Source organism: Nyctereutes procyonoides, unplaced genomic scaffold (genome assembly GCF_905146905.1).
Source record: "Nyctereutes procyonoides isolate TBG_1078 unplaced genomic scaffold, NYPRO_anot_genome, whole genome shotgun sequence".
Classification (NCBI taxonomy): domain Eukaryota; kingdom Metazoa; phylum Chordata; class Mammalia; order Carnivora; family Canidae; genus Nyctereutes; species Nyctereutes procyonoides.
The window spans coordinates 51,528,615-51,672,793 of NW_026575146.1; the positions used below are offsets into that span (position 1 = coordinate 51,528,615).

General features: G+C 38.2%; 1 protein-coding gene across 1 annotated transcript; it reads right to left on the bottom strand.

The window, feature by feature from the left end:
• Positions 1-527: 527 nt before the first annotated feature.
• Positions 528-117,981, bottom strand: TMC1 (transmembrane channel like 1). The gene is made up of 20 exons (XM_055310166.1): positions 117,960-117,981; positions 111,286-111,333; positions 100,488-100,659; positions 92,480-92,608; positions 72,531-72,621; positions 70,784-70,865; positions 61,498-61,604; positions 58,670-58,768; positions 43,086-43,228; positions 39,328-39,472; positions 38,516-38,710; positions 35,803-35,982; positions 35,516-35,677; positions 28,800-28,928; positions 19,076-19,143; positions 13,541-13,780; positions 8,369-8,494; positions 4,917-4,995; positions 4,763-4,814; positions 528-586 (listed from the first exon to the last, which is right to left on the bottom strand). The coding sequence occupies exons 1-20, from the start codon at positions 117,979-117,981 to the stop codon at positions 564-566; spliced, it is 2,292 nt and encodes a 763-aa protein (XP_055166141.1). The 3' UTR covers positions 528-563.
• Positions 117,982-144,179: the final 26,198 nt, after the last annotated feature.

Sequence of the window (144,179 nt, forward strand, 5' to 3'; positions counted from 1 at the left end):
GCAAATAAAAAGTCTTGAGTGTATAGTTGTGGGGGCCCAGGATGGGGAGATAGATAAAAAAGAAGGAAAACAAGATGTTAGTTTCAAACTGTGAGTTAATGAATAATTACAATTAAATACTTTATAAAGATATTTCCGAACTCTACAGGAAAAAAAGGGGTGAAATATCTGTTACCAGGCACAGAAAACTAAGGCAGAAGGAACATATAAAACCAAAGTCCACATGAGCAAACTACTTTTAATTAACCCAAAAGGTAAACCAGTAACCTGTATTGCTGAATCACATCCACCCTTAAACTCTATTGTTAGAAGAAATGCCAAGGAAATGAGTCAGGCAAGAAAGTGGCAGTGGGGACAAATCTCTTAATTTTGAACAAGGTGGAGATCTTCCTTGCTGGACTAGGACTGATGATGCCTTGATTGACCAGCATGCCCTTCTCCATCTATGAGGGTTAGAGCAGGAGAACAGCAACTTCACAATGCTTGTGTTCTTGCCTTTACACGAATCAGTGCTTTTAAGCAGCAAGGTGAGGAGTACTTCTGAGCCCCAGCATTGTCTGTAGTTACTGGCCACCAGCAGCTGCAGCTGTATGAGAGAGAGAAACAGAAAGAGAGAGAGAGAAATGAGGAAGTAAAGTGACATTTTAGTTTTCGTTATGCTTAACATTCTGAAAGAGGTGATTTGAAATCTGTATCTTCCAAATGTGCCCCATGTTGCCATATACTTAGCATTTTTATAGTCAAAATATTTCTATATTTCTTTTTTTCCAGGAGAGTGAAAGTGAAAGTTCTGATCTTTTTATAATGTTTATTCAATACTGTTAACATTATTATTTTTTTTGTTATTTTTTTGTTAACATAATTAATATAAGAATTTATCCTTGGGATCCCTGGGTGGCGCAGCGGTTTGGCGCCTGCCTTTGGCCCAGGGCGCGATTCTGGAGACCCCGGATCGAATCCCACATCGGGCTCCCGGTGCATGGAGCCTGCTTCTCCCTCTGCCTGTGTCTCTGCCTCTTTCTCTCTCTCTGTGTGACTATCATAAAATAAATAAAAATTAAAAAAAAAAAAAAAAGAATTTATCCTTTTGGGATCCCTGGGTGGCGCAGCAGTTTGGCGCCTGCCTTTGGCCCAGGGCGAGATCCTGGAGACCCGGGATCGAATCCCACGTCGGGCTCCCGGTGCATGGAGCCTGCTTCTCCCTCTGCCTATGTCTCTGCCTCTCTCTCTCACTGTGTGCCTATCATAAATAAAAAAAAAATAAAAATTAAAAAAAAAATGTATCCTTTTAAAAATTTTCCAATGAAAGAACTCCTTATTGACCAGTAGAAATTCAGGAGGTATTCCTGAATGACTGTTATATATAAAGTTCTGTAGTAACTTCTGTGGAAGCAACTATGAATAAGATAGTTTCTGCCTTCACAAAACTTGTATATGTTTTTAAGTACAAATTACAGGAAAACATCAAATAAATAGCATGCTGTAAGATTATATCATCATTTAAAACAATAAAGGTAATAATGAGCTTTAACTAGAATTCAGATCATCTTAAAAGTCAAAACTTTTTGCTCGCCATGCTAAACACTAACTTGATAATGTTAAGTTATAGTCACAATCTAGAGCAAATTTAAGAGCAGTGCAGATATCTGTGACATACATGCTTCCAACTATAAGATGCCCACAAGGGCTCATGTCAGCTTTAAGGACACACACAAACAAGAGTGAAGAGATGGAAAGAGATATTCCATGCAAATGGAAGCCAGAATCAGGTGGAGCTCTACTAATTTCAGATAAAGTTCATTTTAAGACAAAAACAGTAACAAGAGACAAAGAAGGTCATTATGTAATGATTAAAGAAGACACAAATAAATTCGAGAGATAGTTCACATTAGTGGATTAGAAGAATTAATATTGTGAAAATGTCCATACCACCCAAAGCAATCTACAGATACAATGTAATCCTTATCAAAATTCCAATGGCATTTTCAAAGAAATAGAGAAAACAATCCTTATATTCGATGGAACCACAAAAAGTTCCCAAATAGCCAAAGCAATCTTGAAAAAGAACAAAGCTAGAGACACCATACTTCCTGATTTCTAACTATACTACAAAGCTATAGTAATTAAACTGTATGGTGCTGGGATCAAAAACAGAGAGTAAGATCAATGGAACAGAATAGAGAAACAAGAAATAAACACCAACATGTATGGCCCATTAGATTTGACAAGGTACTGAGGATATACAATGAAAAACAGATATTCTCTTCAATAAATAGTGGTAGAAAAGCTGGATATCCACATGCAAAAGAATGAAACTTAACCTTCATCTTGCAACATACACAAAAGTCAACACAAAATGATTTAAGACTTGAATGTTAAGACCTTACATCATAAAAATCCTAGAAGAAAACCTAGGGAAAAATCTTCTTGCCCTTGTTCTTGACAACAATTTTTGTTGTCAAAGGCAGCAAAAGCAAAAATAAACATTAAACAAAAAGCTTATGCACAGCAAAGGAAATCATCAATAAAACAAAAAGACAACCTATGGAATGGGAGACAATATCTGCAAACCACATGTTTGATAAGGGGTTAATATCCAAAATAGACAAGAAAATCATACTCAGCAACATAACAACGAAATAACCTGATTTAAAATGGGCAAAGTTCTTGAACAGACATTTATTCAAGGACATTCATATGGCCAATATTTGTACATGAAAAGGTACTCGACATCACTATCTAGAAAATGCAAATCAAACCACAATGATATAACACCTCACACTGTTAGGATGTCTATTATCAAAAAAGCAAGAGACAACGTATGCTGGCAAGAATGGAGAAAAGGGAACCATTGGTGGGAATGTAAACTGATATAGCCAGTATGGAAAGCAGTATGAAAATTCCTCAAGAAATTAAAAGTAGAACTATCATATGATCCAGCAATCCCACTTCTGGGTATATGTCCAAAGGAAATGAAATCATTAATTTGTATTCCCGTATTCATTGTAGCATGAGAGAATGAAAACAACTTAAGAGTCCATCTATAGAGAAATGGATAAATAAAATGTGATATATAATATAATATACTAGTATTCATAATATAAAGATATTATTCGGTCTTTATAAAAGAAAGAAATCCTGCCATTACAACAATGTGGATAAACCTGGAAGGCATTAGGATAAGTGCAATAAGCTACACAGAGGAAAATAAACATTGCATGGTATCGCTTATATGTGGTATCTGATGAAAAAGAAAAAAAAAAGTCAAACTCATGAAAATAAAGAGTAGAAAGCTGGTTACCAGGAGTTTGGGGTTGGGGGAAATAAGTAGAGGTTGATGAAAAGGTACCAATTTTCAGTCATAAGATGAATAAGATCTGAGGCTGTGATGTATAACACCGTGAACTATGGTTGATATATTATGGAATTGAAATTTGCTAAGAGAGTAGAACTTGAGTATTTTCACCAAAAAGAAAAAGGTAAATATGTGAGGTGATGGATGTGTTAATGAACACAGTGGTGGGAGTTCTTTTACAATGTATAGGCAGATCAAAATGTACATCGTATACTTAAAATGTATCACAATTTTATTTGTCAAAGCTGAAAAATTTAAGTGCAATTAAAGAAACAACTAGTTTAGTGATGGAAAAAAAGATCTAAGACAAATGTAATACGAAGACATAGCACTGGAAATTGCTGCATCCATTCCTGTTGCCATAAAGGTCAGCCAACATGGAAGAAGTAGCATTGAAAGAACCACAGAGAAATGGGGCTCAGCCCTGCTACTTCTAAACTTAAGATAAAATGTGGCCTTTAGCCATACGTACAACTAACCTATTCATCTGTGTGGGTTAATGAATTTATTTATTTTTTTCTATTTAAACCAATTTGGGTTGAGTTTTATTACTTATACATGGGGAAAGCCCTAGTTATATTAAGAGTTTTAAAGTTAAGAATGAGGGAAAAGTTTAAAAAAATTTTTTCCCTAAACTTCTTAGACATCATTTTTCCATGTGGAATGCAGAGCATATCAGGGATTTGGGCAAATAGGGGTGTGCCTTATTGTAATATTTTTAAAATTAAGAAGGTTACAAAAAAAGAGAGTTTAATGAATTAGAAAAGACTCCAGGAAATCAACAGTGGTGAGTGCAGAAGAGCCTAATGATATCTTCCCAATGTGTCTGTTTATGTATAACATCGAGCAGGAGAGATTGTGTCTTTGTGTCTGTTATTTAATTTTTTAGAAAAGACTTTATTTATTTGAGAGAGAGAAAGAGAGTACTTGAGGAGGTATGAGTTGGGGGGGCAGAGGGAGAAACAGACTTCCCATGAACAGGGAGTCTGATGTGGGCTCGATCCCAGGACCTGAGATTATGACCTGAGCCAAAGACAGATGCCTAACTGACTGAGCCACCAAGGTGCCCCTTGTGTCTGTTATTTGTATGTGACTATTTGGATGTCATCTTCATCTTCTGTCAATTTGCAAAGATACCTTTCCTCTACTACTGCTGAGTTTACATTTCTAAATTTTTCTTTCTTGTACCTTTCCCCCACTGAAAAAAAAAAAAAAAAAACAAGCCCCAGGATTTGATGCCTGAGAGGGTCTCAAAAGTGAACAGTAAAATTGTGGAATGACTCACTCAGGGCAATAATGCCACCCTGCATCAAATCAAATGCCCCATTTGGAGAGAAAAAAGAGGAAAAAAGGAAGAGTATTTTATTTGTAGGGGAAAAAAACAGCAATAGTAAACATTTCTCCGACCTGCTCGGGCAGCTGCCATTTTCTTGTTGCGCATCTTGTTCTCCAAAGCTTGCTACACAATACAAAAAGGAGAGAAGAACATGATATTTCTTGGTATTTCCTACTACTTGACATTAATAAAGATAACATATTAATGAAATAAATTATATCCTACCTGTTTCATCTTCTTTTTTAGATCCAAATTTGCTGCCTTCTGACCCTTTGCAGTAGCATTGAGATAATAGATGGTCAAGCTACATTTTAAAAAAACAATAAGATTTATGGTATTTTTCAGTTCAGGGATTCTTCTTAAATTTACATTTACTAAATCACAGAATGTTGGCACTGCAGTGGACTTTAAGATATTTTCTACTCTAAGTCTTTTATTGTATAGATAAATGATAGAAGTACACAGAGGTAAAGAAGTATATTTGGGACATGGGTGGACCTGGGAAGATGGGACCGAAAGGTCCTCTTCCACTGCCCAGCATTCTGCCTACCATACCTCACTGCCTTACTGTAGCTTCTTCTTGGAAATGTATGAACATCAGTTTAAATTATAATTAGAAGTAACATTTCAAGTTGACATGAATAGCATCCAAGAGAATGGAAAGGCTACTGAAGCTTAGGGAATGTATAGAATAAAAAATTGACCTTCTGCTTTAAATTCCCTCCTTTGGCTTTTACAACAAAGACTCTAATCCCCATAGTCATAGTTCATTAACATGGATTTTTTTCCCATAGAATGTATTGTTTGCATTTTTCCCCTTCTTCAAAAACAAAATGTTTTATAAAGGAATATTCTTGGCTTTTAGTTGACATTTACATTTCTAGAAAGAGCAAATTCCAGCCAAACGTTTGTGTAAAAATAAATATGTTCATCTTCACTTAAAGCAAAACAAACAAACAAAATGCAGTAAAAAAGGTAACTGGCATTGCTCTTTGTTGCAAATAACTGGATACTAAACACATTTCCTCTACTCCCCAACTATGCCAGATTATATCCTTTATGAGCCATCTGGTGCTAGCAACACAATTATTGATATGGTTTAGCCGGATTTGTTTATCTCTTAACCGAGTGATGGGAGTTTGAGTGAAATTACATACATGAAAGCATTTGGAATACTATTTGGCATGAAGTAAGTGCTCAATAAATGTGTGTGTGTGTGTGTGTGTGTGTGTGTGTGTGTGTGTGTATTATAAGGGTGTTCTTAGAAATGTGCCTGAATTTGGAGGATTTGAATGAACTCAAAGACCTCACAAGTCACTTGCATTTCTGGAATTCTCAGGTCTCCAAAGGAATGAACCTGGCTAGAGATAACTAACCCGAATTCTACTCAGTTACCCAAAAAACATCCAAGCTGATTTAGTATTATCCATTGGGGAAATTCAAAATGCTTATAACATGTAACATTCTCTAATTAAAGGTAATAAAGAGCCAAGCCAATTGCATGAGCCTCATAAACTAGAAGATGAGATCTCAGGATTTGAAAAATCAAATCAGCAATAAACTGAAATTGGGTTTTAAATCAGAACCTCAGAACTATACTCAGTCTTGCAGGACATCTATTTGACCTCAGGTCCTGCCAGTTTTTCTCTACACAGTCTGTACCAAGGGTTGGCAAACCATAGTTTCCAGGGTAGAACTGACTCCCAGCCTGTTTTGCATGGCCCATGAACTAAGAATGGTTTTAACATTTTTAAATGGTTATGTAAGTACTTACATAATGTCCTCAGTTTTGCCTTTTGACTCATACAACCTAATATGTCTATGATTTGGCCCTTTAAGAAAAAAAAATGTGCCGAAGCTGGGTGTAAACCATTCCTGACAAGTGGCTTCTATATTCCCACTCACCCCAAACTCAGTGTTTGGTGCTTCAAATGATTAGAAGGAATAGGAGATGGGGGAAAAGACCTGGGTTTGAATTTACTTATGAACCACTTGATTTGGGGCAGATCTTCCATGCAATATCAATAATGTGATTAATGAAGCCAACCTTTTGTGGAAATTAAGTGATTAATATATGGGTAGTGCCTGGAACACAGGCAATGTTAGTTCTTCTTCCATACTCTCAAGGCAGCTTATTAAATCTTTAATTGGTGGCTCCTTTGCTTAAAAATAAAACTGTCTTTCGCTAAGTTAAGACCATAGTCATAAAATTTGACATTAAGCTTTGTTGGTTTTTATATTTTTAATATAAGATCTCATTTATATCAGTAAATGGCCTTGACTTTTAAAAACCATATAATACCTAACATGGTCCCAAGAAGCCAGTGTATCATGAAAACTTGGAAAAGAAAAATCACTTCAAGGGCCATCTGGTGAAACAGGCTGCATCCAGCAGGTCATTTTCTCACATATGTGAGCCAGAGATCCACTATCAGATTCTGAATGCCACCCCAGGATCAAGGTTCTCTAATATTTAAAATAATCTGCTTTACTGTTTAATTATCCCTGTAGGCTATTAGCTCGCCCTCAAAGAAGGTGTCACATGTAAAGAGGCTGGATTTATTGTCAAAGTCCTACTACTACTCTTTTGCTATGCTATACTCTTTCTTATCTAGGGAAAATCACTTTGTCCCTCTAAGCCAGTATCTTAAGAAAACTGAACATGATACCATCCTCTCTGATGTGGCACATGACCATGATCATCACAAAGATGATGGTAACACCCTGGCCCAGATGCCAGTTCAGTTACTTCACATCACTGGGATTTCTTTCCAGAATATTTCTTAGTTTTACCTTTTTAAAAACAAATCTAACCCTTTATATCAGCTTTGTTTCTAATGCATTTGTGAGGGTAGTTTTATATTTGCCCTCTTTGACTGAGAGAGAACAGTGGCCATTCCAGACTTTATATTTAGGAGGGCCTCAGGGGTTGAAAGGGCAGGCTAGCTCCCCCCCCCCCTTTTTTTGGCTCTTCCATAGCACACATATATTTTTTCTCAGAATGTAATTTTATCTCTGTGGTGGTCAAGAGTCAGAAGCCAATGAAAATTTCATAGGAACAAAAGCCCCTTCCCAAGTTCCCCTTTGTATATCACCTCTGACTTTTGAAGGGATAGACAAAGTGACCTTTCCAAGATCCTTCTGGTCCTCTGATGCTATTATCATGAACACACACTTATTGATGGCCTTTCGGAACAGGGACATGGTAATTTTTAAGAGCCCCTTAAACCCTTAGGCCCAAAATATAGCCAATAAGGCCCCCAGAGAGAATATTAACTTAGAGGCTCATCATTTCTGTGTGTTCACAGCCATCTGCTTTATGGAACAAGGTGGGGGCCAGGAGATGGGGGGAAGCTCAATGCGCTAATTAGATTTAGCATTTAGCATTTATGTTTCCCTTGCTTGAGCTGTTTACTGATAATTATTTTGGTTACTTGGGAACAAATCTTATAATCCTAGGCAGGCAAAGACAGATGCAGATGGCTATGAATTACATCCAATAGGATCAGAATATGGCTCATGAATTTCAGCCTCTCACCACCATGTAATCAGCCCTGAATTTGGTGAGGTTACAGCACAACCCTTAGAGAGCGTGAGAAAGCCAAAAAAGCTAAACTTAAAAGGAGCCAGGCTTTCCTTATTACAAAAGCCCTTTCTATGAGGCTGGAAGCACATACGCCATAACCAAAACAACAGCGATGACCAGTCCAGGATTAGAAAGCTGTCTCAAGATCTTGGCCATCCAGCTTGGGAAATCATGTTCCAGTGTTTCTCCAATGACTTCGAACATCCTATTTTTGCCACTGGAAAAAAAAGGGGGGGGCAGCAGGGAAGAGAAGTTTATTTACAACATCTGTAAAAACCATGGTTACAGCAAGAAAACTAGAAATCTTTCTCTAACACCACCTAAGTACTTTTTCAGGTTGGGAACTGAATGTTTAAGCTATAACTTCTGGCACTTTGACCTCTTTCTGTCAACATGTTAAAATATGAGAAATGATATCTGAACATAAACACACAGTTGAGCAGTTAGGAAATTAACCACAGCATTAGGAGAAGATTTTTTTAAAGCTGTATTTCTAAGATTTTGATTGAAATATATTTTATGAAAAGTCTATAAATCTGCCCTCGGCCAGCTGTCCATGTTGGAGAATACTCCCTTGGGGCTGAATAAATAGTGTACTCAATCGTTTAATTAGCCTTGGAAATGAGCATAAGGAATAGCTTAACGTAATAAAGTCCACACATAATCCAATAGCTCCCCCCCATGCAATAGCTGCTATCTCATTTTCCACAGACTTCTTTCATCGGAGTTATTAATAGGTAACCACACTAAATGATGAGTCCTTTCTCCCTTTGCATTTCTTTCTTGTGGACAGGCTCTAATGACTGCCAGCTCAGTCCTGCTGCTAAGAACAGAAAATGCAAAAAGAAGGAAAATAAGTCTAAAAAGCAAAAATCCTTAATAGGTTAGTGCTCAACCCATTAAGGTAAGAATCAGCCTTTATAAACCAGAAAAAAAGAGAGCAGGAAGTCTGTCTTATCTTAGTACCTAATAGTCAGAATTATAAAGTCATGCGCATCATGTCAAGCCATTTTTTTCACCATATGCATATTGATTCTACTATGAAAAGCTGTAATTCTCAGAAAAGAGATTAGGTTATTTATCACCAAGTTGTAGGTATTATCAGAATAAAGGGTGTTATAACACTTAACATAATATTCTGGTTTCACTTTTGTTTTTTGATGTATACATTCTCACCTAACCAAATAAACATAATCCACATGGGAATTTTTTTTTCTCCTGATCTAACCTATAATATCTTTCAAAAGACTGAGTAACTCCAAGTATCTGGTCAAGAGTTGCTGGGCTACCAAGGTGCAAGTTTTGCTTCACAAATTACAAATCTTTGGGGTGCCTGGATGGCTGAGTTGGTTAAGCATCTGCCTTCGGGCTCAGGTCATGATCTCAGGGTCCTGGGATCGAGCACCACATTGGGCTTATGTTCCGCGGGGATTCTATTCTCTCTCTCTCTCTCTCTACTGGCAACCCCCCTGCTTGTGCTCTCTCTCTCTCTCTCTCTCAAATAAATAAAATCTTTAAAAAATTACAAATCTGCACTCATGCAGCAAGACCTGTGAATATATTAAGGAGAAGGTAGCTTGCAGGCCATTCAAGATCATATCAATTTATTCCACTAAGATTTCTTTGTCCTCATCCATTCTGACTGGCCATGTTTTCCTTCTAGACATAGGGGATAGAGTTAGAGTAAGAAGGTAGGCAAAGACAAGAGAAGGTAAGACAACCCACTCTCCCTTCCCCAGCTTCTCGGGCCAAAGCTAATGAATGTGGTTAGAATGGGGGGAATAGAATTTTACAAAATGCTCCCTACCCACAACCATCTTCTCTGCATTCAGTCTGTCCCAAATTCAAAGTCATTAGCATCTCTGGGGATTGTCCCCTTTCCAGGTCTGGTGTCTTACTGGGAGTCCAGGTCTCTTACTTCAATACAAACTAAAGAAGCATCTACTGATCCCTAGAAATCCTTTTTTTTCTGATAGTTTAGTCAATACGCCCAAAAGTCCTTTCCAGTATGCTGTGACTAAATAGTCAAATGAAATGATACTGCACTTAAGCTCCCGTGGGCAGAGCTCCATCAACCCTAGATTATGAGTAGATCTGTCTTGCCAGTGGACCAAGAGCTTCACAGGACCAGAATCAGTGTCCAGTTTGCTCCTATAGCTCCTCTAATTCTTATTGCATAAGCAGTCATTATTCATTCATTACTTCAAATTACTGCCCAACACTCTACTGTGTTTAGACTTACAGCAATGAAAATATTCTATCCTCAATCTCTAGAGGCCAGCTACAGTATTTAAAAAAAAAATAAACATAGAAAGTGTAATAGCAAAAAAATAATATAATAGCAGCGTCACAAGATAAAATAAATATAAGTATGAAAGTGTCATGATATAATACAAATATGCACTTAATTTATGATCTCGATTATTTTAAAATGCGGCATAAAAAGAAAACCAGAATACAAAATGCCGAAATCTTGAGAGGTATTATTTCAGATTTCTGGAGTTATGAGTAGTGTTTTTTTTTTAAAGATTTTATTTATTTATTCATGAGAGACACAGAGAGAGAGTCAGAGAACATAGGCAAAGGGAGAAGCAGGCTGCTTGAGGGGAGCCCAATGTGGGACTCGATACTAGGACCCTGGGATCATGCCGTGAGCCAAAGGCAGACGCTCAACTGTTGAGCCACCCAGGCATCTCAAATAGTGTTTATTTTCCTGTAGCAACGTTTCCACAATTTCCAAGGTTTCTAGGATAAACTACATAATGCCTTTGCAATAAGATGAAAATACATAAAAATATAATTCCCATGATGCAAACCAGGAGAGTACGAGAGAATCTAGAGAATTATAAATTGTTTGGAATTATTAGTGAGGGGTTGAGGGAGAAACATGGTGTCAGCAAATGTGGTGGAGCAATTAGAAGAATTTTCTTCATCTGGACACCAAATAAGTAGTTTTCAAATTGTTGAACTGTTTAAGGTAAATCCACTTAATAGCCTATTGAATAATTTTCTGGAAAATTCACCCTTCCTAGCCAGGTCTTATGAACCAGAACGAGCTAGATATGTCATCAGATTGCTTTACAGAGTAGATCTTCTAAGGTATAGTAGCCACCTTACCTGAAAACATCACCGGTACCTGGGAGTGATTAGCCATCACTGTGCCCCTGTGGGGGTGTGGCCATCCATTAACCTACCTCAACTGCATGTTTGCTGCCCACCCAGGTACCATGTAGGGTCAGACTAGGCAGACTGAGCAAATGACCCCAAACTCATGCCAAGCCATGAGGCTCCTATTAATACATGCATTCTAACCTCATTCCTAGTCCAGAGCAACCCTTTCAAACTTTTAAGTCCAAACAAATAAATGAAGCATACATTCTTTTGCTCCCAAATGAGGAAAATGACAGGAGAAATAGACTATTTAAATAAGAGAGAGGAATCTTTTCCTGACATGCTACTGAAAATACGTAAATTTTCTTGATTAATGCAAAATAGTGATATATATGCAGAAATTTTGCCTAAGTTTGCCAATTAGGACACTCTTGGTCAAAATCAGGTACGATACCTTAGATACAGACTAATTTTTTTTCATTAAATTCATAGTAACTGTATGTGATACAAAGAGAGGCAGAAGAGTTAGAAAGCTAAAATTGTGTGGTTGTGGTACATGTCTAGCTCAATTATATTTTTCATAGGAATGCACCTATCCAGCTCCACGTGGACATTATGGGGTTTCCTTTCCTTTGATACATTTTTCTGAGAAGTATCGACTTCCAATTGGAAAGTTAAAAGCACATCTAAAACTCAACTTGGATATTCAGTAGTGTGAGTAATTTGCAATCAACTAAAGTCTTTGAATGGCTTATCTGGTAAACCTCGTACCCTGAGAGTCATTAGAGATTTATTAAGACCAAGCTCTCCTTCACGGCTGCAATTTCATATTTTGTCTCCAGATGTCACTGTCTGCATTATTTATTTCAGCCCACGGTGGTGGGGGTGTTCCGCAGGGATCAGGATTTGTCAACATCAGCTTCCTGAGTATGACAAACTCTCATAGTTTTTGCCCTATCGCTGGCTTAACGTTTTCTTTCCTTTTTTTTCCTCCCATAAAGCAGACTATTTTTAGAGTGAAAGTGCCTCTTAAGTCTGTGGGCAGTGAAACTTTTGACTTTAATTTCATAACTTGGGCCTGACGGCATGACGAGGAAATTGCATGTAGCCATTATTGGCTCATGCTTGCTATTCACGTGGCTTTTTATGTTCACATTTCTTTTGTTGGAAAGGAGAAATAATTCAAATGCATGCTGACCAGTGACTTGATAGGCAGAGATTCTGGGGTGGGGATGGGGCTGGGGTGACTTATGGTAGATTCATTTATTTTATTTTTTTTTTAAGAGAAAGAGAGAATATTAAGCAAGCTCCACACCCAGCATGGAATCCAATGCAGGACTCGATCTCACAACCCCAAGATCATGACCTGAGCCAAAATCAACAGTCAGATGTTTAACCAACTGAGTCAGCCAGGTGCACATGGTAGATTCATTTCTAAGGCCCTATTTAGGGAATGAAATATCAATTCCCCAGATCCTGAGGATTTTGTTTTCTTGCTAAGTGTCACAGCTGGAACTTGGTCATAGAGACCTGGAGAGAAGTACATTTCAGCTTAGATCAGAGAGACTTCCTGGCTCTTTATTACTGATGTGAGTGATTTGTCCTTGTTATTTGGGAGAATGTCCATGATGAATAGCATCTTCAATTGTTTTACTAGTAAGTAGTATTGTGGATTCTAAATTGTGTGGCTCACTTGATATTCATAATTATCTAATAATGACCACATTTCCTAGGTAGTGGAATAATCTTTTAGTTGATTAATTATTTTCTCCTTGGCATGACATAGCAATATCTTCTGATTTTTTAATGTGTTGGTTAGCATCAGGAAAACTTTCACATCTCCTCATAGCATAATCAAACCTTGCTCTTTGCTACTCACTTATGACTCAAATTTATTGTCCATATTCTACCCAGGTAGAGCCTGGGTGCACTCAAATCATTTTTGATTCCTTTTATGATTCCCAAATAAGAAAATTGATGGAACTTGCCTAAGATTCTCCATATTACCTAATGAGCCTGCATGCCCAAAGAATCAGTATCTACAGACCAAAATGCCACTGTTTGGGGGAGGGAGGCAAGGCTCATGGGAGCGACCATTCCTGTCTCCATGCCTGGAAGAAAACCACCCAGATGGAATTTCAAAAGCAAGAACCTGAAGGGGCCACAGTCAAAAGATGGTGGGAGGGATACAATCATGTACAGGACCGGCATGGTGGACAAGAAGAGGATGAGCAGTAGCATGCCCAGGTAGAAATTATTTGATCTGGAAGCTTTGAAGACACGGGCCTCAGGAACATTGCAACACATCACGGCCCAGCACTGGAAGTACATGGATGTGTGGAGTCGAAGGATATTGATGCCCGGGAGGCTGGGGGCGAAGAAGGAGCCCATCCTAGAAAGAAAAACATGGCTCTGCTCAATTCGAGTCTTCTCTTCATAACAAAGTTACACTGTACCTGTTTATTTTATACCATGTTTATTTGCTAAAGGCAGAAAACGTAGTGCCACTTTCAACACACAAACCTTTTGATAAATAAACTTAGCTGGTCAATTTCCATCTTCTATGCCCATTTTACTGTCTCCCCCACTATCCAGGAATTGCTATGTGATTCTTTCATAGTTATTATGCTGCTCACTAACTGTATCTGCTCTCATTAATAAACTTAAACACCAGAGAAAACAGTGTATCACATGTATTTACTTCTCTCTTCCTTCTACTTCTCAGATAAACTGGATTTCCCTTAATACTCAAATCACTGATTAATAAACCTAAAAATTTAACTTCTTTTTACTAAAGGCTTCTTGGGACATCTGGGTGGCTCAGCGATTGAGTGTCTGCCTTTGGATCAGGGCGTGATCCTGGAATCCCTGGATCAAGTCCCACATGAGGCTCCCTGCATGGAGCTTGCTTCTCCCTCTGCCTATGTCTCTGCCTCTCTCTCTCTGTTTCTCATGAATAAGTAAATAAAGACTTTTTAAAATTTTTTAAAAATAGTAATAAGAACCTCTTAAAACCACCCATTCTACTCAAATACACTGCACAATCTGGATTAATTACTTTTCTCATTGGCTAATTAATTTTTGCTTAATGGAAGAGAAAAAATTAAAATAAGCTTATCTTTTTTCTGATGCTATTCTTTATTAGCTATGTAGCTAGGATGGTGTTTTAGAGCTGATGTACTTAGGCCTGATAATAGACAGTGTTTTGTTAACAATCCATAGGACACTTTATGTGTTTGAGATGAAAATTCAACACACTCATTTAATTTAACCTAATCTGTTTACTTTCTTACTTCAGCTTGTCCTGGAAATCCACTGCTTTGTACATCTGATTTTTAAAAGCTATTTTTAAGTGCCACTTTTAAACAGGAAGCACTTAGGTAAGATCGCTTTTACTTGATAGCTTAGTTGGTTATTTCAACAAAATAAATTTCAATTTTCTTTGATGAGAAAATCCATTAGTATCATAAAACCATATTAATAGCAATATGTTTGTCCAAAAACAAAAAGAGGATACATGTGCATTTATTTTAGAAGTATAAGCAGAATCTTATCTTTTAAACTGTCCCAGCTATAATAAAGCTCTCAGCACTTCTAGTTAGGGTGAGCATTTTATATTTCCTGGATATGTAGAATAGCTGCTCTAACTAATCCAACGTAAATTTGGTATAATACACAGGGGGGTAGGGGTGAGTTAGATGAAGAAATTAATTTCTGCTATTTCTGTAAATAAAATTATGCAGACCAGCACTAAACTATTTCATTCAAAAGTGGAATCTTGCCAAAATTTGGATTGTCCTGTTGGTAGGATTTCACACAACAGATCTGAATATTTTAGCATACTGAATGGACCAGAGACGCTGAAGGAAGTTAAATGATTTTTTTTAATGGTATGAACTTCAGGTGATGATATACCCATGCAGGTTTATCAACTGTAACATATGTGGTATGGGATGCCTTTAGTCGGGGAGGCTGTGCATGTCAGGAGATCAGGGGATGGGAATGCTCTGTACTTTCCACTCAGTTTTTCTGTGAACCCAAAACTGCTCTAAACTAGAAACTATATGAACTAAAAAAAAGTAAGAAGATAGGCTTTGGAACAAGACAGGGTATCTTTGCTACAGGATAGCAAAAGAGAACCTAGAGTCTCAAAAACGAGAGCAAATGAGTGATTGTCCCAGGCTAGGTTCCAGAATTACATAGCACCTACACTATATTCTCAAATGGCAATATTAGTAATGTTGAGATGTCAGTGAGTCATTATACTTGCTCCCTTCTAAAAGTCAGGCTTGGCCATGTGATTTGTGTGGGCCAATGAAATAGTCATTAAAATGAGGTGTCTCGCTACTGAATAGAAAAATTAAAAGCCCTGTGTGGCTCTTGTTCTCATGTCTTTGCTTCCCTGGCCAGCAATGTCCCAGACGGACCCTATTTTGCTAGTCTAGGACTCGGCAGTAAGGGTCACTTACAAGAGCAGAGCCCTCTACCAACCCACATTGGGCATGTCGAGTACACAAGAAGTAAACTTTTCCCTTTGGAAGCCACTAAGATTTGGAGGTTCTGTTTAAATGCTGCACAAACTAGTTTGTCCTCAGACACAATTCCGTACAATTTAAGACCTAGACTAGCCTAAAGCCACATATATTTTTGCATATATGTATATATACATATAAACATATATATGTGTGTGTGTATACCTGCATGCACTAGTCTGTACACATATATATGTACACATGTATGTATGTGCATCTGTAATAAATAAATTTCAGATTTTCAAAATAAATATCACATGGGAATTTTGAACAAATGGCTCAAGAACTATAACCTAGGAAAACAGATCCATACACATTGATATCTGAACCCTAATGCTCATTCTGTCTTTGCTTGTGACTCACTAATCAGCTTGGCTTACTAAGTCCCTTACCCAGACTTGATTCCATCATCTGTCAGTTAAAGATCATTATAATATCCTAGCCTTATAAAGTGCTTTTCTTCCAAGAAGATCAAAGCAAATGAAAGCTTCTTTTATTGAGCTCTCCTTATTACTCCAGTGACATGGTACATGTCAGGTAAATTATTCACATTTGATCAACCAAGAAAATGAGGTAGCAGACGGTGACAACACTAGTGAAAGGTTACACAAAGGACAGCATTAGAGCAACATCCAAACCCATCTTCTCTCTCACTGTGTTCTCTGCTGCCTCTATACCCTACTATGATAGTTATGTGTGTTCATCATGGTAAAATATGATCACAAAAACCTATGCTATCCATTTTTAAATTAAGTGTATAATATAAAGGTTTATGGTCATATCAGCAAATTTCATGACAAAATGGATTTTACTTATAAAGTTTAGCTTTACTGGCATCAGTGTAAATAACCTCCACTAATTAGAAACCTCTAAAGCAGTAACTTAATGTCTCCAGTCAGTAACCAATGGAATTGAGTGCAAACTTCCCATACTCTTCTGTTTCTGTATGGCCAAAGTCAAGTATCAGTTACTCATACCTCATAAAATAGTAGCTTACCACGTGTGAGTCCCCTTATGCAGGGGAGCTTACTGCACTTAGAATACACACTCCCACACCTTGCCCACCACAATACATTCCTACTCCTTCACTAACTTCCTGGGGTTTAGGAAAAGACGATCTGTACAAAGGGTTGATCTGAAGATGAATAATAGTTCTTTTGCTTCTGAAACTCTCCTAAGTGTGTGATTATCTCTGCACTCAAAATAAATACACCATCACTTTCTAATGTCCTTTTCGGACTACCAAGAAGTAAGACTTGACCAGTATCTAAAGGATGAATACACAGAAAGCGATAGTGCAGGGCTAGTGGAGAGATTTTGATAATAGTTCTGCTCATGGGAGAAGGAGGGAGATGTGTAGATATTTAAGAATTTCACCATGAACAATAGTGGACTAAATAGTTGCAAAATGGTAAGTGAAACCAATCAGTCCAGTCATTACAACAGCTTTTCTGATAATGAAATGAATTTCTAGGCCAATCTGTTGACTTAGCTATGAAAGGACAAGAAACAGACATGCAGCATATGTCTGCACAAATGGCACCTGCCAGGCCTGAGGGATTTGTGACACTCTGTGTAAAAGCCAGGGAGTTTTAAAACCAATATTAGGTGATGGCTTCTCATTGTTCTGGGCGCAATGTTCCGCCATTTTCTGCTATGACAGTACAATCCCCTCCAGAAAATGAAAGATCCAGAACTCACAGAAGCTGCTCCCTTTACTCTCTCTGCCGGTGGACATATGTTGGGCCACCTTGGCTTTCTTCCCTGCTCGGAGAATGAAAGGTACATTTCACTCTTTAATGATTCTCTGGGTGCATGAGCCATAACTTGCAAAATTTAAAAAGCAAGAGGATGGGAATTGAATTTTTAAACATACCTGATAATTGAGAATATAATATTTTTATAGCTTTTCCTTCATATGTATTGACCTAGTGAGGCACAGGAAATGGACAGCCCCCAAGGCAGGATGATGGGGCCTCTGGCTATGGTCTTTATATTACTGAAGCAAGATCATTTTAGCATTTGCAGAGAGGTCCAGTACTGCAATGGTTTAATAATTCAATCCAGCTACAGTTGAAGGATTTAAGTGATAGGGATAGGCTTGTGCAAAACTTGAACGGAGTTACTGGTCCCTGTTTATAGGACAATGGTGTGGTCAGTGGCACAGTGGTATGTTAAACATGTGTGGGTAGGATAAAGAAGCTCAATTGCAACTGCTTGTGTGTTGGGTGTTCTTAGTTAAGAGTGACAGATTTCCAAGACTACCTGGTCCCCAGATGAATCACATGCTATGGTTCAATTTTTAAACTCAAAAACAGTTCTACTGTATCAGCTCGTCTTAACCTGACAAGCTTTACAGTGAAAATGCTTTCATTTAATAAAAGATATGACAATCCTTTGTACATCAAATGACATAATTCTGATGTGCAAATGGCCTGTGAGGCAAGCTACGAAATAAAGATCGTATTTTTAGCTTGACCATCCTAAAACATGTGTTTCATCTCTATGAACTACCGGATTTGGTAAGATATTATTTTTAAAAGTCGCAACAAGTTGTACTCTAAATATACTCAATAATGACAAAAGAAATTCAGTTCCTCAGAAGGGTCTTACATTAATTTATTTCACACTTTACATGTGATTATGGGATCATTAATGTTTTACTGTTAGACCCTGGTGTCAGAAGATACAAAAGTATAAAAAGTCTTCAAATAATCTACTAAGTAGAAATAGTCTCCCAGTATTTGATAAAGGAATGCTCTGCAAAACAGGCAGATGTCTTTGAGGACCAAGAGTTAAGATATGAAAAAATATATATGTATATATACTATATTTATATAGTACTATAATTACATAATATTATATAACATATATAATTATATATAACATATGTTATATAACTATATTATATAAATATAGTATATGAAAAAATATAGTATATAAATATTCCAAGACATATAAACAATATATATTATATATGTTATATACTATATATTATATATGTTTTTTAGCTTTTCCTAGCAATCTACTTTGCAAAGGCAATTGTTGAGTTAGACCAGACCGTGGACTTCTCTGACACCAGGCTACTGTGCTTTATGCAATAATGATCACTGACGCTTTTCTACAAGTGATATGCTGTCCACCAGCTGACCTACCAGATCATGCCTTGGTTGAAGATCAGAGCAAGGACGTTGCCGCTGATGTCAAATTCAGTGTATGAGGGCTACAGGAGACACAGACATTCACTGGATTAGCATATCAACTGGTGAAAATTGAAAGACAAGTGTTTCATGTTTCTGCATGTATGGTGAGGCTCTCAACTGCTTCCTTACAGCAACAATAGCAGAGTAATTGATATAATAAATAATCAGCAATAAATAAAATAATAAAGCACCCTTTATAACACAGTAAGTCTCATTTTCTAAAGCAGCCATTCAATGTTACGAAAATGTGGACCAGCGGGCTCTCTCTCCTACATGGCTGAGGAAAGGAAAAATTGGAGCAACGTTTTAGAAAAACGATTTGGCCATATATATGAAAAGCTTAAAAAATCTCATTCTCTTTAACCCTGTAAGTCTACTTCTAGGAATTTGTTTTAACAAATTGATCTTAAATTCTGACAAATTTTAACAGAGATGAAACCATCTACATATCCAATATTGGTTAAGTAAATATAGTATATCTATACTGTAATATGGATTGCACCTAATTACAATCACTGTTTGAAGAATATTTATATACACAGAGAAAACTAGCAGTTAATATTAAATGACAAAGATATAAAATTACACATTCATTATTTGTATCCACTGAATATGAAATCACACATAAGGAAAAGACCTGAAAATGACCAACAAAATTAATATGTCTTATAGGTAGGTGATAAATTATGACTTTTGTTTCCTTCCTTAAGTTTGCATATTTTAAAACTTTTCTCCAGAAATGTGAATTTCTTTTACAATAAAATAAATATAGAGAAATAGAAGTTTAAGAAGTTTTTTAATTCAATATCCAGTGTTTGTCTCCTAGGTAATACCATCCCGCTTAGGGCAGCAACACTGGGCTGTTTTTTGTGCAGAGTGCCCACCAATAGGAACTGAGGTGGGATCTCCCAGGGTGGCCTGTCCAAAAGCTTTCTGGTGACACATCAGGCAGCCTAGAAGGAAAGCTTCTATCAATGGGAGTAATAGGAAACCAACTGGTAGGTAATAAGAGAAAAGGAAAAAAGCTAAAAAACGTGAATTAAGACCACCAAGAAGACCATGAAAGAAAGACCAAAAGAGTGGCAGGTCCCTAATCCTGTCCTAGATCTTGGCCTCTGCAGGTGTGGCTTCAGACCATATGTATCCCCATAATAACTCCCTCCCAATACACACATACATACACACACAGAGCATAGCACATGCACACACACTTAAACCTGCATACTCATTGTGTGATGGATCTCAACTGTTCTCAAACCCAAGAAACATCCCCTCTCAAAAAAATATCTGTAAGAAGATGGAACAGTTCCCTGGCTTGGAACCCCAACAAAACCTTCACAGCTTTTGGATTCTTTGCCTCAAGAGTTCTTGAAGTCATTTTTTCTCCAAAAGGCAGCAGTACTTTTGGGAAAGGTATGGATCATATGCCTTGTAACAGATTCAGGGCATAAACAGAAAGAATGGTTAAATAACAAGATAAAATGATAAGACAATATGTAATGAAATAATACACAGCCCTGTTATAATAAGCAGGACAAAGATGACCTGGATTGTATAAACAAGGTTTTGCTGGTTCTCAGATTATCTAGAAGCATAACATTCACAAGACGTGAGGAGGTTAGGTTGATAGTTTTTGTTCTAAAAATCCACAATGAAAGCAGTGTGCTAGTTCCTCATGGAGAAACATAAACTGCTTCTAATCTCTAGAAACATTAATTCTGAGTCTTTCTCTCTCCCCAGGAGGGCTTTGCTCTGGACCACCCATTTTCTCCACGCTGATGCCTTTTAAGCTCACAGAACATATATGACAAATGCTCAGTTGGGTGGCCTGTGCCATCTGTGGCCTTGGAACAACTGTGTGTCAGTTCAAGAATCAAACCTTCATCTTTGGCCTCTTTGAAATGGTGCCATGATTTAACCCACCAAACTATGTAAAAATTTTTTAAAAATCAACCTTTTAGAAGTATATTCTCTTTGCCCTCATGAACATATAACCTTCTTCAAAACCACTGGAGATATTTTTATAACTAGGTTTCTAGAAAAACACAAAAGATACTGGGAAGCCTCATTCGCATACAGTGTTTGCAGCAGGGACAACAGAAGGAATGTCATTTTTGATGCACAAATTCACCCGATGAAGAAAATGGGTATAAGGCATTCCCAGTGTACCAAATGGGTTTGTGGTCCAAACACTTGTCTGGGATTCACACCTGAGTATTAAACTTTGCCTTGCCACGTCCTAGTTGGATGAGCTGGGCTAGCTGCTTATCTTGTCAGGCCTCAGTTTCCTCACAGATAAAACTGATGAAATGAACTAGGCCAGTCAGTGGTTGTCACACTATGGCCCATGTGCCAAATCTGGACCGCCACCTGTTTTTGTAAACAAAGAATTACTAGCAAATAGCTGCATTCATTTGTTGATTTGTTATTTGTGGCTCTTTGGCACTTAAATAGGAAAGTTTAAAAGTTTGCACAGTGACCAAATGGCCACCTGAAAGCAAAACCCCGAGTTTTCTACTCTTCTCACAGTATTTCTGACACAGATGTGTGGGTTTCAACCTCCATACCAAACAATGCCCAAGTTACCTGTGGACCTAAGCTGGATGCCCTACTGCTTAACTCTGTTCTGATACTGACTGTCCAGAGTAAGAGCAGACTCTACAGGCTAAGGACTCGGTTCCCCAAGACTGCTCTCCAAACCCCATAGGTCAGGGAGTTTTATGGAGACTTCTTCAGTAAGCATAATCAATTATTAACTCATTCTCTAGCCCCTCTTCCCTCCCCAGAGGATGGGGCTGAAAGTTTCAAGCTTCTAATAACAGCCTGCTCTTTTTGGTGACCATCCCCCATCCTGACGCTACCCAGGAGTCACCAGGCATTGCCTCATTAGAGTAAGCAATGTTCCTATCACCCAGGAAAACCCAAGGAATGTAGGGGCTCTGCATCAGGAACCAGGGTCAAAGACCAAATATTGTAACAAAATATGATCCTAGCACCTATATTGCTCAGAGAATTAGAAAAAGGTTTAGAAGTGCTGGCCAGGAGCTGGAAATAAGAGACCAAAATATATATTTCTTGTTATATCATAATATCACACCTGCAGAAGTGAAACTGCTTACTACCCAGCCCTTTACAGAGAAAGTCTGGCAACTTCTGAACTAGATCATTTCTAAGATGCTTTTCTAATCTGAGATCTGTAATTGGTTGAAAAATCAGACCCAGTTATTAAAGAATTGCTTCTCTGTAAACACTTTAGAAATGGAACTGAACGCTGTATGAGTTAAACTCAGAAAATCTCACTCTAAACATCAAACGAAAGTAGAAAGGCAAACACAGACACACACACACACACACACACACACACACAAATTCAATGCTCCTTCTTTTAGAGTTGGATTTAATAAAAACATGAGATTATATTGCATTTTAAAGTTTTAAAAGCGATGCTTTAGTAATACAAGTGTAAATCATTTTGTAATATGTTTGCTTAATAGCCTCTAAAACATAAAAAGCTTAAAGGTAAATGAGGCTTGGGGAGAAATAGGTTTTCTTGAAACCTGAGAAATGAAATTATTCAAATGAGATGCTTATAACAAAGTCACTAAGGGTCGCTCATCCCTAATAAGCTATTTAGGCCCCAGCCAAAGAAGATCTCATTTGGATTTAGGCTGAGGTCTATAATAACTTTATAATAATCAAGGGATTGAAAATTATCTTATTTTATTTCTGGATCTTGTGGTGGGTGAGAGTCAGTCATCTATCCATAGGGAAGACAGATGGTTGGCATTGGACTGAAGTGCCTAGGAAAACCCATCCTCTCTGTAAGTTTCATCATTTGAGAAAGATCATTTACCTGTGGCTATCATGAAATATCTCAGAGAGAATTCTATCATTACAACATCCTGTCTGATGTACGAATCTCACTTCTCACACCTAAAATCACTCTGGATCAATGGTTCTTATGCATGGTCCCCAGACCAAAAGCAGCAGCACCACCTGGGAACTAGTTAGGAAAGTAAATTCTCCAGAACCTGTCCCAGCTTTGGTGGAATCAGAAACATTGTGTTTTCACATGCCTTTGGGGGATTCTGGTATACCCTCAAATTTGAGACCTACTGATCTAGGACAAGTCCTAGCCTCATCTACTAGGATGACCCACCCCTTGTTGCTGCAGACAGACTCCAACCAATATTCAAGTGGAATTTCAAATCCAGACTGTGCTGTCCCCTTCCTCATGCAGTCAACCCTTCATGAGATACTCAAGATTTCCTACTGACCCTTTAGCATGACATCATCCTGGACTGCTAAATAATGTCTCATTCGCAGCCAGAGAACACCTATTTATTTCTATTTCTCTATCACAATCCCTCCTGTAACTCCATTATTGCAAGTGACCTGTCTAATCTTGGGAGTGCTTTGAGTTACAAATGCCACATATTGGCTCATGAATCATGATTTGACAGAGTCCTTGAAATTTCTAGGGTTAAGCGTTAACGGTGAAAATTCAACATGACTGAAATCTGGTTTATAGCTTTGAAGTCGATTAGATAGGAGTGTGAGTCCTATCTCCACCACTGACCAGCTATCTGTCTTTAAGCAAATTATTAAACATCGCTTAAGCCTGTAAGGTAGGAAAAAATCTACCTCATAGTGTTGCTGCTATGACTAGATGGAATAATATATGCAAAGTATTTTGTAGAAGTTCTCACATATAATAAATACTACATGAAAGTATACAATATAATATAACATAGAATCTAGTCTTATGGTCTGTTAGTCATAGGGCTCTTGTTTAGGGATAATCTTGAACCCTTTCATCAGATCTCAGGGAAATCTCTTCTATTTTCCATTTATATAAATCTTAAAAAGACCACCTCAAAAATATAACTTTAAAATAAGATGGTGAGGTTTTAATTTGTTTCAACATATTCTACCCCATGCTATGTACTCAATTCTATTTCTTCTTAGATATCTGTTACCTATTTTTAATTTTTTTTTCATGATTTTATTTGTTTGTTTGAGAGAAAGAGACAGAGAGCATGAGCAGGGAAAGGAGGAGAGAGAGAGAGAGAGAGAGAGAGAGAGAGACAGGCAAGCTCCCTGCTGAACAGGAAGCCCAATGTGGGGCTCCATCTCAGGGCCCCCAGATCATGACCTGAGTCAAAGGCAGATGCTTACCCAACTGAGCCACCCAAGAGCCCCTGCTACTTATTTTATTAATAAATGGCAAAGACAGTAACAACACAATTAAGCTGAAAGTTAAGACATTCTGTGTTGAGCTAGCTACTGCAGGAAACCCGGAGTTTCCAAGAGGTTTTAGGACAGTCATGCTGAATCTGGGTGCTTAAAATTCCTCCTGGGAGCAACGATTCCACTTTCTATGAGTCAGTGAACATTTAAGAAACATTGAGAACTGTCTGCTATGCTTGGAGAAGCCTTAGGAAAGATTAACTTACATTACATGGTCTAACAGCCTGCTCCTAGCCATCAGGAGGTTTATCCATCTTTATAGGTTTATTATGATAATACTTTAGCCATAAATTTATAACTGCAAAAATATATAGGGTCACTTCTAATATAATTTACTCTAATACAATCTGTATATAATTCAGCATTTTTAACATAATGGCTGTGTCCAGAAAAATACTTCATTTCCCTTGTTTAGTCCCTGGCTACACAAACTGAAGCAGCCCACTTCAAAACACAAGCCTTCAATTTTTCAGATGTGAAATAAAGGATGTATGCTTGATTATGTCAAAATTCCACTGAACTCTGATGCCAGAGTCGGCAAAATTTAGTTTTTACAGAAGCTGTTGTAATAAAAGTGAATGGATTTTATTTTAAAGGTATGTTCTCTGGGACTGAGTAATTCAACTTAGAGAAATTTCTCATAAGGAAATAATCTGTGGGGGTGTCTGGGTGGCTCAGTCCGCTAAGCATCTGCCTTCAGTTCAGGTCATGATCTCAGGGTCCTGGGATCGAGCACTACATCAGACTCTGCTCAGTAGGAAGTCTGCTTCTCCCTCTCCCTCTGCTGCTCCCCCTGCTTGTGTTCTCTCTCTCAAATAAATAAATAAAATCTTTATTTTAAAAAAGGAAATTATCTGTGCATACTGTAACTTATCTGTGAAGATATTCAACCATGTGCATATAAATAAATGTAAGTGCAACATTTATTATAATAATTAAAAATTAGATGTTTTACTGATAGCCAATAAAAATTAAATAATTATAGTTTGTTCATTTATAGAATATCGCACAGTCATTTAAAACTATCATAAATGGGGAACCCTGGGTGGCGCAGCGGTTTAGCGCCTGCCTTTGGCCCAGGGCGCGATCCTGGAGACCCGGGATCGAATCCCACGTCGGGCTCCCGGTGCATGGAGCCTGAGCCTGCTTCTCCCTCTGCCTGTGTCTCTGCCTTGCCTCTCTCTATCTCTGTGACTATCATAAATAAATAAAAAGTTAAAAAAATTAAAAATAAATAAATAAAACTATCATAAATGAATAGTTAACATAGGGAAATGGTCACAGAGGAAAAAAATTAGGTAACCAGCTATTAAATATATATACTTTTTAATAAAAAATTTATAAAAATATGTATATTATAAAAATCCATAGTACTTTATTATTTACATATAAATAAACACTAATATTCTATGACTCAAGTAATCCAAATAAGTAATGCTTACTTAATGGTGAGATTGCCTGTGATTTTTATTTCCATGTTTAGCTTACACTAGATTTTCTAGATTTTCTATAATGAACCACTATTATTTTTGGAACTCAAAAAGAATTTTTTGGGGGTGTGGAAATGCACACATCTTTCTCTTTGATTCTTGAAAGACATCTCAAAAGTATCTTCTCTGTCTTCTTTACTTCATGACAGGTACTCTATGGATATATTTTCAATTAGGGTATCCAGGAGAATATTAGAGAAACATTCTCATCAGCCTCTTACCCTCTATGACAGCCCCAGCTGAGATTTCTGCAACTCTGCCTGCACTGCCCATACTTTGCACCTGCTGGGCCCCATCTTACATTGGTCCCTCCACTGAGAATCCTTGCTTCCACTGGATCTTTGAAATTCTGTTCCTTTCCCCGAGACTAGCTCAAGTGCCTCTTCCTCTAGCATGTTTTTGAGTCTTTGCATTTCTGATCTGTCTCTGTCTTTCTCTCTATCACTTTCTCCCTCTCATCTTCCCTCCCTCCCTCCACCCCCAAAGTCATGTAGTGCTGGTTCCTCCTACAGCATTTACATTTTCTGCTCTTCATTGATAAGGAGAGAGCTTACAGGATTAAATGGTTGTAAAGAGTGTGAGGAATTAGTGGATGAATATTCCATCTGTACAGGGCAGTGGATTCTCACTCCAGCCAATCACTCCCAGGTGGGGATATGGATTGAATGTTGCCAGCCCTTCCAATATGTCAAGAAAAGCAAGAAATCCATATTTTTTAAAATGTAAAACTTCCAGTTTTAAAATAGGAGCTTATTAAAAAAACCAAAACAAACAAATGAAAACACTTTGCAGACAAAGAAAATACATGCTGAATCTAGACAGTGAGCCCAAGTTTGCAACATCTCCTTAAGCTTACATCTTTTACATCTCTGAATCCCCTTATCACCTGGCACAGAGGTTTGCTCACACTGATTCACACCTAGTAGGTACTCAACTGTGTCAGCTCTCTAACTGATGGGCCAATGATAATAGGATCAGCATCAAAGATGCACCACCTACCCTTTACTGTTCAAAATTTGTTTTTGATGCTGTGTTTCTTTCTGAGGAGCCTTCCAAAAGTCACATGGAAGAAAATTCTCTGTGACCTAAAACAAGAACTTGTCTATTTTCCTGTACTTTGTACTAACCCAAGAGCACTGTCAGCACTCAATAAATAATAAATTACAGTCATTTAATTACAGCTTTTATGCATCCAGGTCATGTTTTATTGACTCCATATTTGAAGCAAAATTCTCTAGCACTTAGGAAGAAAGCAGTAAGGGATAAAAGGCAAGCATAAGCCAGGCAATAGCCTAAGAAAGATATGGCAATTTTTATGTCTGCCTCAGAAGAGCTGAATCAGACAAGGAAAATAGAAATGAAACCAAGCCAACTGCATACCTCATAGCAGGGAATGGGAAGGCACAATAACATCCTGGATCCATAGCATTACCTCACGGGCGCTCACCAAAGAGCATTACCTAACCACTTTTGGCTCATCCCACGGGCACTTTCAGTGAGGATGACAGAGATGACCTAATTAAAGGTACAATCTCAAAGTCAGATAGCCATGCTGAGGATCCAGCCCAGTGTCTTGAAAACATTTCTGAGCATAGGACCTGCCCAGAGACTTAGAGGGCATGGGGATGGGTTTACCACTGAAGCAGACGGTCAACAGATAATGCCTGCCATGTGACGAGCATAGTTGTCAGCATGGAGGTCAAGGCTTCTGTTTGCATAGTACTTTCATTCCAACAGAGGGAAGGGAGATAGATTTTAAGCACATCTTTAAAAGAAAATGTCAGATAGTTATACACCATATGAAGAAAATAAAGCAGGGCATTGAAGGGAGAGTCTGGTAGGCTACATTAGATGGTAAGGATGGAACAGAGCTCGAAGGAGGTGACATATTTAGCTGAGTCCTTGATGAGAAGGCATCAGCCAAGCCCAATTCTAGGAATCTGCACCCCTACACGGAATACCAGCTAGAACAGATGCAAGGATCGTCTTGTGTTTGAGCATAAGAAAGAGTTCCAACGTTTATGGACTTCACAAAGCAAGAACAAAAGCAACAGTGGTAGATGATGAGCTCAGAAAGAAAGAAAGGAAAAACAAAAAACAAAAAACCTCCAGATCCTATAAGGCCTTAGAAGGGGATTTGGGATTCATTCTAAGTACTTATAAGCCATTGGAGGATTTTAAGCAAAAGATTACAGTCCACCCTTCAGGTCCTAGTTCCCACGATGACTGTTAGTGATGCAAAAGAAGGACAGTGATCACCTGGGAATGGGGGAGACTGAAGAGTGATATGTGTTCTGTTGTCTCACTTGAACTTTGTGGGGTAGGGGAGGGAACAGAGGTTGTGCACAGAGGCTGAACTGGGTATGAAATCAACGCCAGTGTGGTTCAGAAAAACCTGTGTCCTTGCTGTGGGAAAGGAAGTCAACTTGCTCAAGTTCAGGTCCACCTTTCAGCACCCTGGGCCTTCCTCAAAACTTCCACAGCTCCCTGATTGTCTCTCCATTGAGCTCTTCTCAGCCTGTGAGCTCTATGAAACAAGCACCCTATTTACTGGATCCATTTATTGCCCAATGCACTGCACAGTTAACTGTCTGGGAGTCTGTTTAGTAGAATTCAAAGGAATTCATAGAGTGTGCAGTTGATACTACCCATCTTGCCCAGCTTCTAGAAGTGTCAGCAAGCTTCATGTGGAGGGGGCTGGCTATGGGTCCCAGCTTGACAGAGTTCACCATATTCGTGGACAAGTTGAGGTCCACTGCTTTAATTCACTTTACTAGAAAATCATAAACTGTGATGCTCAAGTCTGACACCTGGTCTTCATTTATTAACATTTAACAGGTGCTCCCACCTCCTAATTTTTTCTTCTGGCATAGGGTGTACAAATGATAAACCACAAAGGGATAATCTGACAAGAGAAAAATGAGTATTATACTTACATATCCATATTCCAAATCCCAGCACCAGCAATAATTGCAAAACCTCACAAAACATGCCCGGAGAAAATCCCCAATGAGGATCGTGACATAAGTGGTCAGAACATCAGAAACAGTCAGTCGCACAAATTCCTGTCAAGATATTATCCAGATTAAAGTGAGCATTTCTCCCTTCAAATGACCATAGCATTGAGACCAGGTTTGTTATGCCTCTGCATAGTATTAGCTTAGAAACAGCAAGTAATAGTTAAAAAACATAGTTAGGCACATCTAGCAAGTGAAGAATGTTTCACTCTTATTTTATTAGTCTAAAAGTAATTATCTCTACTTCCAAAACCACTGTATCAAAAGTCTCCTTACCGAGAAGCTTTTATAGGCATGACACGAGAAACAAAACCAGGAATATATTGACCACACGTAAGTTTAAAGCTTTAATCTGGCAAAAAGCAATATTTATAAAGTTAAAAAGATGAACTTTGAGAAACGGCATACGTGACACAGGATTAGTTTTCCTAATACACTAAAGATGTTTGTAATCAGTCTGACAATAGATGGGCAATCCAATAAGGAAAGAAAGTGGTAAATGGCACAAATATGAAATTTTCAGAAGGAAATATACAGTCAATTAAAATGTTGAAAAATAGGAACATACACTAGAAACCCTTGAGTTATATATTTTAAATGGGTGGAATGTGTGGTATGTGAATCATACCTCAGTAAACTTTAAAAAGTCCTAAAATGCTATGCTCTGATGAGAAATGGATTTTTTAAAATTTACAAAATAGGATATGTGTATGAACTCATTTATTGACAAAAAACTCATATATATATTATATATATATATATATAGGCATATATGTATACATATATGCATAGAAAGTTCTGGAAAACTATAAACTGGTTACCTCAGTGGTGTGGACTTAAATTTATGTGCAAAAGGGTATGTTCTGTGGATTAGAGGGACAGTTCACTATTTCCTTGTGGAACCCCTATGACAATAAGTTATAAATATAGGAATAGACACACAATTATAAATGTTCATTATGATCCTCTGCTTTTCCTTTTCTTTTCCTTCTCAATAATTTATGTCCTAAGATTACAGACACTGAATATCTAATAATAAATTTTTTTTGCCAGAAATACTAGTGTTCTTCTATAATTTCTGAAGTCTTTTGGTCTCTATTTTGAGCTACCTATATAATCCCCCCTCCAAAATAACTAAAATAAATTAAAAAAATTTTCTAATGGGGCAAAGGGCCATTTGACTAGCAGTCATTAGGTTGATTTCCAGCCTCATACTTAAGAGCAACACTTCCTAAACACCAGATCATTGTCTACCACCTCCATGGTTCTTTTTTTCTTTTTTAGTACACCTCCATGATTCTTGATCTGTCCAAGTACCGTATGAAATATAATTTATCTCATATTTATTTTAACTTTAACATACCTTATTCTTAAAAGATAACTGTTACTATTATAATCTGTCATAAATAGTAGGTAACTAAAACATAAATATAACCCAAACAAAAAATATTATATTAAAACCTTAAAAATACAAATTTTAAAACTTAATATTAATTTTTGCCAATAGTAATGCCTGTGACAAGGGCTTATAAGCTGGCAGTATATTTTGGGAAGTGGTGTCAAAGAAAGGGAGAGGAGGTTGGGAAGAATGAAACAGAAGGAAGGAAAGCTTTTGCCCAAGAGCTTATTAAAATCTGTCAGTGCAGGAGCAAGTGAGTCTTCTTCTGGGACCCACCTGGAAATCGAGAAGCTGTATAGAATAAGCCTCAGAATTGTCCATGCTGGTGAGAGAAGAGGGACATATCGACCCATCAGGAACCATTCCCATTAGTCAAGGATGTCCCCAAGTGTATTAACACCCCTACTTGATGACAACAGAGAAACTTTGAAGGTCTGATGGGGAGTATGCATACAGCTCAGCTGAGATGCTGTCAGGTAACAGCTGCTTGCAGTGGCTTGCTACAGAACAGATGGAGTAAAAGGTGGGCCAAGAGAGTGTAACGTTCCTGCATAATCTGAAAGCTTCTATACAATCGGACTCCTGTCTAGCTCCCCCTATTCCTCTAGTATTGTTCATCCCTCTTTCTCACTCCAGGCCCATTGGATTTCATTCAGATCCTCATCTTCCATACTTCTGGTCATAGGGCCTTTGCATGGGACTTCACTCCACTGAATCATTGTAACTTCACCTCTTGACTCAGTTTATGCCAATGAATACACACCACTGACTTAGGAAAGTCTTCCTCACCTCACTGACAAGGGTGAGCTTCCCTAAAAAATTCTCAGATTCCATCCATATCATTCTTGTAGTACTTTGTTATCATTATAAATTTGCAAATTTTGCATAATTAATTAATGGCTTTGTTCCCCTCCTCTCTTCAAAAAATTGAAGGTTTCACAAACGTGAGGGAACCAGTCCACCTTTGGGCCCCCTGTACCTCTAGTATCCAGCATGCCACCTGGCTCTCGGCTTGCACTCGGTAAATATGGAATAAATGATTGAATGAGAGCAAACTCCTGCAGTTATTTCTGGCTATAATTTTTCTCTTCCTATTCTTGTTTTTTTTCATTCCCCAGGCAATTTGAGTTCAGATTCTAATAACTAGTATCAATTAGAGGTAGGCGATGAGGGATATTTTTTGGCTTCCATCACCATGTCATGAGGACTTTTACAGGTAAGAGAAAATTTCAGAGCCATTTTAAAGTCCTCCACATCTTCCTAAACTTCTTCATCCCACTGGTTGAAATCCTTTTTTTTTTCAAGCAGTGTTCTGTCATATAAAATGCCAGAAAAGGATTCAAGCATTATACCAAAACATAAGATTTATTCACAAAATCATAGAAAGAATACAATGATTTATAGGAAAGAGAATCCCCCAAAAAGTGGCCCAGGCCACCTCAGGGGCACCAATACAAATCCCTAGCAGGCTAGTCAGGATGAAAGCATAGTCTCCACACAGGTCTCCTGTTGAGCACCACACCCCACACCTCAGAGCTTCCTATTCATGGCAGTTAGTTAAAGTGTCTTGGCAACTTTGATCAGTAAACCTAAGAGTCATTAGCAGGAAAGAAGAACATGACAGTCAAGGGGCATCACAAAGGACCACCAGACTCTAGATGTTCCATGGCAGGAATTTGGAGAGTATGTGCTAATGCTCATTATGTTTCTAAAAACAATTCAGCACTATAGACCAGGATGCAAACTCTAATCAGACTATGTGGGTTAAATTTGGGCTCCTGCCACCGACTTCCTTTAAAAGCTGAGCAAATTATTTTAGCTTTTTAGGTCACAGCCCCCTCATCCAGAAAAACAAAGATAGTAATATAACTTATCTCAAAGAGTAATTTAAAAATTCAAGGAAACAGCACCGGGCACTTTATAGGCATCCAATAAATGTTAGCCATTGTTGTTCTGTTCAGTTGTTGGCTGCTTTCTCCTTCCCCATAATACACACCTCAGTATATAGGTTTATATAGCAATCTCCCAAGGGTGGCTTCCCTGCCTACCTCTCAAATGCCATCGGAGATGGGACTAAGGGGCTACATCTTGAGGTTCTATAGAGGGATAAAGGAACTGCCAAATTATCTTATATTCAGACGGAGAGGTTTGAATCATCCTTGAAGACACAAAGCAGAGGGCATCCATGGAGGAGTAAAGGAAACTTCTGGAATATTCTTAGGGAACAATGAATGAGTGTAATTTCTCCAACATTACATGCAAAGCAAATGCCTTTACTGTTTCTCCTAGAGTCACTTTTTTTTTTAAGGTTTTATTTATTTGAAAGAGATAGCATATATGAGTTGGGGGACGGGCAGAGGGTGAGAGAGAGAATCTCAAGCAGACTCTGCCTGAGCACAGAGAAAGACTCGGAGCTTGATCTGGCGACCCTGAGGTCATGACCTGAGCTGAAATCAAGAGTTGAATGCTTAACTGACTGAGCCACGCATGTACCCTTGGAGTCAGTTTTTTTTTTTAAATGGTTAGATGAAATGTTTCTAGGTGATGGATATAGATATTGATTTCTTAAAGACCAGACTTTCCAGTACTCAGGATACTTCGTCCCCATGGACTCTACAACTCCCTCATCAACATTCTGTTCAAAACCACACCTCTGGGCCAGCTCCTGCAGACTTTCCCACAAGTATTGAATGCTCCTTCAGGGAAAGGGAGATGAAACAGACAGGGGTGGGGGGCAGTGAAGAAAGATGATGAAGCAAGTAAAAGCACTGAAGATGGGATTTTCTTTAAAGGACAAGACAAACAGCAAAATCCCAAGAAGAATCAAATAAGTGACCTTCCTTTTATTTTAAATCTGTATATGCCAGACCAACACAGAAGCTTCTGCGTAATTGGAGACAAGACATAACTATCCTCCTGGATTGCATTGGCATTCTTATCTAATAAATCACTTCCTTTTCCTCAGAAGTAGCAGCCTCAATTTTACTCTTTATAGTCTTCTCTATCAAGATTGCTGAAGATTTCTTAGCCCACCTGCCAGTCTGCATTCTAGGATATATAGAAGAGAACATCTCAAACTTTTTTGAATTTTTGAAAAAAACTTTTTTTCCCTAGTTTTTCATTTCTTTCAAGTTAAGCTGAAGACTCAAGGAGTAGCCTAGATGTGATAAGTTGTAGAAAGCACCATGACCAGACATCACTTCAGGGATGCTTGAAACCCAGAAGAACACTATGTACTCTGGTGTATTCATTTCCTGTTGCTGTTATAACAAATTACCACAGGGCATCTGGGTGGTTCAGTCAGTTAAGCATCTGCCTTCTGCTCAGGTCATGATCTCAGGGTCCTGGGATGGAGTCCTGCATTAGGCTCCCTGATCAGCGGGAGTCTACTTCTCCCTCTCCCTTCTGCTCCTTCCTCTGCTCATACTCATGCTCTCTCTGTCTAAAATAAATAAAATCTAAAAAAATCCTGAAAACCAAAAAAACTACCACAAACTTCATGGCTTAAGACAACATAAATTTATTTTCTTAGACTTTTGGAGGTCAGAAATCTAAAATTAAGGTGTAGGCATCAGGGAGGAATCTGTGTCCCCACCTTTTCGAGCTTATGGAGGTTGCCTGCACTCCTGGGCTCACAGCCCCTTCTTATCCATCTAAAAAGCATATCTCTCCAAACTGGTTCCACTGTCTCAGCTAGTTTTTCTGACTTTGACTGTTTTGTCCCTACTTGTGATTTCATTATGTCCATCCACATAATTGAGGATAATTTTCCTTGTCCAAAACCCTTCACTTAATCACATCAGCAAAGACCATTTTACCATGTAAGGTAACATAGTCAGAGAGATTCCAAGGATTAGGACATGGACATCTTTGAAGGGCCATTACCCCATCTACTCACACCTTGGATCAGCACACCTCTCTCCTAAGTAAAGGCAGCCTTCATATCATATCATTCATCATATCATATCATATCATATCATATCATATTTCATTTATTATTTCATATATAGTATGTTCTATGAACATGTATGGAATGTGCATGTCTGAAAATTGAGTGTTTAATAATATGTAACTGGAAATACAGGAGCTTATCTGACCCCTGATAGCTTAAAAATAAAGTGAAATAAAATCCTTAATCATACCACACATTTTGGACACAGTCTTCAATGATGTGTATCTAGCATCACATACATTTTTCTTATTCTTTTTCCACAATTAAAATCACAATTGATTGGCTTAAGTCTGGTGAGCATCTAATCGAGCATGAGGGCATCTAATGATATCTACAATTGTTTAAGTTACATCCATTTTACAAAACTAATACTTTCAATTTTTCCTTTTAGATTACAAAAAATAAGTAATAAGTACACAGCAAAAAATTATTCAAATAATTCCACAGTACCACATTTCTGCTGAAACTGAACTATATTGCCCAATAGGCAGGCAGATGCATGATGACATATTTAAAACTATCTATTCATCATCAATGAACCAAAGTCCAAAATCAGTTTATGAAATGCACGTTAGCAATGTCAGTTCTAATGAGATAAAATTAAAGGTTTTCTAAAGTAAAATTTGTATATGGTTGGAGATAGGAGACATGAAATAGCTTATTGCTATTGTTTTTGCTTAATTTGGTTCCCCTTGTTGGGCAGAAAGCCATACGAAACATTACCTCTTTTCTCTGGTAAAACACCAGTAGTCTTGGACTGGGGCCATTTACATAATCATCATGAAAACAACTAACCTAAAATAGTATTTCCTTTAACACTTAAGGGACAGTTATTTGACAAAAATTGACATTGTTGAAATTAGTATTAGTGTGTGCTCCCAAGAGAACCTATTTTTTTTGAGAACCTATTTTTTTTTAATGAAAACTGGTAATAATAGGTGGAGTTCCATTTAAATATTCACTGGAGCCTGTATCTAAATCTAGGTGCTTTATTATAACACAAATAGAAGATAAAGCTCTCCTCACACCATTTAAAAATATCCTCTCTTTAAACACAACTGTAAAAAAGGTATAAAAGTAGTAGTTACCTCAATAGATGGAATGAGGACCACGTGAGATAATATATATGAAATTCACAACCAGCACCTGGTAAATCTTCAATAAATCTTAGAGTTTTGTTTTTTTTATTAAGCAATAAAAAATAGGCCACATGTATGGAAGAAATCATTGATTCTACTCTTTTTGAATCCATTAATTGCCGTACACTTCTGTCTGTGATATTACCTGTCCCACCATGGTTTCCCAGCAGGGTCCTCGAGGCACATCTGCAGGATGCACAAAAAAAGGTGGTCCAGTGGTATTTCCAGTAAGTGATGCATTATAGGCCTTGATCATGTTGGCTTCCCAGAGGGTAATATTGGCCTTTACCAGTTTTTCCTCTTCAATCTAGAATGCAAAGTGATGGAAACAAAGATGGAGACATCACAGATTTCACAGGCGTTTCTAGCAACCTGGAGACTGGGAATGTAACAGCACATGGATGCCAAGAACAATCCAGATATAATACTTACCTTGTTGTTAATCTCATCCATCAAGGCAAGAATAAATACATATAAGTTGCCCAAAAGCAGAGCAAAAATGCGTCCCAGTAACCATTTCAGAGCGATGAGGGGATGGTAGTCTTCCAATTCAGCAAATAAATCAAAAAGTGTTGGACAGAACATCCCCAGGAGGGACATGACCATGTTCATCTACAAGGAGATACAAGGTATTAACTAAGTTAATGGTATCTGAAAAATAATTGCTTTCTTCCAGAACTTTGCAAGATTGCAGCTAGGTTTCCTTGATCTTTTGTAAGACTAAAGAAGAGTATCTCACATACTTCTAAAATTTGATTTTAATAAAACAACAAAAGAAAATATTCAACTCCCATTCCCAAGGTGTGCTTGTGTATGAACTTCTGTATGTGTCAGTAATAACAATTTATTTTCTAGTATATAAGAGAGGTAATTTCTATCACTCTCTATTCAGAGAACACATACTATTCTACATAGGAACTGATTCCGACATGGTGATACACTTTGCAACAAGATTTCCAAAGGAAAGGGAAAATTATCTGCTTGAAGAATGAGGTCCAAACTGGAAACACTAATTTGACAATTACTAGCATATGGGCTGGTTCAATCAGTTGGAATAAATGAGTGCCCCGAGATGGGCTCAGGCCTAATTCTGGGGAATACACCCAATTAAGGGGGGGGGACAAGAAACAAAAAACAAAACAATCGTTTATCAAAGAAAACAGGACATTCAGAGAAACAAAAGTAGACAAAGGATGATGTTATCAAAGCCAAGGTAGGAAAGTTCTAGGAATGAAGAACTGTTTTATAATGTCAATGTGTTGAGGGAGAGCGGAGAGAAAAAATACAAAAAGTAGCAAATATGCGTCTTTATCTCCTGTCTGACATCTTTATATCTATAATATTAAGCTAAATTAAATCAGGGAAAAGAATCCAGCGCATGTACTATTTGTGTGATGGTGAAAAAGCCTCCTTAAAAAAGATTTTGGGTAGCCTTGGCAAGGGCCTTTCCTAAATATCTGGTTCAAACTGTACCACTAAGCCATTCCTATTGTCATTTCTTGATTCCATGTTTTGAATGATTACAACTACTGGAATGTATTGAGAAAATAATTGTCAATATGGTCTGTCCCATTTTTACTAAGAACATTATATGAACATGACCAAGATGGCCTGAAAATCAGCCGGCATAACATAAAATCAGCATGATACAATTTCAGCCTAATGTAAAAACTTGGCAGATCCTGTGCAATCTTTTATAAGGTAAATTTAAATTCTGTTTCATCAAAGGTATAAAGTTATTCATGAATCCCCATTATTACCTTTGTTGGCCTTTAGGACTCAGAGTCTCCTAAAATGGGTATTAAACAGACTCTTACATAAAATGATCCTTCTACCTAATGAAGCTCAACTACCTACCCTTTACTATGGCTCACTCATACAAAAATATGATCGCTATGAACCACGGACCAAAGTGGCAGGATAATTTTGTCTATAATAGCAACTATCACAACTATAAGAAGAAACTTTGAAAACAAACTTGATAAATGCTTTGAGGTTCTCCTCTGTTTTAAATAAAGGAAATCACTCTACCTAATGACTTTATATAGGTTTCCATAAAATGACTGTGCTGTTATAATCTCTTAAATGTATGGTCTCTCATCTCCATATTACCACTTCTGAAATACCTAGAACATTTCCATTTTGAGCCTTTTGTTGTAAAGAGGTTATATTATAGTTTGCCCAATATACTTCTAGAAAATTCTATGCTTATAAGGATTTTCTTAATCTTTTTGGTCTACAAGGCTCTGCAGAAGTTTCAGTGTGGGAAATCTACACTTCCCACAGCCTAAATCTATACATACTTTGAAAATGCCTAGTTGAAAATGATGCTACATGTATGCCAGAACATTTTATGAAAGGGAACAGGCCCTAGCAACAACACATAATGATTTCCTTATTATAAATATCTAAATTTCCTCATTCTAAATATCTGACCTCGTTCCTCTGACCTGCTAAATGGGCACATATCCTGAAGACAAATCACAATCAGATTTAATTCTGGGCAAAGAGCAGGCCTTCTTCATTTGAATATCCCTTGGAGGGAGAGGAAATAAGGCAAGGGGAGAAGAAGGTGGAAAATGTGCAGCGAGGCTGCTAAGGAGAAGCAGAGAGAGTCCCAGAGTTGCTGAAAGTGGAGGAGGCAATCTGAATGTTTCCAGTGAGATAAACATAGAAGCCAAGGACTCTATCATTGCTGCTTCAAAGAATTCAGGCATCAACTGGATCTTTCAGTGATAGATGCAGAGTCTAAAGAGAAAGAAACATAGAGTCAGGGAAGGAGTGTTGGCCTTGAAATCAAGATCCCGAGGTTTCAACTCACTCTTCTCCATGATTCTGTGACCTGAACACATCAGCCTCTCTCCTAATGCTCATTAACGACAGCTGTAAAACATGCTGGTTGGAATATATGTGTTCTAATACCTCTTCCAACTCTAACTTTCCATAAAGTTAGAGTTCCACAAAATGAAAAACAGATAATAGACAGATCTGGAAATAAGGCTAGAGTAGAGTGGAAAATGTGCGACAGGACAGCATAGGGAAGGTAGTTAAAGAACAGCCTTATTTCATGTTGTGCCATAGAAGCATAACCCACGCAATTTCAAAAGTCAGGTTCTAAGCACATAAAAAGCATGCAGAGACGAACTTCATTCTTTTCCCACCACCCAAGGGTGTCAGGGTCTTGCTGTGCAAATTCCTGGGATCGCTTCACAGCCCAAAAGATGAGGTATCCACTCCCGCCAAGTGTTAGAAACACGAAGAAGTTAGCAAGAAACCTCAGGAATCTGATCAAGTGCACGTTCTCTTCTACTTGGGCTGCTCTTTCCTCTATGATAGCTTCCTGTACTCGAGCAAAACAGAAAAAAAAAATGTATCTGAGCTACAAAAAAGTATCATCCACTCAGAATATATTTTTGCAAACATCGAATAAGGAATGAAAATGTACACTATATCTGGAACTCCACAAGCCAGGAGGATGTCACCAGCTAGTGAGAACAAGTGAGAGAAAGAAGGAGTATTCTCACAACCTCTGATTGATCTAATACTAGGACAATCTTCTTTCTAAATTCTCTTCTGGTACAGCTTTTTTTTTTTTTTTTTTGAAGCTACAAAATAATACTTAAGAGTCATTTTAAATATTGAGCTAGCTTATTCCTGTAAATAATTAGTAAGCATTGTTCTATTATTTAGACTATCTGAATCTGATTACTAATGGTCTCCTGTTTCAAGCCAATGGCATTATTTTTATTACCAAATTTAGAGAAGAAATGGTGCTGTCATGGGTCATCAGATATTTTCCAATCTCAATCAGAACCCTGCCCGGATCCCGGTAGGCAGAAATGATGAGTTCATCTTTCCTTTAATTGTCAGGATATTTCACTAGCTGAACCATATGGAATGGCTCCCATTTCACTCTTAGAAACCCAAAGGCACAGCTCCTGAAGTTGATATTTTTACCTTAAAGTTCATGGTGATGGAATTGAATTTGTTGTCTGCTGTTTCTGGATTGCCAATCAGATAGTCCCAGCTGGTGAATACCTTCCAGCTGAAGTTGAACGTGTTGTCATCACCACCCCCATCGTCACCGATATTTTTGGTCATTCTGTAAAAACATGGAGTTTAAGCCAGGCCCTCCCCACACACACAAAAAGAAAAGGAAAGGAAGTGGCAAAATATTGCAATTATAGGTAGATTGGAGAAGCAATATCCTGAAAGCATGTATTTTCAAACAGTTTATTCTTAGGACCTGAAAGCAAAAGTTTACCTCTAAATTTTGGTTTTGTGTTAATTTTTTAAGCTCCTCATTTTCCAGGCCTTTCAAGATTAAAAAACTGTGAAGCATTGATGAGTTTAACAATTAAACAGGTCCTATAAAAATACATATTTTGAATGGGTTTTCCTAAACTGTTTCCTTCGCATCATATACTTGATTCTTAACCTTTTGTGGGATAAGGCTGTCTTTAGAAATCTGATGAAACCTATAGGTCCCTCCTCAGGGGGGAGAAAAAAAAACATGTGTATACTCTTAAACTGTTCTAGGCAGCTTTAGCTTATTTCTAGACTCCCCATGCAACTAGGAATGAACTGACCCAGGGCAGGGCAGGAAACTCTTGCATAGATCCAATTCTCCCCAAGAATCTCTTCCCAAAGAACAGAATGAATGCATGAAAATTTTCCATACTCTACAATTCTTGAACAAAAATCAAAATTTTTATACAACCTTCATGCCAACTGGTTACATATATTCTAATATATTTTAATATATATAAATCACTGATCAGAATATATATATACATATATATACATATGTGTATATATATGTACACTTTCTTTTTGCTTGGAGTACTTAACAGTTTATTTCAGTGGTTAGAGATCCATATTCCACTAACAACACTTTCTTTCTTTTCTCCTTATCACTATAAATAGCAAAATTAAAATTTCATATGACACATATTGTAAAATGATCCCATAAGATTTTGATTTTTTGAATATTATAGTGATATGGAACCAAAAAAGAAAGAAGCACAATGACATAAAACTGACATTATAGGTTGGCAGGCATCTCTGAGGTGGCCTAAGTCTCCTGCTATTAGCTCTACTCCTTACAGACGTTTATATATTTTAAATTGGTTAATGGGTTATGAAAAATAACCCAAAATAACTCTCCCTTACATCAGTCTATCCCTTTACCCTTTGAAATGGTGTTTATGTATATCACTATATTTGCCCCTTCTCAACAACTGAGCAAAAGGTCAAGGTGGTTAATATTATTCTCTTTTTTACAGATGGGGAAGCTAAGGATTAACATTATGAAGTGATTTACTGGAAGTTACCCAGCAGTTAACCACAGAGTAGGCCAAGGGTTTAGGCTGTCTGATTTCACTCTGGTGCCCATGTTAGGACTTCATGAGATATGCTGAATCACATAAAATGCCTTTTTGTGGGTTAGAAGGGGTTAAAATCAAAGATTTCTAATGGTTGAACTGGGGGAGAAAATTGGTTATTTGATTGATACACCACCATCCATTTCTGCGCTGTCACTGAGCAAAGGGCATGATTTCAAGCAAAAATGGATGCTTGACAGATTTAAGTTTTGAATGGAGCTTCACTGGTCAAATTGTGTAACTGTAGACAGTCTCCCAGATAAGGGAGCATGAGCTGGACAAACAAATTGGGAACACCCAGCATGTGAGAATCAACGTGAAGGAGAGTGGAATGGTAAAAGGAGTAAGGAAAGATCCCGAAGACAAACTGCCCATACCACATTTTTGTTGAGAGGCAGCCCTGATATCTATTAAATGTTCCATGGACAGCTCTATCCTTTGCCCATAGAGGGAAAAAAAGAAACTGTACACGTCTATGAAAATTTTTTTTTATTTCATGGAGGCTATAGTTTTGAACCACTGTGTCTATGAGAAGCAACCTCAGTATTATTTGCTTTGTTGGGAAGTTGTAGAAAGCAATTGTTGCATTCATGCCTTTGCCTCGATCTCTTGCATTGGATCCCAAGTTTGCATCTCTGTTAACAAGCCAAGGTTATTTGGTCATTTTGTGGATGCATGAGAAGGTTTTTAATAAATCGAATAAGTTGCCTCAGCCAACAGGGTCACTGGAATGTAGCCTCTGCTAAAATGAAAGTCAGGAAGAGGAGGGGGGTTGAAAGGAAGGTAGAAAGCAACTCTCTAGAAGCTCACAGAATAACCCCACTATACAAGAGCAAAAAAATTATAGCAAGGGCTATACTAAATAGTATGTATTACATTCTTGAGAAATAATAAACTGCAGCAAATATTTGGCTGCAAAAGATAACATGTAATATGTGGATTATATATATTTATGAAAATGTAATATATATATTAATTCTATATTGGCCACAACCACTGTTTCGTACTTAGTTACATACTGTTTCATCAACTGAGCATCACGAGGGCAAGGATTTTATTTGTTCATTGTTAAATGTTCAGACACTAAATAGTACCCCAGTTAGCCCACAGTAATTGCTCAATAAATATTAAATAAATAAATAAGTATGTGAACTATGATTCTGGAAATCATAGTGCTTGACTGATGGACTGAGATAGAAACAACCCTCAGAAGACCTCTGAACATAACTGGCACCCTTGATTTTAGTTTTGCCAAATCAGAATGGTTTAAACCCAGAAATAGCATAGATTTTGGAATGTGGTCATACTTTTACCAGGTAGACAAGATACCTCATATTTAGGATCTCTGGTTACATTTGGACAGGTAGATGATTATTGTGGACGTGGGTCTATGTCAAGGCTTTTTTCAAGTCCTGAAAGGTGAAAAGTATGACAGTATCCTCTGGTAGAACCACTACATTTGGCAGAGACAAGGCACAAAGTGTGTCACAGATTGTTCCAAAGAGCTCCTGTTCGGGGTGACCTGGACTCTTAGTCCTTTCCTATGATGGAGCAAAGGGCAAACTAACCTTGTTCATGGTCAAATAAAAGGATCAGGACATTGATAGATGTCTCTTAAGATTTCAACACTAGCTCAGAGAATAGGCTAATGGATGACAGAGATTTCTCATGGCCCCAGATGCAGGTTTCTGTCATCTTTAAACAGGGTGTCACATGTACACTTCAGGCAGGGAAGGCAGGGAAATCTACTGCAGCTTCATTAGTTCCCCAATGAAATTCTCCATGCTCTAATAAATTTCTCCCAGACAGACCATGATTCTGCAGTTGATCATGGTGGTTTCATCGGTGGCCATTCATATTTGCTGTCTTACACAGCTGATTTTTTTTTTTGGTTGAGTGATTATTCTGATTCTTTTTTTTTTTTAATGGACAGAGAACAACAGACTCTGCCTATTGAGCTGATTCTACAACTTGCAAGCTTCTCTGCACACAAAGAGAGGGGCTAGCAGCTTGTTTCCCTGTCTTGTTTGTAACACTGATTCATACCTTGAAGTTCAAAAGGTGAATCTTCAAAATCTGCTTACACACAGGGTAGGTGTGCAACCCTGTGAGATGATCCAAAGGCCTGAGCTTGTGTTCAACCCTTTTGTTTGGGGAATGTCATTGTCTAACATTAGTGTCAGTATTAAAACTACTTTATCTCTTACAGACTCAGTACCCCCTAGATATAAAACAGAATAAAACAGAATAAAAATGATTGTCCAGTAAATGAATGCTTCCATTCAATTCCAGAAATCATTGCTTGGTTCCCAAGAGACCAATGAGACTTACGCTTTAAGGACCACCAGAAAGCTGTATCCAATGCACATGATCCCCACCAGAAAATAGGAGAGTGGCAGCCTGAAATTCATCCATCCAATTGTTCGTTTATTGTCGTAATAGCCATAAAAGAGGATGGAATATTGCGCCAAGCCCTAAAATTCAACAACAAAACCACTTAGCAGATGCTAGGAAGAGTAACTCAAAAGATTGACTTTCAAGAGAAACAACAAAATGGCATTCATTTTCACACTTCAATGTTGAGTCCTATCATTTTTGCTTCGTAGAGCAAATTTTTTAGCTGCCACATTAATTGGGCAACCTCTCGGTTTATCCAAAACTCGGGGACTTCTGAACTGGCCAAATTTTCAACCAAATACAGGCTTGCTCCACTGTGGAGACATTACCGTGAAGTGCTCATTGATGGAAACATCAAAACATACTTCATGGTGTCATTAGATTTATAATTTTAAAAGCTTGCTTAACATTTGGGGAAGGGCTGAAATGTGCTTCCTCAAAATATTATGGCAGGTTTCCACTTCCCATCCCCTGAGCCACAGTCAGATTGCTTCCCCTGTAACGATAGAGGCCGTCTCAGCTCACACAGCGCAAAGGTGAAAAGCAGGTGAGATATTATGGGAACCAATCTGCACAACCTTGGACATGTCAAGACTATTAGAGCATCCTCCCACAGCAAGCATGTTTATGCATGTGATTACATGCTCTTTCCTTAAAATTATATGGCAGATAATTAGAATCACCAACTCCCCAAAGGCACCTGAGTAAGCCTCTTTACACTCAGAACATTGGCATATTCTGATGATCTTTCTTTTATCATGGTCTTCATCTCTCTCTCTCCTCAAATTCACTGTTTTTCATGTTCAGTTTTGAAGTATGTTTCTGTATTACTACATATCACTTCTCCAGCTTCCCTCTGATTTTTGTCTTTCTGGCAATAACTTGAAATTACTATGTTTTATGAAATGAGACAGTAATAACTTGCCAATGTGAGGCCTCCTCTAGAGATCAAGTGAGTCACCCTTGAATCTTAGAAAGTCCAGTTGGCTACCTTTAGCATCATTTATATACAGCCGGAGACTTTAAGGCCCACAGCTAAAGAAAGCAGAAGAAGTGGGGAGGCAGGGTGGAAGAAGAAGAGGAAAAAAATCTCCTGGATGCTAATTCTCAGAGGAAAACTTAAGGTAAGCAATTTAGAAAACTGCTTTAAACAGAGATCATGCCCAGCTCAAAACAGAGGCCAGTAAAGATCTGGAATAATTATTGCTTTTGAAATTTGCAGCAAGTTTATGTTTTAATACTGTGTAAGAATTAGCAGGGAAAAAAGTATCCAGAAAAATCTCAGAAGAGCTCAAGAGCTTTGAATAGGGTCTGGATGGAATGAGAGGGATGTAGGCAAAAACTGAAGGGCTTCCCTGCACTGCACCTGCCTTTGTCTGCATATTTTCAGCTCAAGAAGAAAGCAATCCTACCCAAATATGGGGTTAAAGAACTAGTAGAAACCTCAGACTGGGGAAAGCATGTGGACCGATCTCATGCCCCAAATAAGAAACCACATAGAGGGGCGCCTGGGTGGCTCAGTGGCTGAGTGTCTGCCTTTGGCTCAGGTCATGATCCTGGGGTCCTGGGATCGAGTCCCATGTCAGGATCCCCATAGGGAGCCTACTTCTCCAGAGCTCTGCCTATGTCTCTGCCTCTCTCTGTGTGTCTCTCATGAATAAATAAACAAAATCTTTAAAAAGAAGAAAGAAAGCACATAAAGAGGGATTGGTCACCTGCCCAAAACCCAGAAATCATCCCAGGAGAGTGATAATTGGTACGATCTCCTGCACCCAGTTCAATGACATCTTCTTGTTTCACATTTATCAGTTAAGGGCTTTGCTTTCTCTCAGCTATTTTAAGTCCAATCTCCTCTACTCTGTCCTGAGATTTCCAACTGGACTTCCCATCTCAGAGCAACAACAACAGAGCGTAGTTAAGTACAAGCATTTTCCTCTTGTCTGGTTTAAAGATATCCTAAAGTGTTTCTTTTTTCTCCCTAAGTACAACACATATCATTTTCTGAACACCTCCATTTTTCCCTGCAAACAATGCTCACCTCATTTCCTTGCCTCTATCCCAATGCTTTGTGACAATGGTTGTAGCAACATCAATCAATAAATTTCGCTGAGCATCTAGCATTTGCTAAACATGTTCCCTCATTTCAGAATCCTTACACAGATCCTCTGAAATTGCTCCTGTTAGGAGCAATGAGTTTTCTTCCACTCTTGGTATTGTCTTCCATGAAGAGTAGATTCATAAATGTAACCCCCAGCTTCTCCCCACTTCCTTATCCTGTCCCCAGGGAGAAAAAACTAATCCTATAGTAGAGCATGGAGAAAAAAATGGGGATGGTGCAAGCTACTTCTCTTCCCCATCCTGAGTCAGCACACATTGTGCCCTACCCCTGGAGGAGGGAACGCTGTCCTGGTCTTGGGCTGCTGTGTAGAAAGTTCTGGCTGTGAAGCTCACTTGCCCATAGAAAGGTGCCACATTCTTTAATATCGGCTTTAACAATAATAAAGGTGATATGTTGACCTCCATCTGCCTAATGCTTTGTCTTGTTTCTGGTTAGCTCACAACCTGGTTGAACAAAGTAGAAGGTGTATCTACCATGACTCCCCCATTGAGCAAAGACTCAATGGCCCTATTCCTACTTTGCAGATGAAGAAAACAATCTTTAAAGAGGTTAAGTAACTTGTGTACACTCACATAGCTAGCAAGTGACAGTCTGAACTTGAACTGAGTCTGTCTGATTCAAATCCATATACTTCTTAACTGCTGTGCTCTACTACTTCTCCTGAAGCTTTGCCTTCCACCCTTTGTATCATGCTAATGCCATACCCTCCCAGTAAAACAAAGAAACAAGAAACCCTACCAATCCAGCGGAGCCTTCTCTGACATACTCCCCTGGATCGAACCATGGTGATGCCAGAGCCTCTTGAGAAGGACCTGAACACCCCTTCTGAAGACTTCAAAGGGCCTCATCTCCATGTACTTCAACATTACAACCTGACATCATTTTCTAGTTCATAATGGCGGTACTGGGATTAAAAGACAACTCCAAAACAACATGAAAGGAGAAAGTAGATGGATAAAAAGCATCTGGTGAGCTTGTTAGGTTAGCACAATAGCTACAGTGCCAGTTGGCTTATCTGGTGTGTGTACATTCAATGGCTGGCGCTTCATAAATATTAGATGGCAACCCAAAGGGGTAAGGTTCAGTTTTGTTGTTTTGTTTTGCTTTGTTTTGTTTTTGAATCCTGATTATTTCACAAAGATTTCTTTAGTTTGCCTATTCCTACATGTACAGTTAAGCATGTAAATGAAAGAGGCACTACTGAAGAACTCAATTTTAAAAAGCTTTATCCAATCCATCATAGCAGCATATTGAAGGGTGACTTTATTTATTTTTTTTTTTTTTACGATAGTCATACAGAGAGAGAGAGAGAGAGGCAGAGACACAGGCAGAGGGAGAAGCAGGCTCCATGCACCGGGAGCCCGATGTGGGATTCGATCCCGGGTCTCCAGGTTCGTGCCCTGGGCCAAAGGCAGGCGCCAAACCGCTGCACCACCCAGGGATCCCTGAAGGGTGACTTTAACAGTCACTCCCCCTTCCACCCTAGGGGGGCCCCACATTCCCCGCATCTTTGCCTCTCCCTTAAAACTCCAACAGCAGACATCTGGAACTGACTGCAATAGCAATGATTCCCAGCCTAGCCAAAGTTCTATTCAGTTTCCATGTCAGCGTCCATGGCTTTCCCTGTAGGAGCACTCTCCCATCCCAAAATCTGTGACAGAGAAGCCACAGTCAGAGCCAAGTTTCAAATGAGCACAAAAGATTCCCATTCAGCTCTGAGTTCCATCCTTGCTCATCGTCTATTAAGATTCTAATTTCTGTGTGAGTGTTGCAGCTGGTCTAGCTCATAGTCATCGACACATTTCCCCAAGAAAGAGAGTGTTTTGATGATGTCGCTAGAAATCAACTCATGTATTTGTTTATCTCACTAACTTTTATTGAGAATTTACTACTTGCCAAGCACTACGCATAGATGGAGTAAGATACCAGATGGCAGAGGGCCCTAAAAAGGTTCTTATGCAAAATATCATCTTCGTAAGTATTTGTCACCTGAAATTATATTAGACCTCCATCCCTTTGGTGTTTATCATAACTACAAATAAATAGTTACTGCGAAACACAGCATTCCATCCCCGGGATGGTAAATGAGTTTCAGCGTCCTTAGCAGCTCTTTTCAGTTTGTAGTAACCACCAAAGCACTATTTTGTACAAAAAAAAAAAAAAAAATCTTGGAGTCAAAACTGGTGGAAAGGAAGACATAATTTCTGACTATGCCCACTGAGCATATGTAAGGGATAGTGGTGCCACAGCATGGGGTATGTTCCTACCTTTCTCTGTATGGTTACCAGTCATTTATACTTTAGTGTTAAAGTTGCAAGTATGAGTGAAAGAACATGGCATCACATAATATCTGATAAAGTGGACAGAATCAAGGAGTGAGAAGGCTAACAACACCCATTGCAAACCTCAACTGACTTCAAAGGACACCAGCCAGGCTGGTACCTCGGTATACCTGCTGAGATCCTGCTCTGGCCACCTTCTTTCTCTCTGCCCAGACTCACCAAGCTTCAGCCTCATGCTTTTCCCTCACCTCTGAGTTTCCTTTCCTTTTGCTACAACCCAGATCTGGAGATGTTAAACTGACACTCTACCCTCTTAGCTAGGGAGCATGGAGATTACAAAGGGGAAGCTGGGCTGAGTTTTAGCAGAACTTCTAGTTTCCAATAGATGGAATTAACTACCTGTCTCCAGGATGGAAGTCCATGAGCTTTGGCCCTCAAGAGGCTGTGAGAAGACAGTTGCTTTTAGTGCCTATCCATAGATCAGCACCCTTGTTCCTCTGCCTTCTTTCTAGAGAGCTGCCATGGTTGGTGCCCCATACCCCTTTCTGGCTTGTGGATACTGTGCTCTCTCTGTCAGGGCTCTCTCTTCTTCTTTTCTTGTCCCTCCAAGAAATGGGCATTTGAGTTAAGTATCCTGAATAGGTATTTAAGGAAGGGTTTATTAAACATCTACCATGTGCCAAGCATTGTGCTAGTGCTTTATACACACAACACACAACCTCATTTATCTTTAATGCCAGCCTGCTAGTTAGGCGTTAATTCTACTATTTGACACATGACAATTAAGAGGCTCAGAATGGTTGTCTAATATCTCACAGGGACTATGTGGCAGGACTCAGACTCAGGTCTGTCTAAATCCCATGACTGAGTTCTGTTTATTATGCAACACTACATTTTAAACTACACTGGCTTCTGTAAAGAGCATTTCCATTTGTCTTCTCTGTGCCATGGTCCACAACTAGCACTAATGCTGGGAATTCTAGGTAGAGGCCCAGTGCCTGATACACATCTTATTTGACTGGATATCCCACAGAACACTTGAGCTCAAGAGGTTCCCCCAAACCTGATTCTTCCTCCTATCTCCTAACCCATCTGTCACCTCAGTCAGAAGCCTGGATATTCCATTATCCTTCCATTTTCACCCCTTAGTCACGTGCAGTTACTAGCTAAGTCCTGTAGTTTCTGCCTCATGATCATGTGTGACACTGATCTCTTCTCTGTATACCACTGCCATTCACAGGCCTCTCTTCCTCCATCTTGTTCTATGTTCATCTAAGCCCCATTCAGTACTCACAAGATTCACAAAGAATCTTCTAAAGGGTAACTGACCACATTTCCATCCTACTTCAAAACTCTGTGCTCCCCACTGCCCATTAAGTCTGACTCCTTAGCATAATGAACGAGACTGTCCTCCTTGATTAGATACCTTTTTTTGTATGACACACTGATCTGTAAGTATGCAACTTTCTCCCTAAATACCAGCTTTGCTCAATCACTCATGGGTATTGAGTGCATGAGACCATTTCCTGCCTCCATGCCTTTGTGCATGTGGGTTCCACTATTTGGGATGCTGTTCCCCGCTATCTTCCCCATTTCAGAGCCTAGTTTATTTCTACTTTTCCTTTAAAACCTGTTCAAACTACCTCTGTAAAGCATTTACTGACCTCTAGACCAGAACCACTTGTTACAGGGAAATGGTCATTTCCTTCAGGGGTACAGAGCTCCAATACACGAAACACTCCCCAGGACCCCACTGTCCCTCTACTGACTCTATCCCAGGGTAAGTATAGTGACTTCTCCAATTAATATTTTTGGAATGAACTAGCTGTACTTGCCTAGCCCAAATATGACTTCCTTCCTGTAGGGAAAAATCTTTCCCAGGATTAGATGGACTGTTGTGGAATCGCATATTAGCAGGGCCATTTGTCAGAGTCTCAGATTAGTGCTCCAATTTGGCCTGCAGGAAGTAAAGAATGTGAAGTTCTGGTGTCCATCTGCCACTCCTTTCAAACAAATTATTCACAACTCAGATGGAAAACAGAGTTATTGCTTACTGGGTCCTCTCAGATCTCTAAGAAACTAAACTCTAGTAAAGTGTAACACTGAACCCTCCCTCCCTAATGCCTCCATGTGCCTGGGCCATGTATCTCTTAGCTTGAGATCCTCACATTGTTTGGCAATTGTTTGTTTGCACAGCCAATTAAACCAAAAGGTCCCTGTGGGCAGGGAAAATATATTAGTTATCTTTGTATTCCTAGCATCTCACATTCAATTTATGTTTGCAGAATGACTGGATGAACAGAAAAATTGCTTCTGGTGGTCATTAGTGATCCTCTGTGAGATTAAGCTCATTCAAATGATCATCTAAACCACCTTTTTTTTTTTCTGTTTTTCCTCACTCTGCTACCCATTTTAATAAAAGAGAGTAAATCATTCAAGACAGTAACATGATTATAACAATCTTATGTTGGGATTTAATGAATCAAAACACCAAGAAAGTGTCTGACAGACACTAAAGCTGCCAAAACTCCCTAATTTTTTCTACTGTCTAATTGCCTAAAACTCTTTTAAAATAAGAAATTCTCAGTGCTATAAAATGAGCTTCTACATATAGTTTCTTCCCAAATGGGAAAAATGGTCTTTTATTTCACGAGGTAAAGATTAAAAACATTATATTACGGGGTTTTGTTATTCAATTAACTTCTGATCTTCTAAATCTGCCTACTAATTCTTTGAAGTAATGAAAAATGAAGCATCATAAAATCATATAGAAAGGGAGATGTATCTAGTTATATGGACACAGCCTGTTCTAGGAATAACCTTCCCTTACTTAATCTATTTTAAAAGGAGTTTTTTGAACAAATGAAAAAAAAATGTAGAGTTCAGAAAATGAAGTTCAGAAAAATGAACTTCAAAAAAATGAAGTTCAGAAAATTTCATTTCTATATAAGTTAGTATATATTTTATTTCAAACATTAAGGTCAATGAATATAATTTCAAGTACAATTTATAAGCAAGTATTATTTATTGGAGATACATGATGATGGAACATGGGGTAGACTTTTTACTGAGTTGTTTTCAAGTATTTTCAACTTTCAGTAGTCTATTGTTACAGTAGACATACCAGATTCATCATCTGGTGCTATTTGTTTATATTATGCAACAATTTAATAGATTGTGAAATTCTAATCTGACTCAATGGCTCAACCTTTAATCTATTAGGTTGACAGCTAATATTTAGATATCAGCAAATTCCTACCAGGCAAATAGAGCTCTCTCAAACAATCTTAACCTCTCACTTACTGATAGTTATTGATATATGGTACTCTTATGTATTGATAGACTCTTCCTTGGTCTCCTCAAATGTAATTTTCTCCTCTCTAATCTGTTGACCTTTTAAGTTGAATTTTGATAATGCCACTACTCATCCACCACTCCTTTGAATTACTTTCAACTACTCTGAGGAAAAATAAACTATCACCAACTAGATTCTAGAGGGTCCCAGATGTTTTGATACCTTTCTATCTCTGTAAGGCCATCCACTCCGATGCCCCTTCATCTAGTTTCGCTAACCTGCAGCCAGTCCCTGGAATAAGGCAACCTTCTCCCATAACAGGTCCTTTGATTCACTGTCCTTGTTTTCTAGAAGGCCTCTCCCCTCTCTCAAATTGGGAGCTAGTATTGACTTCTCAGAGCCCAATTCAAATGTTACTTTCTCAGAAAAATTTCCACTCTCCTCTACCTTCCTCTCTTAGGCTGTAAACCAGGTCAGGATCTCTAATACATCTAAATGCCTTTACCTTTCTTCTGTAGTACTTGGCACAGTCACAATTACATTTATTTTTGTGATTATTTGATTACTCTACTATACTTTAAGTTTCTGAGGGAAGAGACCTTGTTGGGTTTTGCTTCCCTTTGCTTAGCATCTGGCACATTACCTGGCATCTGGCAAATCCTCAATAAATGTCCACTAAATTAATTAAAAGAAGACTTGGTTCTGGGATCACATCCAAAAAAGGGATGCTGTTTTCATGCTGCAACCATGACATCAGGATCCTAGACATCCCAAATTTCTGCAAAAAAGAAGGTGGGCTTTGTTTGGCCAGATGCAGCTTAAGGAAGATGTTGAAAACTGAAAGTTGTTGCTGAATGAAAGAAAGCACTGATAGAAATGAAGACCTTGAGGGATCAGTTTCCCAAGTCTGCAAAATAAAAGGATACCAAGAAAGCTAAAAGCAGACCCAGAGATCTCTTTTACCACAAGCTATAGATGTATATGAAGAAGTCCAGGAGTAGCAGATTAAGAGACCTATGAGTGAGAGCAGATTTGAGATGCCTCTTCTTTTAATCAAACTTAATGAGCCTATTAAACCAGAGGGACCTGTACTGGATTGAGGAAATGAGCAAATATGGGACCCAGAGATGGACAGCCTTTGGATGCTGCCAATCTCAGTGCCACAATCTTGAGCAGCCCCCATGATGTTTTCTAAGGAGTCTAACTATGGATACAAAGGAGACAATCCTTACCCCTTTCGATCATGGGACTTCTATTTCAGGGAAGAGCAATATGTCTGGGTGGATGTGGTAATCTACAGGCCTAGCTTTGTCCCCAAGAGGCTTAGCAGTCTGGCTCAGGGTCATATGTCTGCCCTCACCAAGAGATTGTTTATCACCTAGGAATTCAGTCTCTGTTACATGAGGCTGAGACAATGGCAGAAGCAAAGAGGTTATGCTGGTATACTGGAAGCTTGTTGAAACTAAGTAAGAGCAGCACAGCACAGCAGCAACAGTTCTGATCTGAAGTAGAAGAACCAAGTCACATTTTCAGAGCCAACAGACCCCTATAGCAGCCATACAAGTGTGCTGCTCAGATAGCCTTCAGGAGACAGCCTCCAGATGCTACTACTTTGTATCAACCAGAATGGAACATAAATGTGCTCATCCTGAGACCATGTCCTCTGAGGTGGCCCCTAGGCCATGATCCAGAATGATGAGAAATACTAGAACCAGTGATATGGGATTTCTCCAATGGATATACTTCTCTTGGAGACTCACCAGTGGCCTAGCCAAAACTTTTTCCAAAACTGTACTGCAGCCTAAGACTTCCTACTCAATCTTCCCCTCTTCTCTCCTTCACAGGAGTCTGGCCAGAATTGCTAACTGGAGACCTTCCCCACCTACTCATGCTTCCTCTCCCCTTCTATATTTTCCCCTCAAATTATCCTGAGTCTAATATTGTCTTGATGTCCATTTCTTAGGAAACCTTAAATGATTTGCCTTTTAAAGAGGCCTTCCTGAAGAACCTTCATGCACTGTTGGTGGCGATATAAACTGGTGCAGCCACTATGGAAAACAGTATGGAAATTCCTCAAAAAATTAAAAATAGGGGATCCCTGGGTGGTTCAGTGGTTAAGCGTCTGCCTTCAGCCCAGGGTGTGATCCTGGAGACGCGGAATCGAGTCCCACGTCAGGCTCCCTGCATGGAGCCTGCTTCTCCTTCTGCCTGTGTCTCTGCCTCTCTCTCTCTGTGTCTCTCATGAATAAATAAATAAAATCTTTTTAAAAAATTAAAAATAAAAATACCATATGGTCCAGTAATTCCACGGCTGGGTGAGTATTTTTCTTCTTTTTTAAAAAAAGAGTTTATTTATTTATTCATGAGAGACACCAAAAGACACCAGGATCACACACTGAGCCGAAGGCAGACACTCAACCACTGAACCACCCAGGTGCCCCTGGGTATTTTTCTGAAGAAAATGAAAAAGTAACTTGAAAAGATATCTGTACCCCCATATCATTGCAGCATTATTTACAGTAGCCAAGATTTAGAAGAAACCTAAATGTCTGTTGATGGATGAATGCATAAAGAAAATGTGGAATGTGTGCATATACATGCATATGTATATATATGTATATATGTGCCTATGTATATGTGCATATGTGGTATTATATATGTGTGTATGTATATGTACATGTGTTATGTATATATGTGCATATGTATATATTATATAGATACATAGATATATAAAATGCAATATTATTCAGCCATAAAAATGGAAGGAAATCTTGCCATTTGCAATAGTATGGATGGGCCCTGGGCATTATGCTAAATGAAATAAGTCAGACAGAGAAAGACAAAGAATGTATAAATTCATTTATGTATGGAATTTTAAAGAAAAAGAAAAAGGAAAAACCTAGCTCATAGATGCAGAGAATAGACTAGTGGTCACCAGAGGGAGGAGGTAGAGGATGGGAACAATGAGAGGAAGAAGTAAAAATGTATAGCTTTCCAATTACAAAATAAACAAGTCATGGGGATGCAAGGTACAATAAGGAGACTATAGTTAGTAATACTATATTGCATATTTGAAAATTGCCAAGACAGTAAATCTTAAAAGTTCTCATCACAAAAGAAAGAATTCTGTAGTTGTGTATGTTGACAGATGTTAACCAATCTTATAGTGGTAATCGTTTTGCAGTATATACAAATATTGAATCATCATGTTGTACACCTGAAACTAATATAATGCTGTAGGTCAATTATATCTCAATAAAAAAGGGGATACTTTCTGAAAATAAAAATGCATTTGAACTACTGAAATATCCCTTAAAAATATGTTATTCCATATGTATATCACAAAAATACCTCTTCTAAATGTGGCCAGTACAATAAAAGATGAAGGAACTTAAGAGAACTGACATATGTCTGCGAGAAAACACTGTCGCTCTGGAAGATTATTATTTAAAAGAACTGTTGATGCTAATAAAATAAGGAATGGAATTGTTGTTTCAAAATATTCAGAATGTCTGCAATAGTCTCCTTTGAGGACAGATTTCAAGGGTGGTATGTGGCATAAGTGGGCAGGGCATAAGGAATCCACTGGGGTTATGCTAGAATTAAACCAACAATTTGACATTAAAATCAGCCACATTTTACTTTGAATTTTGGTACCTCCTCTAATTACCTGGGCTAGATTTGACAAACTGACTAACCTCTCTGAGTCCCAATTCCCTCACCTACCTATAAAAAGATTATTGGGGTGTCTGGGTGGCTTAGTTGGTTAAGTGACTGCCTTTGGCTCAGGTCATGATCTCAGGGTCTTGGAACTAAGCCCCAGGTAGGGCCTCCCTGCTCAGTGGGGAGCCTGTCCCTCTGCCTCTGCCTTCACCCCCTTACTTGTGCTCTAATGCTCTCTCTCTCTCTCTCTCTCTCAAATAAATAAATAAATAAATAAATAAATAAATAAATAAATAAAATCTTAAAAAATAAAAGAAAAATATTTTTTTTAATTTTAAGTATTTATTTATTTGAGAGAGAGAGAGAGTTGGGGCGGGGGGGAGGAGCATAGGGAGAGGGACAAGCAGACTATATGCTGAGTGTGGAGCCAGACCTGGGGCCCATCCTGGGACCCATTCTGGGACTCTGAGATCATGACTTGAGCAGCAATCAAGAGTCCAATGCCCAACCAACTGAACCACCCAGGTGCTCCTATAAAAAAGATGATTGATCTTCATTCTGAAGGGTTGTTATGAAGATTAAATTTAATGTATGTGACTACTTAACACATGAGTGGTGTTAATTCTCCTCTCCTGCTCCTTTTAGGGCTTCACCCACCAAATCTATGATGACCAGCAGAAAAGAAGAGGCAAAGTCCATTCACCATTTATCCTCACACAATGTACAAGATGCTCACAAGCTGGAAAACTGAGTACATTTCCCTTTATTCACAACTCAAATCTTTACCCAAATGATCTCACCATCTGATATCAGCTCCAGCTCCTTCCAAATGTCACTTCAGCTCCTGTCTCTCTCCCTTACAAGAATATCAAAACTGTAGTCTATTTCTCTTTATCATTCATGCATCATTCTTGTGTCTCCAAGTGTTTTGCCAACAAAGACATCCTCTTCTTCCTGACCTAAATCCAATCTTCCAATTCTACTGCTTCAAATGATACCACATCTGCCAATTGAATTCATAGCACACACATGAGACAACTCACTATTTTGTACTACTTTAATAAAATATTTTTTTCCTCCAAATTAGTAAGACTCACTGCTAGGTACTCAATAAAAGGATAAAAAATGGGTGCTTTGTAAACCATGACTGAGAGGCCATAAGACTGGCCAACATTGCATATATCAAACGGTGTTTGTCTACTTTTAATTAAAGGGAATTTTGATGAGTTATGACATGTGTTTACAAATAAGAGAGCACTGAGCTCCAGAGAGATACTTTGCAGGTAGGGGCTGTCCCGAAGGAAGTTCCAAGTTTCCAACATGAGACTCCACCTTCCCACCTCCATCCCAAAGGTTTTCTGACCCTTCACATCATATAAGCTCCTCTGCCACAAGAGGTCATGCTTGTATCTCTTTCGCAGTATTCTATAAATCTTTTTCTGCTTCTCTTCATCTGTATTTACATGGAATTGTTTAGCTAAACTGGCACATTAACCTTCTTAGATGCAACGAGCTAGCCCATAGCTTAATTAGATTGTTCAGGCACTTGTTATCTCTGCCTTAGGCCTGAGACATGTATTTTCCTCCTGGCATCTCTGTGCTCTTTGGAAGTGCAGAATTCTGTTTGTAGGGATCTCAAGGATAGTTAATGATTTCCTCCATAGTGCCGTGATAGATGGATTAGGAGCCACTAGATAGCTATAAGACCCTGAATTAAAAAAAAAAAATGCTTCTGTGACTCGGTTTCCCTAATTTTATAATGTGAAATATGGGATGGAAGAGCTCTAAAAGCATTTCTATCTCTAAAAACCTTTTATTTTATGATAAATGGCAAATAACTGAGTGGTTACAGTATGCAGAACAATTAAGAAAAGGTGTAAATGAATAATATCACTTTAATGACTTTCTTATTTTTTCTTGACCATTTATATTCTCTTATAGCTTTAGAGTTGGTTTTAGTCAGACCTAGAATTATAAAGGAAAACGAGTAACACAGGCTACTTTGGTTTCTGTCTTCCTCTATCCACCTACAAATAGCATTTCAATAAACTGAACATGAGAGAACTATCAAGAGCAGTCATAAAATCTTGGTGAACCCACTGATTGCCCAGATCTCCCCTAGCTTCCTCCTGTATCCTCCGGTGAGAGCTCCTGATTTGCCCCTTATAGCTACCTTCTTTATTTTCCTCAGCTGATTAATACCTTTCAAATTCCTAATCGACTTTTTTCCCCACCTTTTAAATTTCAGTTAATCGACAAATTTACAAGTGCTTAGGCTTCATTAAATATATGTTTACAAATAAAAATATTTTCTTAATACTTTCAGTTCTTTTCTCTGGTTTGACTAAAACATCAGAAAATGCCAATGATATTATTAGTTCTTGTTTTTATTAACCAGACTGAAAGTTTATTATCTTGCTAATCAGAAGAGAATAAGACATAAAAGCAGTTTCAGGGGAACATAGTAAAAAACTATTTGATATTTAGAGAAAGGGTGGGGAGAGAGAGAGAGAGAGAGAGATGAGTGGGTAGATGGAAGATAACAGAAAGGATAAATAAAAGATAAGTAAAATCTAACTCAGAGGTCATATCCTTCATAAATCCTAGACCTTCCCAGGCAAAATTAACAATCACTTCCTTGCGGCTTCCCAGTGTCTTTTTCTTTTTTCTATTTTGCTAACTTAGCATATGACGTTATGATATACTAGTTGACTATCTTCTACTGTCATGAGTGCCTTAAGATCAAGAATCATGTCACCTTTATCTTTGTAAAACAAACATTTGTTCATATTCAATAAATAAATGTTGAAATGAAAAGTCCAACTGGCAAAGATGATTGGAGATTCCAAATGCCACAAAATTGGGGCTGCCACCATGCCTTATGCTTATTCACTAGCTTGCCTTGCTTACTCAAAGACTGGGAACTTTTCCTTAAGTTTACATTTTCTGGTACTACTAACATAAATTAATTTCTATGGCTCTTTTCTCAAGGCTCTATAAATCCTCCTCTTACTCAGGATTGTGAATCAATAAGATTCACTAAGCTTCTGTTGGTTAAGTATCATATCAAGGGCTTCAAAGAAGATGCAACAGATATGATTCCCTCTTTAAGAAGCTCACAATTTCAGGGATTTAAGGGCAAAATTCAAAACATCTGTAAAATATACCTATCAATACTATTACCAGGAAGAGTGTTTATTAGTTTTTCTTTCCTCCTTTTATCTTATTCTCATTTGCTACTCTCCAAAAATTCCTTGAATTAACAATTTCCCAATCTCTACCTTGCTACTTTCTTATCTTCTACACTTTCAAATATCTCTGATCTGGTCGCTATTTTAAAAAGAATGTGTGGAAATGAGTAGTTGCCATAGAGTTGAATCAAACTCCAAAATGATTTTTCAATGGCCAAAGATGGGTCTCTGCCACAGCAACAATCCCTACCCAGGACAGCTCAAAAACTAATACTATTTTAGTATTACGGTCGAGTAATGTCCACATGGGTATCACAATGGAGTGATACTCATTTTAGTCCTATTTAGAAGGTAGAATTCAGTACTGTTTAGTATTTAATATTTAACTTTATTTAGTATTGACTACTCAGTAATACTAAATAGATTTGTTTAGGAAGCAAAAACGGTTAATATGAAATGTTAAAGCTCTAATTCCCTAAGAATCCTATAAGATTTTTCAAAAAGCACATTTGCAAACTCTTCCTTTGTTCTTTTCCAAAGCCAGAGATAAAGATACGTGTTTCAAGTCTTTGATCTCTTAGTTTGCCTTCATTCAGTAGTCTATATTCCCATTTAATCATGTTATCATATTCTGAAACCAATTTTCATTTTTTCTTTTTCTTCCTCCCTCCTATTCTTTTCTTTTCTTTTCTTTCTTTTCTTTTCTTTTCTTTTCTTTTCTTTTCTTTCTTTCTTTCTTTTCTTTCTTTCTTTCTTTCTTTCTCTTTCTTTCTTTCTCTTCTCTCTCTCTGTCCTCTCTCTTCTTTCTTTCTCTCTTTCTCTTCTTTCTTTCATTATTCTCTTTTTAGCTGGGGGCAGGGACTTATCTCTTAAGACCTTCAACCAGCCCCAGAAGAAGAGGCAATGGGGTTTCAGATAGTAAAGAAAAATCTGTCCTCCTACCAATACAGCTGTATAGAGACACTTACATTGAAGTCATACAACACACCAAAGTTTGCTGCAGATGCCTCTTCAGCTCTGGGAACTGTTTTCCTAGGTAAACTGCCATATGGCAAACCCCAGAGGTACTATATAGAGAAGCAAAGAAAGCAGTTAATAATTGGAAACAAAGTCTGAGCCACACATGTGATCACAAATGGTTTCATTTAAAAGCACTTCTTACACATTTTCATGGGGACTCTGTGGGTCTCCACGTGGGGTCCCATTTTCTGGGAATTGACTACTAAATCCAGAGTTAAGAACAAAGGGAGTGCTAAGCACCCTGCATTCTAAGTTCAGTGGACCACCAACAGTTGGGCCAACCACATGCCCAGAGGCTTGCTGAGAAGCCCCACTACCCACCACCAACTCCAAACTGGTGTCTTGTGTGGGGAGGAAGAAAAGAGGAGGGAGGTCTGGGGAGGAGAAAAGAGGCCTTTGGGGGAACTATAATGTTCAAAAAAGGAACCATACTACCCACATTTTCATATGGGGTTACCTCTTAGGGGTGGGGGTGGAGGGAGATTCTCTCTTTCGTATTAAGGAAGAGAAGACTTAAGTGAATCACTCATATAGTTTGAGAGTGTCAAATAGGAAGAAAGACTGCACCCTGATTGTATTTGCTTTGCCACTAATTCAAGTTTACTATTTTGATCTTATGCTACCAGATTCAAAGAGGAGTTGTTAGGGACAAAGCCAGCCAACGAGGAAAAAAGAACAAAGTTCTAGCAGGTGTCCGGGAGAACTAGAAAAAGCACCCCTGTAGCCCCAGGGCAGGCACATGGCTCGCCAAGCAGATGCTGCTTCTTATGTAATATGAAAACTTTCCTTCCCTGGGGCTGCGAGTGGAGGATGAATGTGGCTGGAAGCCCAAGTGCAGAGCTTGACAGGGCAGGAGCTAGAAATCAGCCTCTAGTCCTACCTGCCACACAAGCTGCATGGCTTTCATGGAAACTTCTTGGCTTCCTAGGACTGAACAGAGCAGGTGATTCCTTTCCATGCTGTCTCAAAGGAAGGCTGAATGAGGCTGGTGGGTGGAGGCAGAGGGAAAATGGAGCCCTTTTGCCAAGAGGCGACCCACCCTGGCCACTGGTGGTTTGGTAAAGCTAGCACATCCTCTTTTGTTCTTTGGCTGGAGGTGGTAAGCATTGCCCAGAAAACAGGACACCCCTCAGCATCTAACACAAACCTGTAAGAAAGCATCCAAAGACAATATGCTTCTTGGTTCTAGGCCTACACCCAATCAGACACAGATTAGCTCCCTCTGCTATATATCGGGCATTCTGTAACTCCATATAGCTAGAGCGAATCAGCCACAACCTTTCATTTCCATGGAGGCTGTGGTGTGGGGGAAAGAGCAAGCACAACTGATAAAACATGTCTACCCCGAGTCTGACACTAAGAAACGTCATCATAGCCCATGAAGGAGTTTCAGGTTTCCTTAGAGAGATGAGAGAGAAAAAAAAAAAAAAAAAGCTTGAGTTAATTTGAAATAGGTGACTTGCATTCTGCTGCATTTGCCTGTAAGTTTTCACTGGAGAGATAAACTGTATAGCAGGACTTCTGATCTGTGTCCACTGTCTCCTAAGAGCCAGATAGCTGTAGAACCTTGGGAATTATCTCAGGGATTATAAAACCAGTGAATTAGGTTGCAAACTATTGGGACAAAGGACTGAATCATGGTCTTATTCCCAGAACAGCTTTAAAAAGCCTCTCTCTGAAATATTGGTTAAACCCAATAAGAAATGCGTGACTATTTCCACATTTTTAAATGGGGAAAGAAAACTCTTCTATAATCTACCTCATAAATTCGTTGTGAGGCTCCGTAAGTAAAAGAAGTGAAGGTGTTTTTGCGCTATTAAAAGTTAAAACTTGTCATGAATGTAAGGAATTATTAGGATTATTATGCCCCTGGGGGAGGCTTTATACAGTAACTGGCCCTGATTCAAAACCATGGGGATAACATGTCACTCAAAACACTTAGTTTTGGCTGTTGGCAATGCTGTTCTGAACAAATTAGCTTTGAAATAATGGTACCTGAAAAGACCCTTTGTAGCTTAAATAAAGCCTAACCTGACTTTTGTATGATAAGTAAGCGTCCAAAGGTCAGAGTCTTTTTAACTTCTTATGGATAAAGGCTCCAACCTTAGTCTTGCTTCCTGACCCTAGCTGATGGACTCTTTCCCCCACATCAGCTCAGGGCTTTGTCTTCTTCAATCTGGAAGCACCATCTTCTTTACTCTCCTCTCTGACCTTGATCCAGAAGACCCCACCCCTCTGTGTATCCGTATGTGTGCCTGGAAGGGGAAGGGAGTATCTGGGTTATCTTACTTTACATCCGGGAGAAAAAAAAAATTGCTCATTTTGTGTTTCTTCAGATAGAAAAGCTAAATATCCTGGGTTGCACTTAGAAGCATTTCCTTCAAAGCAAACTCGGTAAAATAAGTAAATACAATTCACAAGGTGTCAAAGCCTACCTTTTGAGCAATTAACATTTTAGCACAGGGACCACGTTGGGAATCTGAGAAAAGCCATGAATCATTCCATATAAAAATGTACATTTAAATGTATACACGATGTTTTATATATGATTTCAGGAGGCCCATGTACCCTTCGGAGCAAGAATTAGAATTTTTGGCCAATGGGGACCATTTTGCAGATTAACCTCATTGCACGTGCTATGACTCCAAGAGTGGCTATTGCCAGTTAATGATGCTATTATTCAGAAGAGAAAAGAAATTTTCTAGAACAGTGATCACATGAGAAACTTATTTCAACTTTTTTTTTCCCCCCTGTAAACTGGAAGTCAGATTCTTACCTCTGGCAGCATGATGAGGCTGAATGTCAGGATAAAGAGAACCATATTTACTCCATACATCCATCTCAAGAAGAGGAAGTAGGAGGCCACGGATGAGCCAAACTGACCTATCAAGAAGAAAATGAAAGGTTGAAAGGTCAGAAGCAAACCAACCAAAAGCCATGTCTTGGTGCTTTCCAAAATAAATGGGCTCATGACAACAGTTTGGTCCTTTCCACATTGACAGTCTCCAGCATTCTCTTTCTATCCAAGAAGAGAAAATGTTATTGGTGGTGGAAGTGCTCTCTACCATGTAGGTGCAGTTATGTGCAATTATTGTGACCTGCGCCTTTAGAGCCCAGCCAAAGGTGAGCTGCCTCTGGCTTAGCAGCCAGCATTACTAGCTGAAGAACCCATTTATTCTCAGAGTTAATAACGTTTAAGTGAGGGAATACCTGTAAAGTGGTTATTACAGTTCTTGGCCCTAGTTAGCTATCATTATCATCATAATCACTGCACTTCGGCCACCTTTCTTTTGGGCAACAATGCTCTCAAAACCCTTTACCACATCCCGGACGGACAGCTTTCTTGCAGACCATCCTGCACTATTTATCTGCATCATTGGCATCTCTGAGGTACAGCATAGAAGCTGAAGTCTATTCACCCACTCTTCACATATTTATAGTATCTTCTGGGGGCACCTGGGTGACTCCATCAGTTAAGTGTCTGCCTTCGGCTCAGGTCATGATCCTGGAGTCCTGGGATCGAGCCCTGCATTGGGCTCCCTGCTTCTCCTTCTCCCTTGCCTGCTGCTCCCTGCTGTGCTATCCTTCTCTTTCAAATGAATAAAATCTTTTAAAAAAAATAAAATATCTTCTGTAAAGAATTACCTTAGATGTGAAACACAATGTCACAGACAGGGTTGCTGCTCTAATACAACTTACATTTTAGTGAGGTATGGAAATAACAGAGATGCAGGAATTTTAAAAATAAATAAATAAACATATGTATTTATCATAATATATATGCTATATTCTATTGTATTTCATATTATGTGTACATAGAGTATGTATCATATATATCATACATATTATATGCATATTCATATACATTGTGTATTATATATGATCTATCATTTAGGCATGTAGCACATACATGATATATATGTATTATACATGATATGCAAAATTGCATATGATTATATCATTATAACAATTATATATATGTAACAATTATTGCCAGATAGGTCCTAGAGAGAGGAAGGTAAAAAATATCAAGAGGGTTGCTTTCGGGGATCCCTGGGTGGCACAGCGGTTTGGCGCCTGCCTTTGGCCCAGGGTGCGATCCTGGAGACCCGGGATTGAATCCCACGTCGGGCTCCCGGTGCATGGAGCCTGCTTCTCCCTTTGCCTATGTCTCTGCCTCTCTCTCTCTGTGTGTGAGTATCATAAATAAATTAAAAAAAATTTTAAAAAAGAGGGTTGCTTTCAATAAGCTCATTGAGGAAGGTATATTAGAGAGAGTAACATTTTTTTAAAAGATTTTATTTATTTATTAGAGAGAGAGAGAGAGGCAGAGACACAGGCAGAGGGAGAAGCAGGCTCCATGCAGGGATCCTGATGTGGGACTCAATCCCAGGTCTCCAGGATCACACCCTGGGCTGGGCCACCTGGGCTGCCCGAGAGAGTAACATTTGAGCAGAGGTCTGAAGTTGGAGGAAGAGATAGCAGTGCCCAGGTTGGGGAAGAGCAGCTCAAGCAGAGGAAAGAGCGAGAACAAATATCTGGAGGGAAACAAGAGCTCAGGCCAACTGAGGAACAAATCGAAGGACAGCGTGGCTGGAGCCTAATGAACAAGGGGGAGAAGCGACAGATGAAGATGAAGAGACAAGCCAAACCACACTATGTAGGGCCTCCTAAGGACACATTAAAAAATGAGATTTTTATTTTAAATGTGTTGAGAAGTCACCAATAGGTGTTAAGCAGCAGGACTGGGGTTGGGGGGAGTAGACTGTGACCTTTAAAGTCTCCTCAGCTTTGGGAAACGAATTGAGAAGGGACAGACAAGAATGAGCCATCAATGTGCACATGTCCCAGTGAAAAGGGATCTGTCTAAATCCTATTTACTGAGAAAAAGAAAAGAAAAAAGAAACCCATTATCCTAAATCAAAGAATGAAAGAGGAAGAAAGAACAGGAATGTGAAGTCTCAGGTTGAGATTTCACCAATTAACAAAAGCCCCACTTTCTTTGATCATCACTTAAGGTTCAATATCAAGTTGCCGGTTTTCTTCCCAATTCCCAATTCCCCTTTTCAGTTGCCCAAGAAGAAGTGATGAATCTGTGCAACCACCCACCAGATCAGGCCCTTTTTCCTGACTCATTCAGCAAAACACCTCCAGGGCCTGAGAGCTTTCTTGGTTCTCTGGCTTTGAGGCATTAGGGGTGGGGAAACATTATTGCAGAAGGAGGCTCACGTGAAGCAGATTCCAGTCTCTGCTTAGTAAGACGAGGCTGAGATCACACTAGAGTCATGCTTCTGTTTCTGAAGTTTCTATTCTGTAGGTGCCACCTTGCCTATTCCCATAACACAGTGACAATTTTTATAGAATTTTTTTTAAAAAGTCAGTGTCTAAATGGATATTTTTTAAAAATCAATTATTTTCAAGTCTGAATTTTTGGATTTATTTCACTTTGTAGAGAAAAGCAGAGTTCTACAAAATTTCTAAAAGCATGTGGTCTTGATAAACATGCCCTCAGGTACTGTAACCAGATGCATTGGGCCATCTCCAGAAGGGCTACGCAGACCTGCCCGTCCCAGGACATCTGATCATCCACCTGGCTCCCAGTGATTTCATATCATTTCATGGCTGTTATCTATGTTCTCTGGTAACAACTGCCCATGGACTCCCTCAGCCAGGTTCACTTGTCATGTTTAATTGAAGGCAGTAGACTTCCACCTTATTAGTCATTACAGTTACTCATTAACTGGCAAAGGAAGGAACTTCGTCTCTAGGTACCTGGAGCAAGCTTCTCCCTGAAACACATGGCAGATCTTCTGGTTTAGAGGCCCAAGCACAGGATGCTGGTTCATCCTTTCCTCTCTCCTCCCCTCAATCCCTTCCTTCCTCCCTCCCTCCCTTCCTTCCTTCCCTTCCTGCCTTCTTTTTTACAGTTTCGCTCTTCTCATTAGCACCCACTGCCTGCCCTCTCTCAGCTCCCATACACAACCCCTAGCAAATGAATTTCTTAAATTGAGTACAGAGTGTAAATATACATAAAAGCAAAAAAGAGGAGCAAATTAAAATGTTGCAGAAAGTATCCCCTCCCTCTTATATAATCCACATCCATTATGGATGAAATACACTTAGACTCCAAAGCTTTCAGGCTTCAGTTTTTCACAAATATTCTCTCTGGAAGTAGAGAAATAACAATGAAGCACCCCTCCTATCCTTTTTTTCTTGTTTTCTATCCTTTTTTTCTTTCCTCTCTTCCTTCTTCTTCCTCTTCTTCTTTTTCTTTTTACAGAATCCTATATCTAAAGAAAATGAATTTCAGGAAAACAGATTTCATTGAAACTAGTGATTGTACAAAAGACCCAGATGCAGGTCAAAGAGATCAAGGAATCCAGAAAACATTGTTCATAGCAGAGGGCAGAGAACAGCAACAAAATAAAGACTGTAAAGGAGAGAAAACAAATCAACTGGTTGGCATCCAAGTTCTATAGGACGTTTCCCTGTCTCAAAACAAAAGCAAAAAAGGAGAAATTTCCCTCATCACATCCACTTATCCTAGTGGTTCTGACCAGAGGCTGGTGGCTAAATCTGGCATTTACTGAAAAGAGAAACCTTACTATAGTGTATCTAAGAGATCATAATTAAAGAAAACAGTCATTCCATGTGCTTAGTCTCTTTGATAAAATTGTTTTATTCTTGTAAAGAATAGGAATGGTTGGTAGTAATAATAATAATAATAATAATAGCTGATATATTTTCCTGGTCAATTATGCAGCGTTATTAGTTTCACTGTGTGGATGGGGAACCAAAAAGTTAAACATAGTATTTGCCTGAACCAAGACTTGATTAATAATAACAATAGCTAGAATTTAATGAATTTTCCTTCAGACACCTATTTTGATGTTGTGTATTGATTGATTTAGTCATCGTGGAATTCTTACAAGAAGAGAAATCCTCTGCTCTCACTTTACAGAGACTTAGGCCCATGGGTTACACAGCTAATAAATGATGGAACCAGGGTTACATAAGTAGTTATGTAGGTAGTAAATGATGTAGCCAGAGTTCTAAACTAGGCAGCCTTGCTCTGTAGGTGTTTAACTTCAAATCCAGATCTCTGTTAACCACAGTGCTATGTTGCTATTCAAGTGGAATCATTAATTACATTATTTTAAAAACTTGATAATATATGGAGTAAATAAGCCATGAATGTGTATGTCTGAAAGAATATAGGCAATATCCACTAATCAGCTAAGGCCATTCACATTCATAAATTGGGATGCTGCCCAGAAATTACCGGTTCCTTTTTTTCTTTAATCTGACTAATAAATTCTGTTTCCATAATGAATTATTAATACAGTAAAACTGAGTCCTTGGTATGTATTCAAGTGAGGCCGTTTAAGCTTATGCAATATTCGTGTTGCTGAATTTTCTTGCATTTCTTTTAAATTAAGGTTAAAGTTCCACCTCTCCCTCTGGTTATTTATTATTAAGGCAAAGTAATTTGTAGCCTGTCATCATGCATAATTTCCTCCTGAACAGATGGGTAATAAGACAGGCAGACAAATATGAGCATTTCTAAATGGGAAAAGACCAATTAAATCACCTGCTGTATGAGCACAGTATAAATACAATCTTGTTAGTCTAGGACATGAAGCATAGTTGCTTTCAAAGTGGTCTAGGGGAATTAAATGTGGCAAATTTGATTTGCATTTTCTGGAGCCCTTAAGCCAGTAGAGAAACATGAGGTTTAAACTCTGTTCTTAGGGTTGTCTATCTGCAGATCTTTCCTATCTGAAAAATAGTCTTTCACATTTTATTTCAGTGCCATACTTTATTATTAGGAAGAAGCAGATTTCAATTCTGAGGAAGACTTGTAATATTCAGCTTGAAGGACATTCAATGATTTAATCCACGTTTTTGATAATAATTCTGGAGTCACAATGCATATACATTATATTTCCTGGGAGTACAAATACATAGCTTCTTCAGTAAAATATGCAATGCAATGTTGTTAATAAGGTACATCCTTGTGAGTAATTCTAGGGTTTTTAGCATGGCCTCTTCACAAGCATTCCCCTGTAATGTAGAATTTCACAGCATCCCTTTGTGGCAGAAATGATCAAATCTATTTTTGATGTGAAAAATAAAATTGGGAGTCCTCAAATGATAACCTGATCCACAGTAGCAAAGAGATCTAGGCCTTACTGGTATCAAGATGGATTCAGCATGAGTTTTAGACTTGATTTAAGTTCCCCTCTCAATTCTGCAAGTTATCAGAGAGTTTTATGGAAACTCAGAGAAGACTAGTAATATGGGATTCCTTTAAAAATCATACTTAAAAATTACTTGCTCAGTATTATCTAGAGATTTAGCAGAGAATGAGGGCAAATGCATCAGAAAGATTTGGGAATGGGGCTTAGCTTCTCCTGTTTTAAACATGCCTCTGACTACAATCCAAAATTTCTTGTTTTTAATTGCTTATATTTTCCCCAGACAAACTCATATAACACAATTGGATGTTAGATCAAGTCTTGCCAGTCTTTATCAGCATTGCATGCCCAGTGCCTGGAAACAGACCTAATAACACAGGCACTCAGTGAGTATTTGCTCAATTAATCAGTACAGTCAAGTTTATTTTGAAGATTAAATGAAGTATTACATGTTAGACTATTCTGACTTTCAAAAGGAATACAATAATATTTCTGAAACTTCTGTAAGATTAAATGGTCATTTCTATAAGATAAAAGCATTGGTATTAGTTTTACAATATGAAATATGTATTTTATAAATATGGTACATGTTTAATCTACTTTTTTCTGAGAAGAATTGGCAGAAGGTAAATTATGCAGGCCTCACTCCCTAGAAGTCTGTTTCTCATTTAACTGTTTCAATAAGTTATCACTCAAAAGTATAAAGAACTTCATATGCTTACATATAAATATTGTAGTGATTGTAAGTTATAAGTCATAGAATGTTAGCTTATAAATTGCTCTGTATAGGAACCAGTCAAACCTCAAATTTGGGGGAAGTTCCAAATGTGGAAACAGAGGGCCCCAGATATAAAACGATTACCCATACTATAGAGCTAGTCAGGGGCTAAAGGACTTCAACCTTTAGAAAACTGATTGCATGTTCCATTTCTTTTCCTATTTCCATTTAGTTAAGTTTCAAAGACCATCACAGGGGCACCTGGGTGGCTCAGCAGTTGAGCACCTGCTTCGGGCTCAGGTCAATATCCCGGGGTCCTGGGATTGAGTCCCACATCAGGCTCCTCTAAGGGAGCCTGCTTCTCCCTCTGCCTGTGTGCCTCTCCCTCTCTCTGTGTCTCTCATGAATAAATAAATAAAACCTTAAAAAAAAAAAGACTGTCATTGAGGGGTGCCTGGGTGGCTCAGTTAAGTGTCTGCCTTTGGCTCAGGTCATTATTCTAGAGTCCTGGGACAGAGCCCCACATTGGGCTCCTTCCTGATCAATGGGGAGTCTGCTTTTCCCTCTCCTCGCTGCTCGTGCTCTCTTTCTTTTTTCTCTCTCTCAAATAAATAAAATTAAAAAAAAAATTACACATACATGCTTCCCCATCTTTGGTAGGGATCTTTCTATGAGATGGTTAGTCTGACCCAATGACTTTGTTAGTACACTTCATACTTTTCAACTAATACAATAGCCCAAAAGCGTTTAGTTTACTGATGATTATCATTAACACCATAATGCATTAAGCATTTATAGAAGATTATGTATATATTTAAATAAATAACTTATTCAAAAATAAACACATAAAAAAAAGCACATGAGAAAATGGGACAGAATTCCCCAAATAGGATAATGATCAAGAAATCTATAACTACTCCTTCTGCCATTGCCCTAGTAGAATCCACTCTGGGACGTGATGCCAGAGAAAAAGTGTATAAAATCTTCCTTCAAGTATCAAATGAGCAAGCCTCATTGAGAAAACCACAAGCTTTGGGCCCAGATGAACTTCACCTTACATCTCAGCTCCTCTAGTAACTAATCCTGGGACAGTTATTTAACTGCAAATTGAAAATAAAAAGGCTACAGTGCACATTGCAGGCACAGTAAAGATTATGCAAAGTGTTTGTAGAGTAGCTAAGTGACACTCAAAGACTGGCAATTGGGGCAATTGTTGATGGAATAGAAAATAAGGATCAATTCTCCACAGTGAAGCAAAGCACCATTAAAGGTGGAGAAATCAGGATGACCTAAACAAATCAGAAATTGTGTATGGAAGAGAAAATAATTCATATTTGCTGGAATTATCCAGCTGACTGTGCCCAATTTTCTGGAGGAAGAGGAGATGAAGGAAGATAACTAAAAGTTTAGTTGATGGCTCTTAATCCCTCTTTCCCACAGCAACACACATGCTACATGGTAGTCGTATGTGTCACTCATTCCTGTGTGAAATTTCTGGCAATAAAAATAATTCCATCTGTTTCTGTCCCACTTAAGATAGGCTACTGCAACACATATGGGGATGACATTTGTATTGAGACAAGCTAGAACCTGCTCTAGTGGACCTTCAAAATAAAGAATTTGCAAATGTACATATTTTAACAATTACTACAAATTTCTTGGAATACATCTCATGACTGATCAAGATTCAACCCTACCATCTTATAAATGAATAGGCTGAGGCCCAGAGAGATTAAATGACCGCCTCAGAGTTGAATGGCTAATCTGCAGCAAGTAAGAACCAAATCCAGAGTTCTTTTCACACAAATTGTATCAAGACCTTAATGTTCCAAATGGTCTTCTGGTACCACATTTCATCTATATACTTGAAGCTTAAGGATTCCGTGGTGTCTCTCCTTTTCTGATGGGTCTAAATTCCTTTTCTCAGAATGGTAAGCATTTGAAGAAGATCTGCTATTTAATTTTATTCAACACATACTTATTAAGGTCAAGCATATTCTAGGTCTGGTAATCTAGGAGCAAACCAAACCAAACCTCTGCTTTCGTTTCTACTGGAAGAAATAAACACAAAATGAAATGAAGTGAAATTACATTTAAAAATTACATTGAAAACACAGTATTTTGGATAGCAAGTGTTAAGGAGGGAAAAAAAGCGATGATGGGGGGGTGATACAGGAATATGTAGGAGGAAGTGCAATTAATTAATTGATGTATTTTTAATTCATTGCCACTTGATAATGAGAGACAGAGGACTCAGGATAGGCACTCCTAAAACATGCTCAATCATGTCCATGAAATATCTATCAACTCTGTTATCTCCCTATGGAGCCTCCATTTTAATTATGCAATGCCACATTTAACCAGCAGGAAAACCTGCCTCTCAATCAGTAAAGTCAGGGAGGAAAATCATAGCCTAGCCAAACTCTCAGAAACCAAAATATGGCAAGATTGTGCTCAGAATTGTTTGAAAAATTATCCCTTTTTCTTGAAATATTCTTCATTACTTTAAAAAACTATTTATTATACTTATTGTTTTAACATTTTTTATTTGCCTTATTCTAAGCCTAGAGCACTGTTCTAAGTAGGCTTTTGATAGAGTATATTCTCCTGACTTCTCTATACCCTACAAACACTGTATAAAATGAAGGCACAATATAATCTTCACATAGAAAGTTCCTGGATGATGATTACTTATTCTACTTCAGATTTGAAAATGAGATATTAAGATTTCTTCGTTCTTTTTAGACATTGTTCATTTTGATTATTGTCTCCCTCTCACAAGAGTATATATTTTCAATGTCATGTTCATTGCCAAAATAAAATCGTTGCCTTCCCAGTAATATATATGATTCAATGTCATTGCGCATACAATTGACTTCCCCACATAGAAGAGAAAACAAAGTTAGGACGAGAATATTTTGGTCTGACTTAGGGAAAGAGAGGTGGGGTCTCCAGTGCTGTGCTTGGTAAGTGCTCGCAAATTTTCACAGTAAACCAAGAGAATGTAAAAAAAAAAAAAAAAAATGATTATTTGTGTTTGTTCATTTTCTTGTATTTAGTATTTCCAATAGTATAGAAATTGAGAAAGGTATCTGATAGGCTTATGAAACAACCTTCCTGTCTAATGAGATCTCATGAGCACTTACTTTCAATTGCCTTGATTTTATTTTCCCACGGGACGCAAGCAGCTTTGAAGTTTTCAAAATCACGAAGAAATTTTGCCCATTTCTGAAAAGAAAGCAAAATACAACAGTAAAACCCAGTCTCTTGTTTGCCAAGATGTCTATCCTCCACCCCCATCCCAAAATATCACAAGATGATGAGCTTGGAAAGGTCTCTCTGGTGCCACAGAAAGCTTTGTGTAAAAAGGGAAAATAGTAGGTTTTACCTGCCTCCCTCTTCCTCACCCACCCCCACCCCAATTCAATTAAAAAAACTTTTATGGATCTCCTGTTTTATAGAAAATATGCTGAGAAAGATCTGTTTATTCTACCAGACAATAAGGGACTGAGTTAGCACCTAATATTAGGTGATAGGCAAATTATATGTGTTTACTTAAATAATCATTACATGAAGAAATTAATGAAATATAAACAAAACATGGCTCCTGACTTGAAGGGCTTGCGGGTCTACTAGAGTACATAAACAAGTAACTTCAATACAGGATGGTAAGTGTTATGACATAGGACACTTTTTATTCTGGTGTAAGTAGAGCAGCTAATTAAATAGAGAGACAAAGTATCATAGAAAAGGAAGCAAGAAAAAAAAATCATACATTAGTTTTTATGAAAGAACTTCCTCCCATTTTATTCCACAATGTTGGGCCATCCATGGTCAAGAGGACCACAAAAGGAAGAATGGGAATGGGGCAGATAACTTTGCATAAGAGCACATTATGACGAGATAATGTAGAACCCAAATAACAGTATGAGACAAGCCTGAAGTTCAAAAGATGATCTGAACTAGAAACAACCCAAAGGTCCATCTACAAGTGAATGGATGAATAAACTGGAGTACCTTCATACAACAGAATACAACACATCGTTAACTACCACAACTACCACAACATGGTTGTATCTCATGAATATAATATTGTACCAAAGAAGCCAGAAACAAAAGTATAAATACTGTATGATTCTATTCATTTAAATTATAAAAACAGACAAAATCTCTGATATATGTCATAAATCTTTCTACCCACATTTCATATTTAAGATATATAAATTCTATTCACAAAATCCCGTCTGTATGAAAATGCATTTACCTTACAAATGGCATAGCAATTGAAAAGAACAGATAATAATGCCACCAAACCTACTTTGCTTTGAGAGTTAAATATGATAACTTCATTGAAGGATTCAGTTCAGTGCTTGGCATATAGTAAAAACTAAATAAATGTTAGTTTCTCTTCTGTCTTTTCTAAGAATCTATGTTTATATTGGTATAAAAACATTCTATTCAATTTATAGTTGATGTTCCTGATAGAGAAGAGCTGTATGGCCCTAAAACTTAAGAAAGAAACTTTGACCCAGTACCCCTTAAGTACCAGGGAATGGAAATGAAAAGGGCACTGTCTTTGCCATTTAGGAGTGAGAATATCAGACAAGTAAGTCTTTTGCCATAAGTCAATGTTTCTCACCTTATTTTTCATTTTAATGCCTTTAAGAAATGTTTCGGGGCTTGTTTGTTTGTTTTCTGAATTACACTCTGTCCCAAATTTCAATACCATAGATACTCTATGTATATACTGTATGTGTGTACATGCTTCATATATAGAAAGTGTAAGACATTTTCCGTCTCACGTAACAGAACCAATTTTCTTTTCCTTGGAATCAATATGGCTGCCCCTAAGAATGCATGGCATCAACAAAAGTGGATTGTGAAAATGCTTACCTTGGCCATCATCATCTTAAATGCAAACCACCGCTTTCCCTTCCCTTTCCCAAGGGCTCCTTCATTTTCACTCACAAATTTTTTTGCTTCCCTGAGGAAAAAAAAAAAGGGGGATAAGGGAGATATGGGTTGAGAATCATAGGATAGAGGTAGCGGACATTTCATTTTATTGGGTTTGCAGCCTTGTTTCTTCTAGACCCCTTAGCACATGAATTTAAGCTCTATTTCAAGCTCAAGAACCTGTAAATGATGTTAAAGCTTATTAATTCTAGCCGGGAAGAATAAGATATTTTAGTCTCACTTATTAATCAGCAGGAGTCATCAAAAAGCAAGGAATTTATGCTAAGCATCAAAATAGAGAATGCTAATTCTTTTCCATTTCTACCACATATAAGATTGAACCCAAAGTTGACTTCAGACTTTGGCAGTCAGAATGTTTATTTTAAAATATTTTCTTTTCTTCTTTTTTAAGCATTGCTTTAAAAAAAAAATAGGGCAAAGAAGTTAGGACAAACTGACATTGAACACACTTACTGACCTGGTATTTAGTCGCATAAAACCAATTATGATTTGAAAGAGAAAAACCATATTATGTGCAGTAAATGGGGTTGAGGGAAGAAGGAAAAGGAAAGGAGTACTTTTGGCCTCATATTCTGAAAGGGCTTCAAATATAAACTTGAACATTATTCCACAATAGTTAACATTTACAATAGTCACATTAGTGTCTTTGTGTGTGTGTAGAAAAGCATCAACTCCTGAAAATGGATAATGTTAAATATATTACAATTTTTGTAACTTTGTTTGGCCAATTTAGCATTTGCTGTGTGTTTGACATAGGAAAATAATTTTAAAAACAGAGGCGGCCCAGGCTTGTCTTGACCTTTTGGGGGCCGTAAAGGATATCACCCAGGATAACCCAAACCTGGACTGTATTTCTACAGCTACAACATTGTTGTCAGTTGGATGGTGCCTTGAATGTGTGATTTTACAGAATAAGACCCTTCCACATATGACTATAAGTAAGCTCATTAACACACAAAGTAAATGTTTATAAAATGAAAGGTCAGTGAGGGATCTTTTTGGTAAGGTATTCCTCGGAAGTGCTAAACTCATGATTTTATAATATCCAGTGATCGAAAACCCAACATGCACCTGCTGAATGAGCCAGTAACTCACCTGTGCACGTACACCCACCCATATTATGCCATAAAAAACACAAATGCAACAGAGTATAGATTCTCTTCAGTTATCATACAGAGCCTCCAAATGAGCTCCTTGAGGGCAGGGACAATATTTTGTCCTTTTGTATCCCCCACAGCACTGACCACTACTTTGAGTAGAGGAGATGCTTAATAAAACTAAACCTTCTGGAAGTGGAGCTGAATGACACAACTTAGGATGAATAGAGACAGAGGAGTAGCCAATAATTGTATTTTCCACAGTAATTAATGCTCAAAAACCAAGGTCATTCCTAAACTTTGGGACTGCACTCCTCTACATGAGTCTTCTCAGAAATGTAATAGAGCAGACCCCTGGAAATGGGAAGAGTTTCTAGACTGACCTTGTCATCAAATGCCTTGACATTTGACATGACCTCTGAGCTACAAATATTAATTTGAAAATGATTTCTAAGGCATTCTACACATTCTAAAATGTTTAATAAAGCCACATCAAAAAGTACAAACTGAGCACTCTCATGGCCTGGTTTCTACACCCATGCAGTCAAGAAAACATGTCATGTTCAAGCATTAACTATATGTCCTAGAGATGATATGGTAGGAGTGAATACAGCACCTCACAGATGTTTATAAAATTATAAAATATCAGGAGCAGCCCGGGTGCTCAGCGGTTTAGCGCTGCCTTCAGCCCAGGGCCTGATCCTGGAGACCCGGGATCAAGACCCACGTCAGGCTCCCTGCATGGAGCCTGCTTCTCCCTCTGCCTGTGTCTCTGCCTCTCTTTCTCTCTGTCTGTGTGTGTCTCTCATGAATAAATAAATAAAATCTTAAAAATAAATAAATAAATAAATAAATAAATAAATAAATAAACTTATAAAAAATCTTACTGACCTAAGCTAACCTTGACTCTAACTTGAGTTCTAACTCAGCCTCTGTGAGAGGCTTTTGACCCTCTCTGTATACATGTTCAGGAGGCCCTACTTCTCAGAGGAAAGCACATGTGCCCAGGACTCACACACATGTGAGAAAGATCTGCACAATTTCCCTTGGTTACTTTGTGGCTTTTAACACATCAGGATTCCCCAACAAACAAACCAGGGAGCTATAGTTTCCCCGCCTGGCCAGTGGTGGCAAGAAGAAGGAGAGATCATAAACGTGAAAGTGTTGGATGGATTACTGCACAGTGGATTCTCCTGTAACACTTGTTTCAAAACTGAAAATCTGTCGTAACAGGATTGATACAATCCAGAGCAATTTAAGCATACCACAAATTTTGTGTTTGCTTAAATGTGATTTTCATCTACAAGCAATACTAGGGAAATGCAGAGAGTTGCATCCAGCTAAACCTAGCAGTGTATATACAAAATGTACACACCTCACCCAGCTACCTCACTGCACTCCCTGTGTTAGAAAAGCCATATCCATTCACATCTGGTCTTATAAAACTTCCTTCCAAATGTCACAGTACATCACAAATTACAGACCTGTGAAAACCACTTCCACAAGCAAACATCAGATCTTTTTCAAAGTAACTGCCATATTCATTTTGGTATTTATGTATTTCTTACCCATTTAGCATGTGTAAAATGTTGCTGCCATTTTATACCTATCTTTTTTAATGTGTCACTGATGATATTTCTAACTATTAGTCCCTTACCCCCAGTTTTCCTATAAGCCCTGTGGTTTTCACTGCCCTATTTTGCAGTTTTATGGGCTTTAGGAACCCACATATTGTGTTATAGTGAAACTGGCTATAATTCAATTATTTGGCATCAAGAATCTTGAAATTCGTAAAACCAAGTATACATAGGAATCACCACATCATTCTATTATAATAAACATATACAAATAGAGAATCACTCTTTCTATTAGGAACATCAAAATTTGTTTTTCAAATGTAAAGTGCCTACTTCATGGGCATATTTGCTACTCTAGCTACTTAGCAGATAATTTAAAAGATGCTCAGTTTGGTTTTTTAGAGTTACATCACTTTCTAGATGAGTGGCCAATTAGAAAACATGACTGCTCTAAACAGCCATAAGTATAAAGAAATAGCTATTCTACTTCATATTTCTGACAAGATTTTTAATTTTGTGAACTGATGATTATGTTATAGGATCATTAAACTAGCAAGATTTAAGAGAGAGAGAGTGAAGTCAGGGTTATAACCAAATTAAAATCACCACAAAATTAATCATAAATTCTTCTAATAATATAGAAACCTATTCACATGGCATTCATAAGAGTTTTGTCAGTTATTATAAATATAGTTTTCCTTAGAGCAATCTAAACAAGATTTTATCATTTGTTTCTTCAAATGACAAGTTTTTCCTGATGCTAGGTATAGTTTCATATTGCTCTCTCAAGTACTACCTCACCCTACCCTCAACATACATATTCTGACATTGGTTTTCAGATAAAAACCTGGACTTCACTCAACATTGCAATCTCAGGTGGAAATTTCTTCTCTTCCCTAATGCCTTCCCCCCTCCTCCATTCTCCAAAAGGCCTTTCACCAAGTTTCATACCAGGATACCTGAAGAGTCATTCTAGCTCCTTTCGTTCCCCATTGCCCACTCTTGTCAAAATTGCTACAGGAATCAACTCAGCAGAAGTCTAGGGGGTGGGACACCTGGGTGGTTCAGGGGTTGAGTGTCTGCCTTTGGCTCAGGTTGTGACCCCAGAGTCCAGGATCTAGTTCCTCATGGAGCTCCCCACAGGAGCCTGCTTTTCCCTCTGCCTGTGTCTCTGCCTGTGTGTGTGTGTGTGTGTGTGTCTCATGAATGATTAAATCAAATCTTTAAAAAAGAAGAAGATAAACAAGAAGTCTAGAGGGTGTGGTTAAAAAAAATCCAGAGTTTATGGGGTGGGATGAGAATAGTTTTTGTTTGTTTGTTTCTTTGCTTTTTTTTTTTTTTTTACCAAGAATAGATTCTTGAACCTCCTTAGAGGATGCTCTCAGGTTATAAGGAAGCACTTTTGCAGCTTGCTAGCCTAGAAGAAGGGACATGGGATAGGAAGAAGTTGGTGACTCAGTGAAAGAATGTCTCTTAACACTATTTTCTCGGCTAACCTTTGCAATGAGGGGCAGGATAAAAAGCAACAACAAGAAGAAGAAAAAATCTAGAACCACCCAATCCCATCCTCTCCAATAATGGATTTCTTAACCAGAAGACAGCATCTTTCATTGTGTGATTAGAAACAAGATACAAAAGGGAAATATCCAATACAGAGAGGAGCACTGAATGGTACTTAACACACTAGAGTGTGCCACTACAGATATCAGAATCCAAGAACATAAAGAGCAGAGCCTTTGAAAACTAAAAAGCAAGAAAACTTTTCTATTTTTCCTATAGCTAATGCATCTTCCTACCCATTTGTACTTATCTGGATAATTTAAAGGGATATTTTTTTTGCATGGATAATATGAGTAAGATTTTGTGGATAAACTTTGAATATCTATTGGCTTCAAACCATCCAAATGTCTGACAGAAAAACATGTGTCATTCCCTCGAATTGCATTCAACAAAAGTCGCCTGCCAAGTCTGTAATCCGGTCTCCAGGTCTTGGAGCTCAAACCAGCCCTGGTACGATATGTACAGCTCCCTGCACTGTAACCCCAGACCCAGGGATAAATAATTGAGTGAGATCTATTTAATGGCAATAATACCTGGCCTCATAATTCATTTATCAACCCCTTGTGTTGGTAATTGGAATAATAAGGTTTCATGGGCTTTCAAGAATGCTTTCACAGTTAGTTGAAGGAGCACACTTTGGCCTAACTTACAAAATAGATAATTTACTTGCAACACATGATACAGCCATGATTACACGGGGGAGTTAGGACATGCTATGCTGCCTCTAACACATTCTCATCCCAGGAAACGTGTTCCCTGTTTGGGTTAGGTTGAGTTGACTCTTCTTCCCTCTTGTTTTCAGTTTGATAGTATGATTAAGCAAACAATGCATTGCTGAAGTACATGAAAGACATTTCAAAACTGGTCTTTAAGACAACTGTAATCAAAACTTGCACTCATGGACACTTCTTAGTAAAGGGATCAGAAGAATGAGAAGTCTTTTCTTAGTAAACGCTGTTGTTTAAAAAAAAATTGACCAATTTAAATTGACTCAAAGTCAAAACTCTGACTTTTCCTAAAATAGTACTGAGTAATTGAAAGAAAGTTGCAGAGTTTGGAAGCTACTCTTATGCACAGAGATTGGAAATGAAGACTACAGGCCTCCTAGATAATAAAACTCCATAATTAGACTGGAAGTGATGATTTAAAATACCTGCTTTTTAATAAAGGAGATGCTGGTGCCAGTGGTGGTAATGGTTGGATGCTCAGTTGCATCATTTATGAAATGGAGATACTAATAGTTCTGTCATGGGGCTGCTGTGTGTTTTATGGGAACTAATGCATGCAATATGTTTAGTCATAACACATGTAATGTGTCCAGGGCAAACATAAGAACACTATGAATAGGAACTATTATTAACAGCAGTAGTACTAATAGTGCTGACTTCAATTTTTATGCCTAAGCCTCCAAATTACAAAGTTGAGAAAGGACAAGATATTCCCAGGCAAAACTGCTCAGAAAGCCAGCCCATTGCCCATCAGATGATGAGATGTGGGAAGAGTAGGAATTGTTCTTGCCACTAAATGAGCAAGAGAGGATTCAGCCCCAAATTTGAGACCTGATGTGTCCAGTTTTGGAAGCCCTAGTTGTGACTCAGCCTGAGAGGATACAGGGGTGAATTCTAGCCTGAGTCTTGCTCTAGCCAGGCTGTGTTGCTACAGAGAGCTCAGGTCAGCTGGGGTGTCTCTGTGCTAAGAGCGAAAAATGGATCTCTCTCCTTTGAATATGACTATATTCTATTCAATTCTATTATCTCTGTCTTATCATTGAGACCTGGGTTTGAATCTTGGCTCTATCACACACTAGCTGTGTGCTTTTGGGAAAGTTATGAGACTTATGAATCCCAACTAAGCATTCCCACCTGTAAAATGTGATTGGTAACAGTAATGGTGATGTTAGCTAACATATAACTAACTTGCCATGTACCAAGCACTATTTATGTCCATCATCTCATTCAATCCCTACAAAATCAAGCAAGGTGACAACTACTACTGTTATCCCTATCTCAGAGATGAAAAACTGAGGATTAAATTAATGAAATCAGGATCCAAGCTTACCCAAAAAGTAAATGTTCCAGTTTGGCTGGGATCTGAGCTTAGTGCCCTCAGTTTCCCCTGAATAGCATCATTATCTACCTCCTGTGATTGGCACAGGGGCACAAAAGAAGTAGAGAGGACATGAGTAAAGCAGTACTTGGTACACTTAGCCATTTTTTTCCAAGCATTTATTGGGTGTGTTTGTTCTTAGTAATGTGTAAAATGCTTTGAAAGAAATAAAAGAAATGTGGATTCCTTTCTGAAGTTTAAACTCCATTAAGGAAAATGAAATATAGGTCCATAAAACTGTTATGTAACAATGCTTGACAGCCTTAAAGTGAAAAGAGAGAGGACACTGGAGGCCTGAGAGCTTTTGAAGATGTAGATGAGAGAAGAATTAAACTGGGCATTGAAGGGCTGATAGAATTCAAGTAGGCAGAGAAAGGCATTCTAGGCATCAGTTTGTAGGAATTTTTCTAACAAAAGAGATATTTCCACCATGGAGCACATATACAAGCTCATATTATCAGATAGACTTACATTCAGCTCTTCACAAGGCCACTGACACGACTTGGTGGGCAGGCCATGCTGATTTTGCTTGGTTCATGTGCATCTGAATCAAACATGTGCAATAAATTTTGAATACTGTAAACAGATGGATTTACAAGGCATTGCCTCAGAGTGAGAGAAGCCATTCTGCTTTGGAAGCCTGGGTAAAATGATTCTGCACAATACCTGGGTGGTTTTTTTTGTTTGTTTGTTTGTTTTTAAATACCTGGGTGTTCACGTTTCTATCCTATGCTTAACATTTCTAGGTGCTATGGAATAGGTTTTCAAAATGCTGTCTTGTGATATTTAGGAGTGCTAAAAAAAAAAAAAAGGCCTTAATTTTCTGTTGGAACACTGTGCTCTGCCTTTTGATCCATGAGTGGGCAAGAAATTTCAAATGATGGCAGTTTAGCGAGCTCTGCAAATAATCAAGACAACCTAGTAAACTTGACTGCTTGCTCCATGACAAACTTAGATTGGGAGGTCTGTCCTAAACGCTTGGCAACATAACTAACCTATGTAAGGTCATTCACAGAGCATTCTATGCTTCTATATGAACTTGGCTTTCTACTCAGTTGACTTGAAATCTTCCTGTTTCACTGTTTTCTTGCATTTCCTAAGCTTTTCTGATCCTTGTGACCAAGCACTAGTCAAGAAACACTATAACAGGATATGTATAAAATGAAAAATTAATTCATCCAGAGAGTCGTGTGTCCTTATGTAGCTATCCCAGTATGTATGTGTATGTATATGTTAAAATACATGGACATATGTATACATATACATATATGTGTAAATTCATGCATGTATCCTGTAAACACATAATTAACAACTATTTGAAAAAAGTGATTTATAGTACTTAAAAATCTCTAATTTTCAGGACTATAGAAAGAAATTTTAGATATATTATATTGAATATATAAAACTATTCCCCTTTCTTCCTCCCATCTAATTTGTCATGATATTCTAATATAATGTTCTCCAAATATTTACTGTAGCATATGCATGCATGTTAATAAGGCTTAGCCACTTTTATTCTACAGCACAAAGCTTATTGAAATCCCCCAAAGTAATAATTCACTTGCTATTCCTTGGTCATTTACATAAAAATATCCTCAAAAATTCCTTCATTATCCTCTTATAAACCTGATAAAGGGTTACTTTCAGAATTTGTATCTTACTCAAGATCTGGATGACACTTCTTTTAAACAAAAAAGGCACATTTCTCAAATTAATCGTATTCTGTGCTTATCATGTACACATTTGCTTTCCTTTTACTGTTAATGTATTATGTCAAACATATTTAAAAGCATTTCTAGATCACTGTAAGTGGTAATTAGTGAATTTCTCTTCTTAATCACCTTTCAGAGATAATATATCTGTGGATAGTCTAATAACAAGTTGTGAAAATTAGCTGTCACCAGCAGCTGACACTCTAAAGAATGCAACTTAGGTAAATTGCTATTTATCAAAAAAATGGTTGGAGGGTAGGATACTCTGACAACGTGGGAAAACTAATTCAGTGTGTCTTATCATCTGTAATATATTGACTGATAATACTCTAGGAAAGTAGTGTACAATAAAATGCAGTTAAAAAGAGGATAGTAACCACATTTTATCTACCTAGAGGAAAATTTTAGAACTTTATTCTGTCTATTCTATTTACTTCTTAATATAATTATTATCTTATGGTGTACAGGGGGAAAAAATCCCTGTTTTTTTAGCTTTGAGGTTATTTGAATTCTAAATAAGCAGATATTTGTGAAAGGCAGTGAGTAATATTGATTGCCAAGAGTTGGTGAGCAACCTTGAATATTAGCATATTTTAGACTCATTTTCCAATGACCATTAATTACCCTTCCATCAACCATTTGGACAGAATCTCAGGCTGTTTTAATGAGGTGGGTATTTGAAATTTTGAGGTCGGTACAAGAGCCATAAATGCCTTCACAACTCTCTAAAAGAGATGGGAGCTGTAGTCCAGTGGGGCACTTAAAAAGCTTGCAAAACCAAGGTGAAGAATAGACCATCCCCAGGTAACTCTGACAAAATGATACAGTGTAGATAGGAAAGATTAAATAAATCATGTAATTAATAAAGAACTTTTGGTAGGCAAAAGTATATTGATCTCCAGTATCTCAGAGATGACTTCCTTAGCAACTGAAAAAGTTTCAAATCTCAAGTAAAAAGAAAAAGAAAACAAACAAACAATTTTCTCATGTGAACTCTATCAGAATCCTTTAAGGGAGAATTTCAAAATATTATTTGAGAAATATTATTAAAATTACCCACAGTGATTTTCTAACCACTCACAATAGCACAGCAAGTATTTATAAGGCTATCTCCAAAACAGAGTTGTCAGGAACATTGTTCTTATTTAATAGGAAAGATTAATTCTAATGCAATGAAAATAAGACAGGCAGCTGGGACAGGTGAACTCAAATGTGAATTTTAAGTCAGAAAAGATTTCTGATCCCAAACAAGACTTGATTATTCTTAAATAAGATGCACTGCAGCTGATTCAGCTACTGATTTTTGAGTTTTCAGGGATTTTGTAAACTAATTCTTAACTGTTAGTAGCTTGAAACTAATCATAGTGGGAGTATTTACACCATGGAAATCGGCAAATGCTACAAATCAAGGCCTTTTAACAGCACATTCTTGCCTCTTTTTGACAGATTCATGCAGACCCCTAAAAGGCTCTGTCAACTCTATTTGAGTTCTATTTCTATAGCAGTTGGCAGAGAAAGGACCTCAGAGGAGAGAGGATAATTCATGAAGGAGGTAGAACTGGAAGAAACATAGGAAGAATAGCAGAAAAGTAGAGAGGATACCTGAAGAAAGTGAGAATGTCTAGATTTGAAAATTAGTCATTTCCCTGGAAAACATGGTTCACATGAGAAGTGGTATGGCCCAGTAGAGAGAACCTATGAGGTTTGGGGATGGAGAAATCTGGATTTGATCTTCACCTTGGCGGTTACTAGCTGTGTGAGACTACTTTACCTCTGTCAGTCTCAGCTTTCTCATCTGTAAAATAGGGATAGCTTTCTGTTTTCAAGGTGTTTATGAGAATTTAAAAAGTTAATGTGTGCAGCATCTCCTAGCACAGGATCTGATAGATAATAGACACTCAAAAACAAAAACAAAAACAAAAAACAAACTGAAGATGGTACTGTCCATCTCCAAACCTCATGGTCACCATCATCAGTAACTAATTATTTGGAAAAGAAACTGGACTTCATATCGCAAATCCAGACTGTAGAGCTCACTGATTTTTTTTTTCACTGATTTGTTAAGCAAAAGCTTGTACACTTTGTTAATTCCTGGAGAGGTACTGAAGGCCTTGAACATAGGGATCACATGTTCAAAATAGTATTGGAAAAGAACACCCCAGCTGTAGGGCATAAACAGTCTTTGGAGTAACGTAGACTTGGTTTTGTTAAGCTGAGTTTGCTGAATTATTTGAGACTGTTCCATTATGCTACTGTAATGGATGCAACTGATCATAAGAATTAAACATAGACAATAAGAAAGCTCTTGGCTCATAATATTCAGATGAAATTCATAGGCAGGGTAAATTTGGTGTGCCTGGGACTATGTAGTCACACAAAGCCCCATGTGTGCTCAGTGCCTACTTCAATGCTCTGCCATTGGTATCTTGAAATTCTTAATCATTGAAATTCTGAACTATTTTTTAACAAAGGGTCTTACATTTTCATTTTGCACCAGATCCTGCAAATTCTGTAGCTGGCTCGGCACACAGGATATGTTAAGTATAGCTAATAAATAAACCTGTAGCATGTGATACATAGGCATAATTAACAAGATGTGTTCCCATACAGAGAGTAAGTTAGTAACCTGTAATACCTGACAAAGAAAGACAGAAAGTAGATGGAAAATACGATGAACAAATAAGAAGGTTAGAAGTGGTTGGAAGGACCAATTTATGATCCTATCACTCTGGGACTGATTATCTGTCACCACTAAATTGACCATGCATTGGTGTCATCCAATGTGTTTCTCTTCTCCTAGCATGTGTTCTGCTCAAGAAAAGCAGCTACAACTGTGGCATTTCAACAGGCTAATTGACAAGGTATTACTATAGTCAAACATACTTGCTCTGTGTCATTCTGATAGAGCAGATGCCTATGGTTGGCCCGTCATCTTCATTCTGCGGGGCCCTTTGCGACCTTGGTCCTCTTTTTTTTTTCTTTCTCTTAAGAGAAAAAGAATGTGTATGGATGCTCAAGTGGCAAGGATGGGAGGGCAGAGGGAGATGGAGAGAGATACAGAATCTTAAGTAGACTCCATGCCCAGTACAGAGCCTCATGTGGGGCTCAGTTTCACAACCCTGAGATCATGACCTGAGCCAAAATCAAGAGTCAGATGCTCAACTGGCTGAGCTACCCACGTGTTCGGGGACCTCAGTCCTCTTAACTATACCATCAGTAGAATGAGAAAGACAGGACATGGGAATATTGTGATAGCCAATATTCAAGAAGTGTGCTCCTGTGGCCTACTACGTCACTCTATTATCATTCTTTCCTGGCATGTTCATTTACCCCATCTCTTTGCTCTCACTTGTCACTATACTTTAACTTGACTTAATAGACCATGTGATTTGAATATGTTAGTTTGCTCTGTGAACCTTTCAGTCCCATGACCACTGGTAGAGCTTGCCTGGCAATTAGTATACTTGGAGATCTGCATCTCATCAGAGTAATTTTCTACACAAGTTCAAATCATGGTTCTACCACTTAGTTACCTGAACATAAACAATTACTTATACTCTCAGAGTGTTGGTTTCCTTACATGCAAAACCAAAGTAATAATATCTCTGTTGAAGGATGGTTGAGAGTGATAAATGAAATTATGATAGTAAAATAATAGCTAACATGCATAAAATGATTACTATGGGCCAGCATCATTCTAAGTGTTGTAGATCTTAACTGATCTAATCATCTCAATAATTCTATGAAGCAGTACTGTTATTCTCATTTATAAGTGAGAAAATGCAAGGATGCAAAGCTAAGAAAATTGTCCAAGGTCACAGTATCATGCTTAATACCTAGCAGGAATTTATTAAATAATAGAAAAATTAGATATCAGGGCACCTGGGTGGTTCAGTCGGTTAAGCGTCAGACTTTTGGTTTCAGATCAAGTCATGATCTCAGGGTCTCAAGATCAAGCCCTGCCTTGGACTCCAGACTGGGCATGGAGACTACTTAAGAACCTCATTCTCTCTCCCTCTTCCTCCCCACCTCCACTCACACATGTACTCTCTCTAAAAAATAAAAATAGGGGCACCTGGGTGGCTCAGTCGGTTGAGTGTCTGCCTTCGGTTCAGGTCATGATCCCAAGTCCTTGGATTGAGCCCCTTGGTGGGCTCCATGCTCAGCAAGGAATTTGATTCTCCCTCTCCCTCTACTCCACCCCCTGATCATGCTCACACTCTTTCTCTCCTTTTCACTCTCTCTCAAGTAAATAAATAAAATCATTAAAAATAAATAAATAAGGAAGCCTGGGTGGCTCAGCAGTTGAGCATCTGCCTCTGGCTCAGGGCATGATCCCAGGGTACTGGGATCGAGTCCCTCATCAGGCTCCCCGTAGGAAGCCTGCTTCTCCCTCTGCCTGAGTCTCTGCCTCTCTGTCTCTCATGAATAAATAATAAGATATTTTAATAAATAAATAAATAAATAAATAAATAATCAAAATTTTAAAATTAAATTAAATTTTAAAAAAGAAAAGAAAAATTGGATGTCAATATTACACTGTGATCAGCAAAATTCAGATGTACTGATTTCCAGTAGTTGTCATTCTTTAGAGGAGAAAATCAATATACATAAGGTACTTACAAAGTACAAAAACTGAACACCGCTACTTTGCTTGAGTTATTGATTAAAAAGAATCCCAATGGGTGAAGTGTGTGTTGGTAGGTGAGGACCCATGATCAAAGGTCCTCTTGTGTGGAAGTCCTCATTCCATCATAATGACAGATGAAGGAAAGTCTTTTGTGAACAAAAGGAAAAATCATGATTCTTACCTATAAAAATCTCAAGCTCCAAGGAACTTGAGAGGAATAGATGGGAGCCAAGGGACTAGCTTTCCCAGATTGGGCCAGCAAAGGACATCAATTCTGGTCTATTCTTACTGTCTTAGAAATACCTTAGCTCCCGCGACGAAAAAAAAAAAATACAGTGAAATCAAAAACAAAACAAACAAAAAGAATACTGGAGGGTGAAGGAAGATTGAGCAAGAAAGACTGTTACCTTAATGACTAGCTGACCATTAAAAGCACACGTTTAAATGTAAGTGAAATTCTAAGAATTACTTTCTTGGGTTTAACGAATGTGCCATTAATAAATCACCAGGGCAAGTTAGCCAATGCACAACTCCCAGAAACATTGGGTCAGCATGCCACAAAGCTAAGATATTAAAGCAGCCAGTATAATAGCTAAAATAGCTAAGCAAACATGTCTGTTATAAAAATAAATAAATTTAAAATATCTTCTACCCAAGAGCCATTTCATGTGAAAGTATATTAGAGTATTCCCATACCCTCATGAAATATAAGAACTGCTTCCTCCCCCAAATCAGCTTCTTTAAATATCCAGTTAAGTGAGGATATTTAATTATTCCTTTTTTTAATAAATTTATTTTTTATTGGTGTTCAATTTACCAACATACAGAATAACACCCAGTGCTCATCCCGTCTAGTGCCTCCCTCAGTGCCCGTCACCCATTCACCCCCACCCCCCGCCCTCCTCCCCTTCCACCACCTCTAGTTCGTTTCCCAGAGTTAGGAGTCTTTAGGTTCTGTCTCCCTTTCTGATATTTCCCACACATTTCTTCTCCCTTCCCTTATATTCCCTTTCACTATTATTCATATTCCCCAAATGAATGAGAACATACACTGTTTGTCCTTCTCCGATTGACTTACTTCACTCAGCATAATACCCTCCAGTTCCATCCACACTGAAGCAAATGGTGGGTATTTGTCGTTTCTAATGGCTGAGTAATATTCCATTGTGTACATAAACCACATCTTCTTTATCCATTCATCTTTCCATGGACACCGAGGCTCCTTCCACAGTTTGGTTATTGTGGCCATTGCTGCTATAAACATCGGGGTGCAGGTGTCCTGGCATTTCACTGCATCTGTATCTTTGGGGTAAATCACCAGCAGTGCAATTGCTGGGTCGTAGGGCAGGTCTATTTTTAACTCTTTGAGGAACCTCCACACAGTTTTCCAGAGTGGCTGCACCAGTTCACATTCCCACCAACAGTGCAAGAGGGTTCCCCTTTCTCCGCATCCTCTCCAACATTTGTGGTTTCCTGCCTTGTTAATTTTCCCCATTCTCACTGGTGTGAGGTAGTATCTCATTGTGGTTTTGATCTGTATTTCCCTGATGGCAAGTGATGCGGAGCATTTTCTCATGTGCATGTTGGCCATGTCTATGTCTTCCTCTGTGAGATTTCTCTTCATGTCTTTTGCCCATTTCATGAATTTTGCACAGCAAAGGATACAGTCAACAAAACTAAAAGACAACCTACAGAATGGGAGAAGATATTTGCAAATGACCTATCAGATAAAGGGCTAGTTTCCAAGATCTATAAAGAACTTATTAAACTCAACACCAAAGAAACAAACAATCCAATCATGAAATGGGCAAAAGACATATTTAATTATTTCTTATGTCAATAGGCACAGAAGCATTTATTTTTTCTTCAAATGGGTGCTTTATATACAAGGCCATTGTGTAGATGAAACAATCTCTAAGTCTCTGCTGGGAGCTAGTGGTGTGGCCGGGCAACCCTCTCTTACCTCTGCCTGTCTTGCCCTGAAGGGATTTTACCAAACCACTTGAACTCTGAAGAAAACAGTTTGAAAACCACTGGCCATCATCCAATCCCTTCATTGTATGAATAAATACATGAGGCTCCAAGAGGTGAGGTTAGAGTAGAGCTTAGCCTGGAGTCCACGTCTCTCTCTCTCTCTCTCTTTTTAAGATATTTATTTATTCATGAGAGACACAGAGGGAAAGGCAGAGACTTAGGCAGAGGGAGAAACAGGCTCCTTGTGGGGAGCCCGATGCCAGACTCCATCCCAGGACCCCGGGATCACGTCCTCAGCCAAAGGCAGAAATCTAACCACTGAGCCAACCAGGTGGCCCTCACATCTCTTTATTTTCACTCCCCAACCCACCTTACTGTAACAAAACAAAGTATTTGCTTATTCAAGTTTAGTCATACAGACTTTAAACACACACCATGTCGAATGTTCTGGAGTAGTTGGTTTTGAGATTTCAAGATGAGTAATAAGTAGACCGGTTATTTTCCATCTAGGTGTTTTGTATCACTTGTGATGGTTGCTATCAGGTTATGCAGTCATCTATAAATACAGGGAGGAAAGATCTAGGTAACCAACTTCCAAGGGAAACCCATTAACAACTTAAAAAAATTATGCGTACAATCCTGGCTGTTGGATATTTTAAAAATTGATTACTAATAAAAAATTAGGAATTGAGTTTCAAAGAGATGAAAATTATACCACTATTTCCCTTCCCCTGCCCCCCCACCACATATTTTCAGCCATTTGATAAACAATTTATAGAGCAGGACATTCTGCTTACTGAAGTTTTTCTGTTTCTCAGAATCAAAAGACAGTAGACGTCAATCCTGACTGTATATCAATGACGTTTAGAGTCAAAAATAAAAATATGCATACCCTGGTCTGGGCCAGGCACACCTGCCTTTCCAAACCTGGAGATTATCATTCAACAGGTTTAAGGCCACACGTATGTGCAAAACTGCATTAGCACACAGTAAAACACACTGAAAAACATTGTCCCCGGTGACAGAGGAAAGATGTGCCTTCTCTTCAGTCCTAAAAAGCCAATACTGCTGCCTTGAAAGTGCTGAGCTCCACTCCTGAGCCACGTTCAAGAGTCCTCAGGGATTAACAACCCATTTTTAGGGCCTCTTGCCCATGTATTAACTGCTTATTTTAACTGTCATTTGGCCTCAGCTCTGAGGATGCTCATGTTGCTAGTGAGCATCCTTTCAGAAAGTGGGAACCACCTCTGAGGGCCCCCCCACTATTATATAATAGCTGCTATTCCCTATGCCTTACTCTAAAACACATCTTGAAAGCCTGACCCTCTGATAAATCTGTTTTGGATGTTTCCTCAGTTTTTCATAGTCCAGAGCCAGATGGAAAGCCTTGGAACCCCGACATAGATCCAAACCTATGACCTAAATATCTACTGTAGTTATACTGAGCCTAGTGCCTTGGATTCCATATACTTAGCGAGGATTGATGACTGGAGGTGAATTCTGGGATAACATAATCCTCAGAAATGTCCTCTCAGAATTAGAAGTCCCTGAAAGACATAAAGGGTAGGAGAAAATTTCCCTCTCTACTCCCATGTTGGGGTAGAGAAACCTTTACCTCTATATACCATAAGTATTGACCACTTGCTCTAACAACATGCTTGAAATCCATGAGGAAGCCACTTAATACAACATTGAGAGACCCACAAAGGGAGACAGGCTGGGGACTATACTGCCAACAGCTCCATTAAGGAGGCTGAAACCAAGGAAATCAGGCCAATTGCTGACACCAGCTGCGCAGAGCATTGCAAAGCTACGAAGCAGGACTCACTTCTGGCCACAGACAATCATCGCAAGATGGTGAGCATTACTGACATGTGAGAAGCCATCATCATTCCTTTTCTGGCCCTGAATCTGTGCTTCCATTCTGCAAGCTGGCTTTGAAGTTGATGTTCTGAATTGCTATCTTGGAAACGTGCCGATATTGCTCCCTTGTTGCACAGGTAGGAGGCCTAACACTGGAATGCATACAAGCTTTAACCAAGTAGTGTGAGCAGGTGATGTGGATTGTTTGAGAACTGTGCACACTGAAAAGTGAATGCCCCTTTTGCAGGGGCAACTAGTGCCAAGCCCCAGCTGCTATTTCCCTGTAGGAATGACGGACCAGATCCTCCACTTATCCAGCAAAAGCTGGACATCTGGATTTTTTTAAAAGATTTTATGTATTCATTCATGAGAGAGACACACAAAGAGAGAGGCAGAGACACAGGCAGAGGGAGAAGCAGGCTCCATGTAGGAAGCTCAACGTGGGACTCGATCCCAGGACCCCAGGATCATACCCTGGGCCTATGGCAGGCACCAAACCACTGAGCCACCCAAGAGTCCCATAGATTTTTTTTCTTTAAATGTATGCCCAGCATGGGGCCCAATGTCAGGCTTGAACTCATGACCCTGAGATCAAGACCTGAGCTGAGATCAAGAGTCAGATGCTTAACAGACTGGACCACCCAGGCATCCCTGGATTTTATTTTTTAAGATTTTATCTATTGATTCATGAGAGACACACAGAGAGAGGCAGAGACATAGGCAGAGAGAGAAGCAGGCTCCCTGAGGGGACTCAACCCTGTGACTCCAGGATCACGACCTGAGCCAGAGGCAGACGCTCAACCACTAAGCCACCCAGGTATCTCATTTCTGGATTTCTTTAATGTAAAATCTCCTACTTTTCAATGTTTGGCAACAAGGAAAAAATGTTATAAAAAATATACTCCCAAAATGGCTAAAATGGTCAATTTTATGTTATATATGTGAATGAAAAATGAAAAAATAACAAAAGAAAAAGAAACAAAAAGCATTTGGGCCGAATAAAAACCTAACATTCAGATCTAAGACCTAGATTGAGTCTCAGACTCCCCATTTTCAACCTCTGCCTTAACAACAGAGCCTGGTATTGCCTTCCTGGCACCCCAATCCCTACCTCTCCCCCATTCCAAAAATGGGTTAATTCCTGGACTCAGCTCAAGGACCCAGGTTCTGGAATCTGCTACAGGATTGCTCTGGGTACATTTGGAATACCTGAAAGGAGCTTGGCCCCAGATTCTGCCAAATTGTCAAGATGCTCTATTCTTCATTGGAATGGCAAAATCAGTTGCCCATCTAGACTACTACCAATGTGTCTCCATCCCCTAGGGTTCCCGTGGTTGTCCCTGGCTGGGTCTGCTTCCATCCAGCCCTGCCATGTCTCACACCCTCTCCATCTCTCCTGTCACGCTGCAGGGGACCAAGCAACATTGACTCTATCCTGAGAGGAAATGATAAGTACAATTTGCGCTTCCCCTCTATGTGCTATGTTCCAACACCATGCTAAGCATTTTATGTAAATTTCCACACCTTATGATTCCAATAACACTGTAAATTAGCATAATTTCATAAGGAACCTGAATGTCAGAGAGCTACACAATTCACTCAAATTTGCACAGCTATTAAGTGGAAGGTCTGAGATTCAGATTGGAATTGGAAGCCCATTCCTACTCCACTGCCCCACATGAGAGATACAGAAAAGGGAGGGGGGTATTTCTACACCTTCTGCAGGTGGAAAGGGAAGATGCATTCTTTGGCATTCTTACTCAATTTCACACCCATGCTTGGAAGGTTCACAATACTACTGCTTTCCAATTTTATACCTTTCTACATACGGTTACCTGTGATTTCCAGTATGGGGGATTTCACGGGCAGTAATATTTCAAAATACATTTTGGAAGCAACATAAAGCAGTTGCCAAATTTGTATTTTGCCAGGTAAGGATATTTTTAAACCTATCATTTAGCATCATTTTCACTTCACTGAATGAAAACTATTTTAACAGACACATGCACACGTGTGCACACACATGCACACATACACGTGACCGGCTTCATGGAACCAGGAACTCTGCTGGCCTTTGCTGTCATTCATGGCTGATGCCTACAAGTACGTGCACATGGAGTTCCCAGCCTACTACTGCGCTGTTCCAGAAGGTTGCTGGGAAGACCATTGTTTGGAACTTAGGAAACTTGAGTCCACAAAACAAAACAATGCCATTATAAATGATGGCTAGGTTCTCATTTCACAGGACAGATCCAGAATATCTTGTTTGATTTTAGATATGAGGTAGCTGATGCCCCAGAAGCTAGCAAAGCCTTTAAATAAGATTTACTGTTTTGCAAAGCTAAGATTAAAAGTGAAATATCCTCATAGCTACTTGAGTTCTTTTCTCATCACCAAAGACAACGATACTATCCTATAACACTAACATTATTACTTAAATAGCCTTGTGGAGAGACAGCTTTGGAAATGTACCATTAATTACAAAAATGGTTCTGAGAAAAAATGCAATCAGTAGCACAACTGAAAGATATAAACATGCTTGTTATCACAGACACGTTCCCTTTTATTCATGTCTCACCTCCCCGACAACCTTGGCAAGGTAATATAGTATGAACCTCAGAAGTGATCAGAAATGAATCTGTTCCCGTCCCTCAGAAAGAGAGAATCATTTGTCTTTTCATACAGGGAGTTGGCAAATCCATGTGTCTCTGAGTCTGTTTGTACCTTCATCAACACTCAACAGAAGAGTGAAATTGGGTCATTGATATGTCACCATGGAATAGCTATTAGCATAATCCTTAATTGGAATCTTATGTACTGTTCTGTTGGCTTAATATGCTCTCTGTGCTTTAAAGAGAACTGTCACCTGATTATATCATTTGAGGTGGGGAATCTGCAGAGGAACAAGAATGTGCAAGCCACACAAACATGTAAAATTCAAATATATTATCTCTTTTAGAGAAATATAAATGAATGTATTCAACTAAAAAAATTCTCAGTTCAAGGAACAAATTACTAAAAGTGACCAGAGGTTATAAGACTCTGAACAACAATGAATTTGCTCATAATTTTTTTAAAAGATATAATCATTAGCTCAGCCTCTCTAGTGATGGTATGTATATATGCATACATGTACATATATGTGATATGTTATGTGTTCACATACATGACATGTGACATATATAATATGTTGGGTACGTGTCTATGACCATGAACCTTATATAAAGTAACGAGTATTTTATGTAAAAGATATATATAACACTATGTATAAAGTATAGGTAATACTCAGAGGATTTAGGAGATCAGCAATCAGGGAAAGTGTGTCTAATTACAAAAGGTGGCACCATACTTGAGAACTTCAATTTTCTTCTCCATTTTCCAAGGCTTGCATTTGACAGTAGCAATCATTTGTCTTTTCTCATCTAACTCTGCCTTCAACCTTTCCAATTCTTCTTCATCAATTTCTTCTTCTTCTTCCCTTTTAAAAAAAAGTAATAAAGTTAAATTTTGCTTGACTTAAAACTTAAAAAAGAATGCTATCAGATATTCATTCAATGTGTATCAACTTGGCTGTACATAGCAGATACCAAGACTTATAAGCATGAGGGCTTGTATCTGTCTGAATACTGATACAGGATTTCTGGAATGATTATAACTTTAAACAATAGTGTTTACATTCTGAAGTCCTGAAACTGTTTTACCTCCACAGCCTCAAACTCCCAGAACAACAAAAATCAGTGGAATATTAGTTACAGATCTATCAACATATTTTCCTCTTTTTTGTTCCCTTGTACACTTTCCTCCACTAATTCTACATTTCATTGAAAAACATTACTTTCAATAAGTATAGTAAATTAGAGGTGAAGGTGTCTTTGAAGTGCCCTTACAAATTTGTTAGCTATGTCTCAAGAGAAAGAGAAAACTTGAAATATGGAAAAATAAAAAATCTATTTCTCAAAGGTAACTTAATCTGTTAATTAAATTCAAAACTTCAGTTGATAAAATTCAACTTGAAGTATATTTGGTAGAAGCGAATCCTTTGAAGAGACCTTCAAAGGAATTTAGTTTCTCACTGAACAAATGAGATGTATCTTTTCTTTTCTATGTTCCTAGGATTGCAAAAATACTACAGGATCCAGAACTAATAAAACAAAAAAACATCTAAACATGAGCAACATGATTTTAAATCAAGGAATGTAATGCTCTATTGTAAAGATCAATTTTTTTAGTGGTAGGTGTTCTATTTATTGTCACTCAAGTTATTGTCACTCAACTTCAAACTCGCCCTTCTATAGTTAATATTGGCGATACTGGGGCTGGGACTCTGCAGGGCACACTTCTGCTTTGGCTGGCTCAATGGCAGGCACCAACAGAAGATACTAAAAAGGAATTTGGGCTTTTCTTTGGCTTTCTGGGGTGGCACTTCCTCCTTAGTAATGATTCTTCACTGCACTAACTGGAGGGTGCAGGTGAATCTATTGCCAACTTTTCCATCACTAACAGAACCAGCTTCATTACCACCCCCATAGAAACCAGCACCACTTGAGTATCACCACCTCTTCAGTGGATTCAGCTCATTGCATTCCTCCTCAATGCTTCTAAGTTTAAATTTCAACCTCTTTCCAGTCCAGCCTTTGGAGTGATAGCTGCTTCCAAAACTTGTATCATGATACTTTAGTTTTCTCTTCTAACCTAGTTAACAGTTATTGATACCTATCAACAGTTCTCTTAGTAAATACTTTCTATTCAAGTAACATCTGAAGTTTCTTTCTCCTAACTAAACTCTGACTGACAAAGAAATTGTAATCTGACTCAGCATTAATCAGAAAAATACTTTGGGGCAGCCCTGATGGCTCAGCGGTTTAGCGCCGCCTTCCGCCAAGGGTGTGATCCTGGAGACCCAGGGGCAAGTACCGCGTCGGGCTCCCTGCGAGGAGCCTGCTTCTCCCTCTGCCTGTGTCTCTCCCTCTCTCTCTCTCTCTGTGTCTCTCATGAATAAATAAATAAAATCTTAAAAAAAAAAGAAAGAAAGAAAAATACTTTGTTGCTCACTATTCTTGGGATGACTACACACAGTAGGACTATAGTAGAGCTGCTTTAAAGTTCCACCTTGATGGGGCATCCCGGGTGGCTCAGCGGTTTAGCGCTACCTTCAGCCCAGGGCGTGATCCTGGAGATACAGGATCGAGTCCCACGTCGGGCTCCCTGCAGGGAGCCTGCTTCTCCCTCTGCCTGTGTCTCTGCTCTCTCTCTGTCTCTCATGAATAAATAAATAAAATCTTAAAAAAAATAAAGTTCCAACTGAGGAACAAGAGGACATAGCCATAGTTCTACAGCCGACCATACAAAATGACTTTGTATTCTTTCTTTCCCATCAACCCAGTTTTTAATCATGTCATGAAATAAAAATTCATATTAATTTTCTAAAATAATATTTCTTAATAACAGTTTGATTTTTTTTGACCAATTCAGATATTTTGCTTAGAATAGTAATTCATAGTAAGAGAACAATGGAAGTACACTCTAAAATACAACTCTGATTGCCATTAGGTTATTTCCATTTTAATTATTTGATGCTTATTATATAAAATCTTAGTGCTGTACAACCACAACATAAAATACTTGAAGACCTTTTTATTACATCTATATTCACAGTTTTTATTTTCTTAACTTGCCAATCAGAATAATAATATGTGTGTTGGTTTGTCATAAGAAGAAAACATATGTTTTAGTAAAAATGATTGTTTTGCTTGTCAAATCACTATGTTATATATCTGAAACTAATGTAACATTGTGTGTAAATTATATTTCAGTTGAAAGAAAAGATTGTTTTGTTGTTACCCCAAAGATTGTTTCCATGTAGACATAGACTAAATCTAAATTATATAGATAACTGTTTCATTGAAATCTTTATGGAAACTATCATAAGAAAAGTAACTATTAAGTCAAGTAACTATTAAGAATGGATTTAATTAGAAAACAATAGCAACAAAAATATTTAAGATTGGGATCCCTGGGTGGCACAGCGGTTTAGCGCCTGCCTTTGGCCCAGGGCGCGATCCTGGAGACCCAGGATCGATCCCATGTCGGGCTCCCAGTGCATGGAGCCTGCTTCTCCCTCTGCCTGTGTCTCTGCCTCTCTCTCTCTCTCTCTCTCTCTCTCTCTCTCTCTCTCTGTGACTATCATAAATAAATAAAAAATTTAAAAAAAAATTTAAGATTGATAATTCAATTGCTTAGTATCTTAAGTCTTTAACTTGCCCATCCTTCCAAAAAACTCACAATACAGTTGACCCTAGAATAACATGGAGCTTGGGTGCATTGACTGTTGTGCAGTCAAAAACTCACATATAACTTTAGACTGTCCCAAAACTTAACTATTAATAGCCTTCTGTTGACCTGAAGTTTTACCAATGATGTAAATAATCAATTAATATATATTTTGTAGGTTGTATATATTATATACTGTAACCTAGAGAAAAGAAACAATAAAGTAAGCTAGAAAAAAGAAAATGTTAAGAAAATCACAAGGAAGAGAAAGTACATTTATAGCACTGCACTGTATTTATTAAAAATAATCCATGTAAGGCAAGAATATGTAATGGAAAAAAAGTCTCTTCAACAAATGATGTTGGGAAAACTGGATAGCTTCATGAAAAAGAATGAAACTGATGACTTTCTTATACCATACACAAAAATAAGCTCAAAATGGATTAAGGACCTAAATGTAAGGTACCATAAAACCATAAAAACTCTATAAACCATAACAATTCTAAAAGAGAACACAGGCAATAATTTCTCTGACATTAGCTGTAACGACATTTTCTTGATGTGTCTCCTGAGGCAAGGAAAACAAAAGCAAAAATAAACTATTGAGACTACATCAAAATAAAAAGCTTCTGCACAGCAAACAATCAACAAAACCAAAAGACAACCTATTGAATGAGAGATGATATTTGGAAATGACACAATCTGATAAAGGATTAGTATTCAAAATATATACGGAATTTATTCAACTCAACACTAAAAAAACAAATAATCCAATTTTTAAAATGGGCAGAAGACATGAACAGACATTTCTCCAAGAAAATATGCGGATGGCCAACAGACACATGAAAAGATGCTCAACATCACTAATCATTATGGAAATGCAAATCAAAACCACAATGAGATATCCCCTCACACCAGAATGGCTTAAATGGACAACACAAGAAACAACGAGTGTTTGTGAGGACGTGAAGAAAAAAGAACCCTTGTGTAATGTTAGTGGGTATGCAAACTGGTACAGCCACTGTGGAAAACAGTATGGAGGTTCCTCAAAAAACTAAAAATAGAACTACAATATGAACCAGTAATTCCACTACTGGGTATTTGCCCAAAGAATATGAAAACACTAATTTGAAAATATATGTGTACCACCATGATTATTGCAGCATCATATGCAATACCCAGATTATGGAAGCAGCCCAAGTATTCATGGATAGATGAATGGATAAAGAAGATGTAGTGCATGGAAATATTACTCAGCAACAAAACAGAATGAAATCTTGCCATTTGCAACAACATGGATGAATCTACAGAGTATAATGTTAAGTAAAATAAGTCAGTCAGAGAAAGAAAAATACCATATGATTTCATTCATATGTGAATTTAAGAAACAAAACTAATAAAACCGAAAAGAAAAAAGGAAACCAAGAAATAGACTCTTAACTATAAAGAACAAACTGATGTTTACCAGAGAAGTGGGTGGAAGGATGGGTGAAATAGGTGAAAGGGATTAAGAATACACTTATCAGGGATATGCCTGTGTGGCTCAGTGGTTAAGCGTCTGCCTTTGGCTCAGGCCAGGGTCCTGGGAGCCCTGCGTTTCCCTCTGCTTGTGTCTCTGCCTCTCTCTCTCTCTGTGTCTCTTATGAATAAATAAATCTTTTTAAAAAGTACACTTATCATAATGAGCACTGAGTAATGTATCAAATTGTTCAATTGCTATATTGTACACCTGAAACTAATATGACACTGTATATTAACAATACTAGAATTAATTTTTTTAAAAAAGGAAAAAAATCCATGTATAAGTGGATCCATGCAGTTCAAAACCATGTTGTTCAAGGGTCAACGGTATCTATATGTAAGTATCTTAAAGCTTTAAATTAATGAATTCCCATTTAGAATCATATAGAAAACAGTATCTCATTTAATCCAGAGTCATCAAAAAATTTTAAGAAATTATCTATTAGGTATGCGGATTTACCCTGTAACTACAGCTAATTTCTTTACATGCCAATTTTTAGAAAACATTTAATGGAAATCTTCCTAACACTAATTATAAACTTTCCTGCTATCTTAAATCTAGTACTTTATGAGTTTAATCTATTTTATTTCTATGATTCCTTAAAACATTATTTGAAATCTCTTCACTAACCCTCTTTTCTGATTATCCATATATATTATCCCATATAACAGTTTTGTCTTCTCTAAGGCTCCAAGGCTCCAAACAACTTTATCCTTTTTCTCTGGCACATTTATACTGTCTCACTTCACAATAATTTGTGTCTAAGTGGCCCCTCCCTTACTCTATAATGAGCTCCTAGAGAATACAGCCAATTGCATATTCATACCCATGTCTTCCAAAGAAATCAGCAAATTAGCTTCCACAGTAGTGGAGCTGAATAAATATTAATTACATAAATGTTTATGTACAGAATTCTTTCTGGATGACAGAGTTATCATCATAAGTCCAGCCCTCAAAGTCCACTAAGATAAAAGAGTGTCCCCCAAGATTAGTATGGTAGGGAAAGATAAGATAAATCCTTACACAAAATAACCCCAGACAGGTATATTTTTAAAGTCTTTGTTAATTGTTGATTGCTCCAAGCGGATCATGTTGTGCTACCAGGTATAGTTGTCTCCTGAGTTATCTTCAAATAGGCAGGTAATTAAAATATTACTTTCACCAGCATATAAGGAGCTGCTTTTCCAGGAATCAAAGAAAGTGCTAATCATATTAAAAGAATATCACATAGATATGCTTCATCTTCTAAACTGTATGGCTAATCTGTGCAAGAATGCCTTTCCATCTTAACTTTGATTTATTTAAACAACAGTTGTTAGGGGGGAAAAGGCATAATGTGCTGAATTTCTCACTGCTATGAACATATTTCTTATTCACTTAAAACTGGGTCAGGAAAAGCCTGTTATATTATTAGAAATCCTCCAAAATGTCTAAAGAGGCAGTGTTTTTTTAACTGTCTCCAAAGATAGTTAGCATTACAACCTTGGTTTTAGTTGGCTTCAAATTTTTGTCAGTGGGGGGTGGGAGTAGGAATTCCCTTAGGTGTTTCACTTGAAAGTTTAAAAGACTGAAAATGAGTTAGTCTTGTATATGTGCTGCTGAAGCGAGCACTGGAAATGAGTTAGTCTAAATAAATGTACCCTGATTTGCCCACAAATCTTTTCTCAAGATATGTTTGCTAATACATTTCCTTAAAAAAAAAAAAAAACTTATCTTCAAAATAAAAAATAGAAAATGAACTTTAAAATGGGATCAGAACCATCAATCATTACAAATAATGTATAATACTATTTAGATTAGTTACCCAAATTGTGACAGTAATTATGTAATTTGAAAAGCATTTGGACACAAAGTTCATGTTAGCTAACTGGCTGTATGGAGAAGTGGAGAGGACTAGTGGCAGGGGTGCTTGCGGGCTTCTCAGAATTGGGATGAGAGTGGTACCAGCTAAGGATAGACACTGTCGCCAGGACAACATTCTCTCAAGCAATAGGGGCCAAGACCCAATTGATTCACATGGTTCTCTCTAGGGGTTGAGCATTTCGCATGACAGCCTTCATCAGATCAAGAGAGCACAGAAATTTCCACCCAACTCACCTTTCTAAAAGGACCTCTCTGAAGCACACGTAGAGAGTAAAAGCAAATTCTGGGTCACAGCCTATATCATGCATCTATCCTATTGATGAAATAGTACTGTCAACAAGCACAGGCTTTGCTAATAGGAAATATTACTACGTCATGATAGTGACAACAATAAGACATAGAATTTAAAAGAGTAAGATGATTTTTTTTTTGTTTTTTAAAAGTAAAAAGCATAAAAAAACTTAAAAGGAAAATAGGATAAAAAGTCCCAGAGGCAACATTTAAAGAAGGTGGTATCTTGATATTCAAAGATGAAAGAAATGAGCTTGGGGAGGAGGAGAGACAGGAAGAGAGGGTGGGAGGATTTAAAAACTGAAGTCAATAAAAATATGAAGAAGAAGTGGGTGGGGTTATCTCTCTATTTTAAAAAGAATCATCATCTATCAATGCTAAGCTTCTCTACTATCCAAAATTTTCATACAATTGTATTTATAATTATTTATGAAAAGGAAAGTAAAAGCTAGCTGTTGAACACTAGTTTGTGTCATTTGGGGGGGACATCTTAGAAAGTTCCTCTTCATCCCAAGTCCTAGGAGTGTTTTGGAGGAGATCTCATCATCTCCTGATGGTTCCCATGACCCTACTACCTGGAAACGACATAATAGCTGTTCTCTTAAAGCCTTTCCAAGGGGTCTGGGTTTTCCATTATTGGATGTGATACATGCACACCTTTCTTACTGGCCTGCCATCTGCAAATTTCCACAAAGCAAAGACTCAAAAATTATTTTCCTGAATTTTTCCTAAATGGTATTTAATATACTATTTTATACAAAGTCAACACTCAGTGAAATGTTTGCCTGGTGGAAATGATAGATGTCAGGTTGTGTTAAAAAGGAAATGACAACCCCAATACTCTGTAACATGGGCCAGCACTTTTTTTTCTATAAAAGAGCAGATGGTTAATATTTTAGGCTTTGAGAGCTACATACAGCTTTATCCTATATTTCTTTGGTTTTGTTTGTTTGTTGTTGTTGTTTAATCAACATCTCTTTAAAGCTGAAAGAACCACTCTTCACTCTTGGTCTGGAATTAGTCATATTTTATAGCCCCTGCTCTATAAGGTCAAGGGATTTGGGCTCATGTTTTAGGGATTTTCCATTTCACTTTGATAACAACGCATATCATCTATGGAAGAACTTCAAAATATGTTAATAACCAATGATAGTTTAGATCTCACATGAGAAAATTTCTCCTAGCCCATTTTTAATATGTATATTCATTTTAAAATTCTATTTAAATTTTATTTTTTTTTAATTTTAAAATACATTTAACTAAGTGGAGTAAAATGGCAACATCAAATTAAACCTGTTCTTCCTAAAAATAGTTTTTAAGGCCACAGAGCACCTAAAGGGAGTGGTCTTCTTTCCAAGTTAGGCACTTGTGAACAAGTCACAATCCCAGTTACAGATCAGAGTTCACTTACGCTCCTCTCTTCAGCCTCCTCCTCCTCTCCTTCTCTCTGGCCTTCCTTGTTTCTTCATCCTCTGGTTCAGGCTCCGGGTCATCCTCACTGATCACATCTCTGGTCCGTTTCCTCTTTGGTCTCAAGCTCTCTCTTCGAGGTAGTTTATCTTCCTCCTCCTCTTCTTCTTCACCTAAACACAGCAGTGAATACTTAGATGATCGGTATCAGAAAGTGCTCTCTCCCACTACCAAATGCCTGTTTAGTGTTTTAGTGACCATGGTCACATATGAGAGCACAATCCAGCAAGTCTCCACATCATGATAAGATGCACTGAATATATATTTATTCCATGGCCTGCAATTCAAATACACTTATCTATATTCTCATTTTTTGGTGTGTGGTTCATCTACTCAAATATGTGAATGTGGATCACAAAATTTTAATAATTCATAGAAACCCAGTCTTCATTTTTGTGAGTTACTAGATGACTTAGAGTTCAATATTATACCATGATCCCTAAGACCAAGTTTAGAGGTTACCGATCTAACGCATAAGGATGAAGTGATTAACCACTATATGTTTGCCACCACTTCTATCCTAGAACAAAGAACGGGAAGGACAAAATGCAATAAACTAGAGTAATTTTGAAGAAAGTAATTCAGGCCTTAGAATTTCTCCTAATTCAAATGATCTTTATTTTTTATTCCACGTTTTTTTCTTCTTTTTCCTGAATATTTCCCTTTCTTAAATGAAATTGATACCGAGTATATTTATTTACATAAATACTTGCTTGATGATAGTATCTTTATGAATTGAAATATATAACATGTAAATTTAACATAAAACTGAGAGAAATGGCATTTTATCCTGTTCATCAACTAGCAATTAATGCCTCATGTGTCCATAACTTCACCAGAATCTTCCAGATAGAGAAAGAATCCAGTTCCTTCCTTGACAGTTTATAACATACACTCTTACTTCACTTTCATCTTTGTGCTTCTTCTGATATTTAGAATTACCTATTATTAAAAAATCAACTCCTTTCAGATAGAAGCTACTATAGGGAAAAATTGTACTTTGGTGGGAAACTATGAATTCTCTGCAATGTACCCTGTTGTGTTATCTGATTCTATGGGAGCTATTTTGTAATTTTGAAAGTTATAGATCGCTAGAAAGCAATGCAAAATAATTCTTGTCTGTAGATCTGCACATGAACTCAGTCCAGTGTAGAGACAATCTTCCCTCATCAGGAAAAATAACCTCCCACAAAACAGTAGTGCCTCCATTTGCACAATCATTTCAATAGCCCTGATCTATAAATGTATCTGTTCTTTGGATTTTCCTTTGACCTGGTTGTAACAACTCACTAGGGTCCTCATGCATTCATTAAACATGTTCATTTTTACATTTGTGTGTCATGATTTTATTTATTTTTAATTTTTTAAGGTTTTTTGTTTTTCAGTTTTATTTTTATTTATTTATTTTTTAAAAAAAGATTTTATGAGGTGGGGCAAGATGGCCAAAGAGTAGGGTCCCCAAGTCACCTGTCCCCACCAACTTATCTAGATAACTTTCAAATCATCCTGAAAACATACGAATTCGGCCTGAGACTTAAAGAGAGAACATCTGAACACTACAGTGAGAAGAGTTTGCGCTTCTATCAAGGTAGGAAGGTGGGAAAAAAATAAAAAAACATCCAGTGGGGGAGGAGTCCCCAGGAGGAGCCGGGCTAAGAGGGGCAGCGAGAGCCCCCAGGACAGGAAAGCCCAGCCCGGGAGAAGCAGGAGCTTCACCAATTCTCCCAGATGGAAAGGCGCTGCAGGGAGCTCAGGCAGGATCCCAGGAGGGGCAGGGAAGCCCTCAGGCTCCCAGGGACACTAACAGAGGAGGGGCGCTCCGGGGAGAGCGCACCACACACCCCGGGCCAAGTTCCCTAAACAGCCGGAGCGCCCCCGGCAGGGCCCTGGGAGCAGTTCGGTGTTGGCTCTGGTGGCGGCTCTGTGGAGGGGGCTGCCTGGCCGGGAGGGCAATTCCAGCGGCGCAGGCCCCAGAGCCCAGGGCGCTGGGGGACACAGCCCAGGATCCGGCGCTCCCCCGGGACAGGCAGAGGTGAGGAGGGCACAGGACAGCGAGGACGCTCCTGCCACCCGGCCAGACGAGCTGTGCAGGTCAGTGCCCCCCACACCCAGAGCATCCAGGTCCCTGCAGACTGCGGGCTGCGGGAGTTCCTGTGGGAGCTGACTCCAGGGCTGGGGAGCTGACTGCCGCCACTGTTGTTGTTCCTCCTGGTGTCACCTTGTACCTGGGACTAAGCAAGGCCACCAGGGAGCAGGGACCTCACAGGATAAACAGCTCCCACTGAACCCTACACCTGTCAGGGGGCAGGGCAGCTCCCCCAGGTGCACACACCTGAGAATCAGCACAGCACCTTCCCCCAGAAGACCAGCTGGAAGGACAGGGGAAGAGCAAGTTCTTGACCAACCAGTGCTGGAAAGTTCCAGGGGAAGTCTAGGGACTTAGTATATAGAATCAGGATACTCCTCCTTGTTTTTTTGTTTTCTGTTTGTCCCCCCCCCCCCTTTTTTTCTCTCTTTTTCTCCTTTTTCCAGTACAACTTGTTTTTAGCCACTCTGCACTGAGCAAAATGACTAGAAGGAAAAACTCACCACAAAAGAAAAAAATCAGAAACAGTACTCTCTCCCACAGAGTTACAGAATTTGGATTACAATTCAATGTCAGAAAGCCAATTCAGAAACACAATTATAAAGCTACTGGTGGCTCTAGAAAAAAAGCATAAAGGATTCAAGAGACTTCATGATTGCAGAATTTAGATCTAATCAGGCAGAAATTAAAAATCAATTAAATGAGATGCAATCCAAACTGGAGGTCCTAACGATGAGGGTTAATGAGGTAGAAGAATGAGTGAGTGACATAGAAGACAAGTTGATGGCAAGGAAGTAAGCTGAGGAAAAAAGAGAAAAACAATTAAAAGATCATGAGGATAGGTTAAGGGAAATAAATGACAGCCTCAGAAGGAAAAATCTACATTTAATTGGGGTTCCAGAGGGAGCTGAAAGGGACAGAGGACCAGAATGTGTATTTGAACAACTCGTAGCTGAGAACTTCCCTAACTTGCAGGGGCAAACAAGCATTCAGATCCAGGAGATAGAGAGATTCCCCCCTAAAATCAATAAAAACCATTCAACACCTTAACATTTAATAGTGAAACTTGCAAATTCCAAAGATAAAGAGAAGATCCTTAAAGCAGCAAGAGACAATAGATCCCTAACTTATATGGGGAGAAGTATTAGGTTAACAGCAGACCTCTCCACAGAGACCTGGCAGGCCAGAAAGGGCTGGCAGGATATATTCAGGGTCCTAAATGAGAAGAACATGCAGCCAAGAATACTCTATCCAGCAAGGTTCTCATTCAGAATAGAAGGAGAGATGAAGAGCTTCCAAGATAGGCAGAAACTGAAAGAATATGTGACCACCAAACCAGCTCTGCAAGAAATATTAAGGGGGACTCTATAAAATAAAGAAGAAGTCCAAGGAAACAATCTACAAAAATAGGGACTGAATAGGTTATTCTGATGACACTAAATTCATATCTTTCAATAGTAGCTCTGAATGTGAATGAGCTTAATGATCCCATCAAAAGGTGCAGGGTTTCAGACTGGATAAAAAAATAAGTACCACCTATTTTCTGTCTACAAGAGACTCATTTTAGACCTAAGGACACCTACAGCCTGAAAAAAGGTTGGAGAACCATCTAACATTCAAATGGTCCTCAAAAGAAAGCAGGGGTAGCCATCCTCATATCAGATAAATTAGTTTATCCCAAAGACTGTAGTAAGAGAAGAAGAGGGATCCTATATCATACTTAAAGGATCTATCCAACAAGAGGATCTAACAATCATGAATATTTATGCGGGAGCTGCCAAGTAAATCAATCAATTAATAACCAAAGTTAAGACATACTTCGATAATAATACACTTATACTTGGAGACTTGAATATGGCGCTTTCTACAATTGATAGATATTCTAAGCACAACATAACCAAAGAAACAAGCACACAAATAACCAAAGAAACAAGAGCATTAAATGATACACTGAACCAGATGGATTTCACAGATATTTACAGAACTTTACATCCAAATGCCACTGAATACACATTCCTCTCAAGTGCACATGGAACTTTCTCCAGAATAGACCACATAGTGGGTCACAAATCAGGTCTTAACCAATACCAAAAGATTCAGGTTGCCCCCTGCATATTTTCAGACCATAATGCTTTGAAACTAGAACTAAACCACAAGAAGAAGTTTGGAAGGATTTCAAACACGAGGAGATTAAAGACCATCCTGCTAAAAGATGAAAGGGTCAACCAGGAAATTAGAGAAGAATTAAAAGATTCATGGAAACTAATGAGAATGAGGATACAACCATTCAAAATCTTTGAGATACATCAAAAGCAGTCCTGAGGGGGAAATACATTGCAATACAAGCATCAATCCAAAAACCGTAAAGAACTCAAATACAAAAGCCAAACTTACACCTAACGGAGCTGGAGAAGGAACAGCAAATGAAACCTTCACCCAGAGAAGAAGACAGTTAATAAAGATTCGAGCAGAACTCAATGAAAGAGAGACCAGAAGAACTGTGGAACAGATCAACAAAACCAGGAGTTGGCTCTTTGAAAGAACTAATAAGATAGATAAACCATCAGCCAGCCTTATTAAAAAGAAGAGAGAAAAGACTCAAATTAATAAAATCATGAATGAGAAAGGAGAGATCAACACCAATACCAAGGAAATATAAACGATTTTAAAAACATATTATGAGCAGCTATATGCCAATAAATTAGGCAATCTAGAAGAAATGGACGCATTTCTGGAAAATCACAAACTACCAAAACTGGAACAGGAAGAAATAGAAAACCTGAACAAGCCAAACATCAGGAAGGTAATTGAAGCAGTCATCAAAAACCTCCCAAGACACAAAAGTCCAGGGCCAGATAGCTTCCCAGGGGAATTCTTCAAACGTTTAAAGAAGAAACCATACCTATTCTACTAAAGCTGTTTGGAAAGATAGAAAGAGATGGAATACTTCCAAACTCGTTCTATGAGGCCAGCATCACCTTAATTCCAAAATCAGACAAAGACTCCACCAAAAAGGAAAATTATAGACCAATATCCCTGAGGAACACAGATGCAAAAATTCTCAACAAGATACTAGCCAATAAGATCCAACAACACATTAAGAAGATTACTCACCATGACCAAGTGGGATTTATCCCCAGGATGCAAGGCTGGTTCAACAATTGTAAAGCAATCAATGTGATTGATCATATCAACAGGAAAAAAAAAAAAAAGAACCATATGATCCTCTCAATAGATGCAGAGAAAGCACTTGACAAAAATACAGCATCCATTCCTGATCAAAACTCTTCAGAGTGTAGGGATAGAGGGAACATTCCTCAGCATCTTAAAAGCCATCTACGAAAAGCCCACAGCAAATATCATTCTCAATGGGGAAACACTGGGAGCCTTTCCCCTAAGATCAGGAACAAGATAGGGATGTCCACTCTCACCACTGCTATTCAACATAGTACTAGAAGTCCTAGCCTCAGCAATCAGGCAACAAAAAGAAATAAAAGGCATTCGAATTGGCAAAGAAGAATCCAAACTCTCCCTTTTCGCAGATGACATGATACTGTACATAAAAAACCCAAAAGACTCCACCCCAAGATTGCTAGAACTTATACAGCAATTTGGCAGTGTGGCAGGATACAAAATCAACGTCCAAAAATAAGTGTCATTTCTTTTTTTTAATAAATTAATTTTTATTGGTGTTCAATTTACCAACATACAGAATAACACCCAGTGCTCATCCCGTCAAGTGTCCCCCTCAGTGCCCGTCACCCATTCACCCCCACCCCCTGCCCTCCTCCCCTTCCACCACCCCTAGTTCATTTCCCAGAGTTAGGAGTCTTTATGTTCTGTCTCCCTTTCTGATATTTCCCACACATTTCTTCTCCCTTCCCTTATATTCCCTTTCACTATTATTCATATTCCCCAAATGAATGAGAACATACACTGTTTGTCCTTCTCCGATTGACTTACTTCACTCAGCATAATACCCTCCAGTTCCATCCACGTTGAAGCAAATGGTGGGTATTTGTCGTTTCTAATGGCTGAGTAATATTCCATTGTGTACATAAATCACATCTTCTTTATCCATTCATCTTTCCATGGACACCGAGGCTCCTTCCACAGTTTGGCTATTGTGGAATTTTAAAAAAGAAAACCATATCTGGGGGCATCAAAATGCCAGATTTCAGGTTGTACTACAAAGCTGTGGTCATCAAGACAGTGTGGTACTGGCACAAAAACAGACACATAGATCAATGGAACAGAATAGAGAACCCAGAACTGGACCCTGAACTTTATGGTCAACTAATATACGATAAAGGAGGAAAGACGATCCACTGGAAGAAGGACAGTCTCTTCAATAAATGGTGCTGGGAAAATAAGTGTCATTTCTATACACTAACAATGAGACTGAAGAAAGAGAAATTAAGGAGTCAATCCCATTTACAATTGCACCCAAAAGCATAAGATTACTAGGAATAAATCTAACCAAAGAGGTAAAGGATCTATACCCTAAAAACTACAGAACGCTTCTGAAAGAAATTGAGGAAGACACAAAGAGATGGAAAAATGTTCCATGCTCATGGATTGGAAGAATTAATATTGGAAAATGTCAATGCTATCCAGGGCAATGTACACATTCAATGCATTCCCTATCAAAATCCCATGGACTTTCTTCAGAGTGTTGAAACAAATCATCTTAAGATTTGTGTGGAATCAGAAAAAACCCCGAATAGCCAGGGGAATATTACAAAAGAAAACCATAGCTGGGGGCATCACAATGCCAGATTTCAGGTTGTATTACAAAGCTGTAATCGTCAAGACAGTGTGGTACTGGCACAAAAACAGACAAATAGATCAATGGAACAGAACAGAGAATCCAGAAGTGGACCCTCAACTTTATGGTCAACTAATATTCTACAAAGTAGGAAAGACTATCCACTGGGAAAAAGGCAGTCCCTTCAATAAATGGTGCTGGGAAAATTGGACATCCATATACAGAAGAATGAAACTAGACCATTCTCTTACACCATACACAAAGATAAACTCAAAATGGATGAAAGATCTAAATGTGAGACAAGAATCCATCAAAATCCTAGAGGAAAACACAGGCAACACCCTTTTTGAACTTGGCCACAGCAACTTCTTGCAAGATACATCCGTGAAGGCAAGAGAAACAAAAGCAAAAATGAATTACTGGGACTTAATCAAGATAAAAAGCTTCTGCACAGCAAAAGAAACAGTCAACAAAACTAAAGACAACCTACAGAATGGGAGAAGATATTTGCAAATGATGTATCAGATAAAGGGCTAGTATCCAAGATCTACAAAGAACTTAATTAAACTCAACAGCAAAGAAACAAACAATCCAATCATGAAAGGGGCAAAAGACATGAACAGAAATCTCACAGAGGAAGACATAGACATGGCCAACAAGCACCATGAGAAAATGCTCTGCATCACTGGCCATCAGGAAAATACAAATCAAAACCACAGTGAAATACCACCACACACCAGTAAGAATGGTGAAAATTAGCATGACAGGAAACAGCAAGTGTTGGAGAGGGTATGGAGAAAGGAGAACCCTCTTGCACTGTTGGTGGGAATGTGAACTGGTGCAGCCACTCTGGAAAACTGTGTGGAGGTTCCTCAAAGAGTTAAAAATAGATCTGCCCTAGGACCCAGCAATTGCACTGCTGGGGATTTACCCCAAAGATACAGATGCAGTGAAATGCTGGATACCTGCACCCCGATGTTTCTAGCAGCAATGTCCACAATAGCCAAACTGTGGGAGGATCCTCGGTGTCCATCGAAAGATGAATGGATAAAGAAGATGTGGTCCATGTATACAATGGAATATTCCTCAGCCATTAGAAACGACAAATACCCACCATTTGCTTCGACGTGGATGGAACTGGAGGGTATTATGCTGAGTGAAATAAGTCCATTGGAGAAGGACAAACATATGTTCTCATTCATTTGGGGAATATAAAAATTACTGACAGGGAATAAAGGGAAAGGAGAGAAAATGAGTGAAAATATCAGTGAGGGTGACAAAACATGAGAGACACCTAACTCTGGGAAATGAACAAGGGGTAGTGGAAAGGGAGGTGAACGGGGGGTTGGGGTGACTGGGTGATGGGCGCTGATGGGGGCACTTTGCAGGAGGAGCATTGGGTATTATGCTAAATGTTGGCAAATTGAACTCCAATAAAAAAATAAAAAAATAAAGATTTTATTTATTTATTCATGAAAGACACAGAGAGAGAAAGGCAGAGATATAGGCAGAGTGAAAAGCGGGCTCCAGGCAGGGAGCCTGATGTAGGACTGATCCTGAGACCACGGATCATGCCCTGAGCCAGGGGCAGGTGCTCAACTGCTGAGGCACCCAGGTGTCCCTCACTTTTATTTTTTTAGCAAGAGGAGAGGCAGAGGTAGAGAGAGAATCTTAAGCAGATTCCATGGCCAGTGCAGAGCCCCACCTGGGCTCAATCTCACAACCCTGAGATTCTGACCTAAGCCAAAATCAATAGTCAGAGGTTTAATCAACTGAGCCACCCAGGTACCCCTAATTATCTTTTAAAATTACTTACTGAAACATTTTTACTGATATTTCAAATCTGAGATCTAAGTATTACCTATAGTACTAAAGTTTGACTAGCAGAGAAAAACTGAAGGATAACTTTCAAATTAGGCTTTGAGAACCATACATTGTCATAAAAACCAAGAATAATTTTCCATTTGTTAAATATGTGGCAAATGTTGTATGTAATGTGAATCCCATTCTGACATTCTGAAAATTTGCCCAGTCTTTATTAGTCACGTTAGTCACTATTTATAGAAAGGACAAGACCTTGAGAAGGATTGAAAAACAATTTTCCCACAAATAACTCAAGAACTCAAGCAGCCACTTAGTACTCTTCATTTTATTTATTTATTTATTAAGATTTTATTTATTTATTTGACAGATAGCACAAACAGGGGAAACAGCATAGGGAGAGGGAGAAACAGGAAACCCAATGTAGGTCCTGGGAAACCCAGGACCCCAAGATCATGACCTGAGCCGAAGGCAGACACTTAACCAACTGAGCCACCCAGGTGACAAAGTACTCTGCATTTTAGTATATTTTGTATTAAGACTAAACTATTAAACTTTCATTTTTACCAATTGGGAACAAAAAGGCTATTTTTACTGCCTTAACTAATTTTCAAAAATCCAAATTCTAAAGCAAATAACCAATATTTTACAGTTGCCTACTAACTGCAGATTTACATACAATGTTACCATTTAAAATGGTCTTCATTCAATATGGAAGGGTAGCAGAATATGCCACTTCAAAGTGGGACTGCAGGAGCTCAGGACATGCCCGCCCTAAACTGTGCTACTTTGGTATATTGATTGTACTGAGCTATAGGCACAAAAAAGCTGCGAATGCAAAGTTTCTCCTGAACTCCCTACATCTGCCCAAACACAGATCCTCCAAAAGGTACTGAATTGTCCTAAATCCCCTTACCAAGAATTTACCCTTAGGGAATATTGACTCATCACAAAGGAAGACACTGGAAGTCAATACCATACCCAGACAAACTTTGTCACAATCAAATGTCCCATTTATTCTTTGAAGGGCCTACTCACTTTTCCTAAAAAAAATTATTTATTCTCTCCTAAAAGCCTACATACACACCCTCTTTTTTCCTTATTAAGATAGTATTTAAGTCTAAATTCTAAGCCACCTCAGAGAGTTACTTTTTCCTGAGTATCTCTCATGTATATATGAGGAATACACATTAATAAGCTTCTGTTTGTTTTTTCTCTTATTAAACTATCTTATATTACAGAGGTCTCAGCTAACTACTCAGAAGGGCTAGAGGGAAAATTATTTTTCCTCCCCTACAGTACTCAAGCTGTGACATGCAGAGTCTGTCTATGTGAGACTCTGAGCTGTTTGCATGTAAAATGCCCTGAAAGCCTGAAAACAACTGGCATTGTGAACATTCCCTGGCTGCCATATTGTACTCAAGTTATTACACTGATAATGTTAATGGATCCTCGAATTGAACTCTTCTTGAGATACTGCTCTTTCTTTCCATTTTAGTAAATTTAGAGCTTTTGCTCATCTCATGAATGATCTTTCCCATGCTCCAGTCCATGAGTGCTCTGCATGCAAGGGATCACAATCCAAGCTCTTAAGCTAAACCTTCACAAAGTAAAAACAACAGAGCAATTCCAACAAAATACCCATGCATTCAGTGCAAAAGAATGTAATTATTCATTTTAATTGAACCACCTGATCAATTCAGTCAAAATGGCCAATCTGTTCTATTGTAGTAGATTCAGCCCTAGAGAAGAGCTTTCAGGACAAAGGCTTTAACAGGGAAAATAGTAGAGAAATTTTAAAAAGCAAATTTTTGTGGGCTACCATCTACTTGATCATGAGTAACTTCTACATTTGATAGAATGTAGAATTCTACATTGAATAGAATCTAGAGTGGAGATCCAATTTGCTGGACTTGATCTCTTTGGTGAGACCATCAAAAGTCACCCGCATGTGGGGTAGCATGTGCTTACATGTGGGAGCATAATCCCACAAGGTAAAAGGTCAAGTCCCCTGAATTCACTGCGATTTCACTGGAAACACATTCCATGTCCATCCCCACTTACTTGAACTTTCTTCTGTGTCATCCTCTTCTTCCTCCACTTGAATTTGTACTGTTGAAGAAAAGAAAAATACAGCAGTTCTTTAAATGATGGCATGGCAACTAGTAACAGGTTTTTCCTGTTATTATTTTCATCATAAAGTTTTCTGTGCAGTTAATACAAATATTTTTCAATGAGCTTGTCAAAAAGAGCATTGTTTATTAAAGAAATATAGTCACAGCATCCTAGACAGTGTTATGCAAAGACTTCTCTGCTTCATTGCCTTCAAAGGCTTGCAAAACATATCAATTATAAGCCTGTCGGTTCAATTGAATATAACTGCTACCAAAATAAATTCTATGTTGCAATGAGTAGACTTGGGGTTTGCTGGGTCATTGCATTCCGTGATAAATTGAGTTGCTAGTAAAGCTATATCCACATGCACAAACAATGTGGTTATTAGAACCAAGTTAATTTATTAAAATAGAGAACATTTCATTCTAACCAGTTACCAGTGTCAAAGAGCCTTTGAAAAAAATGTCGAAAGGCTGATATTTCCTATTTCAAGGATTCCTGGGGTTGTCTATTGAGATAGCCTAAATTTTCCAATATATGATTTACTTTGACTGTAGGGAAACACGTGATTTTGTAGTTCTTCCCCCCAAAAAAAGAACATTTCTTCTGTGTATTCCTCACTCCATACTCAAGACAGCATCTTCTTTTTAGTTTTGATCTATTTTTGCAAAGGCATCAAACGGTTTAAAAAAAATTGTAGTTGTCCAATAATATGTGAAAATAAACTAACTTTTACACTTGTCATCTACTGTCCATTCATTACAGGTATCAGCCAGAGACAAAGCTCTACAACTTGCTCAGGTAAAAATGAGAATCGACTATTTCTTTAAAACTGTAGTCCCATAACTAGCTTATAAAATCATAAGTGTATCATATTTTTAAGTCAGATGAGCCTGAGTCTGAGAGAGTAAAGATGACAAAACAACATTGCGGCAAACAGAGGAAACAACCTCCGTTTTGTTTCTGCTCGCGTACCGTCAAAGGTTATTTTTCAGAACTTGACAAGCACATTGAAAACGGAACACATGCCAAGAGTTTAAATTCCATTCACAAAGGAGATTATTGTAAAAGCACATTTTGCCTTTAAACAGCATCTGCATAAAAATTTTTAGGATATGCAAAAATGTCATCACTCAACGTCAGCCACGGAATGTGAAAATAAGTGTTCTTTTGTTCAGAGTGGACATGTGCCTTCTGTTACTGGCTGTAACTGGATCTGCACAGGACAAAGATCTTTGTCACTACTGAGAGTCCACAGCAGTGAGGCAGACACTTCTAAGAAGATGTTTTACATTTAACAATCGGTCTTGGTCTTTTATTTGTAATTAATCATCACCACCAAGCTTCTTCGGTCAAAGAAGGAAGACACTTCGTAGGAAGGCAGCCTTGGAACAGAGTCCGTTCTGTGTGTATAATATAAGAACAGCAAAAAAAAAAAGAACAGCTAGGGACAAACAGCAAAGACTGACACACAGCCTATTCTGCAACATCATAGCCAAAGCAAAATCCACACAAAATATTATGCTGATTTATAATAACAACTCACTGGATGTGACTAAATGAAACAGAGAAAAAGGAACAAAAATATAAGCAAATCTTTAGGAAGGATTATATATTAAATAAAAACAGCAGAATGAAATGTCCCAAGCCAAGGAGATGAGCAACACATCCATTTCTTCTGATAGTCAGTGGAGGAGAAAAAGCAGGGCTGCAATCATGGATCATCTCCTAGAGTACAGGAAGGGTAATAACAAATGGCTATTAAATAAAACCTAAAAATCCATCAGAGGAGATATCTCTGTGGTGGCAAGTAAAGAACTAAAAAAAAGAGCTATGGTTTCTAAGTGATGTAATGGAGAGTACTGCAGAAATAGCCCCTAGTCTCCTCTTGAGCTGACTCTCCGAGAGTGATATTCATCTGTGCGTGATCATCTGCACATTCTCATTAGGTGCCTTCTTTATTCAATGACATCCCCTTGGCAGTGGCGATGAAATAGTTGTTTTCGTAGTTATGGTGATAATCATTGGGTTGTTCTTGACTCAAACCCTCAGCAGAGGCATCATCAGTATCAAGAACGAAACAACAGCACTGTGACCAGATGGAAGATGCCTGCAAGAGCCTCAGACCGACTCTGATTTTAATGGAACATTATTTGGCTGGAAAAGCAACTATCAGTGGTAGTCTGGATCTCCTGCAACTCAAAGTGAGACTAAAGAACCAAGCTAAGAAGCCCCTCCAACACCAAACCTTGTGCAAAAGAATATCTCAGAGCACTAAAATGGGAGCTACAGACTGTCTCTCCCTCCTCATACAATTTTTGGCATGGCGTGTTGCCATTCCTTTTCTCAGCAATCCCTAGTAGCTTATCCCCGATCGTATGACCCCCGCATGCTTTGGCTGCTTCCCAAAGCCTATTGATTATGTACTTTAAAAATAACCTCTCTCCTGGGGGGCTATGGGAGGATGGTGAAAGGAGAGGAGGGGGAGGTCCTGTCAAAATGTTGGAGGCACAAGCAAAGCTTCACTGAAGTACGCTATTTAAGAGAGGAAAATGCAGTCAGAGCAGATGAACGCCTAGGCAACCCAGATCCTCATTTCATGCAAATAGACCCAGTAATTAAAAACAGTAAAAGGAAACAACAGCAAAATGTCACATTTTAGAGGCATTGGAATCGTTTGGAGAAGGGGATGTTGTTCCAGGCTTTCTTTTTTAATCTATGCCACTGAAAGTAAGTAGTGTTGCCTGTTCCTCTAACCCACGTTCAGCTCTTGAAGAGCTGTTTGGAGCACTCGGTGATTACTCTGGAAACTGAGAGCTCGTTTATCCAATTAGCATTTATGGTACACTCACAAGGGAGTACAGAGCAAAATGCTCTGGGCAGGGAGTTTGTAGGTTCTAAAAGAAAACATGAGGAGTCTTTAAGGAGTCTTACTATTTTATGCAAAAGAATGACTTCATAAGTGAGATCAAGATTAGATAGGAGTGTCTTAGCCAGCTTACCTGGGTTGTAACAGCAATGTATTAGTTACATTCATGAGGCTTTTTGTGTGTGTTTCCTTTTAGGGGTTTTTTGTTTTGTTTTGTTTTGTTTTTGTTTTTGTTTTTGTTTTATGTGCGAGGAAATGTCAACATGGGTCCTTCCCATATACATGAGGTACATGTCTCCTCAGGCTAAACTGCACTGGAAGTGATATTCATCTTTGCTGTAACAAGGTCATTTCTGAATCTTAGCTGAAGGACCCATGCCATCAGTATGATGTGTGATGTGGAATGTGATGGGTATGATGTGAAATGTGAGAGGAAGAGAAGAATCAAGACAATCAGAAGGTTTTCATCCTTGGCAGGCACCTAGATAGATAGAGTCAAAATAAAAAGAGATGAAAAGTCTATAGGAAGAATAGGTGGGAGGAGCTGAAGATAGGGAGTTTAATATGAAATGTTGGAGTTGAGTTGCCTATTAGACACCCATGGTTAACTTGAGTAGGCAATTGGATATTGGAGTCTGGAGTTTGGAAGAAAAGTCTGGCCTGGAAATATACATTTGGGAATTATTAGCATATTGATGCTATTTAAAGCCATAGAACCAAGTGAGACCACCAGGTAAATGAATAAAAACAGAACAGAAAACTCCAAAATTGAGAGGACAGGGAGAAGAAGAAAAACCAATCAAAGACACTGAAAATGAACAATCAATGGAGTAGGAGGAAAACAAGGAATGTGTCGTAGGCTTATAACTCAAGTATAACGAGAACTGAAAATTGACCATTGGATTTTGCAGTATGGAAGTCAATGACGACTTTGGCAAGCATAGATTTAGCAAAGTGTTATAAGGAAAAGCCTGAATTTCAATGGCTTTACAAGAGAATGGTCAGTGAGGAATAGGACCACTAGTTATGCTAGCCATCTTACATGCTGATGGCAAAAGAGAATGATAAATTGATGATGTAGGTTATAAAAAGATAATGTTACACATCCAACACATATTAGATTCTGAATTCTTTTATTGCATTGATGTGGCTTTTGGTTTTGTTACTGGGGTATGTGTCTCTGACTGAGACTTTGTTAAAAGATGGGGCAACTTACTAATATACCCCTTGCTTATATATAGTGTCCACCGTATAGTAGTTCAAAGGTATGGTACTAATGGGTGGTGAAGGAACAAGACAGAAAAAGAAAAATGGGGAAGAGTACGGAGAAGAAGGGAAGAATACAGCAAAGAAAGGGAGGTAAAGGGGCAAAAATGAGGTGAGATTACAGTAAATAAGAGGGAAAAAAAGTATAAATGAAAAGTAAAACACTGCATTTTGTCTTTACTCTGTCTATAAACATATTTGTATTTTTATTTTCATGTAAATAAATATTATAAATATGAAATGTTATCAGTTCTAAATTCATATACTAAATGATATTTCCTCTTTTAGAAACACCTCAAGTTAACAAAATCTAGACTGTCTTTAGTTATTTCTTCAATAATATTCTTTTCTAACAAGAATGTGAAAGTAAAAGAGCTAGAAAATATGAACAAAATAAAGGTATCTCTTTTCTTAAGAGAGTATATTCCAAAGTAAAGCTTGCCTTGTTCTGTAAGGAAGAAGCGTTTTGATCCCCTTACCAAAAACAGGAAATCTCTTTTTCAAGAGAGAAAACTGACCAGTGAAACTATGAAAAGTAAGCTAGGATTTTTAAAAATCTCTTTAAATATAGCTTCCTTATAATAGACACTGTAAATTTTACGCTCTGAAATTTCTAGGTCTGATGGCCACTCAGTAGCTGCTCAAATTGCTAATTTTTTTGTTATAGTAACAATGATGATGATGGTGGTGCAATTATGATATGGAGATAATTATATGTATGTATGTAAATAAATATAAGCTGTGTATAAGTTAAAGCCAAGAACAACCTTTAGATATTTTGCTTTTGTAAAAACCAAACAGAAGGTAAACCAGCCCAAATTTTGAAAGGAATGAGTAAAGTTAGGCATAAGGAAGAATTTCCCACCAGTGAGACACTTGGGTGCTAGATCGTCACCAAACCACATTGAGGTTTCCTCTACACTACAGAGAACACCCCAGTATCCTGCTCCCATTCAGCTATTGAGTGCAAAGTAAGGAACAGAAGGCACCATCTGCAAAATTGAACAAAAATGTTGGAATGTGATTCTTCTTCCTCAAGAATGGGACTTACCCAAGACATGAAATCAGATTCAGTTTAAATCAGCAGCTCCCTGTATTTTTTTACTTTTAGGGAAGGACAAGAAGATGCTCTGGACGTTTGTTTATAACTATTCCAAATCCTTCAAGTGATGGTGCTAAGCACAATATTTGGAAGCCATAGAGTAAAGAGAAGACTTATTTATTTCTTATATCATTCAAATACCTTAATAAACCTATAAACTATAAGACATTTACAAAGTCCTTGGAGTGGGAAAAAACAAAATGAGATCATTACATTTGAAAATCATCAAGGTATCTGGGGGAAAGGTTTAATTTGACAAACTGGTGCTGATAATCTTTCGGCAGATGCCAGCACCCTTCTTATCTTCCTTAAGACCATTGAGAAAATGAACCACGGAACACATAGATTCAAAACCACCCTAGTGAAAACTTTTAAAATAAATGCCAAAAGATTGGTCATATTTACAATCATTTTAATATCTTGAAGACACTAAATAGTTATTCTAAATTGTGTTTTGTAAAATTATAAAAATAATAATAATTGTGACTTTTGGTGAGACTCAGCCACCTTAGAGAAGGGAATGGGCAAGAAATTCAACTGCTACAGTTACTGTCATCCTCCAGTATTTTTCGTTCTAAGAAAGGAAATAAATTACATTTACTTTTTGAGACTATGAAGCCCTTAAGAAGTAGGGAATAAATAGCTACTGATGTTTGCTTTATTAAAAAATGCAATAGAGAGATCCCTGGGTGGCTCAGTGGTTTAGCACCTGCCTTCGGCCCAGGGCGTGATCCTGGGGTCCTGGGATCAAGTCCCACATCTGGCTCCCTACATGGCTTCTCCCTCTGCCTGTGTCTCTGCCTCTCTCTCCCTTTCTGTGTCTTTCATGAATAAATAAATAAAAATCTTAAAAAAAACCCCGCAATATAAAATATTGTAGTTGCCAACTAGAACAGGATGAATTCTGTAGAGAAACACATTTTATTATGAGGTCCTGGAGTGAGAATGGCTAACCCTGAGAACAGAGAGGTGGAAAAAAAAAGGAGATTCACTCAAAATAAAAATCCCCCTTCTATCCATTTACAATGGTAATAATCTTTTTTTATATCCATAAGAAGGAGGGGAAGGGGATGCACACCAATTTTTTTTGCACTTTTTCCTTCTGTTTTTATTGTACATTAAATTAAAATTAAACACAAGCTGAGTGGAGTGGGTAGCTGGAATGTTTCCAAATTCTACCACCCTTGAGCTGGAAGAGCAAATATGAAATGCTAAAGTATAGTTCTTCAAATAGTGAATTATATACTGGAGTATTTGTGAGAAACTGTAATTAGATATTTTATGACACCACTGATCTACGGAAAAACAAAAACAGCTCTTATTCTATCTGGTGTGAGGGGTTGGCTTATTTTTTTAACAATTCATAGTCAATAAATAGCTGTTTACCACGGCATTTAGAGCTCTCCATGGTTACAAAAAAATTAAATAGCGAGTCTTGCTTTTTCTTTGCATTTAGAATATTCTGGGGGAGGGGACATTTCTTATTTAACCATGCTGTCATAACATATATATTCAGTGTGTGTTCTCACATTTCAATTACCACCATAAAGAGCAACCACTGTAAATTAGTGTGCTGAAACGAAAATACATTCTCTTGTGTGAGTTTTTGTGGCTATAATCTTTTATAGTAATAGGATACCAAAATAACAACCAGATGAAAATAATGTGTTGTAAACCCTTGGCAGCTCTACTTACATCCTTGGATTGCTTAGAACAAAAAGGAATCTTTCCCCACCCCCCACCCCAAGTATTTATGCAATATTCCAAGTCAAGAAGAAGAATGCTTGTCAAGATTCATGGATAAACAAACAACATGAAACAAACAAACAAAAAGCACTAAAGAATTGTGTAGCCACTGAAAGCAGCCACTGAAAGCAGATTGTTTCTGGAGCCTAAAGAAGCAGGAAGCAAGGCTGGCTGAACTCGGTGTGGTCTTCATCCTTCCTTCCCAGGCTGCACAGAAGATGCTAATTACTTTTTATTAGCATACATTAGCAAATGTTAATGAGTGTCTTCTAAAGAACAAAGGCAGTGTGGGGCAGCATACAGGGAGGGATGGTGGCTGAACTGTAAGTCAAAAGCTGCAGCAGAAGACAGGGGCAGAGAAAAAGAAAATGAGGAGAGTGGCTTAGGAAGGAATTGGTAGTTTCCTCAAATTGGAAGAACTACCTTCCTGACAAAATAGTAACAGCACCAGGAAGGATGAAATGATTTCATTCATTTTTGTTTCAAAGGAAAAATAAACAGGAGAAGGAAATAAAAGAAAAAGCAAACATTAACTAGAATGAATCATTCTTTTTTCTGCTCTTTAGCTGTTTAGGAAAAATTGTATTCTGTAGGATTTACTACCCAACTAGGGATCTTTGTTAACATCATCATCAGTTAAGGAACAGCAATTCTGAATTCTATGTGCAGGTGTCCTCATGAGTTTATAAGAATTGTGACCACCCATCTACCCATTCTGATCATTTTCCCTACAGACTCAGTTTATGATACATGATAAGATTCAGACTGTAAGTAATTTGTATGTGGTCTATAATTTTATTAAAATAGTTCACATAGAATGTGGAATGTGTGTTAATTCACATCCTAAATGCAGCTGAATCATTATACATTATATGGATGTATATTATATATATTTTTATAATAAATAAATAAGAAAATACTTTTTAAAAGATTAAACATAAAATATATAAAATAACACAGTACATCAATTAAATTCCTTTTAATAAATCTCTCAGTAGATGATAAATGAGAGAGAGAGAGAGAGAGAGAGAGAGAGAGAGATAACCTACTGGTCTGTTTCTCTGGAGAACCCTGATCCAGACAGTCTTTCTTTTCAAGATTACCATAATGGAACCAGACAAATACTGGAAACAATAACACAAGATATAAATTGACAGGTTCTGCTAAAGAGATACAAGCAGAAGATATGGTTAGAGTTCATAAGATGGATGGACAATCATGTTTATTAGGGAATTTTAGGATATTTGCTTTTTGTTATTCTTCAAATACTTCTGGAATCAGGATAAATAAATGTATGTTTCACCACCTGATTTCCTTCGGATTAACCCCAGTTCCTTCAAGACCATGACCATGAAGAAGAAAGTTTATTTCCACAATTAACCAACGACTACAAAGTATAAACAAGAAAGAAGGACTTTTGTTCACCTGAATCTCTAAAACTATTACATTTATACCATAGAACCGGAGAAGACAACTCAGAGCTTTCAAGTCAGCAATTGGCTTAGTAGAAAACTCTCAAGCTTTTGAGTTAGACACAAAATGTTTTGTGTTTTGACTCTGCAACAATTTTATGCCATCTCATAACTTTGGATAATTATTTAAATTCTCTATGCTTGGTGAAAGGGGCAATAATCACTATACAGAGTCTCTGTGAAAACTAAACATAATAACAAATGCATGCGACATAGAGGGGTGCCTTGTTGGCTCAGTCAGTTAAATATCGGATTCTTGATTTTGGCTTAGGTCAGGATCTCAGGGTAGTAGGATTGAACCCCATGTGGGGCTCTGCCCTCAGAGAGGAGTCGGCTTGGAACTCTCTTTCTCCTTCTGTCTTTTCCCCTTCTCTAAAATAAATTAAATCTTTTTATAAATAAATAAATGTGATGTGTATAATATAATGTGCCTGGCATAGAGCAAAGGTTAAAATCATCTACAAGGACAGTTCAAATGCTTTACACATATCTATACACAAAATTTTGACATTTTTCACCTAAAATTCTAGAAAGATAAGGAAGACACATCTATTCTGACCAATTTTGGACTCAGCCAGCAAGAAAATTACCACAATATTCAGTCTGGGATTGTATTAAAGGCCATTTAGTCAAAAGATAAAGTCAAAGAATAAAATATTACCCTAAACTCTGTAACTCTGTCTCTTGGTATCCTTAGCTTCTCGCCATGCCTGTTGATGATGCCAACCAGTGTGGAAAGTCATGCTGCTTGGGCCAATGGTCAGCTTAACCATACAATTCTTGCTTGTTAGCAATGGGACAAGCAGTTACAACAAGTCGAGGTTGACTCATAAAAACTGATCAGCAGCCATTGTGAAAAACGGTCTTTTAGAGCCACAGGAATTATAAAATTAGTTCCATACAGAGAAAAAAGTCAACAGACCCTAGAATGAGAGATTTGCATGTTCTGTCTCATCTAGCTTCCAAATTCCTTTCTTGGGAATACCCTGGTATCCAGAGGACAAATTATTATACCTGTGTGGGCAACAGAAAAAAAATGTAGGGTGAGGAGTATTTAGTAAGAGGCTGACAGTCTGCCAAGTCCACTAACAGTTGTGACCTTGCCCTTGCTTATATATCTGCATCATGATTTTAAGTGGTTTTTTTTTTTTCAATTAAGGGTAATCAATTCTATCTTGATTAAATACCAAAAGGTTGGGACTGTAATTGTGACTATTATATCACACAGGAAAGGGCAATGGTTAAAAACTAAGATCTGGATCTGGAGTGTGGAGGCCAAGAAAATTATTTTTCTTCAAGTGGAAAATTATTCCACTTCAAGTTCAGCGTTAGCACAAGTACAGCCATCCCAGGACCCTGTGAATAAGAGCTGAACTTTACCTTACTTCAGTTACAGGAAGAAAACAGCTTACAGCTTAACATCCTAGGAAGCCCCATATTAGAATTAAAAACAGAGCCCAAGCCAAGGGCAGGAAGCCCCTATTAGAATAAGAACAGAGCTCAATGCCCTTGAAGGCCCCACATCAAAATGTAAACAGAACTTGAGGAACTGCTCCACCCCTTCTGGAGGTCCCCTAGACCAGCCCTTAAAACTAAGCTGAAACCCACCTCAGGGTCCAAGTCCCTGCTCCGCTGTGTGGGGTATACTTGGACCCAAGCTCGAGCTTGTAAATAAACCCTCGTGCACTTGCATCGGTGTCGGCTCCTTGGTGGTTTCTCGGATTCGCAATCTTGGGCACAACAGGAGTAGAAGGTAGAAAAGAAAGCTGATGCTGATAGAGACAGCAAGTAACTTCAGGTGCTCTTATATTTCTAATTCTACATTATCCCTTCCCTTCCTTTCCATAAAATGAAATTACTTTGGTTATTGGGACAAGCTATATTCTAATTCCAGAGAGCAGGATCAGAATATCCTAAGCCAAGTTTCTTAATTCAGTGCAGTATATTTTTTCAGATGATTGAAGGGTAGAACTAAAATTCTGATGGTAGTTCCCAAAGCTACTCAACTTCCCTAAATGTAATCAAATATTTCCCAAGAAACTAGTTCCTAGGTCATACCTACCCAGAGTAGATGCTCAAGACTGGCTCTTCAGAATTCATCAAGACTCTTAGTTCCACCTCCTGTCTCCTGTGTCATGAAATCTCACCGTGGGTGTACGTGTGCATATGTGTGAATTTGTATGTGTGTGTATGTGTGTAAGAGAGAAAGGAGAGAGAGAAAAAGAGAAAAAAATTTAAAAGTCTTAAGGAAGTATTCCAGATCCCTCGATTTCTCCTTACAGCCTCTGCATTCTTCTCAATCATCTACTTAGTTCCAAACAACAAAATGTGTCCATCGCCTGTGCTGGGTAAAACTATCTGCCCTCCTTGAAGCCCAGTTATTTACCATCAATAGCATGATGACTAAAAATGAGATTAGTTTATTTTTTTTATCCATCATCTCAGCCTGGCAGCATTGAGAGTCTATTTTTATGGATTCCATGGTCAAAGGCCATCAGCTTCCCTCTTCATTCCATGACACTGAATTATGCTCCTATCTCCAAATCTTTTTGCCTGTCCCCCAAATTATGGAGGATTTCCAGCAGAAAGAGATCTAGGCAGTGCTTCTCAAACACATTGATCCACTTCATCCACAAAGATTCTGACTCAGTAGTTAGGGGATTGGGGTGCCAATAATTGGCTTTTCTAAGTGCTTCCAAGTAACGTTACAGTCCTCAAATCACACTTTGGGAACCAATTACATGAGGCATCCAGAGGGAGTGGGGGAAAGTTAACAAGCACTTGCTACTTCCTTTTAGAAACCATAGCTATTATGACCTAGCAATTGTCTTTCTTTGATTGTCTATCTTTATGTAAATCTCACACTCTCTTGATTGCTGTGCCATTACGATGTGCCTTGAGAGTAAGGATGTATCTTCAAACTTTGTCCATTCTTTTCAGATGCTTAGCCTCTTCTAGGTCCTTTGCATTCCCATATAAGTTTTAGGATCAGCTTATCAACTTATGTAAAATTTTTAAAAACCTGGTTGGATATGATAGAATTGTGTTGAGTCTAAAAATTAACTTGAGGAGAATTGATTTTTGACAATATTGAATCTTTCATTCGACAAATAAGTACATTTATTTAAGTCTTCTTCAATTTCTTTCAGCAATGTCTTGTAGTTTTCAGCTTGTAGGTCTTGCACTACTTAGGTCAAATTTGTTTTGCATTTGACCCATGGCTCATTTGGAAGTGATATTTAGTTTCCAAATATTTTGGGATTTTTCAAATATATTTTACTTTAGATTTCTAACTTAATTCCATTGTAGTTAGAGAATATACTTTGTATAACTTGAACATAAATGTTCGCATAATATGTGAACATACTTATATAAACACATAAATGTTCTATGTGAACTTGATGAGAGTGTATTCTGCTACTTTTAGGTGGAGTTATATAAGTGTCAATTAGTTTCAGACAGTTGATAGTATTGTGGAGGTCTTTATTTATATACTTACAGATTTTATTTTGCTTTTTCTATCAATTATTGTGGAAAAATTGCTGACTATAGTAGTGGATTTATTTATTTTCCTTACAGCTCTATCAGTATTCACTTTATGTATTTTGAAGTTCTGCTATTAGGTATCTAAATGTTTACATTTGTTATTTCCTATTGATAAAATTACCTCTATCATTATGAAATAATGTTATTTATTCCTGATAATATTCTTTATTCTAAAATAAAACTTATCCAACATTAGTATGACCACTTCAGGTTTCTTTTTATTAGTTTAATACGGTATGTTTTTTCCATCCTTTTACCTTTGACTTATTTGTATCTTTATACTGAAAGTGGATTTGTTATAGACAAGAAATAGTTTGATACTGAAATTTTTACGTAATCTGACAATTTCTAACTTTTAATTTGAGTATTCAGACCATTAATATTTAACATGCATATCTACAAGTTTTCTTTGCAAACTAAACTCTTGCTTTTTAATTTTTTTTGTCTTATCTCTAGTTTCTGGTTTCTCCTTTTTTCAGCCACCTTTCGGATGAATTGATTTTTACAGTGATTCTATTTTATTGACTTCTATGGCCTATTTTCTGTAACTAGTTAAATACCACTTTATTCTAAACTACTACTTAATATAGTGCCAGAAAAGTTATATAAGTAGCAAATTATATAAATACCATTTCATTTATAGTAAAAAACCTTATACCAGAATATTCTCATTTTTTCTTTTCCAGACTTTGTGCTGTTGTCAGACATGTTTTCAAGCTCAATGGTCCTTTCTTCTGCCGTGCCTAATTCTATGTTAATCCCATAGAGCATATGCTTCATCTTGTACATTGTATTTTTCATCTATGGAAGGTGAATTTTGTCCTTTTATTTTTATTTATTTATTTATTTATGTATTGTATTTTTAATTTCATCTATGTCTCTAGTTAATTTTTTCATTAGTCTCTTGAATATATACAATGCAGTTTCATAACTCTTTGTGTACCAGTTATATCAACCATGTCAGTTATGGGAAGATTATGTTTAATTTATTTTTTTCTTACTTTATGGGTATTTTCATGCTTCTTTGTATTAATGGTAATATTTGACTGCATGATAAACATGATGAATTTTTCCTTATTGGGTGCTAGATATTTTTATATTCCCATAAATATTCTTTAGTTTTGTTCTGGTATGCGTCTAAGTTACCTGGAGTCAGGTAAGTTTTAAGTTGCTGGTGAGACCAGAGCAATGTTTAATCTAGCCCTAATTTTTTCCTACTGCTGAGCAAACAGCTTCTGAGTACTCTATATGGCATCTCGTGAATTATAAGGTTTTATACTCCTACTTGTGGGAGGAGTTCACCTCATTTATTTTCCATCTCTCGGAGGTCACTATCCTTTTTAGTCCAACATATAATGTCTTGAAATTGTTGTTTCATGTATTTTTTCTATTTTTGTATTCGTTTCAGATAAACAGTAAATTCAGTAAATCTATACTCCATCCTTACATAAGAAATCTATTCATTCTAAATGTTTTAGAAGTATCTCAGTTGAGTTCCTTTTTTTTTTTTTTTTTTTTCCAGTCCATGAGAAAAAAAGTATGAGTCAAGAACTCTGGCTGCCTCCTATTCCTTTTTGTTTCACACACAATCATCTCCAGGTAATTCTGCATGGAATTACCAGTTTTGGGGGAATAGTTACATCAGTTGACTATGCCTCCACTAAGTAGAATTATGCTTATAAATATTTTAATAACTTGCAGAAATGTTTACAATCTATATTGTACAAAAAATTATCAAAATTCCTATATATCTGTATATCTGAAATAAATGCCTTATGCAAAAACAAGTGGGAGGGAGAGCAGGGACTGAGATGAAATATGCCAAAATGTTAGCAGCCATATCCGGATGGTGAGATTGTGACATTTTCTTCCTTTCTAGATTTGTTTCTGTCTTTCCCAAATGACTATAATGATGCATATTATGCTTAAAAAGACTAACTTCTGTTTTGTTTTTACTTTTTAGAATGAAATTTAGGGAGACAGAAAATAAGAGACAATTTTGGTGAAAAGCTACAGAAACTCAAGGATTACTGCTTAGCTATGTCTCCTAGTATCTCAGGCGCTCTTGCTTGGTCTTGCAGTTATCAACATGCCCCTATGTCCCTATGATGAAGGCCTGGATTATAAAACATCATGAAAAAATAGGAATCGAGCAGCCAGAATTTTGCAAACAATGTTTTATTCCGACAGTGTTAGTAAGAAAGGAGCCAACTCATAAAATGTTAATACTGCCTTCTTCAGTAATGGCTGAAATGTTCCACCTTGTAATGGAGCTCTGGAAAATGCTTCTGAAACATTCTGGAAGTTTAAAGAAAACTGATGGGAGAGAGCTTTATTTAATGAACTCTACTTTCTCTTGGTTGCCAAATTAAGAGACCTCGGTGGACTATTTGATTCTTAGATCAGGTTCCTTCCATGAACGTTTTACAGAGAAGAGAACAGTAAGTAGAAAGGAGGTGTGAAGAATTCATCTACTAATTCACTCAGTCAACTAGGATGTACTTGAGTCTATAGAGACAAAGCAATGAGTAGGGCTGTGTAGTTCTTTATAGTTGAAGGAGCACTGTCTTATTCTTAGAATCAGACAGACCTCAACTCAAACCTAGCTCTGCCCTTCAAAAAGAGCAATGACAGGCAAATTTGTAAACTTTCTGAGCATCAGATTTCACGTCAACGAATTGTGAAAACAAAATATCTCCTAGAAGTGTTGCGATCATGGAGTAAAATATATATATCAGTGTCTAGCTTATGGAAGGCACTCAAATCTGTATTGATCTAATAAAATCTGGGCAGCCATAAGCGAGTAAGATATTCTCTTTTCATTCTAAGAAGTACCCACCTATATAGAAGACATGATATGCAAAAATAAAACAATTGTAGGTGAACTATAATTCAGCATCCTTATATTTACTATTAAGAATAGAAGCCAAGAAAGGGAAGACATCCCTAGGGAGCTAAAATGGTCAGACCATGAATACTTATATTGAGTCTCTAGATGTAAGAAGATTTTTTAAAAAGTATAGTATGTACATAGTTTTATATATAATGCAGTATCACATCACATAGGACATATACTCTTGTTTCATATATTCAGATATGCTCAAATACTGTTTTTAAGGCTACAAAACAAAATATAGAAACATAAACAGGAACATATTCAATACTTACAAAAAGTGATACAATAAAGATTATAAAGTACTACTTTCAACACTTCAAAAGATATGTATACTTTTTTTTTACAAGTAACATCATGAATGATCATATCTTCACATGCATTTAAGGATTATTTGTACTCAGTGGAAGGCTATTGCCATTTTCATACATAAAAATTTCTCTAGCGGGCAGCCTGTGTGGCTCAGCAGTTTAGTGCCGCCTTCAGCCCACGGTGTAATCCTGGAGACCCAGGGATGGAGTCCCACGTCGGGCTCCCTGCATGGAGCCTGGTTCTCCCTCTGCCTGTGTCTCTGCCTCTCTCTCTCTCTCTCTCTCTCTCTGTCTCTCATGAATAAATAAATAAAGTCTTTAAAAAAATTCTCTGGCTCTGTAACAATGCAGATTTTAGTCCATTCAGGTCATCACTCCAGTCCTATAAGAGAAAAGCTGAACAAACTGAAGACCAATTCTTTTTAGATCTATCAGAGATTTGAGCTTCACAGGGAAAACCATTGCCCCCCAAACTGGAGAAACAAAGCCAGTGTAACAGGGCAGAAATACACAAGCAGGGATCCCTGGGTGGCGCAGCGGTTTGGCGCCTGCCTTTGGCCCAGGGCGCGATCCTGGAGACCCGGGATCGAATCCCACATCGGGCTTCCGGTGCATGGAGCCTGCTTCTCCCTCTGCCTGTGTCTCTGCCTCTCTCTCTCTCTGTGACTATCATTAAAAAAAAAAAAAAAAAAAAAAAAAAAAAAAAAAAAAAAAGAAATACACAAGCAGAAACCACTGTGGGAACTGTTCCCAGGTAGGAAAACCTTAACCTGTAATTGACAGAATACTGGAGGCTCCATGCAGACACTCTGGGAGTTACAATGCTTCCTAAAAAAGAAGTCGAATCAGCAAAGAGGAAGGGCAGATCCTTGAGTGATGGCTGCGTTGTGTTTCCATTTTAAACAGATGAAGTGGTTGAATCCATTTAGATGTGGTGGACTGTATATATGTGCTCATCTTTACTACTTCCCAAGATCTGACTACACATGGTGGTGAAGGGATCTTGAAAGGAATAGAAGCACAAGACAAAAGGAAAGCAGGAACATCAACAGGTTGGAGATGTCTACAACACTGTGACCATGAGAAAAAGAGGTTTCTGGTTCAGCTGGGCCAAGCAATGTAGCAAGATGGCAACAAAGAGAAAGGGAGCTGTCTCATGCCTCAGATATTAGAGACTGGAGGGGGAGGGTAGGGGTGAGATGCCAGGAGGGGGTAATGTGGGGAGGGGGAGCAGGGCACGTGGAAATAGCCCTAACCTCAAAGTCAATATTGCAAGTTTCTCTTGCCAGTCCACCTCACTGAGGGGACAAGAGCAGCCAGACGGTCAGATAATCCAAAAACTATGTCATCACTAGTTCCCCAATCTTCTTTGATTTTCTTCATAACAATGTCACCACCTGGCATTCTATTATCTGGTTGTTTGTTCATGGATCCATTATTTTCCCCACAAGAAAGTAAGCTCCAGGAAGACAGGACCTTGGTTGATCTTCAACTCTTTGTCCTTTAGTGCTTGGCAAAGAGTAAGCACGCAGCCAAATTTGGTGATGTGAATGAGTGTATGGATGAACCAAGCCATCCATGAGAGAAAGGGACATTACACAGTAACTTCCTTCTAGTTTCAGACTTGCCATATTTTCCCCCTGAGTCCTGGGGCCTTTGAATTAGTACAGGAAAATTTTCCAAGAAGAAGGAAGATGGAAAAAGTAGGCACAGGACACGGAAGGAGTAGAGATTTGCCAGACTAGGTGAGGACTGCTTCTGCAGGGCTCTTTTATAATTTTCTTAGAGAAGAGCTTCTATTTTCCTTCACTTACTTCCCATAGCTCTCAATATCAAAGTACTTTTTAGTACTTTCCCCTTGAAATTTCTGATTTTTTAACATTTGTCATCTTTGCACTATAGCTTTCATGCAGTCTGGTAGCTCTGTCCCTCATACAACCCATACCTCTATTTGGAAGAGACACAACTTCAGGGGATCAAGGTCATGGCAGGGAACAGCGGGCTGTGTTCCCTACTTCTAAATATCATTATGTAGATCGTTTTTCTTCACAGAAAGCAAATCTCACTCACTCATGACTGGGATAATTTTCCCTCCTAGGAACCAGGGCTGATAACTCACAAGGATTAAGTACCCTCACCCACATTTGGACATAAACCGAGAGAAATTTACCAGAGGAAAAAAAATAGACAGATTTCTTTTTAAATGAAGCAAACTATTCAAGGTTTGTTAGATTAATCTCCAAGTCTGTAAACTAAAGTGGCATCATCGTGCTAGACATAACACCCAGGTCTCCTGACCCCCACAGCCTGAGTCACCAGTTGCCAGACTTGTGGGTTCCAAAGAGGAGCTCGTGGTGACTTATTTCAGTTTATAGATGCTTCCACCCACTTGAATGCAGTGTTAAAGCACCCTGAATGTGATATTCGACCTGTGAAATATCTTTGCACCACTTTCTATTGCAACCTATTTAAATATGTCACTGAGTCTAAAAATAGATCTACTTCCTTAAGTCCTGCCTTTGATTCCATATAACCCACAGAGGAAAATAGTACCAGAAACCAATCTCCTTTTCTAACATCTCCTGTAAGCATGAGCTAAGAACAGGGAGTGAGGCCCCAGACTACAATTACCTCCTCTTATACCCACTTGAAAGCAGGTCTCAGGGGGTGTCTTATAAAACCTAGTTTCACTTAATCATTATGCCCGTACCTATTTACAGTTGGACATCCACTTAATAAATATTTACTAGGTCTTAACTATTCTTATTGTAGTAGAGGATATATGGTATTAAAATTTTGCTATGTCCCTGCTTTCTCAGAGCTTCCAGGGTAATTAGTGATAAGTTGATACATTCTGAGTTTCTAGAAGCATCCTGATTACAAATGTTTTGCAAACTATATTATCATGGAATTTTCTATTTTTCTTTATTAAAAATAATAAAGTGTTGATTATATAGCTTATTAAGTGAGCACACTTTCTCTAATATTAAAAAAAAAAAAAACAGAAAAAATCCAAAACATTTGAGTGCTATTAAAAATCATGAAAGATGAGATCTGACCCATCCAAAATCCTCCTAAAGAGGCAGAATGGCTTTATAATATCACTACACTTAACAAACGAAGGGATCAAAAGAGAGAAAGTGATCAGAAAAAGAGGCACAGAAAATGGGGAGCCAAAGAAGAAATAATGTTAGCGCTTATTAAACATTATCCAGTTAAAGAGATCCAAATGGATCCTGGATCCTGGAGAAGACAAGCCATTCCTCTGTGTGTGTGTGTGTGTGTGTGTGTGTGTTGTTTGTTTGTTTGCTTTTCTCCTGGCAACATTGGAAAGTTCCATGAGATCTGGCTGAAATATCCCTCAAGTCTTTTCCTGTGCTCCCCAACAACATGTGTATTACAATCTGCTTCCCCATATAAATTTTCTCTAAGGCAATAATGCATTGGCCAGCAAACCCAAACCATCAGTTTAGCAGCTAGCCAATTGGCCATAACAAGCTCACCTCAATGTTGAAGTTGTTCAAACTCATAACCTAACAAAATACAATTTAATTTTACAAGTGTATTTTTTTTTATTTATTTATGATAATCATACAGAGAGAGAGAGAGAGGGGCAGAGACACAGGCAGAGGGAGAAGCAGGCTCCATGCACCGGGAGCCCAACGTGGGATTCGATCCCGGGTCTCCAGGATCGCGCCCTGGGCCAAAGGCAGGCGCCAAACCGCTGCGCCACCCAGGGATCCCTACAAGTGTATTTTTAAAAATTATGTAAAGAAACTCACAAGTTGGAAAAAAAATCTGGCCAAGTATGTCAATATTTGGTTTGGAAAAAGTGGTCACTAGCCATATAAAGGACATAATCACTCCAAAGTACTTGGAGAAGAGAGATATATGAGTGATGAATATTTAATGCCACAGGTCATACGAAGAGAAAGAAATTATGCCTTATTGAGGAAATCCAGGAAAGCATCACAGAGGTCAAATGAGCCTTGAAGGATGGATAGGATAATAATGAGCAAAAATTGAGAGCGGCTAAGGTGAATTATTCCAATAAAATAAAACACAGAGATTGGAAAAATGTGTTCAATCTGCAGGTAATGGAAAGTAGATCAAACAGGTTTGATACTAACTTAAAAGAAGACTAAGTTCAAATGGCAAAAGACCATGAGTCTAAACATTGCATGACAACAATGTAAAACTGACTAATATTTCTGATGAAGGAGGGGATATCACAGGATGATACTGTAAGAATCAGGCAAGGCTAAAAAATTGGCCAGAGATGAAAACTCGGAAGCACCTTGTTAGCTACCTAGAGTTGACACTGTAGTGTGACAATATTGTACTGCTTTTTTTCTGCTCTGTTGCCTGCATACAAGCAAGCTAAAATAAAAAGTGCAAGTCAGAGAGCTTTGGAGTCCTGGATCCTAGATCATGACAGTGTTATTGAAACACAGGGAAAGATAGGGATCTGGGTTATTTCATAATTTTGACTGAGACTTACGAGTCCTCCCCTGTAGGGTCCAAGTGATGGTTTTGCAAGAAGATCGTTACACTGAAGATGTTAAAAATTAGAATACATTTATTTCATCAGTATTCAGCAGAAGGTGAGTATTATAGCTAGATGCCAAATCTTTTGTGTAGCGTCAGAGAAACTCTGGAGCTCTGAAAAACTGTGTATTTGGGGACAGAGCAGAGGGGCAGAAAAAAAAACTTTTCTCCTTTGAGTCAAAACAATTTTTTAAGGGGGATAGAACAGAGGGAAGGAATTTCATTGGATAGAACAGAGGGAAGGGATTTCATTGTATTGGTCACTGCTTCTGAAAAACCAGATGTTTAAGGACTGAAGAACTGACCTGAATGCAACTTGGTAAGTTCAGTGAAAAGGAAGTCTATTTGAAGTGGAGAATCCCATTTCACAAAATCACCAAATGTGAAGGCTTGGGCTTTATAATGTTAACTTGCACACAATATTGACTATGGAATGGAAAACAAACAAACAAACAATGACTGTTGCTGTTTAATTCTTTATTACTTGAAAGTGTCACAGGGTGGCATAAATGAGGGACTCATTTCCAGTTTAGACTTTAAGCAGAAAAAAGCATTAACATCAAAGAGGGAGAAAGGCTTCTTCAACCTACACAGTGTGTAGACAACCCTCTCATCCCCTTCAAGGAGACAGGACTGACATGAGGAAGAAGACAGAGCATCAGTCCTTAGGAATAGAAAAAACTGGGGCACCTGGGTGTCTCAGTCGGTTAAGCATCTGCCTTCAGCTCAGGTCATGATCCTGGGATTGAGCCCCACATTGGGCTCCCTGCTCAATGAGGAGTCTGCTTCTCTGTCTCCCTCTGCCGCTTACCCTTGCTTATGCTCATTCTCACTGTCTCTCTTTCTCTTTCTCAAATAAATAATTTTAAAAAAAGGAGTAGAAAAGGACTTGTAGCATAATGGAGTTGTTCTCATAGTTATAAAGCAAAGATTGTTAACTCTTGGTCACAGGTTATTATTAATAAGCACAAATCACGACTAGAGCTTTCCACTAAGATCAGACCCAGAGTAGAATGGAACACAGAGAGTGGTGAATGAGCCATTCCACCCTCTAAGCAGTTCCTTGGCTATCTTGCTTAAGGTTTAACTAGTTCCCTTAATAGAAAAAACAGAGTATTTTGTATCAAAATCTACTGTGTGCCCTATGAACCATAACTATATTCACTTCAACAAGTGTAGATCATTTAACTAAAGGATCAAAAAAATGCTACCTTAAATCAGGCTCTCTTGGATTTCATTTTCTCAGACCTGGATAATATTTTAGGCAGATTCTGTAGCTTTTACAGTTATAAGAACCACTTCACTTTGATAATTCACATCCATTTTCTGTTAGTAAGGTATTAAAATACCCAGTCCAGTCTAAGTTAAAACTGCAATCTCACAGCCTATTCAACACTTCTCCTTCTCCTTACTCATGCTAACAATTGAGAATGAGAAACCTAATTAGGAAGGAATGGAAACATATCTTTGACCATTTCTCCTGACCTATGCCTCCTTTTCTACTCACTACATAGCCTCTGATTCTTGCCTGGGAGAGTAGGATGAAGATTAGATGGGCAAAAGTTAGTGTCTTTGCTCACACTGGGTGGCCACCCACTATGCCTTGTTGTCACCATCAATGGCCATTACATGGGAAAGTTTGTGAACCTTTCAAAAACCATCCCTTTTGCCCTGAAGGAAGCCTCACTCTATGGTTTCTTGACTTGGTTAATGCATTTTCCTGAGAGCCTTTTGCAATACTCCCAAAGTACACCCCAGGAGTTTACTCCACACGCTGGCTCCGTATCTATACAATCCTCACCCCAGCTGGCAACTTCTTGGGTGAAGAATCTTCAGAATCACTCAATCCCTGTTATTTTTCACAGCATCAACTTGGCCCAGGAGGAATATATGAATCCTTACCTTGATAAATTATGGGAATGTAAGTTGTTTTCTCAAGATATATTCCTATTTGTAGGTAGTGCATATTGTATACTCTTAGCAGAAAATTATCTAGAACAGAGAATGAAAATGACTGGAAAGGAAGTAAGGGCGAAGAATTAATATTTATGGAGGACCTCCCACATGTAAGTAAGCTGAACTAAAAGAGGTGGAATGATTCATTATAGTGAATGATCATCATTTTATGATCCCAGTTACTCTGCTTTTATGGGAATTTTTCTACCACCTTCCCAACATTTGCTGTGAACTGTACCCTGACATAAACATACACAATGTAGTCACCCACATGGCTGAGAAAATGAGGACTTTGGTCACTCTTAACTTTGGCTTTACCTGTCATATCTACTATAAAAGAGGGAAGACCACATGCAGCCAGAAAGAAAAATGAAGCATATTTGCTGGAGAGTTTTAGCCTCAGGGTTTATCTGAGCTCAACACTCAACTTCACTCTTGCCTTTGGGTTCCATGAGTCATCCCCTGCTATCTTGTAGCTTGACCTAGCTAAGCCAGAATATGTTGTCTTCAACCGAATCACCCATAACTAATATCCTCTTTCAAGATCGAAAGGCTGCAAAGGTAGCAAAGATTCAAACCCGAACCTGCATGATTCCAACATTTGTTCCTCTACACACACTGCCAGGAGATAATACTCTGATGTGCTGATACGAACAAGTGTAGGTCTGGGATGCATAAACAGAACCTAGCAGTCAGAACACTGAAGTAATCATCCAAACATCCTCAGAACTCATCAAATTCGTATCTTCTGAATGTTTTAGCTCAGCAGCTAAGGAATGGCCTGAATAAATTGAAGAATGTTCACTAGAGAGCCATAAAAGAAGATTAAAGAGTTGGAAATGAGAAAAAAAAGCACAGAGTATGTGTTGCCTCTACAATTCAATTGACACTTCATATCCTGCATCCAAACATCTTTCTTGTTACGGTCTTACATTGTTTTTTTTTTTAAAACATTTTCTGTTTTTGTCTCCTCATCCCAAAAAACTTCTGGGCTTCTTGATGTCATATTCTTTGTTGTATTCAATAAACAATGAATATTGTGTTAAATGAGCTAAAATGGAAGGTACACAGCTTGTTCAAACAGAGAGGACGAAGGCAACAGTTTAATAATTTGTTATGAAGGTCTACATTGATGGGAACTGACTTCTCTCCAGACCACAACCAGAAGAAGAGGAAGGATTCTCACATACTAACATAGGTGTTTAGTTAGTACTAGAAATAAATGTTCCAATTGGAGCAATCAATGTGGGATGTGTCACAGGAGGAAAACCCTTAGAGATTCTGGTTCTTCATAGGGATATTTGTCACTGTCAAGGGCAATTTTGGTTTGGATCCTTTTAACTTCTCACTGAATAAAGAGGTATAGACTTCATGACTCCTATTTAAGTCTTTCCAAGCCCTAAAAAGACATCAGACAAGAGTAGAACTTCATCTTTCTTCTCCATTAGAACATACCATATGGATAAACTTAATATTTATGAATATTGGCATATGGAACTCAGATACTAAAAGTTTATATGATTAGTAAAGACCTGGCCTATGAGAACTACTCCCAAGGAGAAAGATGTTTTGAAGATGTTCTCAATTATCTGCTCACATCATCAAAAGTTTTGATAATAAAAAGGAATGCTCAAATAATTAAGGCAAAGCGTACTATAAACACAGGACTGAGATTTTGCTTCCAGCTACAAAGAAATAAGTAGGAATGAATTAGCCCCCTTACCTTAAGCAACTAGAAAGCCAGACAAAATATATGAAACATCTCTTTTCAGACATTGCTAAACAGACAGCCCAAGACAGCAATCCCTGAAAGAAGGAGAGCAAATGAGATGAGCCCTGATGTTGTCTGATCACTTTACCTGAGGAGTTTCTAGGCAGCAACACAGGGAAGGGGGGCCCCAAAGAGCGACTTGTGGTCTTACTGAGCTGAGGGAATGTAGTTCTGTTTTCAGGGAGCACAAAGCAGCTAGAATGTGTGAAGTGAAATACCAGAAAGACAAGAGTAGGAAGAAAAATTTCTGGAGCTCACAAAAGACAGGAATAGTTTAGGTCTTCCGCTAGTCGGGAGGAGAAACCTCCTAGTTCACGGAGTATTGGTTAGAGCCCTGAGAAAGTTATTTCCTAGACCAAGTTAAATCTGCTCTGAGCTCACCCTAACAGAGCTTAAGGTCACGTCTCAAAAGTATCTAGCTAATTCAAAGTAACTTAACTGCATCCCAGACCATAATCCAACAATCCCTTAAAGGGATACCAATAAATCCAGGACCCAAAAATGTAAAATTCAACATCTCCAACAGCAAATAAAATAATTAGCAGGCAGACAAAGAAGTCGGGAAAGTAATACCTCCCAACCAGGGAGCAACCAAAAGAATCAATAGTCACAGAAATGCCAGGAATGTCGGAGATGATAGAATTAGCAGACATTAACAGTAAACCAGCTGTTATAAATATACTCCATGTGTTTAAGAACACGATGTGAAAAATAAAAAAAAAATATTTAAAAATACAAATCAAACTCTAGAGGTGAAAAATAGGACATCTGAAATGAGAAATACACTGGATGCAATAAACAGTGGATTTGACATTAATGAAGGCAAAAGCATCAAACATGGAGAAGAGATTCTATCCAAAATGAAAGAGGTAAAGTAGAGGGTTTTTAAAAAAAAACAGAAGAGCATCTCTGACCTGTGGGATGAAATTAAATTATCTAAAATATGTGTACTTGAAGTTCCAGGAGGGGGAGTCAGAAAAAAGTGAGGAAATATTGGTATATCTAATAATGTGGGTAAATCTCAAAAGCATTATGTTAAATGTGAGAAGCCAGGCACAAAAGGGTACCTACTGAATGTTTCCATTTACATAAAATTCTAGAAAATGCATAGTAATCCACGACAAAAAAGCTGCATAAGGATTGCTTGGTTGCAGTGGGGAATATATAGGAGGTGGGAGATGAAATGTGTGGATTTATGCCAAAGAGATCTAAGGAATATTTGGGAGGGGCAGAAGTCTTGATTGTGTTCGTCATTATAGTCTATGTACATATTTGTCAAACCTTCTTAAATTGTACATCTTAAATGAGTACAGTTTATTGTGCATAATATCTCAACAAGGCTGTTATTTAAAGTGGAATTAAAGAAATGGAAATAGAATAGTGTCAATAATTTATCATTCATATCATCCCTTGGTCATCACTGAAGGGCATTTCAAACCCAAGAAGTGCTGTCCATTGCAGAGAAACCCTGAACGCACAGGCCAAGTGAGAAACAAATGCATCCAAGTTCCTAATTTTTAAAGGCCCTCTGTACTTTGTAAAGCAATGTTTTGATTCTAGTTTTGTTCCAATAAGTGTTCAGTACTGCCCCAAATATATTAATCTGTAAAGTCTTTGAGAAGGATGACTCTGACTTTGAGAAGGATAAACACATTCTTCTCAGAGAACATAAAAAGAAACAAATGCATTGTTAAAGTGACCAAATAAATGAATGACTAGAATTAATTTTTATGATAATTTATAATTCTAACACAGCTATATATATAATATAGATATATATTATATATAATTTATCTCTTTAGGAAATGCTATCTATTCATCGTTAAATACAGTAAAACATCATCCATATGAGCTTCATGAATTTAGAATCTTGAAGGATTTGGGGATCCCTGGGTGGCACAGCGGTTTGGCGCCTGCCTTTGGCCCAGGGCGCGATCCTGGAGACCCGGGATCGAATCCCACGTCAGGCTCCTGGTGCATGGAGCCTGCTTCTCCCTCTGCCTATGTCTCTGCCTCTCTCTCTCTCTCTCTCTCTCTCTCTCTCTGTATGACTATCATAAATAAATTTTTTAAAAAAATTAGAATCTTGAAGGATTTGTACAAGCAGAGCTGGGGTTTATCTTTGCATTGTTGCGGAGAAGAAAGCATATGGCCGAACAATAGTATGACAACGTGACAATGATCACCACCCTCACTTTGCATGTCATTTCAGGGTTTACAAGTGGCCTTACAAGCATTAATTCATTTAAGCCATTTAGGAGCACTATTTTAGCAATAGGCAGTTTCTATCTATAAATAACAGAATCTATTCATTCACTGAAGAAGAATCTCTAAAGGCTTTTCTAGTTAACACTTTGTTAATCTGTTCTAAACAAAGAGAGAGAGAGAAATCAACATGATTATATCTTAAATTACAATCCAGAACTATCATCATTTTTACAAATGGTTAGTCTGCACAGCAAGGTATTTCTTCCTCTCTCACCCTCTGACCCAGCCTTTGTTTCTTCCATGGGCTTACCCTCCTCCACTCACCACCAAATAGGAAGTTGTCCCGGGTTCCATTGTTTGCTGTCTTTCCTTGCTATAGTTCCTTGCTCCTTGCTCTTCCTGGAAAGTCATGTAATTCTAGCAACTTCAACTCCTGGCTATTGCTAAAATCTCTACCATGAGAAAATACTTTGCAGATAACCAAGACATACCCCCAAGCAAACCTTTTTTTGTCCCCTAGAGTCTTTTATTTATTGGAATGTCCATCTACTCAGTTACCGAACCCAGGATCACGAAAGCATTTTTAACATGACCCTTTCCCTCATCTTCCCACATTCAGTGTCACTGAATATTTCCATATTCCTAATGTTTTTGGAATCCTTCTTTTCTGTGCCAGACACAAACCTCATGTACCTCATCAAATCCCTTCCAGTGCTTCCTCCATCCAAACGCTCCAACAGCATCCCAGTCCCAACCCATCACTTGCCCTTGTAGTGCCAAGCACACAACAGAGTCGATTGCCTGCAAGCCCAGAGTGTTAGGTTATCTGTCCCTTCCAGACTTGAAAGGAGCATCACATCATGGAATCTGGGATCTGGCATCTTACGGTGATGTCATGTTTCAGGGGCTAGGTAACACAACTTAGTAATGTCCTATGTTAACTCCATGAGGTGAAAACAGGAGACAGGAGGGATCTAGGCAAATAAACTTGCTTTCCTCCATCCCTTCAAGGGCTACCAATAAGCATGATTTTTCCTTGTGCCCTGTCTGGAGAAGTTCAATATGCTGAGCAACGCACCTGCCAGTTGACCTGCTATGTCCCTTCACAGCCTGTTGAAAGTGGTAGCCACCACAGTAAGATATCACTTGTCATCCCTTCACATCTAACCTTCATGGTAATTCATCACTACATGTTGCACAGAGCCTGGCATGTAATAGGCACTCAATAATGGAAGCAATTATTATGATACTTTGATATTATGTAACAGAAACAGGCAATGCCATTGTTCTTTTCATTTCTTATGAAGCCAGAACATTGTCTTTGAAACGACATTCATTGAGTATCAATTAATTTGTATCCATTTTGTTAAATATAAACCAAACATAACTTTCATAGACAAAGTCTGGAAGAAGAAAACCAAATGTCTACAGTAGTCTATTTGTGGTGAGATTATTTTTGTTGTTTTTTAAAATACACTTTTCTAAAATTTATGCATTTTCTGCAACAACATATATTCCATCCACAGTCAAAATAAAATGATTAAACTTTAAACCATCTGTTGTTATGAAAGCAGTAAGATTAATAAATGATAAATAATAGCATGAACAAACAGTAAGAATAATTGATTCCAATTTTACTTGTCTAACAAAATGGTCAGCATTTAGGAGAGCTTGAGTAGCCTTACTGCAAGTTTCTGTAAGAATTGTTAGATCTTAAATGAGCCTGAAAACATAACTACCAAAACCACTTGGGGAGCTTGAGGACCCCAGGTTGAAAAATCCTAAAGGGACTAAAATGAACATCTTAATAAGATTTAAACCTTATCCTTATTAATGGAAAACCAACCCCACCCTATTAAAAGCTATTGTACATCTATGGGCCATTTCTAACAGTTTCTTTGGAAATGCATGTAGAGCCTCAAATAAAAGGGTTGTTTTTGTTTTTGTTTTCTGAAAACTTTGACCTACTTTGGTAATGATATTCCTAAGCCTGTCCAGATGTTTGAAGTCAACAAAACAACTAAACCTATTAAATAGAATCCTGTTCACAATCTCAAGACATGAGCCTATAGTTTGGTGACTTTGATAGATTATCTCCAAGCAAGGTCTCTGTCTCCACTTTCCATTCTAAGACTCAACAAGTCATTTAAAGAAATGACCAGGACCAAGGCCGTCTGAATTAGAAGTTCTAAGCTAAAAAGCAAACATGTCTTTTCAGGTTATTCCCTATTTGAAAATTTTACCAGTTTGTCTTTTGGGGACTGAAATTGAGGCTGCACACAGAGCCAATGTAAGCTCTGTAAACATCACAGAATGACACCCAACATATCACACATTGTCTCCAGGGTACTGAAAATGTGCCCCTGTGACAAGTCACAGCAACCAAAAATTGTGTGTCATCACATCACTCATCCTTTCACATGTATCTCCCCCAGGAAGGTTTTATGCTTCTTTTCTTCATTTTCTCTGCCTTAATTCACTCTCCTCTCCTTTTCAGCTTTACTTAATTCAGAGCTGTATTTAATTCACAAACTGCAGCAGAACTTGTCCCCTTCACGAAGCTGCCTCCCACACCAATCTGATCAGAGGTCCCTGCTGGGAAATAGAACCCCCAACTTCAGATGTGGTGCTGAACCTCAGTGTAATTTGCTCTCTCACTGTTTCCCCGAATGAAAGAAAGGTAAGTTTGAGCACTAACTAGCTGGTAAAAGCATATGTTCGTTACAGAAAAGAGATGAAAGAAAGAATGAACCTTTTCCATTTTCTCAAGACACAAAAGGTCTCTAATCACAGAAATATAAAAAAGGGAAAGTCCCAAGGAGGAAACAAAAATTATGAAAAAGAAAACCCACAAAACTATTCAAAGTTCCCAATCTCTAAGAAAGGTAGAATATCCTAGAACCAGGTCTTTATTTTGAAATACCTTTCTTGGGTGGCATCCTGGCGGCGTCCTTTCAGATGCCTTAGCTGCCGGCTGACTTAATGAAGGATGACAGGTTGAAAGGAACAAATGTTTCCGGTTTGGTCCAACACATCCACACACTTCTGCCTGTCGCTGAAAGTGCTCCCTGGTGCCATTTCACAGTCTGAAACATAAGAAGGTACTAATTTCCTCACCATTAAATTTTCATGAATGTTTAGTTTGCCATTTAGGGATGGAGTACTCAGGTCAAAAGGGTTGTATTTGGGGCTCTTGTTTGAAATAAAACTAAACAGTTCACATAAGCTGTCTTCAAAGCAAATCTGGCTTCATCCCAGTAGGTCCTCTAGCCTGCCTTGTTTTGAATGCCTTCCATTCTTAGGGCTTTATCGGAATTACAAATACTGAAGGCGGTGTGAGTGGATTCTTATTGACTCTTACTGAGAAATACTGACCCACCGAGTGTACTCGGTAAATTAAATGAGTAAATAAACAGGATACTCCTACATCTGGAGTTCAGGTGTAAGTGCAAAGCGATAGAGCATTCAATTTAGCAATCCGTCTCTAATGTGGGGATACCAGGAGACATCGTATTTATTTCTCAACCTGTTCAAAATAAAACTGGCTCTAGGAGGAAGTTGGTACTTTCTGGACACAATTTTAAGACTTTTCTCTTTATCAAAACTTCTCGTAGAAAGGTGATACTCTTTGCTCTAAAATGATAAACAAAAACAATTTCTACCATTGAAAAGAAAGAAAGGGACAAAAAGTCTTGTTATTTAATGTTGCAAAAGAGGCTGCCTTTTTAAGAGTGAAGACATAGGCATTCTCTGGTTACTCTCGGTGATAGCCACTGACCTTGGCAAGACGAAGCAGTGTTTTGAAATGGATCCCTGTGGCACATTTACACCAGGGTAGCTTTTGGCTTCGCAAATGGATTTGTGCACAGATCTACCCCTTTGAGCTTGTATACAAAGACTAGTACATAGATTCTAGCCAAAGTAGTGTGTAGCACACTCAAAATCATAGCTTAAAACAAAGCTCCATAAGGATGTTACTTGCCTAGTTTTTCCCTATTCAGACACTAGGTCTTAACTGTAACAGTAAGATAAGGATATAGCTGATATAAGTACTTATATTTAAAGATGCCAGAGTGGTTCTTCAACTTGAGAATTTATAAAGACATTAAGAAATTTTATTGTAAATCATTGGACAGATAACCTAGAGTGAGAACAAGATGTAATTTAATTTATATTAAATATGAATATATAAAATAACTCTAAACACTATTCTAATAAAAACCATCATAAATTTATGGGTAAAATAACAAAAGATGTTCTGCAAGCCTTATATCCAAAAAATTATACCAAAAAATAAATAAAATATTAAAGACAGAAATTAGAACATTAAAAATAGATGGATTCAACTACTTTAAAATTAAAAAATGTATTCACCAAAAGATGTTTCAAAGAAACTAAAGTAGATTTACATTTCACACAGTACTTCATAAGGGTATAAAAAAAATAAGGAACCTCTATCTTTCAACAAGAAGACACGTACTCTAAAATAATGACAAAGGAAAAAAATAACAAAATATTTGAACAAACATTTCACACATAAAGATATAAAATAGCCTGTAACCTAGGGAAAAAATGAATAAAAACATGAACAGTTATTTCACAAAAGAGGGGAACATATACTCAATAGATACATGAAGAAAGGCCCGATCTTATCTAGAGAAATACAAATCAAGACCACTAACCGTGTGGGTATGTTGGTTGGAAACCTCGGAGTTCCCCGGGGTGAACTTGAAACTGCCCTGAGTGGGAGATGAACTTGAAACCTCTGTAGGTGGGAGGGATAGAAGAAAGATACAGGGCACTGAAGATTGGTAAGGGGCAGGTTTTTTGGGTTTTGGTGTTTTTTTTTTTTTTTTAAGATTTTATTTATTTATTTGAGACACAGAGCATGAGCTAAGGGAGAGGGAGAAGAGTAGAGGAATAGGGAGAAATGGGGCTTGATCCCAGGTCCCTAAGATCATGACCTGAGCCGAAGGCAGATGCTTAACCCACTGAGCCACCCAGGTGCACCGCCTGGTAGGTGGCAGTTTTAACAAACATGGGAACTACTTGTGAGACTTGTCTTGGGTGACTGAGACTAGTAGATCTCTGCACCTGCGGGCCAGGATCTTCAGAGTTCATATAGCAGCCTTAAAGGGGTTCAAATGGTCTCAACGTCGCATTGTTCCCTCCAGGCTGTGTCCTTGAAAATGGCTCCAGCCATGGGAATGGTGGGCAGAGTGTACTTGGCAAAGATAGGGGAGGGAGAGAGGAGCCTCCATTGCCAGGGGCCAGCCTGAGGGTCAACGGGCAGTTGTGTCCTCTGGATGACCTCCTCTAACATTCCACCCCTCATGAGTGGCTTTTGGGATCTCACATAGTTTCCCTCTTTCACAATGTGCCCTGAATGATCATCGTGGGTTCATTAGCAAGGAGTTGACTCATTTGTCTGCTGACTATACCAGAGGTAGATGCCACCAATGAAGAAATGCAGATTAAGACAATAATTCCCAAAGTAACAACTTTTTTTTTCTGCCAAGAGCCCCATGAGCTGAAGCACTGATTTATTAAGTCGGCTAGGCTGGGGGTGTCAGATCCTTCAGGGTGGTTGCTTTATATGCTAGTGTGTTTTGATAAAGATGATACATGAACAGACTCCTCAGCTACGAACACAGAACATTTTGCTGGGATAATGGCACAGGTGCTTCCTTGAGCAGCAGTAATAATGGCCAAGGCCATCTTATTTTGGAGGAAAACTATTCTCATTAGGGATATTTCAGAGTTCAGTAAGGATGGGCTTTGTCAGCTATCACTTAAGGCTTGTGGGGTGAATTTAGTAAGGGCTGCTGTGTGTGCTATCATGTCCTCGAGGCCAATATAGGAAATAAATAAGGTGGCCAGATGATTGCACCAGTGGAAAACAGAACATGTCCATCAGGCCTCGAGGAGAGGGAAGTTGGCAACTCTTACTGTTGGGTGGATTCTTCTTGTGTCCAGGGAAAACCCAGGGTGCAGCAGCCCATGGATAAAATCCATAGCCAAAGATTTGTGCCACACAACCACTGACACCCATTTGGGGCTACCCAATAAATACCTGAGCAGCGTGACCAGCCACTACCAAACCCATCATATGACAGATTGACTGCATGGTTGTGGTGACATCCATCCTATATCCCTTGTACAGCTGGGTTGGTTCTGTTTAGAGTGGTCTTTCCATTCTCAATATAGCAGTGCATGAGTGCTCAAATGTTCAATACCCAGGGTAAGCCAGATGAACCCATCCCAAATTTGAGTGTAGCCACCCATGGCTCTGATGGTGGTATTTTTAGGGCCCTTCTGGTGAGCAGTTTGATGGGCTGCCTGTGTAGTCTGATTGACAGGAAAAGAATACCCATTCCCAGTGTTATTAATAGCACGTGCCACAAGCCAGTTTTTTGGCTCAGTATCCATAATATCATGAATTAAGAGTGTCAATCTTAGCTTGTTCTCCCTTAATGTACTGCTTTAATGCCTTCTAACCCCCAACCTGGAGGGGTGATACCCTCCATAGCAGTCCTGCAGAGCTAGAGAATGTCAGCTAGCCACATATCCAACAGTTAAGACTGATTGCTTTGTCGGGCATACAAAGAAGCCCACGGGAGAAAGATATTTCTGTCAGGTGCCTATTACTGGATACCACAAGAGCAGCAGAAGTTTAAGGTCAATAAGACAGATACTTAGTATGGGAAGAACTTGTATGGGAGGGTCTTTCTCTTTATAAGAATTACACTTATGGCCTGGTTCTTAGAAGAGAAGGTGGCTTGCAGCTTTAGGGACCTGGTGTCACGCAGTATCCAGGTTGGTCACAGAAGGCAGCTCTGTCAAGCATAAGGAGATGGACTGGGGGTGAGATATGCCAGACTCACATCACTCTGAGGTACAAAGTAACTCACCCATCCAGGTGGGATGTCCTATTGTGGATTCCAGTAGATAACACCTCTCCCTGGCATGAGCGGGGCTTGGTGTTTTGGGAAGCATAGTGTGTTGATCCACAAGTGATTGCAGGGCAATGTTGGGTGTTTGAGCAGGTGTCCCCAGTCTGGCATACAGGACAACATACAGGACAACAACAAGACCTACTAGTTGACCATTCAAATGGACCAAAGCCTCGGGTCATACTTTAGTTTGCCCAACCAA

Coding starts and splice junctions, on each gene's coding strand:
- TMC1 (XM_055310166.1), bottom strand. CDS start 117,981: ATGGAGAGCTCTAAATGCCGTG. Junction 35,983..38,515: donor GGTGGTGGGAAAAGAATGAA/GTTCGTCTCTGC, acceptor ATCTCCTTGTAG/ATGAACATGGTCATGTCCCT. Junction 19,144..28,799: donor GGGATTTGGAATATGGATAT/GTAAGTATAATA, acceptor TGTCTCCTGTAG/CCCTCATACACTGAATTTGA.